We start from the raw sequence: 136,042 nt of genomic DNA, 5'->3' as shown, positions 1-136,042 counted from the left end.
ATGAAATTCTTCCTCTTCTTTCTTGCCACACAATAAAATAGTGTAAACCCGCTTTTTTTTTTAAATATTTGTGTTCATTGTATTAACATACAATTAGAATTTGCACCGAAAATAAAATTACAATTAGATCATGACTTTCAAATAAACCTTACATTTTTTTTTTTTGGTATACAAGTACAATCTAGGAAGGGTTTTAAATGGGCTGAGTAAAAGATTATTGTAAAAGATCAGATTTTTTATAAACAAACCTCAGCTAGCTAATACTACTCGTAGTCCTAAAATATTAGAGTATCTGTCTATCATAATCAAGGTTTTTAGATATTGTTTCCTAAAATGAGATAGATTATCATTTTTATGAACAGAATCTTTGGATTTGATTTCCTAAAAACTACTCGTATCATATTACTACTACAATTAGGATACTTGCTCACCAAGTTCAATTTGTTCACTCCTACATCATCCCAAACTCTACTTTCATATTTTCCTATATCATCACAAACTCTACTTTCATATTCAGTTTCTACGCAATCTTCATTCCCTTGAAATCTTTCTCCCTTAATTGTTCATCCTTCTTCTTAATTTCTCGATCGATTTCGATGGAGAAATCAGATGAAACCCAAGAGAACACCAGCACCATCATCAACAAGAAACGAAACAATGATGCTACAACCTCGTCTTCCTTACCAACAAATCCAAACACCAAAGATGATGATGAACCAAAATCCAAGATACAAAGAGAATGTTACATTATGAGAAACCCTAATTTCAACTTAAAGATTACCTTTGCCAAACCACCTTCACCACAACAACAACAACAACAACAACAACAACAACCCGAGGCCTCGAAACCCCCCGTGCAAGTGATCAACAAACCTAAAGTGAAGAAGATGAAGAAGCCTGCTAATAAATTATCTTTTGTTGATCATAATAATGATGCTACTAAAGCCTCAATTATCGAGCATGTGACGCGTAATTTGGGATGCAATAAAGAAGATATCAGCGAAGTCAAAGTAATAATGGAAAAGAGAATGACTCCATCTGACATGGCACCTCAACAGGCACGACTAGCCCTCCCGGCAGGTTCAGAAAAAAAGCTAGACGCGTCGTTTCTAACAAATCAAGAGAAAGAGCTTCTTAAACAAGCGGATATCAACGTCAAGGTCGTCATGGGATCGTTCGTGTACGTGATGCCTCTTGGTAGATGGAATTATTTTGATAAAAATAAGAAGAAGAACAACAACGACAACAACAACAACAACGAGGATGATCCCGGATTTAAGTATGTTTTGAAGTCCGGGAAAGGACGGGTGTGGCCTAGACTGAAGAAGGAGAATGGACTACAAGAAGATGATTACATACTTGTTGCAACGTGTCGACACAACAACGCTCTTCACTTTGTCATCATCAAAGCAAAACCAGTCATGGTATTTGGAACTGCAATAGGCCATAATTACTCTTTCAAGGATTAAGTTTAATTAATTTGTACAAGACTGTTGATCACTCTCATGTATGCTGGAGATTTATTCTGGGTAGTTTACTCGTCATTCAATTAATTCTTTGATTATTATTTGTTAGGGTTGTTTATTTAATTATTTGATTATTATAAGTTTTAGTTTTATCAGGTACGTTTGTTACTTGTTAGGGTTTCTTTAATTTCTGTTATTGAATCAAGTGTTACCAAATTAATTCTTATTAGCTTACTCATCTTCTTAGATGTTATGATTATTATTTGTTAGGGTTGTTTAATTAATTTCATACAATGTTTACTCTCATGTATGCTGGAGATTTATTCTGGGTAGTTTACTCGTCATTCAATTAATTCTTTGATTATTCTTTGTTAGGGTTGTTTATTTAATTTAAGACAATGTTACGTTGTTTATAAATTTTAGTTTTATCAGGTACATACGTTTGTTAGTTGTTAGGGTTTTTTTTTAATTTCTGTTATTGAATCAAGTGTTACAAAATTAATTCTTATTAGATAGCTAGCTTACTCATTCAATTCTTAGATGTTTTGATTATTATTTAATTTGTTAGGGTTGTTTAATTTCATACAATGTTTAAAAGTATTATGAATTATATATTTAGCTACACTCTTGGTTAGTTGCATCAAGAAGTTATGAATTGAATTATTGTAACAATTTAGTGGTACCATTAATTAGTAATAATAATTTTTTTTTAAAAAAAAAATATCGTGGCTTGTCTTCTGTTTTATTTGAGTGTTAAATCCGGTAATATTAATTTACAATCAATTTGTAAGTTGTATAAAATCTTATTAGCTTCATCTTGATTTATGTTTTTGTTATTACTTTCTAATTCATGATCAATTTCTACGTAAGACCGTGTTTTACTTCACCTTATTTTTACTGAATTGAAATTAATTTTAGAAAATGTTGTATTTTACCACCCTTTTTTTTTAAACCAAGTATTTTACCACCCATTAAACCAAGTATTTTTTTTAAACCATCACTTTCATCCCCAAAGAACCACCACGTCCTACATGAAATTACCTCCGCCATGCCGAAAACCACCCTCCAACCACAAAATTAAACCACCGCAACCTACATAAAATTACATCCACCACACCGAAAGCCACCCTCTGACCCCAAAACCACCACCTCTAACCCCTAAAACCACCATCCAGAAGCACAAAACTACCCTCGCTCATCACAAACTCAGTATATCCTCCAGATCCAACCATTCGAAATAACCCTATCTCCTTGAAAACCAACCCCAATAGTTTAATTCAGTTCATTTCTTAATTTCCTTCTCTCATAAAATATTCAGTTCAGCTCCAATAAATTCAGTTCAGTTCAGCTCATTTCAGTCAACAGAACAGGCCCTAAATCCCCAATTAAATTGTATCAAGAACCCTAATTGCAGAAAACCTCCAATGATTAAATTGTGTCAAAAAAACCCTTATTACAGAAAACGGCCAAAATTATTTGCCAAGACACAAAAAGAATTGAGCTTAGTTTACCTGATTGTGACTTCAATTCAGTGTTTGTAATTGGTTGGGAAGGATTTTTCAAATTAAAGCTTGTAAAAATTAGGAGAATTTGATTTGTTATTTTCAATTCAATTTTTAAATAGAGAGGATGGATCTTATTAAATTAGTCTTGATTTGTTATTTTCAATTCAAATTGTATACTTTTTTTTTTTTTTTTTTTTTTACTATAAGCAAATCAAAGATGTTAATGAATAACATTATTTTGCATTGACAAGCGTAAAACTCCAAATAAATGATGTAATTAAAAATATATATGTATATGTATATGAATGAGATTATTGTACATAAACAAAGAAATCAATTAAATATGGACTAGTTGCCATTACATAAGTTTTGGTGGCCAATTTTGTAAATTTATCATTCTTGGACTACAACTGTGGGGAGTAATTATTTAAAAGATGAATTATATTCATATCATCACATTGAAAAAGATCAGATTTTATATAAACAAAACTCAGCTTAGCTAATAATACTCGTAGTATATTAATAAGTTTCCTAAAATGTTAGAGTATCTGATCTTCTTAAACAACGTACCTGATATGATGATATCCTCTCGTACACATCCAATCATAATCGAGGTTTTTAGATATCATTTCTTAAAATAAAATTATCATTTTTAAAAATTTTGTACAAAATCTTTGGATTTTATTTCCTAAAAAACTATCATATTACTACTAAAACAGATATTTTAGGTAACTTGCTCACAACGTTTATTCACTCCTAAATCATCCCAAACTCTTGATTCATTTTTCCTATATATACTTATTCATTACGCATTTAGCTACCTTCATTCAATTCATTCCCTTGAAATCATTCTCTCTTGTTCATCTTTCTTCTCTCAATTCTTGATTGATTTCGATAATGGAGAAATCACAAACCCAAGAAAACACCACCACAACCATGATCAACAAGAAACGAAGCAATGCTACAACCTTGTCTTCCTTACCAACACCAAATTCATCTCCAATTGCAACAAAACCTAATTCCGAAGATGATGATGAACCAAAATCCAAGATACAAAGAGAGTGTTACATTATGAGAAGCCCTAATTACAACCTCAAAATTACCTTTGCCAAACCATCTTCATCACAACAACCCGAGGCCTCGAAAGTCGAGCTTAAACCCCCCGTGCACGTGATGAGCAACAACAACAAACCTAAGAAGAAGAGGGTCAAGAAGCCTAACAATAAAAGTGGTAATAATAAATTATGTTTTGTTGATCATAATAAAGATGCTACTAAAGCATCAATTATTGAGCATGTGAGGCGTAATTTGGGATACAATAAAGAAGATATCAGCGAATTGAAAATAATAATGGAAAAGAGAATGACTCCATCTGACATGGCACCTCAACAAGCACGACTAGCCCTCACATCAGAAAAACTTGATGCGTCGTTTCTAACAAATGATGAGAAAGAGCTTCTTAAAAAGGCGGATATCAACGTCAAGGTCATCATGGGATCGTTCGTGTACGCGATGCCCCTTAGTAGATGGAATTATTTTGATAAAAATAAGAAGAAGAACAACAACGACAACAACAACAAGGGTGATCCCGGATTTAAGTATGTTTTGAAGTCCGGGAAAAGACGGGAGTGGCCTAGACTGAAGAAGGAGAATGGGTTACAAGAAGATGATTACATTCTTGTTGCAACGTTTCGGTACAACAACGCTCTTCACTTTGTTATTGTTAAAGCAAAACCTGTCATGGTATTTGGAACTGCAATAGGGCACACATTCTCTTTTGAGGATTAAGTTTAATTAATTTGTCCATGATTGTTGATCAATCGATCTCATGTATGATGGAGATTTATTCTAGATAGTTTACTCATCAATAATCATCATTCAATTAATTCTTTGATGTTTTGATTATTATTTGTTAGGGTTGTTACGTTATTGTTTATTAGTTTTAGTTTTATTAGGTACGTTTGTTGGTTACATTTATGAATTGTAAGAGTTTAGTAAAGTCAATTAATAAAGATTGTGGCTTATTATTGGCTTAATTCTTTTCAAATAGAGTATATCTAATTTATTTCAGTAGCAATTTTCACTTCCATGTAATAAAGCACTAGAGCTAGAGTAATTAGGGTTTCTTTGATTTCTTTCTTTCTTTCTTCCTTTTTTTTTTTTCCTTATTATTTCTTTTATTATAGTTTTTATATTTTGGGTGATTCTGACTTTTGTTAATAGAAAATCCTTGATGTTTTGGTTTCACAATTTTATGCTTGCATAACTCCTAAAGAAAATCCTTGAGAGACTATTACATTATTGTTAATTTACGTATAGCTAAATCTGCTAATATTTGCAATAATCGCATAATCGATTGAGGGATAATATCTTACACATGCATATGGCTAAATTTCCAGACTAGTTTTGGGCTATAATTGTAATTAATGGTTTCTTCTTGCTAATGTCTAGATTGAACACTTGATTGGTATTTAATGTTAACTCATAAGGATTTTACAATTTGATCAATAATTTTGAGTTAGGTATATAACATATACTTCGTATACAATAATTCTACTGATTTTCTTAATCATCGTATGAATAATTATTTTGGATTTTAGGCTTAAACTTTAAACATAAAATAATTTGTGTTCAAGATTTATGTAAGCTTTTTTTTTACCATGGAATGTTCTTCAATCCCCAAAATTGAAAATCCGTTAGCATAGGGTAATGAAGAGAAATTAAGTCAAACCCCAGGATACCAAAGTGGAAAATTTTCTAATCCGTATTTGATTGAACAATGAAATCAAGTATTCAAGTGTTGTATATAACATTGTAATTTCCACGTCTTCTGATTTTAACAAAGGAGTCGTAAATCCATAGATGGGCTTTGATTATATAAGACCAGTCTCTTATTGGACCTGTAGATGTCCCAATTTTATTCACTACCCTAGTTTATCGCCGATATAAGCCCATTTCTTTTTTTACTTTTATTTTTAAAAAAATAAAATTTGACGGGATCTTAATCATGTAGGAGTGACCAGAAAAAAACTATGTAGGCGTATTTTCTTCAAGGTCATAGAGTGACATTTGGTTTATAGTCATAGTAAAAATTACCATGAACAAAAAATTACCATGTTCATTTGTGACTGTTCTTACACAGTGATTTCTTTATGGAACCATCCAAATGTTCTTAAACTTTGCTACGGTGGACATCTATGATTTAAGCATACAAAACAGTTGCTTCTGGAAAAACCAAAGAATATATACTACGAAGTATAACTTAATCTAAGCTCGATACCTAGCAGGATCAGAGGACAAGATATAAGGAAGTACAAGAGAACAGAAGATTTATATATGTTTATGGTTTTGTTACACATGATGCTAGTTTCATTAAGAAAACTTACATAGTGCTTCCAAGTTTCCAACTCCTAAAAACAAAGTCATAGACTATAAAGCCAGAAAGCAGAGAATTAAGACAACTTTCAAGCTCTACATTCATAGTAAGAGCTCGGCTGTTAATCAGAATCATATTGAAGGCTGAGTTTCCTTTGGAGGATGTAGTTAGCAGCCTTAAAATCAACACAATCATCAGCAGGAGCTCCAAAGTAGTTACTGGACTCCTCGACTGAATTTGGCTTGTAAGAGTTATAACTGTCCCCTGTGATGAACGAAACTTTTCGTGCCATCTGAGGTTTGGCATCATGGTTGACAACATAGTCCACCAACGCGGCAGTTGGAAAAGTCTGATTCGGCCTCACATATCTGAGAGTCGATGAAGGTTCTGCTGCTCTGAAGAAGGATGTCCTAACCACTCCCATCTCTGCTATTTTTGTTGTGTGTGTGTAGTGTATACTGATGTGTTTACCTTTGTGTGGTTGGCTTCTTCACTAACTGAAGGGGGCCTTAAGTAGTGAGTTTTTGGTGCATCTTTTAGTGGTCCATAAAGTTATTATAAAGATAAAAATGAAATATATTCCTTCAGGTATGAAAATGACGGTTCAACTCAATTGGGTAGGTTAATGTTCAGGGTGGTTAAATGATTTTAAATTGATCAAAGTTTATCTGTTTACAGAACTTTAGTGTTTAAACAATTAGGAGAAATGGAGAATCTAGTATGCAAATCATACAAAAGTGAAAAAAAATATCTAACCGAATCACTTAATAATTCCTTCTAAACAATGGTTAATCCGCGTGTACTAATTATTTATAATTCTGAAAAAACACTAGCTAGTGTAAAGAGAACATACCTGAACACTTGCTTTTATTCGCCATCAGGGTGATAATGAAGCAATCCTAGTTCAGCTCCTCCATAATCTAGTCCCTTTTCTATAGTTAATTGTTTAATTCATATCTTTAACCATATTTTTAATCAAGGTAAGGGAAATGGAATCAAATCAAGTAAAGATAGGATGTTTTTCTTGTTAGCATTATCGTGCACTTGTTACACGTGTACTTAGGAGCTCTGGGATAGAAGGAATTAAAAAGTCTTAATGTTGTCCAACTTTGTAGGTTCCTGTAAATCAGGATCAGTACAGAAAATCTATTCCCTATGGTAAAACCAAATTAAAAATCTGATATTGGTGACAAAAGGTGGTAAGTAAGATAATTTTTTTGAAGAACCTCTCTGCATATGTCCAATTGTAAAGTCACTAGAATATGTTAAGTGGGACAAAAACTCCTCTGATTTTAGAAGCTGACTAAATTAGAGGCAGAGAGTTGGAATATTTTATGTTGGCACACATAGAAGGCATATCCACGACTACATGAGAAAGTGGCTCACCCTAAGCTTTAAACCTCTCATGGGATGAACTAAGGATGGAGCCATGGAGGGAATAGTATATTTTGATTTATAGGATTTTGTAGTATTGGTATATTTTGCAATGGACTTATGGACCAATAAGCTTTATTACAAAGAACCTTTTATCACTTTATTTAGAGGTTAAAAGGCAGACAGGGGATTGAGGAGGAGAAGATTATGGTGAGAGGCCGGGAAGGAAATAGTGTTTAAGGAAAACGATGATATTCTAACAAAGTGGTTTGACTTTAGACGTACTCTTATAGCAACTAACCAGAGAAAGATGATGTTAACGAATAAAATTTGTGGACTTTTGAAGATAAGGAAATTCATTTTGTTATTGGTGATGAATTTTAAGATTCATTTTGTTATTGGTGATGAATTTTAAGGTGTTTGCCTTTCTAAAGCAAACAACCGACTCAAAAACCATTCTCTTTGGGTCATCATGAAGAAATAAGAACAATTCACAAGTGGATCAAAAGTTAACTGAGTCAGATTGTTCATGCACATGACCTTTGTACCAAAAGATCCCTGGTAAACTAAAGGATGCCTAAGTAAGTTTCATAAGACCGGAGTCTCATCATCAGTATCATCATGACATGATCCTTTCGTGGCTCAAGGATGCAGAATAATGTCAGAAAGCTTAATTGGGAAAATAATTCAAAATAAAGTTCAAGATAAGAAAGATTTTGATGGGGTCTGTACCAGTTGTATTTCAAGATTTTAACACTTGTGATCCATCATATGTATATTTCAGAAATGAAAAAAAGTTCAATACGAAGTATTAAAATTAACAATTAAGATGGAATATGCTGGAAAAAGAATTTTGGTGGCTCACTCGAACTTTTGGACTTCCATTACAAGTTACTTATTAGACCTTAAGGGAACTTGCAATAATTGAAGTGTAGAACCAGATGCTGCTAAGGAAGAACAGATTGGAATTCATGAATAATCAACAACCTTACCAAGAGGAAAAAATACAGATGCAATCAGAAGGAATCCTTAACTTTCAAGGCAAGATTGTCTTACAGCATCTGTTATGCCATTAATACGAACATACTTTTTACATCCTCATTGGTTTATGCCTCAAGAATTAACTTTAATTGGATTATTTGGATAGTTTTATAGCCAACTTTCCGCCTTTTGTGGTTTCAAACTATGATTAGTTGATAGAGTTGTACACAGGTATGTTACAGGTTCGTATTAAAAAAGGATCAAGTTGTGGTAAAAGAAGCTTTTACATAAAATAAATGCCTGAATGTATTTATATAAATTTGGATAATAGTTATATAGCCAACTTTCCACCTTTTGTGGTTCCTCACTATGAGGATTTGATAGAGTTGCACACAGGTATATAACAGTTTTGAATTTAAAAAGATTAATTTGTAATAAAAGCATTTTTTACACAAATAAATAACTGTATGTATTTATATATATAATTGTCTTTTACCAAAGGACCCTTTATAAGCACCTATATCCAAATAATGGTTCAAAATGAGTAACAAAGACAACTAGTTATTACCATAACCTCAATTTGTATACAAGGTATAGCATAATGACTCGGACACAGTATGAAAGAACATATCAAAACTCTGGCCCTAAATGTATACTCAATCTGAATAAGTGAGTTCATGCCTAAAGCGTGCTTTAACTGAAGAAATGTAGCTTGAGGCCTTCATGTCAACTGATTCATCAGCAACAGCACCAAAATAGCTGTCCAAATGATTGATAGAATCATTTTTGCTGTCAGGGACAAGATACGAAAGTGTTTGGATTGATAAAGGTTTTCTGTCCTGATTGACAAGGTAACAAACCGAAGTAGTTGATGAAGGTTTTGGAGTTCGGTAGAATGATGGGATCAGCTTGACCTTCATAATGGAAGTGTATTCAAGTTAAACAATTCTTTGAATTGAAGTTTAGATGCTCTATTGTACACTTGCCTTTTATAATGATATGTTAGGAAGCTTGCCTTTTATAGGGTTCTAATACTGCATTTTGTATTACTATAAGCTATTCAGATTAAGATGAATCCTATAAAGATGGAGGGTGGTTTATTCTATGTGCTTTCAGTTCAAGAATGGTCCACTTGGATTACATATATGCTAAGTCTCCATGAGGTATTTCCAATCAGCCAAGCAATGCAATTATGCAATGCCTTTTTTAGTGGTGAAATAACTGAATAATCTTAATCATCTACGGATTTTATCATAATGATTGTGCCTTTTTTTGAGGTATGATGTTGATTACAGGCCAGTATAATTATCTTCAGCGACACTTCTAGATTAAGTCTTTTAAGTCTAGAAGAAAAGAAAAGAAATTAAATTGAATCATTAACTTATTATTAGCAGAATCTATCATTTCATATTTCATATCTGCAGCAACAGATGAAAGAAACATTTCTAGACAGATCATTTTCACATTTTCATCATCAAGAGTTTGACAGTTCCTGCTGATATTTTGTTTTTTAAATTAGATTTATATAAGTGAAACTTTCTCTTTCTCCAACTTGAAAAAATCTGACCCTAACTTAGGCACAAAACTGAATAACTCAGAACAGTATTGTATGGATTCCTTCAATCATGAATTATTGTAATTACTTGAAGAAATTCGACACTATCAGTTAATGAACCATCTAGTATATCTCCAAGTCATATTCAAGAAAGACTAGTCCATACTTTGGTTTCAAAGAGATTTAATGGCGTACCTCCATAAAATCACAAGGTAGGAGTTGGATGAAACTCATGAAAGGGTCTCTCTGACTCTGTTAATTAGTGCCAAATGTTCTTCCTATCTTCACATAGAAAGCATTTTCATGTACAATCAGTCAATATGATCACCATTATCAGAATTCAGCAACTTGTCCAGAGACCAGAGGTCCGTCATATAGAAAATTCGTTGGACTGCGAACTATTTACTTCAAATTCATTGCTCTGTATCTGTTCATCAGTACTTGTTGGTTCCTGCAATGAGCTTGGTGTCAAAATGTCTCTTCATATATTTGTGGAACCAGCATTAAGTGACAGAAACAAATTCAGCAAAGATTCCACAGTTCAATTCATTAATTATCAGATGCATATTACAATGTCATTTCTGTTAATCATATTTTAAATCAAATTGTTTAGCTAGTTCAAAATTTTAAACTACGGATAAGGGAGGATTATTCCTATAGTCCTTTATAGATAGGCCTAATCCTAGTCAAATAATTTAATACTATGTGGTGTGGATAACACTCACTAATTTATTACTTTGCTTTTTCTGCACTTTGAAGTTTGAAGGATTTCAAGGATAGAAAAAACATCATGTACTTATATGTGTTAACATAAGCGAAAGGAATGCTTCTTTGAAATTTTGAATTGTAAGATGTTAGAACCTCCAATTTAGAATTTCCTAGATCATTATTTTTCTGCAATAATAACAATTCTAATGAGGATTTGTGACAAAGATTTTTAAAATTTCTTCTTAATAGTGAAGCACGTGCAAGTCTGTTTGATGAATTTTAACATCTACCACAAGAAATTTTAAGACAACTGGTGAGAAAGTGTTGTGCCAATATTTCTATTTCTTTGTATGGTTGATTTATCTGAATCTATGAAAACAAATTAATTCATGAACATGAGCCAACCTAACATTTCATGACTATTCTACTGTCAAAAAAAAGATTGATGTGTCTGGATTGATAGAGGTTTATGTACAGGCTGACTTATAAACAGAAGTAGTAGATGAAGGTTCTGCAATCCGGTTGAAGGATGCCATTAGCTTCACCTTCATAGAGAAAGCGATATAAAGTCATGCAAATAATTGGAGTTAAAGTCTTTATTCACTGTTCATATTTTGTTGCTAAAAAGCATGTCTATATAGGAGTCTGCTGCTGCAAGACAACATAAGTTTACCAGTTTAGATTGATCCTTAAGGGATAGATGATGGTTAAATCTTTGTAACTTTTACTGAAGGGTAGTCCAAGGAAGAAAAAGTATATCAGTTTTATTTGATATATTATTAATCAATAAAGCAGCAATATATACTTCGTTTAAGATACGAGTATATATCTTGCTTCATAGTTAACATATAATTTTTACGCAGTCAGAAGATTGGCCGGTAGGACTAAGAATTTTTTTAAGGCATACTGTTGATAACAAGCCAATATAATACTTTTCTAAAAAGACAAGATTTCCCCTCAAATCCTCAATCTTTATGTTTAATTATTCCAAATTAAAAGAAAGAAAAAAGAAATAGAATCCAGAACAGTATCATAAAATTGCATGATATTTCCTTCTTTTCAGTAATAGAAGCAAGAACCACTAAGAAAACCATTTTTTTTTATTTTTAAATTATCTGTATGCTTTAGGTTCATGTATGCTGCCCCATCCATCCCAAAATAAACTTCCACTTCGACTCTGAAAGATGCAGAATTTATTCTGTTAATCTGTTTGTAATTTCTTCTTATGTCCTAAAATAAATTTCTTCATTGACTTAGGAACAGAACAAAACACATGGACCAGTATATTATAGAATTCAGTTTATCTACTTAACCCTCCAAAGACTTTAGATCATGCACCAACTTGTGTACAAGAAAAACAGCCCATTGGCTAATACAAGTAATACTGCAACAAGGTGGAATAGAGCAAAATGCACGAAACAGTACATTATATTTTCAGTATTGTTCATGGCCATATCAGTGGAGGCAATGGTATGTCTGAGACAACGAGAGCTACTATAATTAGGTTTAAGCAATTTAGCTTCAGCAAACTTTCACAGCAATACACATAAAAAGATAAGACTGTCCAAGCTAAATTTATTGGACTGCTGCAAACTTATTTCAAATTTATTCGACTTGTTATTATTCTCCCAAATATATCCACATCAGTTAAAAAATACTGAAATAGTGCATCTGTTGGCTCCCTGAACTGTTTACTGATATAGTAATAAGATTTTCGTCGTGTTAGTTAATTATCGTAAACTATGGATAACGGAGGATCAAAGTCATCTCACCTACGCAGCTCCACTAAAGCACAGGAGATTTGCTGAATCCTAGTTGTACACTTCGCTAATTGTATACGTGGATTAGATAACACAGAATAATTTATTATTCTGCAATTAAAAATTAAAAAGTTACTTTCACAAGATCAAAAACATGATATGCATATCAAAAATAAGACATTAGACTCAATTCTTCTAGTATAAGATAATTGTATTAGAAAGGTGCTTTAATCTTTATCCTTTAATTATACTTGAAATTAAAAATAGAAACAGGCTCAACCAAATAGTAAGGAAATTAAATTAAAATAAACCCTAGCTTATCTCAATCGGTAAAATCAAGAATCATAATACGGAGTAGAACATTACACTCCTTTCATTTCATATTTATACTCTAAAATCAAAATTGTGCGAATCAAAAACACCACATTCATCATAAACGACAAGTTTATCCGAAAATTAAAATTCGATTCGACTGAAATCCAATCAATTGCATCAATTACTGCAAAATTTACAAGTAAATAATCATCAATTCATCGATTAATTATGAAACCCTAACCTTTGCACTCGAATTTCTGCCGAATTCTGATTGTGAAGGAAACCCTAGGAATTTGATTTTGTAATTGCCGCGAAAGAAGTTCGTCGACATGAAACGCAGCGCCAAAGGCAAAGTTGATTTTCATTTTGCTTGGGCGTGCTACCTTTTATTATAGCCCATTACACTTTGATATGTCGAATGGATCACACACTCGGATCGGACACACCATATTTAGCTCCGTTTCAAATTAATTCACACCTTACTTATCTATTTTAACATTTTATTTTAAAAAAAATTAAATTATTTTTTTTTTATCATGTACAAGGAATAAATTGTTTATTTATTTTATATATTCATACACCCTTTTAAATTCACCTTATACTTTTTATTTTTACAAAAATGTCACCAAATATCCAAATGGCTAAGAATACCACGTGACAACCACTAAATGGTTTACATTTTAATTGTGAAGTATAATGGTTCATCAAAAAAAAAAAAAAAAAAAAAAAAAAAAGTGAAGTATTTAATTGGACGAAAAAGTTTAACGTTAGTGGGTAGTGCTACCTAAACTTTTCCAAATTTGCGGGTAGTTCTAAACAAATAAAAAAAAGTGAATAGTTGTTCACAAATGACCCTTTCTTTAGGGTAGTTCTACAAAAAATTTCCTATTTATTAAACAAAAAATAATCATCCCAGCCAGCCACTCTGGCCTCCTCACCCCTACTCCCAACTAAGCAACATGAACCCCCTTACCTCTGCCTTGTCTAGCCTCGGTCGATCGGCAAGCAGTCTACCCTATTCCGTTGAACCTTACCCCTCCTCCCATAATCCCATTTGACCCACCTTAACCCCAAATCTCACCCGAAACACCTCGAAAATAGCTTACACCCCGAATTGACCCCTATTCCCTATTTTCAGCCCCATAAACCCTAAGCCCCACCCAAAAAACCAACCACTTAAAAGATGGGTAGAAAGTTAGGGTTTTGGATGGCTGGCTTTCTAGGTAGTTTTGAGTGGGTCTTAGGGTTTGGGGGTCTCATAATTAAGAGGCAGGGGGGTTGATATAGAGAAGGGCCTATTTTTTAGGGGGTTTGGCCTGGGGGGAAATTAGAGGGATGAAACATCGAGGTTGGGGAATGAGTGGAGGTGGTTTGGCGGGATTGTGTGTGCCGATGACGAGTGTGGAGCAGGGGGCTTGAGCGCCGGTTAAGATGAGGATGGTGGCTGACAAGGATGGTGTTTTTTTTTCTTTTCATTTTTCAATAATGAATTAATTAAATCATTTAAAAGAAAACTAATTAGAATTAGCCACGTGACATAATTAGGCATAATGACTAAAAGAGTTAGTTGCGGTTAATTATTAAGAGCATTTTGTGACTTTTTGTGAAACTAAAGTGTGTATGGTGAATTTAAAAAGTTGCAAAATATAGTATACTAGCCCAAAGATCATTTATCATATCTAGCAACAAATAATTACGATCCAAAAGAACGAACTTATTATCTCCATACAAAATTTCTTCACTTTTGTCACTCGTTATGCAGCCAAAAAGTATTCAATGTATGCAGGTCAAACATCTTAATCGTTGTAGTCAGTTGACACAAGTAGATTGGTAGTTTTTTTTACTAGACCTCTTATGTGATCTTCCAATACAAGATAGTCTTGAAACACATGACAAGTTACCTTAGTGGTTTCGCCGATGTATACATATTCCTATTTGAGCCTTATTACGATTTCAATGATGATGTTATCTCCTCCATCCCCTCTCTCAACATTTGCTTCTTCCTCCCCCACTTTCTAATTAGGTATTTAACACTGAACCTGACCTATAACACCATTCTCTAAACACTATTGTCTTCTTTCCTGTTTAAATATTAATTACACCATTGATAGCACCATTTTCGTGCACTTATGGATTTTCGGTAAAAATAGACTATTGGCTTAAAAATACAATCGATTAGAACATGCATTATTATATAAGATAACATTTTTATAAAAATCAACCAAAAAAAATAATATGCCAAAATCAATCAATTTTGGCTAACTTTAAATCATAATCCGTTCAGTATCTTCAATCACTTAATTTTAATGTATCGAACACTTCCTGAAATTATTCACATTCTCGGTATCATGCTCTAATTTATATTCATAGTCGGTTGACTAATAATCATGATATGCACGTATTCAATTTCGATAATGATGTAACTAACTATAAACATAATCTGAATATCCAAAATATATTATTTGCAAATATTTTATTTTAAATAAAATTAAATCATAATTTTATACTGAAATTAAAATTAAAATTAAAATATTTATATTATAATTATTTATAAATTAACAAATTATATGAAATTATGTTAGTTTTGTGCGTGGTCAATGTCCGGATTGTCCTAAACTTATTAGCTTGAATGTTAAATATTATATGATCATATAATTTTTTTACAATGTAATAATATTTAGACATACGATATCATATCATTTATTTATGTTATAATTTAATTTTGTACTTTTATTTGTAGGTATAAATATATGACATTACTAATTTGATATTGATTTATTACACTTAAATTATTTCTAATGAATTGAAAGTATTTTAATCATAATAAAATTATTTTTTTACTGATTTTTTTTTATTAACACATATTATAAACGAATCACATTGAAGTGGATGATGCCCAGATTGTTAATAAAATTTTAGGATAATTTTGGGCTAAAATATTAATATGGAACTATAATGCCTTTTGATGATGCAAGATATTTAAACTTACGATATTGTATTTTTTGTAATTTTGTTTGTAAATAGATATTTATGTTATTATTAAATTGAAATTATTGTTATTGAATTTAAATTATTGTTATTGAATTTAAATGATGTTTGTTTGAGCCGAAAGTATTTTTAACATTCTAAAATTATTGTTACTAATTAAAATTTATTTTTACTTATGCACTATTATTTTAAAAAATAAATTAAATAAATTATAATTGAATCTTATTTTAAAGAACTTTTTTAAACGAATATTATGATGGAAATAAAACTAAATTATACAATATCCCTACCTTATAAAAAGTACAAAACAACTCTTATGAATATTGCGATGACTTTTTTACCCCTAAAAATATTTATTTACCCATATACCCTTTTATGTTATATTAACTCTTATGCTTCCGTATTTATTTCTCTATGCTTCTTTAGTCTTCCTTCCCTTTCAACTTCCAACTTTTTCCTCTCTTTTAAACTCCCCTTTCTCTCTCCTTCCTCCTTTACTTCCCTACTCTCTTTCTTTCCTCCATTAAAGCGAAGGATTCCTCCATTAAAGCACCTACCGAGCTAAGCCACATAAAGAGGAGGAGGAGGAGGAGGAGGAGAAAATTGTTGAATTTAATGGCAAAACTATTTAATGTAAAAATAATCCTCTTCAAAGGGTAGGGGAATAGTGGATAAAACCACTTTGTTACTATTTTCTTTATAACACACACACAAACCCACTAAATTTAATTATCTAATCATCTAATTAGACATTTTTCTTTTGAATGTTTTTTTTAAAAAAAAATTTAGTTGTAACATTTTAACTTTCACACTTGTCAATACATAATTTCAATCTCTTGTACTTCGTATATCTAATTATAGACATATAAATAATCTAAAGATTAAATATTTAAAACATATATATAAATCAAAATGAAGCTAATAAGATCCCACATTACTATTTTGCCCAACAAAAAAGTCAATAAAATAAAGATCAATTATTAAAAAAAAAATGAAAAATGTATATATTTTCAAGTGTTGCAACTAAAAGTGACGGATGATATATAATTGTATTTTATAACTCACAACAAAAGTCATATTACACCATAAAAAACTTACGACTAAAAAGTGAATAGTGTTTATATATTTTCAAGTGTTACATTTTTGTACCTATGAAAGGGTATGATTATCAACAATTTATTTCTTAGTATATGCGTTCAAAAGTCTACCCAATAATTTTTGGATGTCATGACAAGCTATTACAACTCAACCATAAACATCGATTATGTTATTAAAAGTTATAATTGATGATCGACACTTGGTGAAAAATTGGAATGCCAAGTGTCGATGTCTCGTAGTTAGGCTGCGAGACTGACTTTTATATATAAGTGATGATTTGATTTGATGGTGAATTTAGAGGTATATAGTTTAAAAATCGTAAAAATAATCGAAAAGGGTACACATAGACATAGTCTATGTGTACCCCACATAGACAAAGGCCCTGTTTGGTAGTAAGCTTATTGGGGGTATATTAGCTTATTTGACTAACTTTAGCTGATTGACTAGTCAAACAAGCTAATACAAGTGTTTGGTAGTAAGCTTATTGAAAGAGCTTATTCCACTAAATAAGCTCTTTTTGAAAAAGCTCACTTTAGGAGCTTTTTGAATTAGCTTATTCATTAATTATTGTGAAATGACATTTAAAACCTCATTTAATTTAAAATCCTATCTAAACTACCTACCCCACAATCAGCTTATTGGTCATTTCACATACTCAATCACCTTTAAGCTATCAGCTATTTACCAAACACTTTTATATAATCAGTTAATACAATAAGTTAGTCAAATCAGTTAATAAAATCAGCTAGTCAAAATCAGCTAACTCAATCAGCTTCAGCTTTCAGCTTTCTCCCAAACAGGGCCAAAGATTTCTATTGGCTGAAAGAAGTTGACCCACTTGATCCTACGTGAATAGTTTTGAAATTTGCTTTGAAAATTTTGCTGATGAAAGATTTTGAATTTTGAATTCTAATTAATTGTACTTTTGGTGGTGAATGATGTTGGAGTATTTTCAAGAATACACCATGGAGGGCCGACGGCGGCGTCTTTAAGGTGAGGGGCGAGGACAACGGCTTTAAGGAGAGGAGCAAGGACGGTGGCTTTAAGGTGAGAGTCGATGATGGTGGCTTTAAGGTGAGTAACTGATGAATAAGGTGGTTGGGGAAAGGAAGGGCCGATGGTCGAGTAAGGTGGTTGGGGAAAGGAAGGGCCGATGATCGGCGTATTTAGAGAGTGATGTGGTTTAGAGTATGAAACAACGGTTGGCAAAATCAGAGAGTTGTGTGGTCCATACGATGGTCGAAAACAATGGAGGTTGAAATCAAAGGCAAACTACGGCAAGTGAGTGAGCGAAAGAGACAACAGAGACTAGATGTATTGTTGTAGTATTGAAATTGTTATGTAAATATTTTGTTATTCATCATTCGTATTATTTTAGTTTCAACAACAATTATTTTAGTATTATTTGTATTATATTAGTATTAAAAATGAGTGTTTTATTAACAAAATTCATACCAAATTCTTAGTTGTGGACTTGTGGTATAGTATGGACATAATATCACAAAATGTTATAAATATGAAAAAGATGTTTGTTGGTGAATATTTTCCCTGAAATTCTTAGTCGTGGTTACATAATATGTGATTTTCAACTTGAAAAGAGTTTGTGTCATTGTTGTAGAACTTTTAGAAGATGAGTTCTCATAACTATAGTAATTGAAAATATTTGAGAAAAAATAGTGGGTATCTGATTGTTGGTGAATTGGTGAAGTGAGTTGATGGTAGTACATATAAATGGAGGAAGTGTTGTCATTATGATGGTTTCAAAACTTGTATTATTGATGTTGAATAGCAAAATTAGTATGAAAATATGAATATTATAAGGTAAATAAGAATTTGCAAATGGGTTGTTGAGGTCGGTTTGGGTGGGTCTCAGGTAGGGGTGAAAGTTCGGTTTTCGGTTTGGTTTTTTGCCCAAACCAAAACCAAACCACCATAATTCGGTTTCTTGATTTTGCAAACCACACCGCACCACTTTAGCTTTGAAACCGAACCAAACCAAACCACCTAAATTTCGGTTTTCTTAAAAAAAACCGAACCGCACCGAATTTTCATATCAAACATCATAAACATCAAATTTTGCAAAAAAATCCAAACCAAAAACACCAATTAAAACCGAACCAAACAAAACCAAACCAAACCCATTTATACAAACATAATTAAACAAGTTTTAACCCAGATCCGCAAACATTCCTAGACATAATTAAACCTTTAATTTAGTTGATGGTGTTCGTTAATGGTGAAGCGAATTCGAATTTTATTAATCAAAACCTCAATGTTTTCGTTAATGGTGGAAAGAGAGACAAGAAAAACGAAAAGAAAAGAGGAGAATGAGACAATGAAAGCGAAGAAGAGGAGAGAGAATGGGCAATTGGGCGGAATCTGGGAAAGAGGAGAAGAGGAAAGGAGAGAGAAATGGTGGAAAGATAGAGAGGGAGGCTGAGAGTGATTAGGGTTTCTTTTTTAGCTTTATATACCTAGGGTACTTTAGTTTTGGGCCAGGGGTTATGTACGGTTGGGCCTCTAATTCGATTTGGTTCGGTTTTGTTCGGTTTTTCATTTTCCCGAACCGAAAACCGAATTTCTTTTTTTTTTACACCGAAACCGAACCACCCTCCCAAAAAACCGAACCACATTCCTTATTCGGTTTGGTTTTTTGGTTGGGTTTGGTTTTACACCGAATTTCTTTCACCCCTAGTCTCAGGTGGTGTTTATGGAGGGGCTGATAAAGGGGTTGTGGGGAAAAAGATGTGTGCAGTGCTCGACCACTGGCAAGGAGGAATATAAAAGGGTCAAGGGTGAGGGAGGTGGTCAATTTGGTGGTTGGCGGTGGATGAGGGTGAGGGCTTCCATGTATAATAATATTTAAATACAATTAATTAATAATAAGTACAATTAAGTGTGTTATAAGTCATCTGATTTATTTGAATATAAGTATTTTCAAAATTTAGCTTATTGCTTAAAATATTTCCAAAATTAATTACTAAGAAGATTGCGGTTGCACATTATTATAAATAAATATCAATTTTGTGTGACTCATTATCTAGCAGGGAAAATTATTTAGTTAAGTTTTTTTAGGTGTTGTCTTAAACTTTAATGGAGAAATCTAAGCTAAACATTATTTGTAAAAATTCAATAAAAAAAAAACCCTTGATTAATGCCTAAATTTTCGTGTCGATAATATTGCTCGATTAAGATGTTGGTGAATATTTTGGCCCTTAATAATCCAATTTGAGGTGAAATTTGTAAAGTAAAGTTATATCTTAAACGACTCATTTTGCGTGACAAAATATGTCTTGGTACAAGCATGTTTGTTTGCTATCAAGCAAGTCGATGTGTTTTTAAATATTTTTTTCCCAATTTATTCGTGACCTCAAATTTACCTAAATTTAACCTTAATTATTTTTCTGCATCTGATTTGATTTAGCCTTAATTTTTTAATCATATTTGAAATAAGTAAAAATAAAATGAACTAAACATGGCCTTATCATGAAATATTCCCTACATTTCGTAGTAATGATCGAACCACTTTCCTTTTACACCTGTTTAATAATAATCGCAACACTTTCTATTTTAGAAAAGATAAAACTCAGATCATTATTTTTTTTTATTGTCACTCTCTCACTACCCTCGCTTAAATAAATATTTTATAATTTTTGTCCCTTAGCTTACTATCTTCACTGATACAACGACAAATTATTAAAAGCATCTAGTTCGAATAAGTTTATTATGGACCACTAATATTAAAGACACTATAACCATTTTATAAATAGAAAGTTGGTCATTATGTTATGATAAAAGTTATTTTATTAGAATAAATTTAATTTCAATGTGTTTAGTCATTATTAGTCATTATGAATAAACAAGGTCATAAGAGGTTAATGTTTTTTAATGAAAGTTTATGTATAGTCATTATTAGTCATTATGAATAAACAAGGTTACCATGTTAAAATAGTAAAACTATGTACTGTCCAACATAACGTGGGCTTATAAGTGCATAATTTAGGTTCACAATAAAATAAAATCACATAAGTTTTAATAAATGTTACCGTGTTAAAATTAGGGTCACTATGTTCAACAATATGTCAGTAGAGCATGTATGGACTTTGTTCCTTAATAATTTTATTGTGAACAATGTCCACAGAGGTTTTTTCTCACTTATACTTCTTTTTTAATTATTATTATTATTTTTCTCTTTCCTCATAACAACTAAATATATCTCCACTAACTATAATTTATAAAATTCATCCTATGATACCTATCATATAAATTTTATCCTATGATTCCTATCTTATACTTCCTCTGTTCTTTTTTACTTGGCCTAGTTCTTTTATCACGTTTGTCGATGCAAAACTTTAACGATCAATATCCATAAGTAAAAATTATAAAAGTTATATATTAGGATAGTACTTGTTGAGACGAATTCAAAAAGATCCCACATAAATATGTTTTTCGTTACATATCATTCATAAAAGACGGTCAAAGGAGGGGTGGTGAATAGTGCAAAAGTCAAAGCGGGTCAAGTAAAAAAGAACGGAGCAAGTAATTATTTAATACACTATATTCTACTTACATATTTTTATATTCAATTCAATTAATTTATCTAAATGTATGTGTCGGTCAAAGTGTAATACTTATACCCCCACTTAAATCTCACTATATTAAAGATAATGAAATTATCTAGATTAGTGTACATATAAGGTCAATGTTCGGTCAAACCAGACAATTACATCTGATTAGATGTGAAAAAGTAAGTTCTTATCAAATTATATTAGCAAATGAAAGATAAATTATATAGGGATACCGCTTAAAAATGGACGGAGTATAACCTTTGGTAATAAAACTATGCATTGCACGGATTTAAGCTGGTTATTTCTCTAACTTTGAATCTTAAGACCTAAAATGACCCCAAAAATCCAAGCAATTTTCTTGGCACACATTGAAAAGATTTTGAGCATGAAAATCGAGGCAATAATTACATAAAATTGATTATTGGACAACTATGATTTATTAAAGTAATTTACCAATTTACGTTACGTTTTGTTCACCTTTATTAAATAAGTTTTAGGTCGATCTAATAAATTCAGATAGGATTTATTGAATTTAATAACTTATAATAAACTTAGTCCAATCAAATAATATGTTGTAAATTTTTATTATTATTTTTGGTTACCATTGAACAATTTCGATTTATTATGTACTCCCTCCGTCCCTAAATTAAAAGCTTCTTTCTTTTTATTATGTGATTAATAAATGCTAGAAAGAGGCTATGTATTCCATGTAATCATCGACAAAAATCTTCCTCCTCCATCCTTTACTATCCAATGTGCCATTTTCGTGCAAATCCATATACTACCTCTGTTAAATGTTATATGCAACTTTGGGGTATTATTTGTGAGACATAAAATATTCCAAAGTTGCACATAACATTTAACGGAGGTAGTATTTCATATCATTCCTAACTCATTTCAACCAAGTCATTTTCGGTCTCCCGACCCTCTCCCTTGTTTAATCCCTCCACACCTCCACGGTCCCTCTCTTCCACTCTTCGTACCGGTGCACCCTCAGATTTATGGTTTACATGCCTAAAGCAACACAAACGATTTCCCCTACAATGCTTGCCACACCTACTTTAATTCCTTGCATTGTGAATAACCTCATTTCTGATTCTATTCCTTAGAGTGTTCCCGCACGCCTGATCCACCTTAACATATGCATTTTCGTAATCTCCATCGTTTTAATGTGCTTTTTCTTGGAACCCCAACTTCGTTCCCATAGAGCAATACTTGTTGTAGCAAGTAACCAATCCACGTGTCAGCATATGATTAGTCTAAAATTAAAAAAAAAAAGAAAAAAAAAGGGAAAAAAACCTAAAAAAACATCCTAGCCACCACCCATCCCTTTAAGCCATTGAGAAGCCCAGACCCAGACCCAGCCCAACCCCCAGCTCGTTGATCATCTCCCCTTACCCCTGAAAACAACCGGCACCAGACCTTCCAACCTGACCTTTCTTCCTCTCGCCTCCTCTGTTATTTGACGCGCCGGATAACATTATAATAACACCTCGAAATCCCAACCTCGACCCCAAAAAACCCCTACCCACACCAGAAAACCAACCTCGTCGTCCATTATCAACCTTCAACAATCCTTTTAATCCTCTATCACGGCCATCACCATCAAATTTCGGCTCGGCACTACAATTCCTAAAATTAAAATCCTCCTTGTCTTGATAATAAAGTCATTCCCATTTACGGAGCGTTTCTCATACGAGCACCAACCTCATGATACTCCATAGTCCATAATACCCTCATTAAGTCACTAAGATTAGTGATTCTCTTTAAATTGTTTTCCATTAGATATAAATACTTTGTAATTAACACAAAACACTTAACATCACCAATTTAAATACAATGATACCAACATTAACCAAATTGATACTAAAATATTTCATGTGAGACTAAAATAAATATAACACTTTTTAAAATTACACAAATTGATAAGCTAAATTATATTAATCCAAATTTGTAACCCATCATCGTCAATCGACACCCTGTAAATCATTATCCTCAACAATGACGCATTCAATTCATTTTGCAATCACCATGAACAACATTTAATTGTAAATTAAAACCTTAGTTTGTCAACTAAGTCAATGTGTAGTGTAAAACTAGAAGATGACTATTGCCTACCTTCAAATCTAAGTGCTTTGAAAATATTTTCACCTTAAATTTTCATCAATGGTCTGCTAAGGAATAATTATTTACATGAATTTTTAGCGCCAAAGTTTTTTGGTACCATTGAGCGCTAAATTTCCCTCTTTTTCCATTACAAAGGCGGGCTTTACTATCAAATTTTACCGCTTTAAACTCCCGCTCTACTTTTTTCATGAATGATGTGTTGTCATCATATTAATGGTTGTCTATGTGGGAAACACATAGACTAAGTCTATGTGTATCACCTCCCAAAAATAATGCGCGAGTGGCTGTAAAAATTTGCTTTATATGGTAAAGAAAAATTTGAAGAAATCTGACCGGCCGACCCAACTATAACCAACTCTCATCGACTTGGGACCACGTAGGGCATGTTCGGCAAAATATAGCTGTGAAGGTAGCTATAGCTGTGGAGATAGCTGTGAGCTGTGGAGATAGCTGTTAACTGTCAACAAGCTGTTAGCTGTGAAAAAAGATAATTTACTCCATATTGTTCGGTAAAGTAGTGGTTAACTAGCTGTTACATTTAAGAATCAATATTTTATTTTTTAAACTATACATTAAATTTTCAAAAGCTAACTCTAACTTCAAAAGCTAATAATCCTAGCTTTTAATAAAAGCTACCTCCACCACTAAAAGCTACTTGAACCATTACTTTGCCAAACACTCACATTTTTTGTTGAGTAGTGTGGTTTGAAAGCTACCTAAAAGCTACTCAAAAGCTAGCGCCGAACACGCCCTTAATTGCACCAAAAAGTAACCTGACCTCGCCATTTCTTGCTCACTAGCTCGCTTCATTGCCCATACTCAGTCACTTTGGATTCTCCTTCTATTTGGCTAATTAGGGGTACACGTACACCGTGCAATCACTCAACTATCTGTCAAAATTCCAAAATTACAGTTACAAACTCAATCAAAATCCTTATCTTTTTTGCCGCCATCATTCTGTATCTTAAACAATCAAACCTTCAAATCAAACCCTTATATCCAAATCTAACCCTAAAATCCAAGTCAAATTATCCAAATTTCCTGGAAAAAATGTCTAGAAACGAAGAAGATGATCCACAAATTAGGGTTTTATACGACCTCTGTTCTATGATTTTTCATATTCTCCGGTATCCTACTCCGATCACACTCCCTTTTCCAGCGACATGTTCGCCGGGAAATCCCTCTTCCTCGTTATCAATCCGCCGTAATTCGACGCCGTATTACCCGACACAGATTTCTCCGGCGTCGTTTGCTTGTTTGTTCTTGGGAATTTCGCTGACTTTGATGATACTTGGATCAGTGGCTTTTCTGATTGGATTTATATTGATGCCATGGATTATTGGACTTGTTTTGGTCTTCTACTTTGCTGGGTTTCTCTCCAATTTGTCTGATTTTGGAAGATCTTTTCTTTGCTGGGCTTTATCTCCCCAACATGTTCCCGGTTAGGGTTCTTCTTTTTCTCAATTTAGGGTTTTTTAGCCCCTTTTTAATTGGTTAATGTATATTTTAATGTTTGATATTGTTTTTGTAATAATAATGTGTGATTTTGATGTTTGATTGAAATAATGTAGATATATGGTTCATGTTTTTTTTTTGAAGATCAATGGAACCTGTTTTTAAGTAATAAGCTACTTTCTTGAACGGAATAACTGGAAAAATTTCATTTTCATACTATGTTCGCACTCGCTAAGCTCAATGTATCTTTTTCAAGAATAAATATTTGGAACAATTTGTTTTGGAACAGAATAGCCAGTTTTAAGTAGTGTTCAGTCGATTACGTATCAATCAATATCCGATTGACTTGGATGGTCTGAGGTTGTCGATGATAAGTATCTGTTTAGAAGGCTTACTTTTGTTTTATATGCTGGAATTGCTAATGCAAGTTTGTGTAGTTCTAGTTTTTATGATTTAGCTTCTCAATTTTAGTTCCTTTATGAATTTAATTGTTGCTCTATAAACTTAAGTTTGGTTAGCCATAGTTCAAGTGCTAATTGTATTTTGGTTGCGTTCTTTTCAGCTTGGAAACGCTTATAGGACGATGTGGGTTATCAACTGCAAAGAGAACTTTTGGGTTGCTGAGATGCTGTTGCTGCCTCTTGTCCTAGTATATTAGTGTTGTATCTTGTAAGAATGGATTTTCATACTATTGCTAAATATATGCATATGTGATAATTGATCATTTATAAAATATGTCACAAGCAGCTATGTGTTCGGTCTGCTGGTAGTGTATTCTTGACTAGTGTTTAAACATTCTCATTCTTTTCAGCTTGGAATTGCTCATGAGGATGATATGGCTTTTCAATTGTAGAAATTCGGTTGCTGAGTTACGATGGCTGTATCTTGTCCACATACTAGTGTTGTAAGATTGTTTTTCTGCTCTATGAATGCTGATTGACTGGTTTCTGCATTTTTATTTTATTGTTAAAAATAAAAATATATAGTAATTGCTCATTTAGTTTTTATGTATGCCAAAAGCAATTGTACAAGCCAAATTTTGCTGTTCTGTAGTGCTGGAAGTAATTTCTTGGATACTGTTTAGACATTTCTGTTTATTTGACTCTGGAGTCGGGGTAAGTGGTAGATTCTGGATAACTTAGTGTTGGGTCACTTGGATGTGCCTTGTTTTGACTCGGAAGTCCAAATCAAATTACCAATAAGTGAGTAGGTTTTAGGGTTTTCTTTAAGTTCTGAAGTCAGATTCTGTTGTGGCAATGTTGTCTCTTAAACTTCCTTTAGCTTTCTTCCTTTCTTCATCCTTGTATCTTCTTATGGCTTTATATCTCTTCTGGGTACTCATTCAACTACAGATCATTTCATTATAGTAAAATTTTCCATCTGTTACTGAACATCTAACTGGAAATCCTTCTATGACTGCTGCTTCTGGTATTTTTGCAATCATGTCCAGGAAATAAACGACTTAACCAAATGAAAGGGCGCTGTGCTTAGGAACATGCAGAATCAGGTTTCTGTACCATAAATTCTAAATTCTATTAAGGGGTTTCTGCATTACTGAACTAGTAAATACTTGCTTCATTTTTTTTTTCTTTTTAGAAATCCTCCTAGTTCTGTCGTGTACAACATTTTCTTGGCAACTATTCTCATACAGTAGTAGACTTACCCTAAAAGAAGTACAGATGTAGTAATGTACAGCTTAAACTTATTGCAGCATATAGACTTCATCAATAGTTTGTTGAAAAGTGTTGTTTGTTTTTTTCTTTTAAGATCTGGGGATTTTTATGCCTAGGTTTGTTTGGTGATCATACCTTTGTATTAAACCTTTAAGAAGAGTAAAAGGATGTGATTGAGTAGAGTTAAAAAGTGTGAGTGCTGAACGCCCTGAACACATGAAGGGATGAGATTGGAATTATTTAAAAAAACATACAGAATTGATTTACATGGCTCACAGTTCCTTTTCATCCTCGTAGTAAAAATCACACATCAGCTGCTCTTGTAGCCCCAAAATTCTTCACTTTCTGTGCTTACTTGACCCATTTGAGATACAGAGATGCTAGAGGCTGCAGATGAGCAGACAAATGAAGGGGTCTGCATATGAAAAACATGAATTAATTACTTATGACCAAAAAAGAAAAAAATTATAGCCATATTTTTGACTACTAGACAGGGTTTTGAGACCAAAAGAATAATAAATACAATCACATGCTGTGTCTCGGACTCTTAGTTTCCCGGTCATATGCTACTGTAATAAAATGACAATGAGAGCGAGAATGAAAAGTGGAATAAAAAAAATAGAGAGAACAATTGTGCCTCGTTTTGAATTTCACTGAGAACTATTACCTGGTAACTGGAATTCCATTCCTGGTGATAGCACTACGCTCAATATAAATGCCAGCAACACCAGGGATACTCCCCAAAGTGCCATTTGTTCTGCAATCTTGAATTTCTCTGAATACAGTGGTTTCTGTTCTATTGGGAAGGGATATCTGGATCAGAAAGAAATGGTCTATGGAAATACATGGGTTCAACTCTAGCACCATTTCTCATTCTATTTTTTTTTAATTATTTTATTTTATTGAGGGTTTGGACTTTGGAGTACCTTGAACGGCCCAGATTTCTTTGAGGGTTTGACTAGTTTCCCTTTGACCTTTTCAACTTAAGTGAACGCAATTTGACACAAACCCTTAAGTTGAACAGTAAAAAAAACCTTAACTCTTTTTCTTATGTTTTAAGGTTTGATTTGTCCATCTTCTTTATTACAACACCACAATTATATTTGTCTATAGTGTTGACCTGTTAATTATAGATATTTAATACGACCAACTAAATTTATTTGCATATAGGTACTTTATAATGCATTTTCTCTTTAGTTATGCCACTTTAAATTGGTTTGATTTCACCCTCACTTTTTTATTTGTTATTTTTTTTGGGTCAATCTAGATTCATTATTTGGCTAGATCAGATTTAGTTTCTCTTTTTTAGGTTAAAGGTTTTGTTACTATAAACAAATTTGTCTCCATTTTTTTCTCCCTATTACAGTTGAACAAACTTCCTCTGAATCCCCTTGCTATTTTAAAAAAACAGAGTAGAATCTCCTTTTCCTTTGTGGGGTTTGTTAAGTATAGAGAAACTAACAGTTTATTTGGATAAAGAAAGGGGAAGGAAAAGAAGGGGAGGGAGGAGAAGAGGAGGGGAGGGAAAGGAAAGGGAGGGAAAAATGGTGAGTTTTCCTTCCAAATCTCTCCATTGTTGGAGGGATCAATTTCCTACAATTTAATCCTTTCATTTCTCTCCCCTCCAATTCCCTCCCTTCCTCATTTGCTATCCAAATGAAAGATCCTCCATCTCTCCATTTCTCTTCCCTTCCTTTCCCTCTATTTCCTTCAATCCAAACACACCGTAAATCTCCTTTTCCTTTGGCGTCTATACATACATCAACTACCCGCATTAGCCCAACCCGTTATTGATTCGTAAACCGCATTAGACGAACCTGCTATTGACCCTATAAAATGTGACCCTCTTTGACCTGACCCGCAATCAACCCGCACGACCTTGACCCGACCCGTTAGTATGCTTTTATTGCTCTGCTTAAAATATTTTCACAATTATATTTGTGAAAATGCTATGCTAATGTTCTACGCGTCTATCAGGCTTACATATGTTATTATGCTGTTGCCATAGCCAAGGGTATTATTTGTTAACACAAACTTTGGGTCAACAGCATATTTGATGGTACAATGGATTATGCATCAATCTGCAGAGTGCAAACTTTTTATTGTTGTCATGATAGTTTGTGATTTGCTGTTTGTTAGTGAATTCATTCTCTTGTTGTCAAGCGATTACTGTGTATTTATGCTTTGTTGCAATCGTGCGATTGTTAAAGATCACAGTATTTCTTAGTTGTCCGTAGTATAGAAATTGTTATGTCATTAAATATCTTTAAAGGATTACATTATAGGAGTGTCAAACATCCCTAAAGTAATGGATTTGAATACCAACAAACCAATAAATAACAAATCAAAATAGCGAAGAGTTAAAACATGAAAAGCTCAGCATAGGAGTGACTAGTGAGGACTAGATGCCTAGTTGGTGTATATATGGACGCCAACAGCAATTAGGAAAATGGTGATGAGGCAGAAGTAGATGACGGTGTGGACTATTATTGACATCCCACTGGTCTGCAAGCTTCCAAACTCCACCACTCTGTTCTTCCCGGGCAGCTGAAACAGCAGTCCCGGTGTCAACATAATAAACAGAACCAACGCAACCACCACTGGTCCCCAATCTGCCATTTTTCTTTCTCTGCCTTACTGATTGCCCTGTTTTTTTTTTTTAGATGGCTTCTTGAGTGATGTATTGATGGTGATTAGTGTGATATTTTGGAGATCAAACAGAGTCTCATTTATATATACAGGATAGTTTCTGGGCCAGTAGATTGGGAGATAGAGAGAGACAGATTAATACAACTTGATTAGTGCTCAGACAAAAGAGGTGACCCAATCTGGAAGGAAACATCACGAGATCGAAATCATGGAACTTGATAGGGATTTAGGATTGATTCTGTACTTCATGGTAGATGACATCCCGTAGAGGGTTACCGTCCAGCACTCTAGCTTTTGCTTTTGTCTCAAGTTAGCCTCTAAAAGAAAACCAGTTTGTCCTCATCTAGAGCATCTTCAATGCTTTCTTTCTAAATATGGTAATAATTAAAAGTAGTTTTATATAAAACTTATTAGCTGTTGATTTTGTTTATGAATATTAGTAGTTTTATATATAACTTATTAGCTGTTGATTTTGTTTATGAATATTGTATTTTATTTAAATTAGTACTAATTGTTGGCTTATTTGAATTGGTAATGTGCTGATTGAGTACCAATGGAGGTAGTGTTAGGCTGCTGGTTTCCCGTAGGTAATGCGGGTTTATATATTTTGTCTTACTACAGTTTTAATACACAAAATGAAAATATTACCTCTGTTTCTATAGAAGTTAGTGGATGACATATCACACATTCTCACCCATATGAAAGACAAGTTTTTAATTAGAGATTAATAATTTTTGGAAAAATGAGGTTTTCTTTTAGGAATGGAGGGAGTAATTTATTACATGCACATCAGCACATGGGAAGTAAATGAGTACAAACGAAGGATGGATAAAAGAAGTGGATTCCTTTCTTTTTGTAGCTTAAGTTTCAGTATTCTATCGAATGGAGTATAACCTTTGTAAGTGGTTAGTCTTTATTAGTAGCATGTATTAATATGAAGACGCGATATTAAAAGTTGGACATAAGGTTGGTACTATTTGGTATGAGAAACATAGAAGAAATCCGAAGTCAATATCAATTGTTTTATTCACCGAGGTTTATAATTGGTTGATGATTCATTTTGTAATCTTGAGGTCTTAAGGTTGAATCCTTGTGATAGAATGATGATTGCATATTAAACCCCTCACTTCCAAGAAAATGAGGGTTATAGTCTGGTTAGAGTGTTTTTTTTTTTTTTTTTTTTTTTCCTTCATTTAGATAAAAAATATGTCAAGTGTTATTATATACATGTAAATAGCGTGGTTTTGGCCTTAAGAGTATTATAACTTACCTTTTATAAAGTATGTACATATATATGTCTGTTTTCATTCTCTCGAGTAATGAGTGGCATATAAAATGTGAAAGGATCTTTGCTGTATCTAATCATGTTTAGCTTTACCAATCTTGTTAGACAAAATAGCTTTTGATAACCAGCCTAGTAGCCAACTCAAGAAAAAGGAGAAGCCTTGCCTACGTATTCCAAGTCTTGAGTCCACAACTTTACACATTGCCTGCTGCTTTTTCCGACGATCGAAAACTAAAGCAAAGGCAAAGCACCCATTAAAGAAAAGATAACACACACACAGACAGTAATTCTTAACTATATTGTGAAGCGTAAATTGGAAAAGCAGTTGTTTGATCTACTAAAGCAAACCCACTAAGTGTTTTAAAACATCTATACCTTTCCTGATCCCTTCCCTCCTTAGCTTTTTCTTATTACCCCACTTCTCTTCTTTTGCTTCTCTTTTCCTTAGTTAGCTTGTCTTCCTTCCCTTCATTTTTATCCTTCTTCACCAAGGAATTCCCACTCATTTGCTCTACATATTCCCTTGGAATTCTTTCCTTCTCCTTAAACTTTTTTAAAGACTTCGAGAGAGACAGGTGTTTGCTAGAGTGACACGAAAAGAAATAGCCACTCGAGAGAGGCAGAGGCAGAGGCAGAGGCAGAGTGAGAGCAGGAGTCAGGAAATTAAAAAGAAGAGAGAAAGATGATGGTAGATTGGGGGCCGGTGGTGGTGTCTGTGGGGCTGTTCATATTGTTGTCGCCAGGGTTGCTGTTTCAACTGCCTGCGAGAACAAGGATAGTGGAGTTTGGAAATATGAGCACCAGTGGGATTTCTATTTTGATCCATGCTGTTATTTATTTTTGTATCCTTACTATCTTGACTATTGCCATTGGCATCCACATACGTTCTGGTGTATAATCGATTAAAGCTCCCGGAAGTTTGGCCATCAGCAACAGCTTTGGGTTTTGTTGTTTCTTTACTTCTTTCTCTCTTAACTGTAATTCATTTCCTCTTTCTTCTGCTTCTAGATACAGAGTTGTAAAGTTTTCACCATCTTTTTTAAGGGAAGGTTATATCTGACTAGTCGTATGCTATACCCTTTTTGCTCAACTTATTCTTCTCTCTGTAACGTAATTGTACTTTTAGCTTAAAGCTGCAGAGTTTGAGCAGCTTGGAAAATAACTTATTTGAGAGCAATTAAAAATGCTAAATTTTAAGTTCCAATATTCTGGTGTCCAAAAGGTTGCTCTTGCTAATTTTTTCAGTTTTTATACGAATTTGTCGCTAATTGATAGACACCATAATAGGCTAATGCCTAATGGTTGGTATATGCTTATTAGATCTAATATGATACAATATTATAATTTGCTGTATCTCAGCTATCCTATTTACTACACTAAAAAGGCTGTAGTTTGGGGATAAATATGATGGTGGAGTATTATGTATAGTACAGCTTCATCCTAAGATAAAGGATAAAAAGATCAGTAAACTGACGAGAGAGAGCTCAACTCAAGTGGATATGCAATTCTCTTCATGTGACACAAACAAGGCCATACAACATTGCTGAAAGGAAATGCTGTCAAAATTACTAGTATTAAAGATCATAAGATTAGTAACTTCTGAAACCAAAAAGATGGCGTAACCCAAGAAGCCTCAAGCTTTGGTAATTTTCTATTTTAAGTTCACTGATAAGTCATTTTATACAGCAGATATGCTATGAAATGTCAGGTCATGGCTTGAGATGAAAAGAAGTTACTCTGTATTTTTTTGAACAAAGAAACACTAAATAAAGTATAAAAACAATGTGTGACCTGTTTACCTAAAGAGAAAGATCTTTATACTCACCAAATTGCGAAATTACCAAAAACGATTTTCTGAAATGCTGAAAATGCTTATATATCTGTTATTTACTTACAGTTATTGTATATATGTTCACTGAATCACCACGCCAACTCTTTTTTAATAAAACTACGACATGATACGGAAAAAAAAAAAAAACAAAAACTGTCATGATTAGAGAGATAATGCAACTTCTTTCCTTAAGAATTGGCAAAACAATAAAAAGGGGGAAAAAAGAAGAAAGAAGTTTAATTTGATGATCTTCTCAATTGAAAAAGATTAAGGTCTAAAACAAGTAAAGTTTCAGAAAAAAAAGAAAAGAAGTTTAATTGATATCTTCTCAATTGAAAAAGATTAAGGTCTAAAACAAGTGAAGTTTCATAAAAAAAGTCATTACATAATAATAATGCTGGGGCAATATTGACTTTCAGCAACTCTGAAGCATTGAAAATGATGTTGTAATAACATAAGGTTGCTGTTGTTAACTGTTAAGGCTTCATGTTCCTTAAGCTTAGACATTTATTGCTAATTGCTTCTTCTAATCTTTTTGTGTACTTTTCTTTTGATGCACCCACATATAACATTGTGCAGCCTCTGCATTCCCTGTGTAGTTGTGTAATGATGTGTCAGACCACGGCTTCTGCAAGAGGAGGACTGAGTTAATATTTTAAACAAGAGTACAAGACCCTCTTCCCCATAGCATCCTGCTCTCCCCCCCACCCCTCCCTTCCGAAGAAACACTGAATTTGACTTTTGTTGTGAATAAACGAGTGAAATTTAAAATCAACAAACATTATATACCTGCAGCTATCACGGGGACAATGAAGTACTTAACATCAGTTATTGCCCGAACATTAGATCTGTTCTGTTGGGCTCCTTGCTCTGACATGAGTCCATAACGCCATGATTTATGGAGCAAAACCTGAGCATGTTTGATCTTGTGCCAGTCTTCCCCTTTGTGCTCTTTGCAACGTTTCAATAGTTCCGGGCATTCGGTAATCTCGATTTTCATCAGGGATTTTACATCCTTGATCCCATCTGGAAGTGCTGTAAGGCTTTTGCAGTTCTCAATTCGAAGGTGCTGGAGTGCAGTCAGGCTACCGATCCACTCTGGCAGTGCTTTCAAAGCAGGGCAAGCTGATATCCACAGGGATCTGAGACTTGTTACATGTTGCAGCCCCTCCGGAAGAGTCTCCATCTTTGGGATTTCTCGGAGGTTCAAATGGTGAAGACATTTCAATGATCTCCATGGATTTCTTGAGAGTTCATCAAGATGTATTTTGCTTGATATCCATGTTATGGTGTTAATGTTGCTTGATTCAGTAATATCATTGCTAGAAAGATTGAGATTTTTGCAGCTGGAAATCTCCAATCTTTTTAATGAGGTGAGGTGTTTCAGCTCTGACGCCAACAAATGTAGTGCATCGCACCTCTCAACCACAAGCTGCTTTAGGAGAGGAAGACCTCCTAGCCCTTTTCTGACCACACTGAAGCTTTCCAGGTTGTGGCATTCCTTAATCTGCAGGTTGCTGATTTTTGATTTTTTTGTGGATGCATTATTGGCAAATTCTTCTAACAACACTTGATTGATATTGCGGAGGTCAAGGTCTATCACTTTCTTGAACGAAGGCATAGATCTCATTTTTGGGCAGTTCCATATCTTCAATTTCTCAAGTTTAGTGAAGGATCGATTTTGACCCTTCCCTGGTACCACCACTTCTTTCCACCATTGTTCCAGCTTGTAGAAGTTGTGGAGGGTAAGTTCTTCAAGACAAGGAAAAAATAATTCTTTTTTTTGGTGGGAAGGGAAAACTGTTTCGCTGCCATCCTTTTGTGATCCTTCCACGTAAACTACATTAGCCATGTGTCTAAGGATGAGTTTTCTAAGAGACCGAAGCTTACTAAATGGTGGAAGATGCTGGCATTGGTTGCATCCCTCGATGCTGATAACCTCTAAATAGGGGAGACAAGACAGCATGCTTAATTTTAACCAATCTGGAAAGTTCCCCCCTTTATATCCTTCTATGCGAAGAATTTTCAGTTCTGAAGTTGGTTGGAGCTGCTCTAGAAGCTGCTCATAAGATGTATCTTTGGAAACTGTTTTTGCCCAGCTTATCTTCAATTCCTCAAGGTGGTTTTTCATTTGCAATTTTTTCTTCTGAGGTCCGGGTATGTTGGTTTCCCAATCTCCAGACAGCTCGATTTCCAGCCGTCCTTTCAAATTCACCAGTTTATTCAGAACTTCTAGTTCTGTGGAACAGTCTTTGCTGACTACAAACCGACTCAGTGTCTGAAGCTGAGTTAGTTTCTCTAAACCAATGGGCATGCTATCCAGGCTATCACACTCATCAACCTCAAAACGTCGAAGATTGATTAGTTTTCCAAAGTTTCCAGAGAATCTTTTTAGCCTCAAGCACGAGTTAAGCTTCAGAGTTTGCAAGTTGTACAGTTCTGCAATCGACTTTGGAAGAGTGATTAGTCCATTCTTGGAGAGATCTAGGTATCTCAAATGGATGAGCTTGCCAATGGAAACCGGTAATTCTTCTATCCCAAGATCATGTAAGTCCAGTACCCTGAGGCATTTTAACCTGGAGATCAATCTGTCACACACCAATGGACCCATCTTTGTGTCACAATCTGGTTCCTGGACTGAAAGAAGTGTCCGTAAGTTTTGAGCATGGACTAGGGATGGTGCAATATTTGTTGGAGAATCTCCAACGGGGGTAAGAGGATCATGTTTGCTGGCTGAATCTGGAACTTGCTTGGCTCTTGAATCTTTCACGTACATATCTACAACCCCAGCTGTGTGTTGATGGGCCAAGTCACGCATAATACGATGCATCTTACAGGTCAAAATGTGACCCAAATCATTAGTGCTCGCATCTTCAAAGAAGCAGCGCCGAAACAGTTCAAGAAAGTACTTCTCTGCAACATCTTCCAAGCTCTGGCCCTCCTGTTGGTGAATGTATCCCTGTGCTGTCCAGAGACTGATCAGATTGTGCTTGTTGAAATTAAAGTCATCAGGAAACAAGGAGCAATAGTCAAAGCAAGCCTTCAGGTGCACTGGAAGGGCAGTGTAGCTCTTTTTTAAGACATGGTTCATGATGTCTTCCTCCTGTTCCAGATTATTAGGTATTTGGTCATAGAAAGACATCCACTCATCTCTAGTTTTCCTGTAAAGAAGACTTGCTGCAACCTTTATTGTAAGTGGAACGCCTTTGCATTTGTTAGCAATTTGTTCCCCTATACGATTGAATGCTTTTGATATGCTTGGATGGTCTGTATTGCCCCTTGGACGGTCTGTATTACCCCCTGGACTGTCTGGATTGCCAAATGCAAATGTTTCGAACAAAGGCCAACAATTCTTCTTTTGCAGGCCTTTTAGTTTGTAAGACTTAACCACATCAGATTCTGATAGACCTGCAACTTGTTCAGACTGTGTAATCACCAAAATATGACTTCCTCTTGCACCTCCAGCTAACAAGCTTTTCAATTGCAGCCAAACTCGGATAGAGGCAACATCTAGGATGAGTAAATAGAGTTTCCCCTCAATCTCTTTTTGAAGTCGGCGCTCAGAGATGTCTTCTTCCTTTCTGCGATTATTTTCATTTGTAGGAATTGCTGATCTATGATCATTTTGGCACCCTAAAAGATCATAAAATCGGGAATGGGGAATGTTGGTGAGTTTTGAGTTTTTGTTATCATTGGACCTATTTGTACAAGCCTTAACAATTTCTTGTACAATTTTTGCTTCGTCAGTGATCCCTGACACTTGAATCCAGATTTTTAAGTCAAAATGACTGTCGACCCTTGTATCATTATACACTAACTTGGCCAAAGTTGACTTTCCTATTCCCGGCACTCCAAATATGTGGATGACTGAAACATTGTTTGAAATTTGTGTCTTTGGTCGAAGCAGAATCTTTATGATCTCCTCTACATCAGATTCCCTACCAATTACTTTGTTTTCAGCAAGCTTGAAATCCCGAGTATGCTTTGTTTCATTCTCAGCCGTTTGAGGCTGATATTCAGGCACTGATGTCAACTGCCCCTGAAGCCCAGGCTCAGGCTCAGGCTCAGGCTCAGGCTCAGACTCAGACTCAGGCTTATAGTGCAACTGCATCGTAAGCTCAGCTATCTTTTGGCTGATTCTCTTAACTTTCTCACCCATTATATTAGGGTAAAAAAGCGGATTATGATATGAGAATAAAAGGCCAACCTTTGAAGAGTATCCGCTACCACCAGTATTTTGCTTGAAAGTAAGGATCTCATCAAGAAGATCATCAGCTTGATAGAGTAAAGCCCCAAGGTTCTCAAGCGTACTGCGATTGGTGTCGTTGCTCTCTTGCACTGCTGCCATAGCAATTTTAGCCTTCTCCACTGATTCCTTCAACTTCTCAAGAGGCTTCATTGCATTGAGCAGCAATTCATCCTCCAAGATTCTTGAAAGATTATTCCTTACAACTTCATCAGCTGCCATTTTTTTCATTCTTTATAAATTTTAGAGGGTTAATTTTTAGTAGCACAGTTTCTAAGATCTGTATACTGTTGCCTAATCTTAGAGGTAACAGAATTATCTCTGAATAAATTTTTTAACTGTTGTTTTACTTGTTTAAACATCCATTCTACTTTCTTTGACAGGTCATACTCGGTCCGTTCATTTGATGGGTCTAATAATAAATCTGAGTATAGAAAAATAACATTTCAGACAAGTTTATTAAAAAATTACTTTGTAATACGGAGTATTATTTAGTGGTCATTATACAGGCTAACAGCCTGGAGCCCCAGTCATAGAGTTTGAAAATGTTGTGAGATTTTTATTTTTTCTACTTTGAGACTAACGTGTTTCTGAGAATCTTAACAGTTTTTAAATGATACATTATTCCCCCACTCGCAAACCACCACCCTGGTTTTCCCCTTTTTTTACTCAGCAAGATGATGAGCTTGATAAAACAGAAACAAAGGTGAGTTTAATTTACTCCCTTTAATTTGCTTCTTTTCTGAAATTCGACACTTTTTTTCTTCTTAATAGTTATTATAGAGAGTAGGCACATAAATTATTAGTATATCTGTAATCTGTTGGCTTCTTGTTTTTATTTTATTTTTGATTACATATGATGAACTTAATTTATTAGACATGATTAGCCTTGAGTTTGATGTTATGTGCACGTCTGATTGGACATGATTAATATTGTTTTGACTACTGAGTGGATGATTAATTTTGTTCTGTAGTAGAGAGACAAGGTAGAAATTTGTGAAAAAATATGGAAGTGGAGCACAAATTTTGGGTTAAGTGGCTATATAGGATGGGGCAAACTTGTACATGAGTATTGTGTAGGAAAGTAAGCACCTTTTGCATCAGCATACAATATGTTTAATTTGTTGAACTTCTCTGATATTAAAGATGAATCATTGAGGATCGATTTTTTTTTTTATTTTTTTATTTTTTTTATTTTTTATTATTGTGTTTGGGATTTGATTGAACATTAATGTGGAAGCTTGGAGCTTGCAAGCTTGAGACTAGATAATGAACAAAAACAACTTTTTTTTTTTCAACTTTGAAAGACTAATGCTCAAAATACCGAATTAATATTATTATTGGAATCAAACCAAAGCAAAGAAAAATAAAATAAAATTGCATTGTTAAGTAGAGCTGAAACGAATAAATTATTACAAATCACTGGCACGGATATGCCAAGTTTAACATTGACTTTCTGATCTCAGCCAAAATGGCCTTCAAGGACTTGCCAGTTGCCACCCCTCAACTGCAGGGTGGTGTCTGGCCTGCTTCTATGCTCGTTTCTGCCTCCTGGTGGATCAGACCTCCTAGCACGAGCGTGCTTCTGTTCTGTTTTTGAAGCCAAAGCCTTGCCTTTACTTGACTTATCTTATTATCTATCTTGCCTTGAACCATGTCCACCAAACTATACATATACATAGAATTAAACATATCGCATATATTATGCTTTTATGTGAATTTCTCGTTGCAATACTAAAGATGTTCAGGATAGTGCAGTAGAGTTCTCTTGCAATAATACTTCTGTGTGCCTTGGTGTCGTTTGACTGAGGATTATCAGTGAATTCAGTCGGCATGTTTTTAGTCTTCAGTCTAAACTTATCAGAGGGTTTCAACTGTTCTGGCATCCGTTTTAGACTGGTGCAACCGGATATTGTCAACTTCTTGAGTTTTTTCATCGACTCCTTTGACACCTCCCATTCCTTCAACTTTGGCAAATCAAACAGTTTCAGATTTTCAAGATCCGGAAATGAATTTTCCGTTACTTTCCATTCCTTTCCTATAAAGGAATCCTTCGCTAATCTTAGGAACTTTAAGTGCTTAAGCTCCCCTAAAGCCTTCATACTCTCTGATTCTTGAAGTTGAGTGTAATACAGCTCTAATTTGTTGAGTGTAGAAGGAAATTTAAGGGGTTTTAAGGCCGCGTCTGCTGCTTTTCCTATCAGTCTCACTTTAATCAATTTAGTGTTATTAATTGAGTGCAATGCTTCAAGATTCTCGCAAGGAAAACCATACCAATTCAAAGCCAATGAATAAAGATTCGAATCCTCTTTCTGTATCAGGCTGCAATCTAATACCGACTTCATTTGTTCAGCGCTTGATATCCCTTGTATGTACAACTTGTTAATATTGGTGCTCAATTTTGCCATCTCTTTGATCATCCAATTTCCACCTCTTACACCCCACAACGTTTGTAGATCCTTCATCATATGCAACTTCAAGCTCTCCTGCGTGTTATTAGTCATTTCATTCGGCAGATACAAGTGCCTTAGCTTCCTCAACCTATACAACACATTAGGCAATCTTATGCCACAACTATCAACAGAAACATCCCTATAGTCTAAAGTCAATAAATTGTGCAACTTGCCAATGGTCCTAGGTAGTTCTCTTATGTTTGTTGAGCGTATTCTTAAATATCGCAGATGAAATAAGTTGCCTATTTCTTTTGGCATCACACCATCGGAGGTTATGATTCCATTGATGTCTAACACTCTTAGCAATTTAAACTTCTCAAACACGAGCGCTAAGTTCAATATTATTGCCTTCTGCTTCCGTTTACTACCACGCTTTTCAGCTCCTTCGTAATCATGTAGAAAGAGAGATCTGAGATGTGAATTCTCCAGCGGAAGAGCTGAGCACTTGCTGCGCAGAAAATGCATATGAGTATTTACTACGTGTATATAATAATATATGCACTAGTTTGACCTTAAATATGTGTAATTGAACATTAGTAAAAAAAAAACAAATGATATGATAAATTTTTTAAATATTAATAACTGTTTGAATAACTAAAAAAAATATAAAGCATGTCAATTATTTTTGGGCGTAGGGAGTATCAATAAGTTAATGCTATGGAATATCATTTACCCTCTATAATCCCATCATGGCACATCTCTATTATCCAATCAATAGTACTACATATTTAATTTGATACGTTAATGTCAACAAACAATTTTATTATGCTATCGTTGTTCAAATTGTCAGGCTTTATTTATTATTTGCAATTTCTACGAAATTTTCTGTGTCGTTAACGCAAGATGCGGAGAATTTCACATGTATATAATTTTCTACCGTTATCTTAAGTATATCATAGTATTATACTACATATAATACTAATTAATCGTTACAAATGTCACAAATGTATTTAAAATTTTAAAACATTAAGAAGCCGAATTATGTTGAGAACTTCACTTTATTTTTCTTAGCTTAATAATAACTTTGTCTCGTACAAATGGTTCATTGGTTCCTAATTACTTAATTATATGTAGAGCCTTAAACAAGGCTACATATTCAATCTTCAAATATAAAAAGAAAAATTATATTTTACGTGTGAGTTGTATTACATAGAGGTTTGATTTGTCAATTTGTGCAATATGATCAAAAGACCTTATTAATTTAGGGATTTGTCGGATCGGATTTCTTATTCTCCCTCCCCCCCAACTCCGATCCAAAAGTGCCTGACACATTAAGCTAAACTAGAGCTAGAGGATAAAAAAAAAAACTAGAGCTAAGTAAAAATTGAATTAGAATTAGAATTATTCAAAGCTAGAGGATCAAATTGAATTAGAATTATTTAAAGCTTAGTAAAAATCATACCTAAGATTGATAGCAGCTCGACGTGAATTGATGTTTGTTATTTGATCAGACTCAGAAGAACATACAGTGAGAAAGTCTATCTCCTGGGCTTCCTTGATACAAATATCCCTCATTATATCATGAACTCGCAAAGTCTTGTCTTTCCCAGTACAATTCCTGCCAACAACTTGAACCATTGTATGGTTAATTAGCTGCTGCAGGAGATCTATTGCTGATTTATCTTCAGATTTAATAATATCATCATTCTTAACCTTGTATTGTTTTTGTTCAAACCCCTCAGCGATCCACATCCTGATCAACGTTCCGGCCTTGATCAAGAAATCTTCCGGGAAGAGGCCGAAATAGAGAAAGCACGGTTTCAAGTAATAATCCAGATCACGGTAGCTTAAGGCCAATATGTCGTTGACAGGAAGGTATAAATCATTTGGACCTTCTTTGCTTACTAACAGCGAAAACACCCTTTCCCAACCTTGGATCGAGTCCTTTGTCTTAAGGAGCTTACCTAAGGCCTTTATGGCTAACGGTAGACCTCCACACTTGCTTAACATCTCGGTTGCTAAACCGCTGTACTCTTGTGCCAACTCTTTACCATTATCACTAGTAGATACCTTTTTAAATAGATCCCACCCGTGATCTTTATTAAGGAGTTGTACCTCATGGAAATAGCACTGTATCTCATCTATCTTATTGAAGCTGGTGTTGGGCTCACGCTGGGGTTGGTTTCGACTAGTGATCACAATCTTGGATATATTATAATCATTCGAACAGATATCCCAGACAGTCTGTTGATGATTTGCATGATCCTCGTGTTTTATTAACTTGGGAATCAGTTTCCGGAGGGATTCCCAATCCCATACATCGTCCAACACAACCAGGCATTTCTTCATTCCCGAACAACTTCGGACTAGATGTGAATCATATTCAGGCTCGTCTTTTGGATGCTGGCACTTCAACCTGAGCTTATTCATGTGGTGTATTTTATTCGATATGATTGAAACCACCTTGGAGACGGTCCATCTCTGAGGAAGAGTAACCCAGACTTGATACTTGAAATGCTTGTTGACCCTTGGGTGGTTGTAAATGTTCCTCGCAAGAGTTGATTTCCCAGCACCCCCCATGCCTACAATAGCAAGCGCATCAAGAGGGGATTTTCCTTTCGGAGCTGTTAACATATTCACCAGACTTTCTACATCCTTCTCTATGCCAACCACAATTTCATCGTCGGCTTGGTGATGCCCCTTGTTAGACTGCTTTGAGCCACCGGCCTTTGATGACTCCGTCGTGTACTCCTCTCCTGTCTCTTCCTCTGCTCTCATTTCATCTTCATCCGAATCTGTGCTCTCATCGGCCTTGTTGTACCCTTCAAACTCTTCTTCTTCTTCTTCTGATGAATCCGCAGTCTGCCCTTGTTTATCTTTGTCAGATTCCGCGGTCTGCCCTTGTTTTTCTTTCTCCGAGTCTCCATCAAACCCCTTTTCTTTCTGTCCCTCCATCTCCACCGACACCTTCTCCATCTCCTTACACATCCTGCTCAACTGTTTCGAGGCTTGGCGGGTTCTGTACATCTTGAGTAGGCTTAGCTTGCTGAAAGATTTTGCATCAGAGATGTAAGTATCAACCGCATCCTCAGCATCGTAAGATAATTTTCTTAGGATTGGTAACCATAACAGAAATTTCTCCTTAGTGACTACTTCCTTGTTCTTACATATTTCAGACAGGATTGTCGCGATTTTCTCTAGCTTCTCTTGCACGGCCTTAGCTTCGTTATACACATCAACTAAATCCGCTTCCATCAAACTTTTGATGTGTTCTGCAGCAAACGAAACCACTGATTCTGCCATTGAATTTTGGACTCTCCTTAATTTCACTTTATTAGATTTGTTTTTACTTAATTATATTCATTTATTACTCCCTGCATAACTATATGGCCGGAAGAGATAGACTCCGCCAAAAGAATTGATTCAATATTTTTATAATTTTTTTTATAATTTTATTTTAATGTAGTAATTTGACCTGCACATAATTTTGAGTCTTTCTTATGTGTTGCAGTTTTTATGTTTTTAATATTTTTTTTACAAGTTACATCATTTAATACTCGTATTACGTCTAGCTTAGGATGTCAAAAACAGACCAGACCCACCTAACTGGGAAAAAAATTTCAACTAAAATGATCACAATAATTTAGAATCAATTAAGTTTAAAATAAGGCCCTGTTCTATTCACCTTAAATAAATAATATTAAGTAAAAATAATTTCAGTTCAGTAAAAATAAGTTCAGTTCAGTAAAAATAATATCAGTTCAGTAAAAATAAGTTCAGTTCAGTAAAATTCAGTTTTCTTAAAGAAGAATTATAATAGAAAATCAGTAAAAATAATTTCAGTCCAGCAAAAATAATTTAAGTTCAGTAAAATTAATTTAAGTTCAGTAAAAATAATTTAAGTTCAGCAAAAATAATTTCAGTTCAGCAAAATTAAAGTGAAGAGAACAGGGTCTAAGTCTAATCCGTGCTGAATTTACTAAACCTGACTTGCATATTCGAATTGATAACCCAGATTTACGTCTCACACTCCCACTACTCTCGTGATCTCATATGTTGTATACTTGTAATCAGTATTCACTATAACTTTCTTTTATGGAGTATTATTTATATCCTAAAACATTTCCTTATTTTTCAATAGAAGGTTGTTACTTCCCCTATATCTTTATTATTATTATTATTATTATTATTATTATTATGAAAATATTGTGTGGATATCCATTATCCTCTTTGTATGCTTCCAGAATATTCTAGATCTAGGGTTTATTTTATCTAAGCAAACCCTACTTATAATATTCTATGTATATATATACCCCTATCAAAGTGTGTTGTTCAAGTAATTAAACATGACATTGTGAGAAACTATACATAATCAACGTTTTATTATGCCCATAAATATAAGAGGTTTTGTTTTTTTTTTTTAAGATGAATGTAATTGGGCATGAGGAACATGATAAGTGTTCTATAAGTATCATTTTATATAAGCATGTTTTTGCTAAAAGGAACATGTTACTTGATACATGACATTGCCAAAAGAATTTATGGCTTAAAAGTTGCAAGGATTTTAAAGGTTGTTGGATTGATTCATTCCATACCCCCATATGCAAGGATTAGGGGGAGATTGTATGTAACTCTTGCATATAAATAATAAAATATATTGATTGTCAGTTTGATACATACAATAACTTAAATATCAACGATTTATTTAATAAAAGTGACCACATGTTCATTAAATATTTTGAAATGATACCATCCTGAAGATGGATATAAACAAATGACATTTATCATATACTAGTTGTAAATGCTCTAATGTCCTAAGAGTACAACATCAATTGTTGATTAATCTATAGCGTGCTTGAAGCGTGATAAATTAATTGGTTCTAAAGATAATTAAGTATTTTTGAAAAGGAAAGGAGTCACTATTGACAAGTTTATAATTTAAACTCCAGTAGAATATGAGTAATTATTGGATAAAATATTAATTGATTGTCTTGCCAATTGTATAAAGAAACACATGTTGGTGTTCTAAAATCACATGACATTCATGGCCATGCATATAGTAAGTTTAATAAAGTGATCACTAGTGTTGAAAACTGACTAGAGTTCAAATTTAGAGAAGTGATTGGATGTGATAATTAAATTAGGCCATCCGGGTTTAATAATAATTACCCGTAATGGAAACCTGAAGTTTCATTTGATAATGTGCTGACGCTTTCTCAATGTTAAATATATAAAATGAATTGAATGACAATACGTAATATTGAGATTGAGTTATATTTGGATTGTGAGTTATAATAATTTGTATTGATGAAAATTTCAAGATTTAATATGTTTTGATTTTTTTTATATAAAGGAATAATGGCTGATAAAGGAGTAATGGCTGACAGAAGTTTACCAAAATATCTTATATATTATTGTAACCTATCAAGTTAACAGAAGCTCACCGAATACATTATTTAAGTCTTTAACGATCCAGAAGATCATCACCTACTAGAATTACGAGCAAGTGATTTATGCTTGTATAACAATTTTTTTGATTGGGGCTATTATATGTCAGCACATATTAAATTGGAGAAGAAAGAAAAACGTACAACTGCACAACATATGTCTCCCCATTGACATTGATCTCCAGAAGAGAAAATATTATTGAAAATTTAATAATAAATACACATGAAATATAAAGTTAATGAATAAATGATTCTTCATCAAAATTGTTCTCCGGAAGAGATGAATTTTGATTGTGATCCTCCCAATGAAATGAATTTTAATGCAAATTTATATACTAAGTTGGTATAGAATTAGACGCCCCTATAAAAGAGATATTTTACCAATTTGGGGGAGAAGAAATAGCAAAAGTTGGAAAAATCGAAAAAAAAATTAAATAAATAAAGAATATTTATGATCCCTATAATGGTAATTTGAAAAGTTATATATATGCCAACTTTTGTATATATATTATCAAGATATGTTCTACATTTATGATTTGATTTGTATTCAGTTATGACTCATGTTGCATAGCATTGAAAATACATTTTGGTCATATTAATTATGTTTATACATTGAGATAAAATCTTGCCAATTGTACTTGAATCACTACATCTGAAGTGTAGGTTGTATATGACCGGTTCCAAAATAAAGATTCGTTTAATAGATATGATATTTGGCAAGATAGTGCAGTTGACACTTATAGTGTAATATTATATAAATACCATTGTGTATGAAATACCCTAAAAGTGGTATAGATATCTGAATTATTATAATAGATGGCCTATGATGTAAGAAAAGTTATGATGGTACCAATGAGAAATGTATTCAGATATCATAGTAAAATAGCATGCGGAATGTAAGTTAAAGGAATTTTATAATACCGATACATAATGGAACCGATGAATAATATGCATATGCATAATGGAATGGACTAATGAGTAAGGGATCTGAAATATATGTACATTTTGATGTCGACATAATGATAATGATCATAAGTTTATCATGGACCCGAAGTCCAATGAAATATGGATTTTTAAATCCACACTGTACAGTGTCTTGCATCATTTTGAGTCTTATATTCATGTGCATGTGAGTCATAGGTTAATTGTTTATTGCATATGTAGGAAGTTAGATGCATTACTCATTGTATAATTTGTTTAATATGTTATCATGTTTTATATATCTCATATTGCATGGATTAATTTCTTACAATGGTTGTGGTGTATGTGAATGTTCATTCAAAGTATAGTAAGACATATTTACAACTTTGATGAAAAATTAGAAAGAGATATTTATATTCCAATAGGCTTATAATTGTAATGAAATTATTGATGACACCTATTTAATTGCACGTTATGAATCATGTAAGAAGAGTTCCTGAAGAACTTATATACGACGTATTTATATATCTAGCCCTACAAATTAAAGTTTGTCTCTAGAATAATGCAATTACTATCAAACTCTTGAAAAGTCTATGTAAATACATCAGTGACATCTCAACCTGAAGTTTGAGAATATAAGAGTTAGTGATCAGATTTACAATTTGTATTCGCAGAAAAATTATCGTGTAGTTAATTACGAAACTTCTAAAGAAACGGGATACTTATGCGTGAGACTGTTTTCTTATGGTCCAGAAGAACCATGATCAATGTATATACTTACATATGTTATAATTCATATGAGATTGAAGAATGACATTAATAATGTCAAGTTTTGTGATCAAATGATTATTAATAAATGTTTGATCAAATAATGATCATCAATTTCTATTATTAACAACTTCCAGAAGAAGTCATAATCACATAAGTTTAATTTATAAATCAACTATTAAACAAAGATTTGAAATAATGATATTAGAGATAAACACATGTATGGTGAAATGAAGACACTTCACATGTTCACGTGAAGACTTGAAGAATTGAAGATGCAACTTCAGCTTAGGAGAGTCGAAGATCAACAAGTGATATTTTACCAACTTATTAGAAGATATCCAACATATTGGATTCATTGTTGCGACACTAGAAGATCTCAAGTTATGTATTCATCAGGGGGAGAAAATACGCGCTGCACTCTTTTTCCCTTGACCATAGTTTTGTCCCAAATTGGGTTTTCCTGGTAAGGTTTTTAATGAGGCAACATCTCGAGCGTATTACGAAGAATGTTGTACTCTTTTTCCTTCATTAGGTTTTTATCCCACAGGGTTTTTCCTAATAAGGTTTTAACAAGGTACAATATTCGATAATGGACATCCAAGGGGGAGTGTTATGAAAATATTGTGTGGATATCCATTATCCTCTTTGTATGCTTCCAGAATATTCTAGATCAGATCTAGGGTTTATTTTATCTAAGCAAACCCTACTTATAATATTCTATGTATATATATACCCCTATCATATGGAATAATATGAACAGATTAATTCTCTCTCAATCTCTCATCTTTCCCCCTTATTTTATAACATTATTATTATTATAGTGATAATGACTGGATAAAGTTGTTGATTTATTTACCAAAATGTTATGTGATAAACAAACCCAGAAATTAACCGGGGCTTTCTCTTTTTCAACAATCTAATTATGGAACTTACATTTTACTTTCCACGATTCGATTTTTTTAGCTGACACGTGTTGACTTTATGTCAACCATTGACATAATGTCGTGACAAGCTAAAAATGAAAAGTGTTAAAAGTAAAACAATAATGCTGAGAATTTTTTTGTTTCAATATATATACATCGTATTAACTTACAATAAAAAAAATATCATTAAAGTCAGTAATAATGTAATACAATGTTAAACATTTTGAAATAGATCTGAAGGTCTAAATTGGATACAGTTAAAATAAAACTTTTAGGAACAAAATTTTTGGCTGAGGATGAAGGGTGTTTAATTTTCAATTCATTTGGTGGCTTCCTTCACGAACAAACACAAGACGTGGTAGATTAGTGGATTTAATTATTTTTAATTTTGGTCAAGTAATAGAAGGAAGAAGTAAGAAGTTAACGTGCTGATGAGTGGTGCTAAAGTGGCCTCCATGTTAATTAGTAAGATGCGTCAAAAAAAAAAAAAAAGTTAATTAGTAAGAAAATAAACACGTCATAAACGATGACATGAGATTGAATTACTGTCTTGTGATCATTAGTGATATCAATGTATCAGATTCGGATCGGTAAAGTTGCACCTGCATGGCTGCATCCATCCATCATTTCCAACCATGGTTTCATCCATATTTACCGATCAGCCGCTTATATCATCCACATTTATTATTCATCCTATGTGGATGAAATGGTTGAATCGTATTACTAACAGTGAATATATAACACTAATTAATACTTCTTTTGTTTTTATAAGTAATTCACTTTTTTTTATTTCAATCGTTATTTAATTAGAGATTTTATACTAGCTAATTTTGGAAGTTTTAACAATTTTTTTATTAAATTGGTCTTTACTATGGTTTGTGTCAGATAATATAAAACTCCTTGATTAGAGTGATTTCCATTGATCAATATTTATAGGGTTACAATGAGAAACCTAATCATATTAGGTAACTACAAGATATGTACAGATATCAAAGATAATCTTATACAAAATATATCCTAAACCTAGGATGAGAATATTCTATGGATATTCTCTATCAGTTTGCATCATCCATTTTTAAAAATATTTTTCACTCTATCTTTTTACATGAATTTTTTTTATACACATCAGTACAAGATGCACCAAGGTTATTATTTGCTTATTTTGATGAGAAATTAGTAGAAAATATCATCAAAATAAACAAATAATACTGCACCATGTACCCAGGTGTATACATGGATATACCAACCTTTGCCTCCCACTTGGTATGCATTCACTTCAAACTCCAACAGGTTCTCATATGAAGTGAGATGCATTATTGCACAATAGAGTATAAAACGTATTTTTGAGCCTCCACCATTAGTATAAGCTTATGATTGAATTAGTCCACACGGATGGTTATTAGAGATCTTTAGAATATAGGTTGGGTATCTGGAGGCATTATTATACACTAATATGTATGAATATTCTTGGAAAAATAGCAAAAATATGCTTAGAAAAAGAATGAACAATCCCTTAACATAGAAGTGTTGAAAACATCTGGTATCATGACCAGGACCAAAGAGCTAGCTTTGTGATCAGTGAAGTATGCGATCCTTTTGCTTCCTGAAAATGCCACAGCAATAAGTAGCTCCGATGTATCGACAAAGAAGGGGAAACATCAGCCTAACCAAGTTATAGAAAAGAATTGGAGCACCCACTAAAATAACAATGATAGCCCTCTTGAAACCGAACAAAAGGTAAATTGCTGAACCGAAGGCGACTGTCATGTTTAGTATAGAGAGAAAGAGCATCATCAATCCAAAAATCAACCTCCTAGGAAGAAACTTGAGAAAGTCTTTTTCAGTATACCGGGATGTTAAGATCTTCAAGAAAGTTAAAACGGCAGTGACTGAAAAAAAGAGAGAGATCGCGTCTGTCAATGCAAATGCACTAAAAGCCCAACGATTATACAAATTAGGACGCCCTTCACTTGATTCACCTCCCGGAACGTTCATTGCTGCACTAAATACTACTGTTGTGATCAGCGTCGAAGCGACTGTGCAAGCGCTTGCTGTTTCTTTCATCCATTTTTCACCTTCTTTCATCAACTCTTGGTGTGTCTCACTAAAAACCATCCAAGGAGTTTTTCCCTCTTTATTTTTTGCTTCTTTCTGACCAGGCTGTACAAATCTCTCCACTTCCTGTAACGTACTATAGACATATTAATAAATTCATCTGAACTCATTTAAACTTATTTTACTTATAAGTTGAATTTAGTTTGAAAAATTCATATGAACCCTTTATTAGTACTCCCATCCGTATTTGTTTTTCCATCTCATTTAAAATTTCTCTCAACTTTTTACTCAAATTAAGTGGAAATTTTATATGTGAAATGAATCTAATAGAGCCGTAATACAAATTTAGACTCTAAACAACAAACAATTAGACATTGCATGATACTTCTATTTTATAACAATCAAAATTCTTTGACTGACACAAATATCAATGCATAACTTTAATCATTTATAATTGTAGCTATAAATTATAAGAAATATAAAAGCTTGATACATCTAATAATGAAAATATACATAAAGACTAATCCAAAAGTATTTTATATGACAATATATGTTTTTATATATTGATTAAAGTATAGTAAAAGTTACATGAGAATAGTGTGTTGCGATTATTATGAAACAAAAGAAGTACACAATAGTAATGTGTGCGTGGAAAGAAGCAAACCTGGAACCATTGCAACTCTCGCTGAACTTGTAGAGCAGCACCCGAGACATGTTTAAGGCGGTCTGGCCGAGGCAATTGGCCAGCCAAATGTAAAATGTTATTATCTTGTAGGTCTATATACCTTGTTACTAAATGCCTGTAACCATTCATCTGGTAAATGAGATTGAAAACATTTTCCCGACGATGTAAGACAGCCAATTCAAACATGTTACGATTCTCGGTATCAGCTGCCCATATTGCTGGAGGATATGCCTTCACAATCTCTTCTATGATCTCATGAGTGCCTAACTTTGCTGCTATTAGGACCGGTTCTTGAAGCAAAATGAAAGCTTTGGAATCATCCATTTGCAAAATCTCCATGCATAAGCTTTTTACTAGCTCAATTGCATGAAATTCCTTCAATTTTCTTTTTTGGCAATGTTGAACAAACTTCACTGTGACCCAAAAGTCATTGTAGTTTAATAAAGGTCATAAGAAATTAATAATATATAGTATTATATTGTATGATGCAGGTTTTATACGAGTATCATTTTAAGAAATACGGTACATTTTATGCTTATATATGTAACACTTACAGAGTTACAGCTACTTAATATCATTACCCGATTTAAAATTTGATATTAATAGATATTTGTTATGTGTACCCATGAATGAGTGCTACATAAAATTGTGACAATATTTCTTTTCACAAAGCATCACCCAAAACAAGAAAAATGCTTAAAGTGTGAAATGCCAATTTTATTGCCTAAAGTAAGACTTTCATAGAATTACTACTAACTTACCAGGATTATAAAAATGTGGTTCTGAAGGTGTGAGTGTAACATCACATCCACTAGGGAAAGCGCTAGAAATTCTCGCGAGCACAGTTAAGGGGGATTCTACACCATGTCCTTCAGGTGTTGCCACATTCGGGTACTGGTCAACTAAATCGCGAGCAAAATCTGTTTTAAAGCAATACAACAGTAAGATCAGATCAGATCACATCAATTAGATCTAATTTAACTATGTTAGTTAAACCACACATGCAAAAAATCAGCTATAGACCTATAGTTAAAATGAGTTCGTTTTTCTAAGCTATATGCCCTTGAGTTTTTCTATGGTGTACCCATATTTTTTCATAATTACAAGTTGTACCCAGAGGCGGATCTTTTAAGGGGCGGGCTAGGGCTTGGCCCTCCTTAAAAGTTTAACCCAACAAAATTAAAGTTTAACCCAACAAAATTAAACAACTTAAATTGGAGAGCACATTTTATAATATTGAAAAAACATGGACACACCTTAATTAGAAACTCAACAACAGTGGCATAACTTTAAAAAAAAAGCCAAAAATTATGCAAATCTGAAGGACTCACCAAAAAATTCAGCATTAATAGCATGAATGAGAAGCTCAACACCAGATCTGCCTGTAAAAGGACTAGGCTCAAATTGATGGCTAGTAGCTTTCCACAGATACCAAATCATTTTCTCGTGGCCATATTGCGCAGCTCTATGAATAGGGAAGCCAGATTTGCTAACAATATTAGGCAAATCTGGATTCTTATCAACCAGTAATTTGGCAGCTCTAACATTGCCTGTTACTGCTGCCACTGAAAGAGCAGTCTCCCCATTTTGATCAGTTAAGGCCAGGTCTTCAGGGGACATCCTCCTTATTAGTGTCTCAAGAAACTCATAATCTTTCCCTACTGCTCCCACGGCTATATGAAGTGCTGTTTCCGAGGCTATTGTGATCTTCGCCGTCAACGCCCCCGGATCTTTGTCTAGAATTTTCTTTGCTTCATCCCATTTTCCTGCTATTGCAGCTTGGTACAATGGCAAGTAACCTCCTACATCCTTCAATTTATTCTCTGCTTGCCCTCTTGCACGTGGAAACACTACAAGTGCCATCATATAAAGCATGTTTTACTCAGCCTACTTATCGATGAGTTACATTTTCAACAACTTTCAATCAAAAAAATATTTGACATACACTTTCCAAGAAGTGATACTCTCAATTCCGATCCTTGTGGGATCATATATAAGTTGCATATAGCTTGTACGGATAGTAGGGTATACATTTTAACATAAAGAGATCCCCTCGCTCAAAGCACTACTTTATTACTAGCTAAAGATTGAATGTCTTCACGAAAAATAGATAGATGATAAACTAAATTCGTAAATTTTATTAATTAAGCTATACACATTAATACACTCCATAGAAGAGTTTTCCTGGTATAAGATTTTACTCCTAATATATAATCGTCATCTATGATTTAAAATAAAACTCCATATTTGATTATCAAAGATATATTAGATCATAGATAAATTCTACGTACGTAATGTTGTAGTCGTATTAATTACAGCCCTGTTTGATTATTTGTAAAAAAAAAAAAAAAAAAAAAAAAAAAAAAAAAAAAAAAAAAAGAAATGATTATCGAACAGCCTGGAAGATGTACATCTGGTGACATAATTTATACAATGAATATAAAAATAGATGCTTTGAGGAATAATAATTAACAGCTTAATCATCGTAGAAAAGATAATGCTTACGCAGAAAAATATTACAACATTCATTACGTGCATTATATTATTGAACGTGAAAGTTTTGGATCTGATCCCTGCAACCCCTTGATATTATTGACTAATTGACCTTGACTTTAAAATGGATCTCCAAACTAAGATTTATTATTATTATTATTATTATTATTATTATTATTATTATTATTATTTGGAAGAAATCTCTAAATTAAGGGTCTGTTCTGTTCAGCTTATTTTCAATTCTGTTCAGTTCAGCTCAGTAAATCAGAACATGCCCTAAGTTGAATACTTAAATTTGTGAGTTTTAGTGCCACAAGTAGCATAACTTGGTCAAGGTGAAATTTGAATTTTCTTATCTTTTGTACGGAAACAATAGTCACTTATATAGTTATATGAACTTTATATTATTGGTAAATTCTTTAATTTGAGGCATCTAGAACATAATAATGATTATGAAAACAGGTAACAATCATTCATATATTGGATCGTGTAATTTGGGTTAAGATATTTTGATAATTTTTTTTTTTTTTTTTTTTTTTGGATCGTGAAAACGTGATGATGATTGGGTCATAGTTTTCAATTTTAATAAAATACTTCTCTGTAGATAGGAAGGATACTTAGCAATAAATTTATGATTGGGTCATAATTTTTGATTTTATTGCTAATAAGCGTAATTAGATGAACATTATTAGATATTTGCTACGTACTATTACATTATCTTCATTTTGCTTCAAATCAAATTAGCTACTATGGAGTACTAGGTCTGTATTTAAGGAAAATAAAAACATTATTTTAGTTTAATTTTCCTTTCTTAATAATTAAGCATAATCGCTGTTAAAAAAAAGAAATACATGGATGGTAAATTATAATCACTTGGACTGATATAGACCTATAGTTATCTAGATAGTTTAAATACTGCTAAAGAAAAAATAACATTGCAGCAATATAATGCAGCTACTATATATGTATAATTATTCCTATATAGATGTAATGCACTGTAATGAGTAAACCTAAACATTATTCGTTAGTTAACATTGCTTGAGAATGAGAAACATGAGTTAAGCAAAATAAGGATTGTTCCGAAAAAACAAGAAAATGAAAAACTTACACATTCTGCGGCTACCAAAGTCACTCTCTTGGCCAAGTTCAATGTCCGCCCTTGATTTAGAAGAACTAACACCCATGGATCCGTTCGCTTCAATTCCAGTACTATAGGTGCTTTCAACAGTACAGCTTCTTACGGCTTATAGTACTAGTAGTATTAAATATATTGTGATAAGTGACTACGCATTATTGCATTTAGCATAATTAGTCAATAACTACTCTAATACATTATACACATGGTATTGATGTAATTTCATATTTTTATTTTTTTTTTGTTACGGAGTATATTTAATCAATCCCCTATGATTTTACCTTACAAAACAATAAGTTGTGTCGGGTCTAGAGAACCCTCTTATCCTGTCAAAATTAAAAAATTGATGACTTCCCCTTACCTAATCCAGAAATAAAAAGTCAATGAATCAGTGGACTATCATTACCAAATTGTCTAGCGGTCTAGCCCAATGGGCCTGATTTATTCTACTTATGAAAAGCCCAAGGGCCATACTCATTAAATCCTCATATTTTCAGTCCAAGGCGCAAGTGTTTGACAAAACTTAGGGTCTGTTCTCAACAACAACAACAACAACAATAACAACAACAACAACAACAACAATAATAATAATAATAATAATAACAATAATAATAATCAATAAGTAATAAATAATAATAATAATAATCAATAAATAATAATAATAATAATAATAATAATAACAATAATAATAGAAATAATAATACTACTAATAATAATCAATAAATAATAATAATAATAATAATAATAATAATAAAAACAATAATAATAATAATATTAACAATAATAATAATAATAATCAATAAGTAATAAATAATAATAATAATAATAATCAATAAATAATAATAATAATAATAATAATAATAATAATAATAATAATAATAACAATATATAATTGAAATAATAATACTACTAATAATAATCAATAAATAATAATAATAATAACAATATATAATTGAAATAATAATACTACTAATAATAATCAATAAATAATAATAATAATAATAATAATCGATAAATAATAATAATAATAATCAATAATTAATAATAATATTAATAATAATAATAGTAATAATATGATTATTATTAATAATAATAATATGTACATTTGTATATACACATATGTATAGTAATAAATAATCAATAAATAATCAAAGATCAATAATCCGTAGTTAAAAATCACTAATTAATAAGTTCAGTTCACTTCAGTTCAGTCAATCGGAACAGGCCCTTAAGTATAGCATTTGCCTGATGCCCACTAGAAGTTTAATTTATGGGTAAATATGTAAATAAATACTTTAAGCAGCATTATTGTCTTAACACTATTCATATTTCATAGTTACATGTTAAGGGAATAAGGGTAAATATGTGAATATACATGTTAAGGAACATAACAGTCTCAACACTATTCAAATATTCATAGGTGTTTAGTTCTACTTTTAAAAAGGTAAGAAAGTGAATCAGTGCCAATGCACAAGGTTTGCCCAATTTATAAAGAAAAGATAATCTTAGGGTTCATTTGGCATTGTTGTGGTTTTTAGTTTTTGGGTTTTTTGTATTTTAAAAGTCTATGATATATGTCATATAATGAATAAAAAATTACTCAAACTTATTAAAATCATGCTAATTTTGAAAACTGACAACAGAAAAGTGAAAACACCTTTTGCTTGTTTCCTTTTTTGGTTTTTAGTTTTCAAAAAAATGAAAACTGAAAACAAAAAACAATGCCAAACAAGCCCTTAGCAATAAAAACACACAATCGTGTTTTGTATGCGGCTAGCTACACTATGTGACCACTTGTAAAAGAAAAATAGCCCCTAAAACACTAGCGAAGTAATTCCTGTAACATTAATCAGTGCCCCCTATAACATTAACCCCATGATGTTTGCTTATTGGCTGGCCACCTGGTGTGATTAACTACATGTAAGAATTTATCAAAATAAAATTATTGAAAGTTATTTTCTTTTACTTTTTTTAATAGATCAAAATGCATTATTTGCCATTATTGTGAAAATGGGTAGAACTAGCTAGGAAAACAAAGGTAGTAATAAAGAAGGGGTAAATACAAGTTAATCTCTGAGATTCACAAAATTTGTTTATCACATGACAATTTTGTAAATAAATTAACAACTTTTTCCATAAAAGTGGGTCCTACAGTGATGATGACTGGATAAAGTTGTTGATTTATTTAACAAAATGTCACGTGATAAACAAATTTTTTTTTTATCCCAGAGATTAACTGGGGCTTCCTCATAAAGAAGTGTTTTTTCTTTTTTTGAAAACAAGAAGTGTTTCTTTTTTTTTTTTTTTTTTTTTTTTTTTTTTTTTTTGAATAGAGAAGAAGTGTCTTATTTAATTCATTGTCAATTTGTCATTATTTGGAAAAACTAATCTTAACTTATTTTAGTTATAAAATGAACTTGAGAACCCTTTATTAACGCTTATTAATCCTTATATGAACTTATTTAGTACTTCGTATAAGTATAAATTAATTAATTAAACAAAAAAAAAAAAATACTCATCATTCGCTTCATAATAATCGCAACAGTTTAACATTTGATTTTCATGCTTACTTTGACTATACTTTTTACAGATACATATAAAAAACATATATTGGCGGGCAAAATATTTTTGGATTAGTCTTTATGTATATTTTCATCATATTAACCTTTTATACTCCTTAGTACATAGTACTACTCCGTTTTTTTAGTTGACACGTCTTGAGTTTAGCAATATTCAAACTTTTCTTGTTGACCATGTTTTGTGATTTATATATAATAAAAAAATATAATCATGAGGGATGTTAGATTCGCCACGATACATTTTTATAAAATATCAATTTTTTTTATACTTTTTTTTTATGAGTAATTAAAGATATAATGATTTGGTGCATTAGCTAACATGACTAAAAAAACTTGTCACCTAAAAAGAAACAAAGAAACTAATGATCCCCTATTTCATATTATTTGTAACAATTTAATATAAAGTGTGAATAAAAAAATGTCTAATCGTTACAATTTTTTTTTTGAGGCCTCTAATCGTTATAAATAATATAAAACGAATGTAGTAATTATAAATATTAATGGTCAAACTTGTGCATTTACGGTCAAAATATTGTGATTATTATGAAACGGAGAACAATCATCATGTTTTAAATAAATTGTGGTAAAAAAAAGGGTAATGCTATATGCAGCCGTTCAGTTAGGAATTTATCGACAATTCATGAGTAAATCAGTGTAATAAATGTTTATTTATTGTCAATTTTTTCCATTTTTAGCTTCTTATATACAGCCTTCAGGATGCAACGATGCATATATCTTTTTCCTTAAAAAAAAAAAATTTAAAGTAGATCCTCTACTAAGATCAGTAAAACATCAATTGACCATCTTAGTTAACATCTCCACCGCTCAATCCAAATCACCTACCACCACCATCATTGTCGTCATGTCGTGCAATCCTACATCACCCGCCGCACCGACCATTTTATGCATCAAGTGTAATGGATGACAATGGCAAGCTGATTTTTGCAATTTTACAAGAAAAGAAAGTTCATGGAAGGTAAACTACTGTATTTTAGTTTTAAAATGCTCTGAAATATGTGTTCTCCATTTTTTACTAACAATGAATTAGAGAATGTGAAACCCCCAATTTTATAATCGATAAACCCTAATATTTTATTTGGCTTTGATTATTGCAATTGATTGTTTAATGGTGTTCATGTCGTGTAGTATTGAACAATTTGAGTTTTGGTAATGAATTTTGTGCTCTTTTGTTGGTGACTTAGTGTGTTTGCAATTATGGTTATTTTTCTAATAATTTTGCTGTCAACATAATATGATACAAATCAATACTATAACTTAAATTACATCATAATGACAAGTAGTTGAGTAATATGTACAAAAATCAATAACTTTCATTACATTGTAATAACATAATTTGAGTTTTGGTAATGAATTTTGTGCTCTTTTTGTTGCTATGGCTCCGAAAGCCTCAAGTAGTAGAGGTTATACCGTCTGAGAATGCTTGTATGTATATCTCAAAGAATTCATCATACCAAAACATGTGTAATGAAATGTCAGATCAAGGCTTCTGTAAAAGAATTGAAGTTAGATATCTTAAACAAACAAACCAAAAAGAATTTAAAAAAAATCTAAAAAAGAGCTAAAGGAAATTCTGAAAGTGAAATTCGATAACACAGTATACTAGTTTGAATCATCATCATATACCTGCTGCTATCAAGGGAACGATGAAGTACTTCACATCAGTGAGTGTCCGTACATTAGATCTGTTTTTTGAGGCTTCTAGCTCTGACATGAGTCCATAGCGCCATGATTTGTGGAGCAAAACCTGAGCATGTTTGATCTTGTACCAGTCTTCCCCCGTGTGTTCTTTGCAGCGCTCCATCAGTTCTGGACACTCGGTTATCTCCACTTTCATTAGAGATATTACGTGCTGTAGCCCTTCTGGTAGTCTTGTTAGTTGCCGGCAGCTTTCAATACGAAGGTGCTGAAGTGCCGTCAGAGTACCAATCCACTCTGGCAGTTCTTTCAAGGCAGGACATGCTGATATCCACAGTGATCTGAGACTTTGGACGTGCTTCAGCCCCTCTGGGAGTCTCTCCATCTTTGGGATTTCCTGAAGGGTTAAATGGCGAAGGCATTTTAATGATGTCCATGGACTTCTTAAGCTTCCACGCAAGTGATGAACTATTCTGCCTGGAATCCATATTTGGGTATTAAAGTTGCCCATGCTACTAGCTCCATTGTCAGAGAGATTGAGTTCTCTGCAGCTGGAAATCTCCAACCTCTCTAGAGAGGATAGATGCTTCAGCTCCGAGGCTAGCAAACTTAGTGCATGACACCTCTCAACCACAAGATGTTTTAGGCAAGGAAGGTTCCCTAACCCTTGTCTGACCGCATAAAAGCTCTTCAGGTTGGGACAACCCTTAATTTGCAGGTATCTGATGCTGGAGTTTTTCCCAACCTGTCGAACTGCCTTCTTTGCACATTCTTCTAGAAGCATCTGATTGACATTGCATAGGTTAAGGTCTAAAACCTTCATGAACAAAGGCATAGATATCAGATTAGGGCAGTTCCATATCATCAATTTGGAAAGATGGGGGAATGATCGAATTGGTTCTTGCTGCCTTGATGTGGTTAAGGGAATGATCGAATCTGGTAAAATAGTCACTTCTTTCCGCCAACCCTCCAGCTTGTAAAAATTGTGGAGGGTAAGTTCTTCCAGGGATGGGAAGAATGGAGAATCTACTGATGCTTCTCTTTCCACATATCGTACATTGGCCATGTGTCTAAGGGTGAGTCGTTTGAGGGAAGGAAGTTCATCAAATGGTGGAAGATGCTCGCATTTTTCACATCCTTCAATGCTGATAACAACTAAATTTGGGAGAGAAGTAGCCAATCCATTCACCCCTGCCCAGTTTGGAAAGTCCCCCCCTTTGTACCCTTCTATACAGAGTATTTGGAGCTCTGAGTTTGGACGGAGATTCTGAAGAAGCTGCTCGTAAGGAATTCTTTCTTCTTCGGATAGGTTATGCGACACTATCTCCACATTAGAGACAGTTTTTGCCCAGCTGAGCTTTAATTCCCTTAGATGCGTTTTGCTGCTTAACTCTGCTTGTGAGGCTTCAGATATAATGTTTTCCGAAACTCCTGTAAATTCAATAGCCAGCCGACCTCTGAGGTTGTTGAGATCTTGAAGAGCTTTTAGCCCAGCCATGTCTTTGGAAAAATCCTCACCGACTATAAATCGACTCAGTGTTTCAATCTGAGTTAGTTTCTCCAAACCAAGAGGCATGCAAGTCAAATTATCACACTCATCAATCTCAAAACGGCCAAGATTTACTAGTTCCCCAAAGTTGCATGGTAACCTTCTCAACTTTGTGCAGGAGTTAAGTTTCAGTGTATGCAAGTTGTGCAGGTCTGTGATGGACTTTGGGAGAGCAACCAGACCATCATTCTTGGAGAGATCCAGGTATCTCAGATGGATCAGCTTGCCGATGGAACCTGGCAAATCCACTATCCCAAGATTATTCAAGTCTAAAACCCTGAGGCAAGTAAAACTAGAGATTAACGTATTGCATACTAACGGACCTATCCTTGTGTCAGAATCTGGTTCGTTGACTGAAAGAAGGGTCCGTAAGGTTTTAGATTCGAGCTTGGTTGATGAGATTTTGCTCAATGAATCTCCATCACATGTGAAAGAGACATGTTTGCATGTCGCATCCAGATTAAGCCCTGAATTATCGGTTATGCACAAGCTCACGATTCCTGCTGAATATTTACATGCCAGGGTGCGCAAAATGTGATGCATCTTACAGGTGACTATGTTCCCCAAATCATCTGTGATCACATCCTCAAAGAAGCACCGCCGTGATAATTCCAGAAAGTATTTATCTGCTGCTTTCTCTAAACTTCGACCATGCTGTGGGTTAATGAACCCTTGTGCTATCCAGAGACTAAGTAAATCTTGCTTGTTGAAGGTAAAATCATCAGGGAACAAGGAGCAATAGCCAAAACAAGCTTTCAGACGAGTTGGAAGATCACTGTAGCTGAAATGCAAGACATGCTGCATGATGTCTTCTTCTTGATTTGCACTAAATGTCAATTGACTGTTGAAAGATGACCATTTCTCCTTATTTTTTCCATAAAGAAGGCTTGCTGCAACTTTTATGGTAAGTGGAACACCTCCACAATTTTCAGCAATTGCACGCCCTATCTTCTCCATCACAGGATCCCTTTCATTTCCTTGTTCAGTATCCCTTTGGTTTTCTTGTCCTAGAGCAAATTTTTCAAACAAGGACCAAGAAAAATCTTGTGACAAGCCCCCTAATTCATAAGACCCATAAACTCCAGTTTTTGCATAATCTGCTACTTCAGTAAAGCGTGTAGTCACCAAAACCCGACTCCCTCTTGCACCCTTAGCTAATAAGTCTTTCAAGCGCTGTCCATGTGTGATACAAGCATCATCTAGGATGAGCAAATAGAGTTTCCCCTCAATCTCTCTCTGAAGTCGGCGCTCGTGGATGTTTGTTCTATTCTTACTTTCACTATAGCTAGGAGTCTGAGAAGTATCTATACTTTGACATCCCAGAAGATCACGAAATGTCAACCCATTTCGATGAACACGGGAATGCAGATGTTTTGCAGGTTTAGAATTTTGCTTATTATTAGTCCTATTTGTACAAGATTCTACAATTTCTTGAATGATTTCTTTTTCGTCAGATATATGTGAAACTTGAATCCACATTCTTAAGTCGAAATAGCCTTTAACCTTTTCATCGTCATAAACAAACTGTGCCAAAGCCGACTTCCCTATCCCCGGTGGCCCAACTATAGGAATGACAGAGACGCTGGTTTCATCTTTTTTTAGTGGTCGCAGCAGCATCTCTATGATTTTCTGTTTTTCAGTGTCCCTCCCTATCACTCTGCTCCTAGTGAGACTGTAAGTGTACTGGGGAGGCTCAAATGGCCTTTCAAGACGGTCATTTGAGTCGAAATTGTTTAGCATTTGCATCCCAAGACTTTTAATTTCTTGGCCTATCTTCTCAACTCGTTTAGCCACTACTAAAAGTCTGTTGGAAAAGGGGAATAAAAGACTGACCTGTTGTGCAACTCTGTTACTGGCGTTGACTACTCTCTGCAAGCCGCGACTGAGATTTTCCCCCCGATTTCCATTCTGATCTTCATCTCTAGGAAAGCTTCTATCATTAGTCCTGGTAAGAATTTCATCAAGGAGGTCATCAGCTTGATGAAGCAGAGCCACAAGATTCTTCAGGCTGCCGCGAATGGAATGATCCTCATCCACATCCAGTGCTGCCACTGCACCTTTTATCATCTCCAGTGACTCTTTCAAATTCACCAGTCTCATTGATGGGAGTAGCCACTGATTCTGCTCGCGGCTCAAGTTTCTTTCAAGGTTCTCCAATATGACTCCTTCAGCTGCCATTCTTTGGTTTTCTGATATGAAGGTAGTGTTGGAATATTGATTGTACAGTACCGGAGGTTTAGAAACTGAAATAATTTAGAATGTTATGTTTATGTCTTTCAAGTTTCAAAGTTGTTTTAACGAATGTTTCATGCAGCCCACTAATTGGTACTGTTAGACAAGGAATCAAATCACTTCTCCAATATTATTTGTATTTCCTGTAATATTTTTTAAATTTTGTTTTCTGTATGACGATTCTTAAATTATTTCACCATTCCTTTTATGGCGTATTGACTTTCTTTTCAATTGCTCTATTTCAGGGTGGAATTGGCTGGCAAAATATAGTGGCTGCAAGGTTATGTCTCCGCTTGTTGGTTAGTTTGTGGCAACTGGTGAGAATTCTCAACTTTCTGTTATAATTGTTAAGATGCATGTTTAATTATGATGCCATCATAACTACAATAACCGAACTTGATGCTATTATTAATTAAAAAAAGTGCCCATTTGTAATATTCGGACTTAGGTACACATGTTAGACACGAATATATATTGAAGTGGTCAACTCAGACTATTTTGTGAAAGAAGTTTTCCATGATTGTAGGCCAAAATGAAAATTAAAGTGTGTTCGTATTCATGTTAAAGGGTTGAGAATTCGACTTGGGTATTCATGTGAAATAGAGAGATTAAGTAACATAAGTTAGTATACACATACTTTAAACTTGAAGATGATTGGTGAAAGTACACTACAAATTGTAATAAGAAATTTGGTACCCTCATTATTAAAAAGAGTTTTAAAATTATTATTCAGACGGGTTGTCTTCTCATTACAAGGAGGCACATTTATCAAGATTGACTAATCTGATTGATGATTAGTTGTTTACTAAGTCTTAATCCATCTTTTTTTTTTTGAAGTAAGTCTTAATCCATCTGATTAACAAAGTCTATTACTATTATAGTATTATATTCCATTTAAGAAAGAAAGCTCCATGAATCATTTCACATGGCCTAGGTGTACCGTAATTGTCTTCCTATGTGCTGTGTTTTAGAGAGTTCTTCAATCTTCAATTCTGTATGTCAGATTTCCCAGAGACAGAATGACTTATATAAGTGGATAATTAGTGAAGCATATAATAATTAGCAAAATGGTATAGACTGATCAACATGTGATTTTGTAAGTAAAAATAAAAATATTAAGAATAATAAGTTTTTTTTTGTTATACATTCCTAAATTTATACTTCGTATAAAATTAAGATATTAGAATATGTACTATTACTCTAATAATCACTCGTAATATATATAGTGTAGTCACATGTACAAAATCTACACATGGAGGAAAAGTCTACTGACTCATCTCCTTTTAATTTTTTTTTACTACAAAATTAGATAATTAAAGATGTTAATTGTCAGATTTGTGTATTAATGAACATAAAAGTCAAGTATTGTAACTTTATGTAAGTGAAGTAAGTAATACGTTATCCCTTTCATAATATAGTGTTCCACAATTTCTGATTATGAACTTAGATCATTAATTATGTTACAGAGAAGAATTCATATGTAAATTGTCACACGTTGATGAAAAGGAGTGAAAATGACTAACATATAAGTTTACGGGATTACTCCCTCAATTCTAGGGTAGGGTGAAATTTTATGGACTTGTAGCACCAAAAAAATGGCCTAATAGCCTATGAGGAGGATTATGCAGTGAGCATGCAGTACGTATGAGCACTTGAATGAGGATATAGTTAAGCACCTTAAAAAGGGGTCTTTAAAAGATGATACATTCAAAACTTTCATCTTTATTAATCAAAATGGACAAACTTGACATGTCTTACAAAGTTACAAACCTATTTACAACCCAAGTTACTTAGGAGCTTTAAAGTAAAAAAAAATAATAAAAAACAACACAACTAATATTGCAGAAGACTTGGCTTCCTTAAAATTAAATAGGTAACTATGCCAAAATTAAAATTCAAACTAAGAGGATATATGTAAAGATTGAATACTTCCAATTTGAAATTTGTTATCAATAAGGTGAGCCAATCATGCTGATACTATAGTCAATTTTCTTCAATTCAACGGTTGAATGGTAGCCATGAACATTTGTCAAATTTTCTTTCAATGAATCCCATTCGATCTGCATGAGTAGTACCCATGCAAGAACTCATGAAGTCCTTCCGATCTAGTTTTTTCAGTCAGGGATCAGGAGGGACATTACTTAACTCCATTAGTAGCTTGTGGTTCTTCTTGTAGGCGGCAGGAAATGGTAATGAAATTGTATGTAATTTGGTGAGGAAAATTCAATGTAAATGTCCATGGTAATGCAACTCTGGCTGTAGGAACTAGGAAAAAATTTGTTTTTTTTTTTTAATCCGTTGCTTCCTACTGTACCACTTTTAGAGGTAATGAGAAGTTATGAAGATTATTTCACAGCTACAGGTGGAGTTGTATTACCATGAGCATTGTCAGAGACTTTCCTTGCCAAATTATTTATCAATTCATTACCATTAGTCACCTCAATTTTACCTCCTATCAAATGAGTTGTAATAGTTTGCCCTCCAATTGTCCAACATTCTGCATGACAAGTAGCTGTCTCATAAATTCTTAATGCTCCAGAATCTCTAGTTCTTTACTTCCTGAAACAGAACATTGTCAGTCAGTGATAAGGGATAATGTCAGATTCAAATAATGTGAATTAGCAATATATTCATTGTGTTTCTAGGTAAAATTGAGTAAAACATTTCAAAATACCTAAACTTTGCAGTTCTGACTTGTTTCTCCAATGATTGTTATGTTTTAAAATGATGTTCTGAATCAATGAAGATTGTAATATATTCCCTCCATTTCAAAAAAAATTGCAACACTTTGACTAATAATATGAGAGCTTTTTGGTCAAAGTATTGCAAATTTTTTTGAGTCAGAGGAAGTGACAAAGACCAGATACTCTTGGTTGCAATTATTTCTAGCTGCAGGGACAACACCAGGGCCAGGGGATGGCCGGCATAGGCTTTGGCCACCCCCTGTACTGTGAATGTTGTTTCCTTTTTGTGGTTTTACTTTGTTTCAACTTAGTACATTTGAACTCAATATTAGCAATATGATTGATTATACCAGAAATCTGTATTTTTTTTTCCAAAGAGAAACTTTATTCCATGAAACTTACTTGTTGGGGTATGAGCTATGAGCTAGAACAACAATGGGGCACATGAATCTCGAATTCTAATGTTAGGGATGTGCTGAACTATGTGGAAATCTTCGCCTCCAATACTAGTTGAATCCCATGATTTAGCCTTTCTGAATCTACTGTTGAATTCAGTTGGCATGCGTGCTATCTCCAAGGTTTCAATAGTACTTATGAACTTCACTTCTTTTGGCATTCTTTCTAGACTAGCACAAGAGGATATTAACATCTTTTTAAGACATTGCATTGTCCTCCTTTTCATATCCCATATTTTTAACTTCGGCAAATTAGATAATTTCAATTCCTCAAGTGCTGGGAACGAGTCTTCCTTACAAATCCATTCACTCCCTATGTACGAGTCCTTGGCTAATCGTAGGAACTTTAAGTTATGCAGCTTTCCTAAAGCATCCATAGTTTCCTCCTCCTCAAGCTGAGTGAAGTGCAGTTCTATTTTTCCAAGGCTAGAGGGAAACTTAATTGGGTTTGACCTATCTGGTGCTCTTCCCATCAACTTGAGTTTTTTCAGGTTCTCCTTTGAAGATAACGCTTTTAGAGGCAACTCCAATGAGAAGCTATACTGCCCATACCAATCCAAAGCCAAGGCATAGAGATGATCATATGTTTTGATCAGAGGGCAGTTGAACACTGCCTCTAATTGTTCAAGACTTGATATCCCTTGTATACATAGCTTTTTAAGATCGGAGTTCAAGTTTTTAATTTCTTTTAGTATCCAATTTCCTCCTTTTACACCCCATAACGTTTGTAGCTCCTTGAGAGTATCCAACTTCAAGTCCTCCAATGTGCTACTTGTTGAATCACCCGGAAGGAAAAGATGTCGAAGACGTTCCAACTTTGACAAGACATTAGGTATTATTACTTCATTATCATGAGCTGATATATCCCAATAATCTAAGGTCAATAACTTCCGTAATTTCCCAATTGACTTGGGGAGTTCTCGTATGTTTGTTGATCGTATCCTTAGATACCTCAAGTGAATTAAGTTGCCTATTTCTTTTGGCATGGTGCTATCCGAGGTTTTAACTCCAATGATATCCAAGACCCTTAGCAATTTGAACTTTTCGCATACTAAGGCCAGGTCCAATTTACCTTGCCGGCTCACTCTACTAACATGTTTGCCAACTCCAACACCAGCACTGGATTGCGCGAAAAGCAGTAATGATCTAAGATGAGAGTTATCTGCCGAAAGGGGTTTGGAACATTTGCTGCATGGAAATATGTACATAAATAAATTAGTTTCAGTCATAGAATATCCTGTATATTATAGAACTTATAATATATGAAGGAATTATGAACAATAACAAAGTTTTGAATATATGTGTGCAGGACTGCAGGTGCATGGAGAAGGGAAGCAATGTAAGAACATCGCAAAGTGTCCACTGCACTTATTGCAGTAATGCAGTGTTAAATCAGAAGTGTCTCAGCCTCCTGTAAGTTTGATTAAGGTAACTGTATAAATGATGTATGATTTTATGAAGTACAGTATTAGTTTTATCATTTATTTATTTATTATTTGTTTTTATAGTTTATGGTCACATTTTAAGAGATAATAGAAATCACAAAGATAAGAATTGAAAAAGTCAGACAACTCATACAAAACCTGTCATCATCAGGATACATCTTATGATGTAGACTAATAGTGCAAGTAGAAATAAATAAGTACTATGTATAAACTATTAAAATCAGATACTAATTAATCTTCTATAGCCACTTGTACTTATTTAGAATTGAGGGGCGAGAATCTAATGCTTACACATTCCATAATTGTTTATACAGCCTAGCAGGCTAATTTTCACAATGGACTAGCAAACAACAGTAAAATAATGCAGGCAACTAAGGTCATTCCTTATAGTGTGCTATTTCCTCGAAATTTCCTGGTTCGTAAGCAAATGCTTATGAGAATTGACTAGTTCAGAGACTTTGAATACTTATGTACTTATAATATTGCAAATGACTGCAATAACTTCAATGCAAAATTTTGTATGAGGAAGTCTCACAATGATCCCTTATTGTGAGATTGAGTGGCTTTTGTTGTTGATGGTAATAATCTTAAGAGGTTATTTTTTTAAACGAACCACAGTAAACTAGTGTGAAACTGTCACAATTATACATCTAATATCTTGCATTGTATGAACTTCAATGCCCATACCATATCTAGTTTATTTGATCACAAAACTGTATGCAATCCCATAAATTGGTCATGAAGCTTGTAAAGAAGTAGAAATGATGCAGTAATTAATCTGAAGTTATTGGCAATGCACATTTTATTTGCTACAAATCTTAATGTAAGAAACCTTTTAGCTTGCTTCAGAAATTCGATTAGGATCTCCTTCCTTACTCCTTTTTGGGGTTTCACCAGTCACCACTACTTCGTTCCCTCTAGTTACGGTTTAATGAGGATGCCCCAGTTTCTCATGCTGAGAAACAAATCTTGTTTCTCACGTGGCATTTTCGTAAATAAACCAACAACTTTATTCAACTTTACTCAACTGTGGAGCCCACAATAATGAAAAAGTTGTTGATTTATTCACGAAAATGCCCCCATGAGAAACAAATTTTGTTTCTCACCATGAGAAACAGGGAATTTCCTGGTTTAATTACCATATATGACACTAGGTGGAAAAGAAAGGCAGAAAAGTGTATACATACCTGAAGTCGATTGCAGCTCGGCGTGATGAATGAGTCCCAGTGCCTTGATCAGCATCTGAAGCAAAAATGGTGAGGAAGTCTAGCTCTTGGGCTTTCAGAATACAAAGGTCCCTCATTATATCATGAACGCGGAGAGTCTTGACTTTTCCAGCATAAGTTTTGGTCACAACTTGAACCATCGTGTGCTCTACTAGTTCTTGCAAGAGTCTATTTGCTGCATCTTCAGGCGTTTCGTTGATTTTTGTTTTCCGTTTAACAAATCCTTCAGCAATCCACATTCTCTTCAGTGACCCTGCAGAGATGGTGGAATCTTCTGCTAGGAGTCCCAAGTATAAAAAGCATGGCTTTAAGTAAAATGGCAGCTCATCATAGCTCAAGGCCAAGATATCATTTACTGGCCTGTATAGATGCATGCCCTCTTCGCTGTCTAAGTGAGAAAACACCCTTTCCCATTCCTGGATAGTGTCCTTTATCTTAAGGAGTCTTCCTAATGCCACTATGGCTAATGGCAGACCTTTGCATGTCCCTAACATCTCCATAGCCAATCCCCGGTGCTCCTTAGCTAGCTCTCTTTCATTGCTTTTAGTCATCTCGTTAAACAGCTTCCAGCTGTCCTCATCGCTGAGGAATCGTGTGTAATGGCATTGCCATTTCAAGTCGGTGTCTGCAGAGAGCTGCAGATGCTGTCGAGTAGTGATTACTATCTTGGTTCCAGTGGTCGTAAAGACACTAGAAGATTCATCCTCATCACTGATCAATAAGTTGTGGAGGATCTTCTGGAAATATTCCCAGTGCCATACATCGTCCAACACTACTAGGCATTTTTCGTTGCTCAGTAGATATTGGAGCCGTGATTTGGTCAACTTAAAGACTTCAGTGGACTCATCGTTTGGTTGATCTTGATGACCAGAAATTATTGTGGAAGCAACGCCTCCGAGGAGTTTATTTCCAGTTCCACTGCCTCCCAATTGTCTAAGAAGTTCGGACATTAGCACTTTCTCATGATATGAGTTCCACTCCCATTCTTTAGAGAGCGGTACCCATGCCTGTTTCTTGAAATGCTTACTGATCTTCTGGTGTTTGTAAATGTTCCTAGCAATGGTAGTTTTGCCAGAACCACCCATTCCTACAATGGCAAGCACATCAACTGGCTCGGAGCTAGCCTGACTGCGACTTTGGGCATGCTCATCCAATTTTCCGACTAATAACTTAATCAGCCTATTCACATCATCATCAATGCCAACGACAAATTCATTGTCAGCTTGGAGATGAGCTTGCTGGAATGCCAGTGCACCATGGACTTGTGCCTCCCTCAACTTCTTCTTTGGGGTATTCGACGATCCTTCACCACGCTCATGATCATACTGATCTTTCAACTTGGTCTTTACCTCTTTCATCTCCTCTAGGAGCATCTGGATCTTGTTGGAGGCCTGTTGAACCCGAGAGGACTTGAAGAGGCCGCGTGGCATCAGGTTTCTAAATACCTTGCCTTCAGTTTCGGATACAAACGTATCCACAACATCCTCAGCATTATAAGCAATCCTTCCAAGATCGGCCAGTGAGGACCGAACCTGCTCAATGTTTCTCGGCTCCTTGTTTCTTACTGAATCAAGGAACTCCTCCAATTTCCTCAGCTCTTTGTGCAGGTTTTTTGCTTCAGATTCCACATCATATAAAGCCTTGGAATCTTCAAGAATCAGAGTATCGATGTGTTCTGCAGCAAAGGACACCGCGGATTCAGCCATCTCCACCAGCCCACCCTCACGATTCACAACTCCCGTTCAACTCACTCTTTGGGTCGTGCCTATATAATTAAGGCCCTCCAGTTTTTACTTTAGTTCATTACACACTTATACAATCAAATCAGCAGTAAAAAATCTAAGACGGATTCCAAGTTGAAAAAATCTCTTACTAGCTGGGTGTTTACTTTGTCTCGCTCACCCAGAAGTATACCAAATAAGTGGCCAGCTGGATCCAATAAGCACGATCTTCATAGTTGGAATTGCGAGAGAAACATGGAGGAGATAGCTGTATGAACACCATGATTGGGAATATTCATTGATTAAGGCAAGGAAGAATTGACTTTTTAGATCTTGGCGAAAGTCAAAACTAAGCAGACTTCCACAAGGTGTTCTCCAATAAGAATTATAGCAAGTGTGAGTATATAACATGTACTCAATAATTCCAAAGACGTAGGAAGAGTATTATATTAGGGGTTTAAAAAGTGGGACAGAGGACATGATTAGTGCTATGTTTGACCAAATGAACAGTGAGTGAGAAGATCAAATAAAAACGTACTCCTATTATACGTAATAAAAATTATGTATTGGCGCATAATAATATTGAAAACCAAGGTTTTCTCATATTTTCCTTTAGGAGTAGGATTGTTTTTAGTGAGGCTACCTCGTGTTTATATGTAAAAGGTCTTCGATATATACAAATCAACCTTTTCCTTTGTGACTATTTCGTTGTATGATAAATTAAGAAAAATAGCTAATAATATGAGTACAACTTTTCATTGTCAAAAATAGCACTAGTTTCCATTCCAACTAATAGGATGATTAAAGTTGCAAGTAATTGTACATATATCTGTATAAAAGAAATGAAAAAAATATACGTAGTATATGTCATCACTTTCCATACTTCGTGGATGCAACATTTACAAAATCGTATGAAATTAATTACTCAGTGAAGTATGCGGGCGCTTTGCTTGCCAAAAATGCCAGGGCCAATAATTTTTGACTTGAAAATTATTTGATATAGAGGGGGCAATAACACATACAAGGTGACTGGCAGCACAAGAACCGAACCCACAGGAATCACGGTCCTAGCCCTCTCAAGACCGAACACAAGGTAGATTGCTGAGCTGAAGGCTATCATCATGCTTAATATGGAAATAAAAAGCATGCTCAATCCAACAACCAACCCTCTTGGCAGTGCAATTCTGAAGTCATCTTCTGAGTAACGTGATGTTAGGATTGACAGAAACATAAGGATGGAAGTGACTGAAGAGAAAAGGGAAATCGCGTCTGCCACAGCAAATGCACCAAAGGCAGGTTTGTAAGAATATAGGGGTTGGCCGTCTTGGTTGTTATTACCTCCAGGTATATGTAGTCCTGCATTGAACGCTACTGTTGCAATCAGTGTCGCGGCAACTGTACATGATTGTGCTGTAGTCTTCATCCATGCTTCCCCGTCTTTCATCAGTTGTTGGTGTGCCTCCCTGAAGACCATCCATGGGGTTTTTCCATCTTTATTTATAGCCTCTTTTTGACCCGGTTGCACAAACTTCTTCACTTCCTAAAAACATAAACAAAATATGCATTATAATTATGATTAGCTTTTGTACCTTTTGTTGTACCAATTTGAAAAATACAGGAACAAAGTGGTAGCAGAATCAGCAAGCAAACCTTAAACCATTGCAACTCTCGTTGAACTTGTAAAGCTGGACCTGAGACAAGGTTAAGCCGGTCTGAAGATGGTAACTGACCGGCCAAATGTAATATGTTATTATCATGTGGGTGATCTATATATCTTGTAATTAGATGCTTGTAATAATCACTCATTTGATATATAAGATTGAAAACATTTTCTCGGCGATGTAAGACAGCTAATTGAAAAACGTTGTGATTCTCCTCATCTGAAGCCCAAATTGCTGGGGGAAATGCCTCTACAATCTCTTCTATGATTTCATGAGTGCCTAACCTCGCGGCGATCAGAAGTGGTTGTTGAAGTAAAGAGAAGGCTTTGGCATCATCTAACTCTAGTATCTCCGTACACAAGCTTTTTACTAGCTCAAGTGCGTTATGTTGCATTTGTGCTCTTTGTTGGATTTGTTGAAGAAATTTAACTGCAACAGCAACAACAAAATAGCAGTGCTTAATATTAATACATACATAAAATTATGTAAATAGCTATTTAATTAAGAATACTCTGTTGCTAATTATTTCTGAAATATTCTAATAGTTAGAAAATCAATCTAGAATGTGTTCTTAACAGTAAGGCTAAAATTTGAATAGAATAGCATGTATACCATGATAATCGAATAGTAAATGCCAACGTGAAACAGCACCGCTGGGGAAAGCATTAGACTTTCTGGCTAGCACAGACAAGGGTGAACCTACACCATGTACCTCAGCTGTGGCCATCTCCGGGTACCGTCCAACCAAATACAGAGCAATGCCTGATTAAACTCATAAAGATCAAATAATTAAAAATCATTTTCAACTGATCATCCATAGAATTTTATGGGCATTGTTATTTGTTAAATACTCTTGCTCAAATGAAAATACTTGTTAAATTGTCCCAACATTTCATAATTAAGCATATTACAAAACATTCAACCTTTTATACTTGTATATGTGGACTGACAGTAAATAATCAAAGAAATTTCAATATTATTTGATGAACTCACCAAAAAATTCGGCAGTAATAATGTCAATGAGGAGTTTACCACCAGATTCGCCTGCAAAAGGACTCGACTCAATGTCATCTCTAGTAACATCCAATAAATACCTGGTCATTGTTTCTTGGCCATACTGTGCAGCCCTATGAATAGGCAAGCCTGATTTGCCTGAAATATTAGGCAAATCAGGATTCTTGCTCACCAATAATTTAGCTGCTCGAATGTTGCCAACCACTGCAGCTACTGAAAGGGCAGTCTCCCCATTTTGATCAGTGAGTGCCAAATCTTCAGGGGACATCCTCTTTATCAGTTTATCCACAAATTCAAGATCTTTCCCTGTGCCAACCGCGATGTGGAGTACTGTTTCTGAAGCTATGGTGATCTTAGCTGTCAATGCCTCAGGATCGTCGTCCAAAAATTTCCTGGCTTCATTCCACTCACCTTTAACCACGGCTTTGTATAATGGCAAGTAACCTCCAAGATCCTTCAACTTGTTCTCCACTCGCCCTCTTGGGCGTCGATCTGGAAATGTCATTTGAAAAAATTAAATATAGCATACTTCATATTTAAAATTGATCAAGACATTGCATACACTATTTGACAAGCTTAATAGTTAAAATGAATTATAGCCTTGCACATTAGAACTTGGAACAATTAGAAGTGCTACACAAAGCTAAGGTATATATCTATTATAGTCTTGTCGATCATATAAGTTGATGATATATTGGAGTTATATGTAATTTTCACCTATCTATCTACTTCAATCTAGTCCTCAGCATTCAATCAACTTTTAATAACCATTTTAATTCAAATAGGTATTTACGTATAAGTATCACTAATTACCTGATCTAATCATTAATTGGTGAATTTAGAACCGTTAATTCACATCATTATTGTTTATTTTTTTAGTATTTGAAAAGCATAGAAAACAGAAAGAGCATAGGCAATACATATTTTTATTTATGTATTTTCCGGCAGAATTTACATTATTTCGTTTCTTAGAACTTGGAAGAAATTTCATTTACAGCCTTTAGCAATCATAATTCATTCTCCTGGTTAATCAAGTCAATAACGATGCATAAAAATAATAATTACTACATGCATTATTGATGAAACGTGAAATTAATGGATTTGCGATGCCCTCCCTCTCCATTGGCTAATTGAGTAATTGACTTTGACTTTATAAGGAATCTCAAAACTTGGATACAATAATGTACATTTTAAAGAAGAATTAATTTCCCCAATTTGCTGATATTATTGAACATAACATCAATTCTTCGTTCTTAGGTTCATAAAAATTTGATACATGTTGTATGTAATAAGTGAATAAACTAGAATTAGATCGTTTAATTTGGAGTACTAAGTTAAGAAAAAATTTATGGTTGAGACCAGTGAAGCATAGCAAGCAAAACCATACAAGTAGTTGAAAGCCAACTTCCAAATTCCAAATCAAATAAAACTAATTGTGATTGCATTCACACTAATTATAGGATAAGAAATCTGCATGCAAAAAAGAGCAAATTAAACTTACAGAATCTAGCGCTACCATTGTCACTCTCTTGGCTACGTACGTCGCCTTCGGCCTGAGGTTTTGATGACCAAACTCCCATGAATCCGGCCTGTATGTTGATATCTCTATCTGAGTAGCTAGTGGGAGAGTACTTCACTATTTTGAGCTGTTTCTCGAGCCAAACTGAAACAGCTAGTGCAATTGCTGTCGTTGACTCCTCTTTATAATTGTGGCATGAGTTAAATAGTTCATAGCTAATGACAATGTCTTTAAAATTTGTAATTGCATTTTTGCATTATTAAACTAGATTAATTAATAAGAAAATAAAACTTGTTACTCGGTACTTTTCTTTTTTTTTTAAGGAATCTTCAATTTTGATGACCTTATCTAATTCAAAATTAAAAGTCAATGAATGTATGGTCTATCATTGCCAAGGTGGCCAGCCCAATGGGCAATGATTAGATGAATTCTTCTTATGTTAAGCCCAAGATTTGAATGAACCCATGCCCAAATGTTTGACAAAACCTAAGTATTGCGTTTATCAAAGACTTTTTTTTTTTCAGTAGAACTAGTCAACTAGTCCCTCCGTTTATTGTAGTTGCATCATTTGCAAAAATACAGACTTTTAGACACTTTTTGAAAATGACAAAGATTGAGAAAAAGAAAACTCTCATGAAAAATCAAATGGGGCAAAAAAATAGGAACAAACATCAAGAACATTTGCATGAACCACATATCGTTATTGAATAATACCTCCATCTCACTAAAATACGATCTCCATCTCACTAAAATTGTCTCATATATAGTTATTGATAATGATTATGTATTTAATACTACCTCCATCTCACTAAAATTGTCTCATATATACCAATATCAATATCCCATCAAGTTTGCTTCAATTAATGATATATTTTCCCCTTAATAGCTCAAGTACAACCACAAAATGAATAATTTGTTTTTTTATAAAAAATGGCTTACATATATACGTTACTTTCTAATAAAAATACTTGCAAAAACAAATTTAATGGATATAGTGCAATCTTATGGGTGAGACAAACATGATGTATAGTAATGGAGTATTTGTTTTCTTCTGAACAAAATAAATACTACGTTTATACATCCAAACTCTAAAGGTCAGGAAAAGGTATTAATTTCAAACAAAGAAGGAAAGTCAATGTTTGTTGTGTTGGAAGTTAAAATGAGCCAAGGTCAACAGTTGCAGGGACATTACATTCCATTCCAAAACAAAAGTGGAAAACGTCGCCCCCCAATTCCCCTCAAAACAAACACAAACATCACAAATTATTTCCTCAATAGGTACTAATTTAATGGGTAAACGAACTGATGATCACGTCAAATATAGAAAAAAACAGCAACTTGCTTGATAATGAGTGGACAAAAGGAATGTTGGACTGTTGTGCAACCAAGTCCGGCCTTAATGTCAAGCTTAATTAAGCTACTTATATAATTCATCAACTAAATGATTCAATAATAATCTCAACTATCCCAACTTGCTTCAGTTGAAAAATCGTTTAGTGATTATTAAAAACTACTTATAGGGTCCATAACTTTGGGTTGAATTTCGCCATAAGTCTTAAGACATCTAAAGCTAAAAATGATGGAAATTGTCCGACCAATAAGTATTCCGAATCACATTGAGATCATAGATATATCTCATTCGGGCCAGATGCGAATTAGGAATGTGTTGACCACGAGATGCTACCAACAAGGGCAGGCAGTAGGATCCACAATGCCAGAACCAGAACTGGCAGGGATAGAGATTGATCTCAACTCTTCACCGCTTGTGTTATCGGACACTGCAAACAAGCTTATTGGAATTGGTTGTAATGATGATTTGGCTATAATGATGTCAAGTAGTACAGAACTTGACCCAGCCGTTAGTGGCTGCGTAGCTACGTGTACTACTACGGAGGCTGATATGCTTAAGCAGAATGATACGTCGTGTTTGGGGATAGGTTGCTGCCAAACTGCGATCCCAACAAACAAAGGATTGAAATACATGGTGATGATGATGGAGCCTGATGCCACTGAATACCCAGTCAATAATAATATGTCATATTGTAGCGCTGCTTTCTTAGCAGAAGTAAACAAATTCACCTTCAATGTGGCTGACCTTTTTGGTAACAACGCAGCATTTATTAAAAGAACAACTGACAATGTTCCGGTGGTGCTGGATTGGTACGTTGGTGTTAATGAGACGTGCCAAGAAGCTCAGCAGAATACGTCCGGCTATGCTTGCAAGGAGAATACCCACTGCATCGACGTTGGTGGCGGCGCTGAAACCGGGTACCGTTGCAACTGTCAGCTTGGTTACGAGGGTAACCCTTATCTCAGTCCTGGATGCACAATAGGTCAGTATTTTTCATTACTAAACTGCTAAAGCTCTAAATTAAACAATCAAATTAAATCGAAATCGCTCAGTTTAATTTTCAATGATAGTAATCATCAATATTTCTCCAATTTAAGGATTTTTTTACTCCGTCTTTCTTAGCTCTCTTATTGTTTATTAACTTAGCGTCTATAGTATTTAACGAATTTGTTTGACCCGAATTGGTGAATCCGAACCACTTTGAACTGTTCCGGAGAGGAACCAAACTGCTAAGAACCTGTTATTTTAAAACCGTATATCGACCCGTCGATCCGATTTTTTAAAACCTGAAACCGAAGCAATCCGAATTTTTAAGAACCGTTAATGAATTGTACCCGTTATCAAACCGAACTGATACAACCCGAAACCGACTATTTCCGAACCTGATAGCAATCCGACCCATTGTAAACCAAAACCATTTAAACCCGACAAAAACCCGATAAACCCAAATCGTTTACAACGTGTAACTGGTTAGGACCGAATCGTTTATAGCTCGTAATAAGTTATGACCGAAACGTTTACAACCTGTAACCGGTTATAACCGAACCATTTATAATCCATAAGTTCGTTGTAACCCGTTATGACCGTAGAGTTTTTTTTTTTTTTTTTTTTTTTTTTTTTTTTTTTGTTATATTATTTTATCAATAATATAACAAAAGGGTTTAATTTGAATTACGAAGAATTTATATTGAAAAGGTTTGGAATTTTGATGTAATCGTTTTCTTACGAGTAATGGCTTATATATGGAACATTATATTGTATTTTAAAAAATCTAAATCAAAAGCTAACTCTAGATTTGTTATTATTACTATATCCTGAAAATCATTATACAAAAAAGGGACATAAAGCTAAACAACTAATTAATACTCCGTATAATTTACTAGAATAACTAATAAAAGAATGTTGAGGATATACTAGAAGATATACATTAACAAAATCCGTTTAAAACTGGCAAAACCAGTTGTCAAACCGACTGAGTTCAACTCGAACCAATTATGACCTGAATTGATTACAACCTGACCCGATTAGGGCTCGATATGTTTTGATCCAAAACTTGCTTTAAACTGACAAACCCTCTTTTTAAACCGACCGAATTTGACCCGAATCGATTATGACCCGAATCAATTATAATTCGATCAACCCGAATTAGAATCCGGCCCGAAAAGAAACTGTAATAAAAATAAACCAAACGGAACCGACCCGAAATTATTTAAAACCGACCCGAATTGACCCGATAATAATTCTAACCCGTTAAAACCTACCCGTTACAAACCGAAAACCGATAAACCGAATCTAAAACCAAACCCGATTGATACCCTACCATATGATTTGTCAAAAATTATCAGCAAAACTTATTATAAAATTTGTCTTTTAAGAGCGTGGCTGGTCGACTTTTTATAAAAAGACTTTTTAAGTGAAAAGTTGTGAAAAATGACCTTTTAAGTTTTATTTTGTTTTTAAGGGTACTTGGGTTAATTTACTTTCATGTGAGGGGGAGTGTTGAAACCCATTGTAGCCCACTTTATATGGTAGAGGAGTAACTCCAACTATTGCCAATTGGTTTTAGTATATGGAATCTCCTAATCCTAGTTGGTGGACCAAACTCTTCTCCTCCGCGTTCGGGTTGTCCAGGCCTATTTTATATTATTTCGAAATAGAAGTGAATCACAATTATATAAAAAGTGCATATCTTTTTATAAGGAAGAGGAAAAAAAATGTCATTTCTGGTGTCACAATTTGTATACTACAAGTCCTACAACGTATATTTGTTCATTTAAAACAAAATTGTGATCTTTGGTGCAAAGACATAACAAATATATGTTCAAATAGTAAGTTTGTTTACCAAAACACCCTTCAAATCCTCACTTCCTCAATAACTATTATTAGAGGATCATCTCTTTTTTTTTTTTTTTTTTTTTTTTACAAAGATCATCTCTCATATTACTGACTTTTAGTTATTTATTTCCTTCTGGCAGATATTAATGAGTGTGAGGGTCCAAGCAAACCTTGTACACATTTTTGTGAGAACACCATTGGCAACTACAGATGCTCTTGTCCTAAAGGATATAGTGGAAATGGGCGGAAGGATGGTGGCACCCCTTGTTTTAAGCCTAAATCAAATTTTTCGAAGCTTGGTTTAGGTAATTCCTTTATTACGAATTGGAGTATATATATATATATATATATATATATATATATATATATATATATATATATATATATATATATATATATATATATATATATATATATATATATATATATATATATATTGTAAATTTATGATGCAATTTATGTGTTACGAGTTAAAACCCAACAATTTGAAGCTCAGCTTGAGATCTCATGAAAGACCCAAGTAGGCTCATAATTAGTTTTGTTACTTTTTATTCTGAATATTATAACATCTAGGTTACGCGTGTAAAATAAGAGAAAATTAAGTATTTAACAACATATACCAATTGATTGTTAGTGTAGTAGTGATTGAGACTAGACTGGGTAGGAAGGATCTGTGTACAATTCCCACAACAACAATTGGGAGCGGACTAGAACCTAGCTACCCATAACTGATCATCGAATCCGGATTAGCTCAAAGGGTGAAACGGGTGAAACAACAAAAAAAAAATATATTTGAGAAGCTAACTTTATTTTTTTTTTAAAAAAAAAAGGTTAAATTCAATTTGCTGTTACATAGAATATATTCTAATTTTAAAATCAAAGTAAGTTTTTGGTAGTTTAAATTTGATATTATGACTTCAAAATGCTCGTGACTCGGCTTGAGTTTGGATGAAGCTACAAAATTATAGAATGTAGATTATTATATCCTTTTTCATTGATTGAACAATATATATTTTAATTTATGATCGATGATAGCTAACAATATTATACCAAAAATTGCTTGTGCAGGAATAGGCCTTGGACTCGGGTCCCTGTTGGTTTTAACGTTTTGTTTCATAAATTTAATCGCCAAAAAAAGAAAACTCATGAAAAAAAGGGAGAAATTCTTTGAGCAGAATGGAGGAGTATTGTTGAGCCAACAACTTCGTCCTAGTGGAGGAACTATGGACTCATCGAAAATCTTTTCTATTGAAGAACTACAACAAGCAACGAATAATTATCATGAAGATCGTATTTTAGGTAAAGGTGGTTATGGTACAGTATACAAGGGAATTCTTAAGGACGGTCGTGAAGTTGCAATTAAGAAATCTCGAGTTACTGATCAAACACAAGTTGAGCAATTCATAAACGAAGTTGTTATTCTAACTCAAATCAACCATCGAAATGTGGTTAAACTCTTAGGATGTTGTCTTGAAACCGAGGTTCCATTGCTCGTATATGAATTTATCTCGAATGGTACTCTCTTTGAACATATCCATAGAAATAAGGGTGTCACGTCTTGGCTAACTTGGGCTAATTGCATTAAGCTTGCTGCGGAGGCTGCTGATGCACTTTCATATCTTCATTCAGCGGCTTCAATACCAATTATTCATCGAGATGTTAAATCCAGCAATATCTTATTAGACGAAAGTTATACGGCTAAGATATCTGATTTTGGGGCTTCAAGGTTGGTTCCAATTGATCAAACTCAGGTGACAACATTAGTTCAAGGGACGTTAGGATATTTGGATCCAGAGTATTTTCAAACAAGTCAACTGACCGAGAAAAGTGATGTTTATAGTTTCGGAGTTCTACTTGCTGAACTCTTAACAAGAGAAAAGCCTCTTTCCATAGAAAGGAAAATGGAAGAGAGAAATTTGGCAATATATTTTATTCTCTCAGTTAAAGAAGGTCGATTGATGGAAATCCTTGATCCTCAGTTGGTTAGGGAAGCTGACGAAGAGCAACTAATTACAATGGCGAATCTAGCAATGAAATGTCTTTACGTCGTGGGTGAAAATAGGCCAACTATGAAGGAAGTGGCCCTTGAACTCGAAGGATTAAGGAGTCAAAATAGGCATCCTTGGACCGATCAGAGCCATCAGGACGAGACAAGCAATTTAACAAATCAAAATGATCTTTATCCGATGCCCTCGAATGCTAATTATAATGGTAATCCAAGCACTGGAGAATTCACGACTGGACAGTACACAATGCAAATCGATATGATTAACGAAATGAACCACCCTCGCTAAGGCTTGAGTCATGCATGATTAAGGAATATACGAAGAAAAGCCATCATAATCCGGATGTATATATAGTTAGATGTTTTGGGTTGCTTTATGTTGTTTCCTTTAAATTGTTAATCTTTTGATTTGTTCCTTCTGCTAAGTAAAAATTTGATTGATCCAAATACATTATACAACCTCATGAAGTGTACAAAGACAAGTCCTCAAACTTTACTTGATTGCTAATCCATTATTTTGAACACTAATACACATAATCATACATTTATAAAAATATAATAAATACATGTTATGAAAAAGTATGCCAGCAACTCATCGTTTGTTCCAGCTTGAAGCTATTTGACCTTCCATTAATGGCGGAAAGAAACTTCCAGAAAGAGATGCGGTTAAGTTTGAGAAAGGAAAAGAGGTGAGAGAAAACTAGAGAGAGAAAGAAAGTTAGGAGGGAGAATTAATGATCTCATTAAATGTCAGCCAAAAATACAAAACAAGCTATTTAAAGGTAGTTACAGAAATAACAAAAGCAGAGTTTGTTATAACAACTGAATGACGTGGCTAGCTGCCTAGGATGAGAATCGTATATCTGTAATACCCCCCTTCAAGCTAGTGGGTGATTGAGAATCAATCAGTCCTAGCTTGGAACAAAGCTCTGAATGCTGCTGAATAGACAAATTCTTAGTGAACAAATCTGCCAACTGCTCATGACTTGGAACATATATAAGACAATTGAATTAAACCAGCAAGAACCTTTTCCCTGGTAAAGTGGCAGTCAATTTCGATATGTTTAGTTCTCTCATGGAAAACTGGATTCTTGGCTTTGTGGATTGCAGCTTGATTGTCACAATTCAACTCAACGGGTAGTAAATTGTCCACTCCTAACTCCTGAAGAAGCCTAACCAACTAGCATATTTCAGATGATGCAGCTGCCATGGCCCTATACTCAGCCTCTGAAGAAGACTTTGAAGTAGTCCCCTGCTTCTTAGACTTCCAGGATATAGGAGAGTTACCCAAGAGCATAAGGTAACCTGTCACTGACCTTCTAGAATTTGGATAGGCAGCCCAATCAGAGTCAGAATATGCCTGCAACCTCAGCTGATCACTAGCATGTAATAGAATCCCTTGACCTATTGTGCCTGCAATATATCTCATGACATGTTGAAGAGCATGAAGATGTGGCATCCTAGGTTGTTGTAAAAATTGACTCAAGGTCTGAACAGCATAGGAGATGTCTGGCCTAGTATGAGTTAAAAAATTTAATTTTCCAACCAAACACCTGTACTGAACAGGATCAGGACAGAAGTCACCTATATCAGCAAATAGCTTGATACTAATAGGGAGAGGAGTCTTTGCAGTCTTAGAAACATCAAAACCACAATCCTGCAAAAGTTCTCTAGTGAATTTTTTCTGAGTTAAAATAATACCCTGAGAAATATGATAGACTTCAATTCCAAGAAAGAAATTCAGCTTCCCCAAGTCTTTGATGCTGAAAACATTGTGCAGATGACTCTTGAGCTCCAGAATTTCTTCAATATTGCTCCCAGTTAGGATGATGTCATCCACATACACTGCTACTATTGTTATGTGAGAGTCTGATTTCTTTAGAAAAAGAGAGTAGTCATTGAATGGCTGTGTAAACCCTTTTGACAGCAACTCAGAGTTTAATCTAGCATACCATTGCCTTGAGGCTTGTTTCAAGCCATATAAGGACTTTTTAAGCTTGCATACAAGACCATCAGGATTAGGAATGCCCTCTGGAACTTGCATATACACTTCTTCTATCAAATGCCCATGTAGGAAAGCATTGTTAATATCAAGCTGATGTATCTACCAATGTTTACTAGTAGCCAAAGAAAGGAGACATCTGACAGTAGCCATCTTTATAACAGGTGAAAAGTCTCCTCAAAGTCAATGCCATATCTTTGAATGAAACCTTTGGCTACAAGCCTTGCTTTGAATCTTTCTATAGATCCATCTGCCCTACAATTTTTGATTTTTGAGATACATTTTAAAAATTAAGAAAATAGGCTAAGACCCATACCATGCACAGTGATAAGTCCAAAAGCAATAGCTAGCTTATTATTTTATATATATATATATATATATATATATATATATATATATATATATATATATATATATATATATATATATATATATATATATATATATATAACAAAATTCGATAGATATACATATAAAAAATATAAAAAAAATATAAATTTGGGATATAATCCTATTTGAGAGATAACACAACATTAAATACACAATATTCATTAGAGAACAGATTAAAAGATAAATAAAAAAAACTTTTTTTGAAGAAAAAATAGTAACTATTAGAGGTTTCTTCAATTCATATTTACATTTTTTTTACAGAGAATCTACGTATTTAAAAAAAAAAATTCTATATTTAAAAAAGACTTGAAAAATAGTTTTACTTGAAAATTTATCTCACAAATTGGTGTACAAAATCAATCATGTACTTCATTCATCAGTTTATATATATATATATATATATATATATATATATATATATATATATATATATATATATATATATATATATATATATATATATATATATATATATATATATATATATATATATATATTATTGGGTTGTTCATTTGAGGTTTCTCTCTACTACTCATTTTCAAAATAAAAAGTGCATTATCCACTGTCAAGAAGATGAATAACGGCTTAGCTTTCATTGATTTTGTGTTTGAGGACCAACTCAACCAAAAAAATTAAACTGGTGGTTGAGGCCAAGGAATATGTTTCATACTCTATCAATTTGCATTTCAATATTTGTAATACAAGACCTAGGAAGATCAATAGGTCATCAGCTAGGCAACTACCAAAAATAAATAATCATAATTTATACAAGATAATATTTTCCATAATTATTATTCCTAAATATGTCTCACTATCCATGGTAGAAATAGGTAATAACATACTTCGTATTTAATTTCCACACGGTAGACAGGGGCAAAGGCAGGATATGGGAATGAACTGAGTAGGTCGTGACTTGACTTATATATACATATTTAGGGGAAAAAACTAATTCCATTTTACTTTTGTAAAGCTAACGTCATAAATCTCTTAGAAACTTCAACAATAAATACTATTCTAGCTAATTAATTTAAATTGAATAAAAGAAAAGTAATAAAAAAAATATCTCAAAGAAACTTCAACAATAAATACTAATATGTAATAAGTTAAATAAAAGAAAAGTAAAAAATAAAAGTGATGCAAGCTAAGAAAGAAAAAATAAAATAAATGCATATGCAAGAGATTAGAATCAAACCCATGACTAGTGCAAATAAGTAGTCAAATCACATCCATGTACTCTGTATATATAATATATTCATAAGAATTAAAAACTAACCTTTGATTTGTGCTTCTCATAAACAAATCAACAAATTGAATATAAAATGAACCGGAGAAGATTCCTTCAAATTGGGATGTTGTATGGTATTCATTCTTAAAATGTATGACTCACAATATTTAATTTTCATTGGTTTATTTTTTTGAAGGGGTTAAATTTTTTTTTTTTTAAATATATATATTATTTAGCCGGCTTAACTTATTAAAAATGATTTTATTTAACTAAAATATGTATTTTTGAAAATTAAGTTAAAATTTTATTTTAAAAATTCAAATAATCAATATTTGAAAAGAATTTTTAAATATTTTTTTTTTTATCATGTTCATATGTGGTTGGCCACACCTAGAGCTATCAATTCGGGTAAACGGGTTGGGTTTGGGTCGGATAAGAGTGGGTCGGGTCAATTCGGATTAATTCCATAACCTACGCGGGTCGGGTTTGAGTTGGGTCATGCTTGAGTCGGGTCACGTTGGGTCATACTTCTTATCGGGTTTGGGTCGGGTTTAAGTCGGGTCGAGTGAACAATAGGTCGGTTTAATTCGGGTTTTCGCAGATTATTTGTAACGATTTAATATAAAGTTAAATAAAAAATGTCTAATCGTTACAAATAGTATGAAACGAATGTAGTAATTATAAATATTAATGGCCAAACTTGTGCATTTACGGTCAAAATATTGCGATTATTATAACGGAGAACAATCATTATCACGTTTTAAATGAATTGTGGTAAAAAAAAAAAAAAAGTAGATCCTCTAGTCCTCTACTAAGATCAGTAAAACATCAATTGACCATTTCAGCTAAGGCTCTAACAGAGTTTATCCATATTTAAACAATAAATGTCGGCCACCTATTCAAGGAGTTGACCTTGTTTTCAACTTTTCTTTACCTTGGCAGTTGGCACCACCCATCCTCCTCATCTCACCGCTCAATCCAAACCACCTATCACCACCATCACTGTCGTTATGTCGTGCAGTCCTACATTACCTGCCTCACCGACCATTTTATGCGTCAAGTGTAATGGATGACAATGGCAAGCTGATTTTTGCAATTAAACAAGAAAAGAAGTTCATGGAAGGTAAACTACTGTATTTTAGTTTTAAAATGCTCTGAAATATATGTTCTCCATTTTTTATTACCAATGAATTAGATAATGTGAAACCCCCAATTTTATAATCGATAAACCCTAATATTTTATTTGGCTTTGATTATTGCAATTGATTGTTTAATGGTGTTGATGTCGTGAACAATTTAAGTTTTGGTAATGAATTTTGTTGGTAACTTAATGTGTTTGCGATTATGGTTATTTTTCTACTAATTTTGCTGTCAACATAATATTATGTACACCAATCAATAACTTTGACTACATCATATGAAGTAATAACAGTTACCGGTTATAATTATAAGGTGGTTTCCCGGTTTCTTACAAACTTTCCTTAAATAGATAGAGTCCAGAAATACTACCTCCGTTATATATTATTCGCAACGATTTGACATAAAGTAGAGAGCAAAATTGCCTAATCGTTGCAAATAATATGTAACGGAGGTAATATATTGATTACGGGGAAATACTAGTTGATCTTCATGATCAACAAAAATTGTCAATCATAAGGGTGTAAATGAGATTTCCATCATTAAATTAGGGATGGTATGGTAAATTTGTCATTGACAGTTGGCATTCTTGCCATATCACTACTCCAGTTCACAGTCACACAATTCACGCCGTTAACATAACATTTTTCATCAACTTTCTCTCTCCTCACTCTTCTCAATCTCTCAACAATGGAGGTAACTTCCAAGAGAAGAACTCACTCAATCGGCGATCGATGTCAAACGTGAAAGCACTCCACCACCATCACAACCACAACCATCATCACAACCACCGTCATGTATATTTCATCTCCTCTCTTTGCCATCGACGACCTCACTTCTACCATTAACGACCCATCTTCGAAAATCAAGCTCAATGGAGGGAGCTTGAATGGAGGACATGGTCACCCCTACCCTTAGGGGTTGACCATGCCATTAATTTCACCCTTTATTCATAGGGTTTTCGTTTAAGATTGGGGAAGGTGGGTGGATTTTGGGGAATCATCAATGGTGGTGTCGGGAAAGCTTCAAAGGTTGTGGAGATGTGGAAGCTAGCTTCAATGGTGGAATGGAGGTTGATGAAGCTTTAATGGAGCAAGAAAGGGTACGAAGCTTTTCAATGGTTAACCCAATTGCGGTTACGACGTCAAATAAAATGATGTTTCATCTTGCTGATTCATCAAGTGGGGGTCACAAAAGCTGAGGTGGAGATTATGATTGACAAATTTTGTCAATCATGAAGATTAACTGGGCAAGCCCCATTGATTACTGAAGTATATTAGCTGTAAAATACCAATAGTTCCAATATTCTAGTGTCCAAAAGGCTGCTCTTGGTGATTAGAGCAAGTTTAGCCCCAAGTCTTAAGATTTGGGTGACATCATCATTTTAAGTCTTAAGACTTATGCTTAAGACTTTTCCCATTTTTCAAAAATCTCAAGCAAGTCTTAAATTGAGTCTTGAAATTTCAAGACTTAACTTAAGACTTGAGATTGAGACCCACTATTCTCACCTCACTTTTATTTTTATTATCCCTTTTTTTTTTCTTACACTTTTCTACATATAATATGTCAAATATTTAAGTCTTAGTGCTAAAGTGATAAATTTTTGTTAGTCTTAGTAAGTCTTAACTTGATGACATCATTTTCAATGGGGACCACCAAAAATAATGTCACATCCAAGACTTGGGGCTAAACTTGCTCTTATTTCAATTTTTATACTACTATTGTGTTCCAATAGTGAGAAGGCATGTATACGAATAAATTGTTAATTGCTAGACACCATAATAGGAAAATGCCTAATGGTATATGCTTGTTAGATCTAATACATTACAATATGATAATTACTAATGTAATTTTCTATATCCTAACTATTTATTTATAATAACAAATTAGAGAAAGAAATGATGGTTTAGGACCATTCATTGATTACAGAGTATTATGTGTTGTGCAACTTCACCCTAAGCTAAAGGGGGAAGCAACTTGTGGGGATAGAGCGCTAAGTGATAGATTTAAGATTTTAAGCTATACAAAACAATGAGAATGGGTCCAAAAAATAAAAAAATGAATACTAGAATTTGAAAGTTTGCTCAAACACCATTAGCTACCTGCAGCTATTATGGGAATGATGATGTACTTAACGTCTGTGAGTGCTTGAACATTAGATCTGTTCTGTGAAGCTCCTAGCTCTGGCATATGTCCATAACGCCACGACTTGTGGAGCAAAACCCGAGCATGTTTGATCTTGTGCCAGTCTTCCCCTGTGTACTCTCTGCAACATTCCATTAATGCAGAACACTCTGTAATCTCAACTTTCTTCAGGGATGTGACTTCCTTGAGTCCATCTGGCAGCCTTGTTACAGCCTCGCAGCTCTCAATCCGTAGGTGCTGGAGCGCTGTCAGGTTACAGGTTACTTATCCATTGTGGCAATTCTGTCAGGGAAGTGCATGCTGATATCCATAAGGATTTCAGAGTACTGACGTGCTTCAGATTCTCAGGGAGAGACTTCATCTTTGGAATTTCTCGAAGAGTCAAATGGTGAAGATGTTCCAAAGACTTCCATGGATTGCCGTTTTCCATATCATTTCTTTCGTAATCAGAGAGATCGAGCTCTTTGCAGTTGGAAATTTCCAGCTTCTCTAGGGAGTTAAGGTTCGGCAATTCTGAGGCCAATGAACTAAGTGCATGGCACTTTTCAATCACAAGCTGTCGTAAGGAAGGAAGGCGACCTCCTAGCCCCTTTCTGACTGTCGTGAAGCTCCTGAGGGTTGAGCAACCCTTAATTTGCAGGCATTTGACGTTGGAATCAATGTCAATAGGAAAATTTTTTGAACTTTGTTCTAGAAGCATCTGATTGACGTTGCGCAAGTCTAGTTCTGAAACTCCTGAGAACAAAGGCATTGATCGCAGTTTTGGGCAGTTCCATATCCTTAATTTGGAAAGATTAGGGAATGATGGAATTCTGTTCTCAGGTGTAACCGACATTTCTTCTTCCCACCATCCTTCTAGCTTGTAGAAGTTGTGGAGGGTAAGCTCTTCCAGCTCTTGGAAGAATGGAGATGCAGGAGCAAATTTTGTCTGCACATATTGCACATTAGCCATGTGTCTTAGGGTGAGTCGTTTGAGATGTTTAAGTTTTCCAAATGGTGGGAGATGCTCGCATTTGTCACATCCTTCAATGCTGATGTCTTCTAATTTCGGGAGAGAAGAAGCCAATCTCTCCACCCCTATCCAGTTTGGGAAGTCTTGTCCTTTATACCCTTCTATACAAAGGATTTTGAGATCTTTGAATGGTTGAAGATTGTCAAGAAGAACCTCGTAAGATGATTTCTCTTGATCAGAAAGGAGGTGTGAGTTATCTTTACGGTTTAAGGCCGTTTTTTCCCAGCTGATCTTTAATTCATCTAGATGGATTTTATTTACCAACATTGCCTCTTTTGCTTCAGGTATGGTGGTTTTCCATCCTTTTGTAAATTCAATTGCCAGCCTTCCTCTCAAGTTGTTTAGTTTTTCTAGAGCTTTCAGTCCACTGCTAACCACTTCTTTGGAAAATTCCTGACCAACTACAAATCTAGTCATTGTCTCGAGCTGAATTAGTTTCTCCAATCCCAGAGGCATTCCTGTCAAGCTATCACACTCATCAACCTCAAATCTTGTCAGGTTTGTTAATTGACCAAAGTTACTAGGTAATCTTCTTAGTTTTGTGCAGGAGTTGAGTTTCAATGTTTGCAAGTTGTACAGTTCTGTGACTGACTTCGGGAGAGTAACCAGACCATCATTCCTAGAGAGATCCAGGTATCTCAAATGGATCAGTTTGCCTATGGAAATGGGCAATTTTTCTATTCCAAGATCATGCAAGTCCAACACTCTGAGGCGTTTAAAACTGGAGATCAACATATTGCAGTCCAACGAATCTATCTTTGTGTCACAATCTGGTTCCTTGACTAAGAGGAGTGTTCGTAAAGTCTGAGCTTGGAGGACGGAGGATGAGAGATTCCTCAACGATTCTTGATCACATGTCAAAGAAACATGTTTGCATGTCGAATCCAGATTAACCCCTGTATCTGTCATGTGCAAGTTCATGATCCCTGCTGAATATTGACATGCTATGCTGCGCATAATGTGATGCATCTTACAAGTGACAATTTTCCCCAAGCGGTCAGTGATTACATCCTCAAAGAAGCAGCGCCGTGACAATTCCATAAAGTACTGCTCTGCGGCTTCCTCCAAACTGTTACCCTGCTCGGGTGGGTGAATGAATCCTTGTGCTATCCAAAGACTAATTAGATCATGCTTGTTGAACCTAAAATCCTCAGGAAATAAGGAACAGTAGTTTAAGCAAGCTTTTAGCCGAGTTGGGAGGTCATTGTAGCTGACATGTAAGACATGTATCATTTTGTCCTTTTCATGTCTTGCATCAGACCTCAATTCTTCATTGAAAGATGACCACTGCGCTGCATCTTTGTTGTAAAGAAAGCTTGCTGCAACCTTCAGAATAAGTGGAACACCTCCACAATTGTCAGCGATTTCATGCCCTGTCTCCACCAATGCAGCATATCGTTCATCCTCTCGTGATCCAAATGCAAATGTTTTGAACAAATCCCTAGAAATACGCTTTGACAGGCCCTTTAATTTGCAGGACTTCACAATCTCACTTTTTGCAAAAAATCCCCCCTCAAAGTGGCGTGTTGTCAATAAAATCCGACTTCCTGTTGCGCCTGCTGCTAACAAGTCTTTCAAACGTTGCCCTTGTGTTATGCAAGCACCGTCTAGGACAAGTAAATAGAGTTTCCCTTCAACCTCTTTTCGAAGTCTACGTTCATAGATGTTACTTACATCTTTATTATCTCTATTATTGGGATCAAAAGTATTAATACTTTGACATCTCAATATATCACGAAATGTCAACGACCCATGCTGATTTTGATGAACACGGGAATGCAGAGATTTTGCAGCTTTAGGAATTTGTCTATGACTAGACCTCCTATTCGTACAAGACTCCACAATTTCCCGAATGATTTCTTTCTCATCAGAAATCTGCGAGACTTGAATCCACATTCTTAAGTCAAAATGATTCTGTACCCTTTCGTCTTCATACACTAACTGAGCCAAAGCTGACTTCCCTACTCCTGGTGATCCAATTATAGGAATGACTGAAACACTGGTTTCATTTTCTCTGTGTGTCAATAGCCTGTTTATGATTTTCAATTTTCTACGGTCCCTCCCAATAACTTTATTTCTAGAGAGAGTGTAAGGCTGAGGATCTATCGAGCTTTCAGGAAGATCAATTGAACCATGCTTGTTATCCAATTGCTTCCCTAGCTCACCTAAGTCTTGGCTTAGCTTACTTATTTGCCTAATTATTGTTGAAGGGAAAATAGGAGGAATGTGAAGACCGACCTTTTCTGTAACTCTGTTACTGGCACTGACCGCTCTCTGCAAGGCACGTCCGAGGTTTACCCTCAGATTCCCATCCTGCTGATATGCAGGTGCAGCAGCAACTCCTGAAAGCCTTCCAGCATGATAGCGAGCGATGATTTCATCTAGGAGGTCATCAGCTTGATGCAGCAGAGCCCCCAGATTCCCGAGACTACTGCCATTCAAATGACCACCCTCTTCGAGTAGTGCTGCCACTGCACCCTTAACAATACCAACTGATTCCTTCAAAGTGTTGAGATCTTCCATTGAAGATAGTAGCTCTGCATTATTCGGGTCACTCAAGATTCTTTTGAGGTTCTGCAATATTACTCCTTCAGCTGAAGCTGACATTCTTTCTTTTGTTGGCTGTAATTAGTGAAGGAAATGTTGATTATTGTACAGGAAGTTCAGAGGCATGCAGGTGTGATTGTTTCTGTAAAATTGGGTGATTGATTGGTTGCTAAAAAGCTCAAATTAATTAAGGTACAAAGATCTCAAAGTCGTTTTCACTTTTCACGACCCCTTCGTACACCCCCACTTACTGAAACAGCTGGGCATCTAATTAAATTAATTTTAAACTAAAAGTATATACCAAGTATAGTTTAGTATGTACGACTAATATCAAATTACATTCAATATAGAGTGGTGCTTGGGTCAATGACATTTTTCTTGGTAGGTATGAAGAAGATGTCGTATTGGATCAAAGCAACAAACAGGTCAATTTGGTCCGAGTTACTTAAAATTGGAGGGAAAAGGTAATATTTCAAGTGGTTACTAGCCTAAAACAAAGTGCTTTCTCTTTCTATCTATCTTTCTACTTGTGTATAGTTTAGTACCTTCAATATACATAATTCGTTTTTTAATTGGAACATTAGAGTTTTTATGCTTGTCAATGCATATTTTATATTAAAAATATCTTTAACTATATATTAGTAAAAATTATAAAAAGTTAACTTTGTGAATGTACAAATTGAAACAAATAACAAGATTCTACATGAGTATATTTTTATAAATCACAAAAAGCGGTAAAAAGAGTTTGTATGAATACAAAATCTTAAACGTTGTGATTTTATTTAGAAAAAAATTTAGTTTTATACAACATTAAAGTATTTTAATATTATATCTAACAAGCTATTATGTGAGTATCATATTGTGAGAAATATTCATCCTTTTAAGTTATATAAAAGCATCGTTTGAATTAGTAGTTGGCTGCCTATTTAGTTAGTTATAAGGTCACGTTGACTTAATACGTAATTATCAATTGATCAATAGGTAAACGACGTTTGAAAGATTCTCCTTGAATTTGTCATCTATCTACTACGAAGTACATTTTTAATTACCATGTTGTGGCATGATCAGCAAATTAATTTTTTTTTTTTCCTTTCCTATATGTACTCCAATCTGTTTCTGTAGACAAGATGCTGAAACCACGGCAAGTTTGCAAGACGCTATATGGAGATGTTGCAATAAATCAGCACATGCAAGGTTGCTTATATTTAGGAGGTACATATACTTGCAACCCTTATAGGCACTATTTAGGTATTTTACAATCAATTTTACATTAACTAGATTTTATAATTTAGTAGGTAAAGTATCATGTGGAATTTTGTTAGATTCGTCCCAATTATTAATACTTTTCTAATATTAATCTTACCTAATCGTATTCCACTAAGCTATGTCATATCGCATTATTTAATAAATAAAAAAAATTAAAAATAAATTTAGTATATGTCAACATAAAAAATAAATCTAATTAAGAGAATATCGAGTCATGAATCAATGTATAATTGTTTATGCTATGTAATGAACCAAACACATATACTGTTTAATCAATTCACCAACTTAAGCTATACGGAAACAATGGAGGACGAGTGATTCATTGATTTACTTGCATTTTATGATCTGATCTCTAGCCTCTATCTCCTATAAGCTCTCTTAAACCCTAAGATTGTAAATTTAATAATGAACGATTAACAATCAAGAAAAAAACCAATCAATCAATCAATGCCTTAATTCCATAAGTAGGTCGGGTCGGCTAAAAAAACCAAAAGTGATTATTTTGTATAGTCATCCTCAAAAATCTTCCTCCTCATCCCTTACGATCAAATACCTCATTCTAATGCAAATCCAAATGGTTCATGTTCTTTCTAATCCTTCCAACCAAGTCATTTTCAATATCCCTCTCCCTCGTTTAACGCTTTGAGGGCCGTCTCCGACAATTTGGTGGCTCTGTTCTAACTATTAAAATTATTTTAAAAGGTTAAAAATAATATCATTATTACAAAATACCTATTTTTTTAGTACAATACTACAAATTATTATAAAGCTAAAATATTTCTATTACTAAGTTTAATAGTAATTCAATAAAACAACAAACAAAAACTTTTTATTTAAAAAGTGTCATCCTTCTAATATTTTTTTGAAGCAAAATCTTCAATTATATCAATCTTCATAATCAATTTAAATTTGTTTTGAAAATTAAAAGGCAAAGTCAAAGATTTAGGATGAATTTTTAGGTTTTAGTTTGGAAATGGTAGTCTTTTACGGGGAAGAAGGTGAGTATGTAAGGTTATGATTTTTTTAAAGAAAATTATGGGCCCCTGATTTTAATTTTGGGGGTCTGTTATGTGTGTGAGAAAAAACATGTCCAAAGACGGGCCTGAACGCTTTTCATATTGATGCATTCTCGGGTCTCCGTCTTAATTACATGCCCGAACCAACGCAACCGATTCTCCCTTTGTTTTCCATGCCTGCGACACCTACTTTCTTGTGAATAACCTCATTTCCGATTCTATTTCTTAGCGTGTTCCTACACATCCATCTTTATAATTTTGGCTCATGTCATGGGATGTGACTGAGTGTCACTGGCCTATCGTAACCCTCTTCCTTTATCCAGGCTTGAGATTGCCTGGCGGAGTTAACCAAATTAAAAAAAAATTGTGTGGCAAAATTAATTGAAGTTTGTCTCCCGTCCGGAAATCTTAAAATCAATAAGCAGTTGATTTTCTTACATGCAAGTTCAATTGCGTCATAGTCTTCCTTATGCCCTCATAGACACCTTGAATAATAACCTCCACACACTCAAACGACAAACGATTTTGAGAAACAAATGAATAACGTAAGAGAAATCGAATGAAAAGGTGTAAATATTGAAGGGAAAGGAGTACACCCAAAAAAAAAAAAAAAAACAAAAACAAATGAAAGGTAAGGAGTTAAGATTGATATGGTAATATGGAGTTGCCAAAAATAGAAGTATATGCTCTTATAAGATTTGGTGAGTTCTTTAAGTTCCAATCATTTATAGTTAGAATTTATGCGGTAAACATTATATTCGAAACCGGATACTAAAAATTTTAACTTTTGAAATTTGGGGAATCAAGTTAAAAATACAATAGAGACTTAGGGCCTGTTCACTTTTGCTTAATTTTAGTTCAATTCAGTTCTTTTCAGCTCCAATCATTTCAGTTCATTTCAGCTCCAATTAGTTCAGTTTAACTCCTAATTTTTCTCTCTCATAAAATATAATTTATTTCAACTCTTATAATTTCAGTTCAGCTCCAATCATTTCAGTTCAGCTCAGTTCAGTCCCTTAATTATGTGTCTAAAAAGTCGTGAATTTCGAATTCTATCTTCTTACAAAATTACATAAATATTTAATTGTTTGAATATGCATCGCACATCAATGAAACCTTTGTTCCAAGCATTACTCGGTGTCGTGATCTTTAAAAAATTACTTATAATTGTAATAACCGGTAGTAAAACCATTATACTAATTTATTATTGGTTGATTTTAATTTATTTTTTAATGTTAAAATTAATTATAAATCATTTATCTAAGAGTTTGTTTGGCATTTTTTTTTTTTTTTTTTTTTTTTTTTTTTTTTGGTTTTTAAAAATCATATAATATTTCAAATAGCAAATAGAATATAAGTCAAACTTATTGAAATCATAATAATATTGAAAACCGACAATAGAAAAGTGGAAACACTTTTTTCATTTTTATTATTTTTGATTTTTTGTTTTGAAAAAAAAAACAAGAAACTGAAAACAAAAACGATGTCAAACAAGCTCTAACTTTTAAAATTCATTTTGACTTTTGAAATAATTTTCGATTTTATCTTTATATTTTTCATAATTAATTACGTTTTTTTTTGTTATTACTGAAATTAAAAAGTAATTCATTTTAAATATAAAAATGTGAAAAAATAAAAAATTTTAAAATATATTTTTAAATCAATTTTGACATAAATATTAAATAAAAAATCATCCAATTAAAAATTGATATAATAATAGTCATTTTAAAGATGTCTATCATAGAATTTTTGGTAGTTTCACCTTTTGACCTCATCGGATTTTGACGTCCTTACTCCTGAGGGGTTATAAATCAGTTTTGTAAAATCCACAAAGGCTTAACAACGTACAAAATGGGTTTGGCAATATATGTACATATCATACTTCGTGTAAGTTTGGAAGAGAATAGAGAGTAGACTTATGAAGCTTTTCAATACCATGCCACACCTGATATATTTGTCCACTCATGCAACTGAAGAGATTTTTGGCCATCCATGTTAAAACTGAAATTTGACAAGCGAAAGAACAAATTTAAAAAATAAAAAGCATTTTAAAACCAAATAAAACAACACCATAGTTTTATTAAGTAGAAATCAATATTAACAAAAACCAGTTTTAATTACTGAACATCTAATTTACCAAAATACAGTTTTAGTAAATAAAAATCATGTTTAACAAAAGATTGTTCAATTAAAAATCAATAACAAAACACTAGCGATGTAATTCAAAGAAAGAAGGGAATTGTACATGGAAAACAAATCTTTTTTAAACTTTTACAATTAAATATGAGGAAAAAGTTGTGTAAAGATGAAAAATTAAAAAACATTTCTAATGGAAAATTGGAATATAAAAAAAAATAAAATAAAATAGAGGGAGTAATCTGAGGAGTAGATTTAAACAAAAATCTGAAAAGATGTTTGAGAAACGGAGAGAGCTTAAAAAAAGAGAAAAAAAAGAAAAAGAAAAAGAAAAAGAAAGATTTGTAAACGAACTTTGGATGACTTAAAACAATTTTGTCTAGGCAAACTATTTACTACATTCGTTACATATTATTTACTACGATTTGACATAAACTATGAGTGCAAAGTGTTTAATCGTTGCAAATAATATGAAACGGAGGTAATAGTTATAGTTTAGTTCACTAAGGAAAGTGACAGCCCAAAGGAATGATGGTTTTGACAGCTATATTTTTGGATTATGATGATATCCCACTTTAATTGCACTTGTCTTCCTGATATAGAGGTCTTCAAACCCTGATTGCTTTTCATAGTTAATGCTCCAGTAATCTCTTTTTCTCGGAAACCAATTATATAATTGTATCTTAATCCCTGTATAGAAGAAAAAATTACTTGTTATTTAAGGTGTGTTACTTAAATCAGTTGGTATACTACGAGTTTCCGAAAAGGGGAAGAAGAACATACTCACTTGATAATGGATTAGTACACCAATTGTGTACATGAATCCTTAACCCAAACGTTAGGGATGTGCTGAACAATGTGGAAGTCTTTTCCTTCATCACCCCGGAATCGTTTGTTGAAGCTAGTTGGCATATGTCGAATGTTCAAGGTTTCAAGGGTTGTTATGGACTTCAACCCTTCTGGGATTTGCTTTAAACCGGTACAAGAGATAATTGATAACTTCTTGAGATGTGGCATTGTGTCACTTTCGATATACCATTCGTTCAATTTTGGTAGATAAGACAATTTCAGCTCCTCAAGACACCGAAACTTGCTTTCCTTTCTAATAGTCCATTGACTCCCTGTGAATGAGTCCTTGGATAGTCCTAAGAACTTTAAATTCGGCAACTCCCCTATAGCATTCAGGGTCTCTGAATCCTCAAGATGAGTGTAGTAAAGTTCTAATTTCCAAAGACTGGAGGGAAACTTAAGGGGTAGTTGTGGTTTATTTCGCGCTCTTCCCATCAACCTTAGCTTTTTAAGATTTTTTTTGGAACTCAACTTTCGTAGAGACTCCGATTCTAACGAGAAACCATACCAATCTAAAGACAAAGCATGGAGATTATCATACTTCTCGATCATGGAGCTGTCGAATACTGCCTTTAATTGTAGAGCACTTGATATTCCTTGAATGAATAGCTTAGTAAGTTTGACGCTCAACTTATCCATTTCTTTGAGCATCCAATCTCCTCCTTTTACACCCCACAAGGTTTGTAAGTCTAGGAGAGTATCGAACCTCATATCCGCCATTGTGTTACTCATCATTTCATTTGGAAGGAAAAGATGCCTAAGCCGCATCAATTTCCAAAAGACATTAGGCAATCTTATTTCATTATCAATAGTAACATCCCAATAATCGAAGGTCAGTAATTTGTGCAATTTCCCAATAGACCTAGGGAGTACTTGTATGTTTGTGGACCGTATTCCCAAATACCTCAAGTGAATCAAGTTGCCTATTTCTTTTGGCATGGTGCCATCATAGGTTTTGATCCCGTTAATATCTAAGACCCTTAGCAATTTGAACTTCTCAAAAACTAAGGCTAGGTCCATAATTCCCTGCTGATTGTTCATTCTACCACCGTGTTGCTTGCCTGTACTTGATTTTCGAGATAGCAACAGAGATCTAAGGCTTGCGTTATTCGGAAGAGCTCTGGAGCACTTGCTGCAAGATAATTAACAAAATAATTCACATTGATTAAAGTTCTGAATATGTTTATCACTAATAATAATAGAGTATAAGAGAAAATCTTGATTTAATCTGGTGTTAGTAATAATAAAACACTATTCCCTCCAATCCTAAATAGTTGTTTGACACGTTTGACATTTTTTTTCACTATTCATATACCACTAACTTTGATAATCGTTTTTTAATAACGTATAAAAACCAAATTCTATCATCAAATAATTGTTAAAGAGGTACTAATATTATGTTACATAGTATCAACTTCTTGTATTTTTTTTTTCTTATTAATATATAATTATATATATCTAAGATCAAACTAGTGCATTGACATGATTCTCAAGTTTGATTGTGTCAATTATTTAGGAACGCAAGGAGTAATAAGGAGTATTTTTATTTTTTAAAAAAGTTTCTCGTACCTCATCCTTAGAGCAATAAACCCTAACATTACATGAAGCTGGGGTTGCATGATACGAAATGTTTTTTTAGTCGTACTCCCTCCGTCTCCAAAACTTCGACCCTTTTGGCCTAATTTTAGTCCTAAAATGATCGACCCATTTACATTAAAATACCCACTAATATACAACAATATTTGTGCAAAATTAGCTTTTCCATATAAAATTTTGTTTTTTCATGTATTTTTAATACTTTATCTCTGTTGTAAAAAAAAAATACTTTATCTCTCTAATTTTTTACAAATCCCATGTAAATAATTTTTCCAATGTGTTTTTATTTCTTTTTATTTAAGTTTATTAATAACCGCGAAATCAACTCAAAGTTTTTGGGACGGAGGGAGTAATTAATAATTCCTACAAGTTTTTGTTTGTCCCATTTCCTTTTTTCACAATATTCAATGCATAGTTCACAAATTAGATAGTGCATGCATGTATTTATCGTGCACGCAGTTCATCACACGATGCAATATTAGCATAACCTAGTATGAAAAGAGCATTATCCTTTTTCAAAAGAACATTATTTAATATGAAAAGAAAAAACATTAAATTTTATAACAAGATACCTAATATGAAAAGAACATTACTCATAATAAAAATAACATATGAAGTAATGTTATAAAATGTATTTCTAGCTTCTCATTAAATTTTAGTTAATCATATACTTTTCAAACCTTCATTTTCATGAGGTAATAAGTATTGGCTCAGCACGCAGTAAAGAAACTAATTAATGACGAAGTACAAGACAATAATTCTATATTGTGTATCATATCATATCATATTAGCTATTTAGTTATTAATATTCTTAGATCATTGCTATTTTCTTATTCTAGGTCAAAATAATCAACGTGACATCATTGATTTATGCATAATTGAATATACTAATTGGAGTATTAAACTAAACCACTAGGAATTAACTAGAATTTGTATTGTGGCACTTGTGTATATTTTTCTAATGACCAGTTGGAAGCTTACATATTCTTGTTAGCTAGTCAAAAATTATAATACGAGTATATTCTTATTCTACAGACTAGCGTGGAAGCAACATATTATGAACTCGTCATTCTTCATTAGAGTCAGTCATAACAAAGAATTTCCCGGAATCTCCTGCTTAATTAGAAGCGACGAACTTTCATTTGACCAAATAAAGAAAAAAAAAATGTAGTTGCTATGGTCTTTTTAACATATTTTTTTACCACATTTGCAATTTATATAAAAGATAGGATGAAAAATTAAATAAAAATGTAACATCAAATGATTAGATTGTAAATGAGGTAAAAAAAAAAAAAAGGCAGTGTGTGTGTGTGTGATGGGTGTAAAACGTTAAGTTAAGAGTATGAATTTGATGTCCTTACTGATAGAGTGATAGTTTGAGTTGTACTACGTTTATATGAGTATCGATTTCATCATATCCCTTTATGAAAGTAACTTAAAATGAATTAATAAGCGTGCCTAGGTAGCTAATTCAGAAGATACATACCTGAGATTGATAGCAGCTCGGCGTGAGTGAACTTGATCAGAATCGGAAGGAAATAAGGTTAAGAAGTCCAGCTTCCGGGCTATGTTGATACAAATATCTCTCATCATATCATGAAGCCGGATTGTATTGACTTTGCCAGTGTAAGTCTTGCTCACAACTTGAACCATTGTATGGTTGACAAGCTCCTGTAGGAGCCGTCTTGCTGTATCTTCAGAAGTTTCCCCTTCTTGTCGTTGGCCTTTTATGAACCCTTCTGCAATCCACATCCTCTTCAGCATTCCAGCCGGAATGGTGGAATCTTCTGCTAGTAGCCCCATGTAAAGAAAGCAAGGCTTCAAGTAATGTGGCAGTTCGTTATAACTTAGGGCCAAAATATCATTTATTGGCTCATACAAATGAGAACCTTCATCGCCTTTTAACTGAGAGAACACCCTTTCCCATTCCTCAATGGAGTCCTTTCTCTTAAGCAGCCTGCCTAACGCCACGATTGCTAATGGCAAGCCTTTGCACTTTCTCAACATCTCCATAGCCAAACCCCTGTATTCCCTATCTAATTTTTTACCAGTATCGTTTCTGGACATTTTTTTGAATAATTTCCAGCTATCCTTTTCATTAAGAGACTTAGTCTCATGGATAGCCCACTTCAAATGGGTGTCTGCTGGTGATGGAAGGCGTCGACTAGTGAATACTATCTTGGATTGTCTTAATACATCCGAAGATGATGTTGAAGGTTCTTGGAGTAATTCATTAAGCATCTTCTGGAACGGCTTCCAATCCCATACATCATCCAAAACCACTAAACATGATTCCGTCGTCAACAAATTTTGGAGTTGCAACTTCTTCTTTTTCAGAACTCTAGATGACGGACCATAACCGTCATCCCCATCACCTTGATCACGAAATGAAGGTAAGGAATCAAAGCGGTGGAGCTTATTGGCACCAATACTACTGCTACTGCTACTACTACTACTGCCTGTGATAATTTGTTCTATTATTTTGGACAGCAGTAGTACCTCATGAGAGGCATCCCAGTTTTGAGAGAGCGAGACCCATGCTTTGTATTTGAAGTGAGTATTGACCTCTCGATGGTTGTATAGGTTTTTAGCTAATGTAGTTTTGCCAGAGCCACCCATTCCTACAATCGCAATGCCGTCTTGGGAATTACTGAGTAACATCTTCACCAGCCAATCCACATCAGCTTCGATGCCCACGACAAAACCATCATCAGCTCGGAGATCTTGATGGGCCTGCTGGAACAAGGACAGCGCACCACTTACTAGACCCACCCTCAGATTCTTCTTAGACGAACCTTCTTTATTCAGAGTGGACTTGATCTCTTTAACTCGTTCTCTGAATCCCCTGAGCTTCTTTGAGGCCTGGCGAGCACGTTTTAGATGTCTCAGGTTACTGAATGCCGTGCAATCTGTGCTGGAGATTAAGCTATCGACCAAATCCTCTGCTTCATAAGCTATCTTTCTCAGCTCTATGAACCAGGCTTGAACTTGCTCGTTGTTGGCCATACCTTGTCTGGTTCTTCCGGCATCAACAAGTGACTTCTCTAATAACACGAGATCATTGCTTAGGGCTCGCGCTTCAGATCCCACACTTATAATTAAAGCGTCGGAGTCCTCGTTGATGTGTTGGGCAGCAAAGGACAACACTAATTCTGCCATGAAGCTGATAATAATGATATCTATCAGTTTCAATCAACTCTATCTCTCCCCTCCCATGCCATTGTGAAGTTCTTTTGTGTACTCCTAGAGAAGTAATTTATACCGCATTATATGTATACATTAAAAAGAAAAGAAAAGAAGAACTATTCTTTTCAGACGTAGCTATAGCTCATGCGTAATGTGCTTTCGTTCAATATAGATTTACTTCGTCTATTCCTAAATAATTGATACGTTTGACTTTTTTCACTATTTAAAATACAATAGTTTTTATTTCAATAAAAGTAACGTATAAAATGTAAATTTATCATGAAATATATTATTATAAAGTTTCATAATATTAATTTTTATATGTATTTTTTACTATGTCTCAAAATATGTATTTTTTTTTTACTAATATTTAATCATATATATGTAAGATCAAACTAAATTTTTGGCATGTATGCCCAATAGGCCAGTTTAACCGTATCAATTATGGAGGAACGAAGTATTTAAAATTTTAGTCTCAAAAGAAGGCAACATAATGTTTTAGTACTCTATTAGAGAGAGATTAACAAATAGATCCGGATATCCGGTTAAAGAGAGCATGAGTTAATTTTGACTTAGGCCATGTTCTTTTGAGCTTCTAGGCACAGCAGAGTAGATCAGATTTCAGCAGATCAAAGCAGAGTAGAGCAGAGCAGAGCAGAGCAGATTTAAGTAGAGCAGAGCAGATTTCAGCAGAGCAGAGCCGAGCAGATTTGATTATTATTATTATTATTATTATTATTATTATTATTATTATTATTATTATTATTATTATTATTATTATTATTATTATTATTATAGCTATTACTATTACTATTACTACTATTATTATTTTTATTAAATATTATTATTTATTTATTTATTTATTTATTATTATTATTATTATTATTATTATTATTATTATTATTATTTATTATTATTATTACTACTACTATTACTAATATTATCGCATTATTATTATAATCATTAAAATTTTAAAGTTAAATATTAATTATTATTATTATTATTATATTAATTATAATAATAATTATTATTAAATATTATTTAATTATTATTATTATTATTAAAAATTAATAATTAGTATTATCTTTAAATATTAGTTATTATCTTAATATTAATTGTTATTATAAAAATCAATTATTGTTATCATAATTAATATTATTAGTTATAAGTATTATTATTACTATTAGTATAATTACTATTATTATTACTATTATTATTATTATTAAATATTAATAATTAATTATTTTTTTTAATTAAATATCAATAATTAATTATTGTTATTATAATTATTATTATTATTATTATTAAGTATTAATTATTATTATTATTAAATATTAATTATTTATTATTATTAAACATTAATTATTATTATAATAATTCAATATTAAGTATTAATTTTAAGTAGAGCAGAGCAGGGCACAACAGAGCAGAGCAGAGTAAAGCAGCTCTAAAGAACGGGGCCTTAATCTCTTATCCAACCCGAATCTAACTTAACTTACATTGATCCGAGCAAACCCGACTCGGAGAGCATCTGAATTCAACTTTTAATACCCTATTATTTACTTGTAAAAGGGTATACTTTGTTCCCTAAAGATCGTTCCATTGTATTTTGATGTGTCAAATTTTTAGAACTTTAACCATGAATTTCACCAATATAAAAGAAATAATACAATTATGTGGATTTATTTTTATACTACCTTTATTTCAAATTATGTGTACTAAAGGCCTTGATACGAATTTCTAAGCAAAATTTGTTTTAGAGAGTTAAATGAAAAGAGAAAGATACATATGTATATGACGAGGAAAGAGATAGAGAGAAATGGTTACTTAAAAAGGAAAGAAAACACTTTTAGCACATAATATGTAGCATCTGTTTTTAAAAAATGTTGCACATAATGATAAACAAAGGTATTAGTTTTTAGATCCAATTTTAGAATATCATAACTACACAGGTAATCTTTACGCATATTGTTCATTTTAAAATGTATTTTGAAGATATTATGAAATTCAAATAAATAAGAAATGGGTACTTATCGGGTCAAAAAAAAAAAAAAAAAAAAAAAAAAGAAATGGGTACTTAACTAATTAACTACTTATACAAGTTTTCAAAAAGAAAAAAACGTATAATACTTTGTGAGTATTTTGACTTTGAATAATTATCGGAACTTTGAAAAACAGAAGAAAAAGCTTTGAATTGAATTTATATGTACAAATTAGTCGTTAAGTAATGAACTTAATTACAGTACAGACAGAATACTAATTAATTTTTTTCTTTTTTTGAAGAAAACTAATTAATTAAATTAATCTAACTCACCTACAATTTTATGGATCCATTTTTTTTAAAGTTAATGAATTCAAGTGGCTTCAGGAAACACGTCACATAACTGGACTTTTTTTTTTTTTTTTTTTTTTGGGGGGGGGGGGGGGGGGTGTGTGTGTGTGTGTGTGTGTGTGTGTGGTGCAAACTTAATTTGGTAAATGAGTGGTGCCGGAGTTGAAGCCAAGTTAGTGCCGTCGTCGTAATCAATTTAATTAAGAAATGGTAATTGACCTCGACAGAAAGTCTAATGAAAGTCCTAGTTGGCTTGATAGCTTCGATTTAAGAATGAATAATGGTCCATTAGCGTGAGCTGGCCACTTTGTACATCATGTATATTCATTTGAAAATACGAATTCATCTAATCTTATCTAGAATATAAAATAAAATGGCATTCTCCTATAGCATCCTGGTCTGAGTACTAATTCAATCAAAAGTTGTTCTAATTTCGAGATTAGTTTTAAAATTGAACAAAAGCTCATTAAATAATTATTGAGTTTTTGCATTCATAAACTAAATTAATATAATTTATTACTTGGAGAAATGTATGTTAATTATAAATTATAGTCCTTGAAGTATTATATTATTCATATTTCAAACAACCACAAAGTTAGAAAATAGTTCTTTCCACCTAATCCAAGTTTGTGGTGGTTGCACACACTAGAATATGACCACTTGGAGGATCCAACTAGCTATAATGAATACGAGTATATATTATTGGTGATTTGGCGGTATCTTTATAACAGGGATCCATGATTGATATTGATACACCTATAGATTCATACTTTTTTTTTTTTGAAAAAGTTACGGAGTACATAATTATATTTAAAATATCCAACTTATACGCAGTATTTGAAATAGTGCAAATAAAATCTCCATATAATTAACTGAAATATTATTTTTGTTATCCTAAAAAAAATCAAAAAAATCTCTATTACGTACTATTTATGCCCTTTATTTTTACTTATTTTTCAAAATAGTTGCGATATGGAAATGTAGAAATTAAAAATAAGCATCTATCTTGCATATAGATATTGTTTTATATGGCATAACTAAGCCCCTTAGCCAATAAATCTCTCTTTATCTTGAGGCCTCCTTGCTCTCCTTAGTGTAGTATGCGGGTACTTTGTTTGCCGAAAAGTCCAGGTCCAATGAGTTTGGACCTTGTAATTATTTGATAAAGAGGGATCAACAGCACATACAAGGTTACTGGCAGAACAAGGAACGAACCCACCGGAATCACTATTCGAGCCCTTAGATAACCGAACACAAGGTAGATTGCTGAGCTGAATGCTATCATCATGCTTATTATGGAAATGAAAAGCATGCTCATTCCTACAACCAACCCCCTTGGCAGTGCAACGCGGAAGTCATCTTCTGAGTAACGCGATGTTAGGATTGATAAGAACATAAGTATGGATGTGACCGAAGAGAATAGAGATATAGCGTCTGCCACAGCAAATACACCAAAGGCGGTATCATTAAAAAATTGGGAACGGCCATCTTTGCTATCACCACCAGGAACTTTAAGTCCTGCATTGAACGCTACTGTTGCAATCAGTGTCGCAGCAACTGTACATGATTGTGCTGTAGTCTTCATCCATGCTTCTCCGTCTTTCATCAATTGTTCGTGTGCCTCTTTGAAAACCATCCATGGGGTTTTCCCATCTTTGTTTATTGCCTCTTTTTGGCCAGGCTGCACAAATTTCTTCACTTCCTGAAAACATATACAGAGTTTACATTACGAATACTTGTATATATTAATCGTGTTTGAGAAAACAAAAGTGGTAGAAGAATCAGTAAGAAAACCTTAAACCATTGCAACTCTCGTTGAACTTGTAAAGCTGCACCAGATACAAGATTAAGCCGGTCTGAAGATGGTAACTTGCCAGCCAAATGTAATATGTTATTATCATGCGGGTGATCTATATATCTCGTGATTAGATGCTTGTAATCACTCATTTGATGAATAAGATTGAAAACATTTTCACGACGATGTAAGACAGCAAGTTGAAACACGTTATGATTCTCCTCATCCGAAGCCCAAATTGCTGGAGGAAATACATCTACAATCTCTTCTATGATTTCGTGAGTGCCTAACCTCGCGGCAATCAAAAGTGGTTGTTGAAATAATGAAAAGGCTTTGGCATCGTCCAACTCTAATATCTCCAAGCACAAGCTTTTGACAAGCTCAAGTGCGTCATGTTGCATCTGTATTCTTTGTTGCAGTTGTATAGGATATTTAACTAAAACAACACACACCCAAATTAGTACTTAATATTAGCTAAATAGCTATATAGCACTTCCCTTGCTAATGTAGGTATGTTCGTGGATTGAACTTCAATTTAACTTTCAACAATCATGATCATTGTACTTAGATCGCTTTCCTATTGTGTAAATTTTTTAGTGAAACAGGGGAAGTATTTTATATTCTCTCCTTTTTCCCAATTAACTTTATATGTCATTTTTTACTTGTTAAGTGGATCAACAATAATCGAAGAATTTGGATTTTAGAATAACATACCATGATGATCATATAGTAGTTGCCAATGTGAAACAGCACCACTGGGGAAAGCATTAGTCTTTCTGGCTAGCACAGCCAATGGGGAACCCACACCATGCACCTCAGCTGTAGCCATCTCCGGGTACCGTTCAACCAAATAGAGACCAATGCCTGATAAACTCATAGAGATCAAATTATTAAAGATCATTTCCAACGACTCTTCTCTAGAGACACAGGCTATATTAATAAAACCCATTCACTTTGAAATTCTGATCTTGTATTAACAGCACATAATGATTGATAAACATAAAAATTTCTACGTCACTAGGATATGTTACTTCCAGTGTATGTTCAACTATATAGATGGTCACTAAATTTTCTCATAATCTTAGTAGGGTAAAATGTTACAATCAATCACACAATTTGTCTGTATTAAGGGAAAAAATTAACTACATGATACTACCGGTATATATATTTGGACCAAGGAGATACAAAACCAATGGCATTTTCGGGTAAAGTAATCCAACAAACATGTGAAATGTCGAATAAACTCACCAAAAAATCCGGCTGTGATAACGTCAATAAGGAGTCTGCCACCAGATTCACCAGCAAAAGGACTAGACTCAGTATCATTTCTTGTAACATCCAACAAATACCAAATCATTGACTCTTGGCCATATTGCGCAGCCCTATGAATAGGCAAGCCTGATTTGCCAGACATATTAGGCAAATCAGGATTTTTGCTCACCAATAACTTAGCTGCTCGAATGTTGCCAACCACTGCAGCTACTGATAGTGCAGTCTCTCCATTCTGATCAGTCAATGCCAAATCTTCAGGAGACATCCTTCTTATCAATTTCTCCACAAACTCTAGATCTTTTCCTGTGCCAACCGCAATGTGAAGTGCTGTTTCGGACGCTATGGTGATCTTAGCCATTAATGCTTCAGGGTCTTCATCCAAGAATTTCCTGGCTTCATTCCAGTCACCTCTAACAACAGCTTTGTACAAGGGCAGGTAACCTCCTAGGTCCTTCAACTTGTTCTCCACCCGCCCTCTTGCACGCCGGCTCACTATAGATGCCATTTACAAAACAAGAATCAGCATGCATAAACATTATGTAAGACTGTACTTGCATTGTTTGATACTACACAAGCTTATAAGCTACTTCTACTCCCATCATCCCCCATTCCGTATTATTCTCTAATCATTTTTTTTTTTTAATAAACTTCCAATTTGGTTGTAACATTTCTATAAAAGATATGAACCTTCAATTTCTTTGGAAAGTTTAATATGCATGAACCTGGGTATACGTAGAAATAGGTCACACACTAAATATCTTTGGGTGCATTACACTCAAATGTGTCCTTCATTGATGTTAGCATAACCCGTTTTATTACGTAATAGTTAATAGTTTATATAGACACCTTTTTTTTTGGGTTAAGAAAACAAGTTTGTAGTAGGTTATTACTAAATATCATCGTTTATTTAATCCCTACGTACAATAATGATGCAATTATGCATCTAAATATACATTAAATACTATTTCATGCATTATTGATGAATCGTGAGGGTTTTTGGATGTATGATACCCCCTGATCCCCATTGGCTAATTGACTTTGACTTTAAAAAAGGAATCTTTAAACTTGGATTAATCGTAGGAGTAATCTAAAATTTTGCATTTATTCTGTTAATATTTGAGCAGCATTTCTTCTTCTACCTGTAATTACATGGTTCTTCAATTTGATACATGCAGCATTTCTTACATAAGATGGTTTATATTAGTGAGCATTAAAGACATACCATAAATGTTTGTAAGATTAGACAAAAGGAAGCACGGTAATATAAAAAAGTGAAATTTCACATATAAACTTATTCTGATCATAGCATTAGCATTATTCATACTTGTTACCAGAGAAATCTGTAGAAATGAACAAACTTACAGAATCTAGCGCTACCATTGTCACTCTCCTGGCCACGTACGCCTTCAGCCCGTGGTCTTGATAGCCAAACTCCCATGAATCCGGCCTGTTGGTTTCCCTATCGAGTAGTGAGAAAGTACTTGACTAATGTGAGAAGCCAACTGAAACAGCTAGCACAAATGCTGTTGTTGACTCCACTTTATAATTGTGGCATGCATTATTAAATAGTTCATGGCTAATGACAACGCATTTTAATTAGTAAGTTGCATACTTAATCTAGATTGATTAATGAGAGAATAAAGTTAGTTGGTACTTTGAATATATAGGTTATTTTTATGAGGAATAATCATTTATGATGACCTTAATCATCTACTAGTAATTCAAAATTAAAAGTCAATGAATTTGTTGACTATCATTGCCTAGCCCAATGGCCAGATTAATTCTTTTTATTTCAGCCAAAGGGCCAAACAAAATAATTCTCTTATGATCAGCCCAAGGTTCGAATGAACCCAGGCCAAGGTGTTAGACAAAACCTAAGAATTTGATTAAAAAAGAAGACGATAATTGTAAAACAGACAATATAAGACCTTTTGCTAAGTATGGAGATAATAGACACGCGCGGTTTATGTTTAGGAGATAGCAATGTCTCGATAGAAAAGATCAATACCACTCTGTCACATAAATTATATGCAATCGCAGTCTGATTACATAGGTTAACCTTAGTTCAACAAAGACCAAGTAATTAATTCAGGGATTAAACTAGCTTGTTGTGCTAGAAGACATCAACTTCAATCTCAATCATCATTCCAAGTTTCCAACGTTCACTCTCAGGCAGTTCATTATTCCATTGTGCTATCGTTTTCTCTCTTGTGGTTGACTTTGATTTGTCGTCCATAAGCCATAAATAAGTAGATTAGGATATGTAAAACGACTCACCTTCTTAACTAACTAGCCAAAAAAAAAAAAAAAAAAAAAAAAAAACACTAAGCATGTTCGTTATACGATATCTCTTTCTTCTCTTCTCATGGCTTTGGTTGAGTTTGGCTATGATCACATTTGCCGCCACCCCTATTGCGAAATCTGGTTGTCCAACTAAATGCGGAGACTTAACCATTCAATACCCATTTGGATTTGGGCTAGACGGAGCATGTTCCCTTAGTAGCATGTACAACATAAATTGTAACACCTCCTTTGACCCTCCGAAATCCTTCTTGGGTACGACTAACCTTGAGGTCTTGGATCTTTTCGATAATGGGCAGATGCGAATTCGAAACTATATGGCAACTAGATGCTACCAAGGAGGGGAGATAGATAATTCCACAAGATCATCGAGTGTGGCATGGATAAATCTTGGCGATTTACCACTCGTGTTTTCAGACATAGAGAACAAGTTTGTCGTTGTAGGTTGCGATGACTTAGCTTTGATCAAAGGGACCTTGGGTCGTTCCTCGACCCCCTTTACAAGTGGGTGTGTTGCTGTGTGTGCTAGGCCTGATCAAGTGCTTAATGGATCGTGTACCGGGATTGGTTGCTGCCAAACATCCATTCCGAAGGGGCTCAAAACATTTATAACATCAGTAACGAGCTTAGACAATCACACAAATGTGTCCTACTTCAATCCTTGTGGTCACGCTTTCGTGGCGGAGCAGAATAAGTTCACCTTTAATCTAGCAAATCTTTCTGATCCTATGTTTAGAAGCAGGATGAAGGATGAAATCCCGGTCATGCTCGATTGGTTTGTTGGGGTTAATCAGACCTGTAGTCAAGCCAAGGGGGATCCGGCTACATATGCTTGCCAACAAAATAGCGACTGCACCGATTTTGATAATGGATTAGGATATCGTTGTAGCTGTCTTTCTGGTTATCAGGGTAATCCTTACCTTAGCCCTGGATGTACAGGTCAGTTCTTTTTAATATGTCGATCCCTTACTTTTAATTCTTTTGTTTTTATTTTTCTGCCCTATTTGACTTTTTATGGTTTTCAAGACGTGCCTTAAAACGAATATACACTATTTGTAAATTAATAAAATATATAGTGAAACGAATTCAACAAGATTACAAGATCCAAATGACTATATTATCTCTTATAAATCAATGATAATTTATAGTCAAGGTTTTAAAAGTTTGACCTAAATTAGGCTATGGGGCAAAAATTTAGGGATGTAAAGAGTAATAATATACTATCCCACTATTTTTATTCTATGATTTTCATTTTCCAAACAAAATTAATTTACACAATATTTTACTCCATTCAACATTCAAAACCGGTCAAACCAATGCACTAACAAAAATGGATTTAGTAGTAGTATTTATTATTCATATGATTAATATAGTTTAACCTTTTTCATTATTCATGTACATGTAATTCAATGCAACTTTTAACAAAATAATCACCTCACAAGTCACAATGGGGTGAATTTTTTTTATTTTTATTTTTTGTCTTACTCCACAATCTCTCGAAATTCATTGTTACATTATTTTGCGCTTAACATGATACTTAATATAAACTTATTCGTCTGTGTCATTGTATATTTGTATATCCTCATCTTGTAACATAATCGAAGAGAATATCATAATCGTATTAATGGGTGTATGATTGATTGTCCATAATGATTTTCGTCATAATTTGGCAGATATTGATGAGTGCACAGGTTCATTCAAGCCTTGCTCTCATTTATGCTCTAATACCCTTGGCGGTTACAAATGCTCTTGTCCGAAAGGACACCGTGGTGATGGTCTTAAGAATGGCACTGGTTGTACAAGTGATAATTCACAATTCGTTACAAGGTTCAGTTTAGGTAATTGTTATGTTTTATGTATTTCCGGATTGAATGAGTAGTATTATTATCAAACGTTTATTTTTCCTATATTTTGCTCTTGTTTTTTTTTAAAATGGTCACACGAATGGGGGGCTGTGAGGAATCGAACCCCACCAGGGGGGGTGGGGAGCATCCCTCATCTCCTCACTCCTCAATTATCTTTTGCTTTTTACACCAACATAATGTTAAAAATTGGGAACATAATAACCAAAATTTCGCCGAAATTGCTTTGGCAGGTATGAGCTTTGGAGTCATATTCTTGCTAATATTAGTGGGTTGGATTTATTTTAGCGCCAGAAGGAAGAAGCTTATGAAATTGAGAGAGAAGTTCTTTGAGCAAAATGGAGGACTTTTAATGAAACAACAACTTTCTCAAAAAGGAGGGACTATGGAGTCGTCCAAAATATTTTCTGCAGATGAATTAAAAGTCGCAACAAATAATTATAGTGAAGATCGTATTTTAGGTAAAGGTGGTTATGGTACAGTATACAAGGGGATTTTTAGGGATGGACGTGAAGTTGCAATTAAAAAATCAAAAGTTGCAGATGAATCCCAAGTTGAGTTGTTTATCAATGAAGTAGTCATCCTTACACAAATCAACCATCGAAATGTGGTAAAACTCTTAGGATGTTGTCTTGAGACCGAGGTACCTTTGCTCGTGTATGAATTCATCTCGAATGGTACTCTCTTTGAACATATCCATAAGAGTAAGGGTATCACATCTTGGCTTACTTGGGCAAATTGTATTAGACTTGCTGCAGAGGCTGCTGATGCGCTTGCATATCTTCATTCAGCCGCTTCAATACCAATTATTCATCGAGATGTTAAATCCACCAACATACTAGTAGACGAAAGTTATACGGCAAAAATAGCTGATTTTGGTGCCTCAAGGTTAATACCAATTGATCAAAGTCAGGTGACAACATTAGTTCAGGGGACAATGGGATATTTGGATCCAGAGTACTTCCATACAAGTCAATTAACGGAGAAAAGTGATGTTTATAGCTTTGGTGTTGTACTTGCCGAGCTCTTGACTAAAGAGAAACCTCTTTCATTTGAAAGAAAACAGGAAGAAAGAAATTTGGCTACATACTTTGTCCTATCATTGAAGGAAGATCGTTTAATGGAAATCCTTGATCCTCAGTTGGTGAGGGAAGCTAGTGAAGTGCAGCTAGTTACACTAGCAAAACTCGTTAAGAATTGCCTTAATGTCAAGGGTGAAGATAGACCTACCATGAAAGAAGTGGCTCTTGAACTAGAGGGTTTAAAAAAACAGAACAGGCATCCTTGGGCCGAGCACAATCACGAGGAGACAACCGGCTTAACTGGCCAACATGATCTTTACCCTGTGCCTTCAAATGGTTATAGTGGTAATCCAAGTACTGGAGAGTTCTCTGGACTGAATTCAATAGATATTAATATGATTACTGATTTGAACCACCCTCGTTAATGGTTAAATAATCATGCACTCCTTCTATCTTGAAGAAAAAAGTTTGAATTTGTAGACTATTATGTTATTCCATGTAAACCATATATAGAAATATTTAATCTTTGAATTGTTCTTTCCGATCCTATGTGACCATTCCATGTGTCGATTATACGTCCCTCATGTATCCAACTTTTAAACAAAACTGCTTCTATCAGATTTATGTCATCTGGAATTATTTTTCTTTCCATGGATTGAGAATAAAAATGGAAAAATTATACATATTACTTTGAAAGGAGCTCTGTTCTTGAAAGCAAAAACGATTATCATGTCACATGATCGGATAGTCTGATAGGAATTTGTGCTACTAGTAATGGAATAGCATGTTGTTTGTCCTAGACGGAGCATATATATACTCTGTATATATTAGTCCAACGACATGATTAGATTGCAGCACTTCCTTCAAATTCCCACACTACTAAAAATTGGCCAAATTGCGACCGGCGCAAACGGTCACAAAAAATAGTAAAAACGGTCGCAAAACATAATTGCGACCGGCAACGGGCGCAACATGGCGGTCGTTATTATTTTGGTCGCAAAAAAAAAAAATATTACGACCGTTTGGCGGTCGCAGATTTTTAACGGTCGTTTTACCTATTTTCAACGACCGTTAAAAAAACGGTCGCAAATATTAGAAATTGCGACCGCCTTATGAAACGGTCGCAAATATTGAATTTAGCGACCGTCATAAGCCGTCGCTAAAAGTATTAAAAAAAACAAAAAAAAAAAAAAAAAGAAATAGACCCACCCTTAAACCCAGATCCCACCCAAACCACCACCACTGCCCACCCTACACAACCACTAGTCGCCGCCTCTACCCACCATTACCTTCATCCACCTTCAACCACTCATACCCACCACCACCCACCCTTAACCCAAAAATTCGAACACGACAATTAAACCCAGATTTTCGAATAAAAAAATTCAAACATAACAATTCCAACCCAGAAATTCGAACACAACAATTTAACCCAGAAATTCGAACAAAAAAATTCGAACACAACAATTTAACCCAGAAATTCGAACAAAAAAATTCGAACACAACAATTAAACCTAGAAATTTGAACAAAAAAATTCGAACACAACAATTAAACCCAAAAATTCGAACAACAAAATTCGAACACAAAAATTAAACCCAGAAATTCGAACGAAAAAATTCAAACATAACAATTAAACCCAGAATTTTAGTACAAAAAATCAAATAAAAACGTACAATCGAACCTAAATTTGACAAATTAATCCACAAATCCGAACCTAAATTCAACAAAAAAATTCGAATGTAAATTCGACAATTAAACCCACAAATTCGAACCTAAATTCAACAAAAAATTCGAACCTAATTTCGACAATTAAATCCACAAATTCAAACCTAAATTCGACAATTAAACCCACAAATTCGAACATAAATCCAACATAAATTAAACCCACCTTTATTAATATTTTTTCCTCTAATGGTTCATATGGTCGAATTCGACCACAAAAACTCCAGATCTGGAATTTTTATGGTCGAATTTGACCATTAACACCATAAATCGTTTGTTGCTCGTTGAATTTATCAAAATTTATTTATTTCTCAGTTAAGAATCACCAAAGAAGATTAATTAAGGCAGCTAGCACTGGTGTAAAAGAGAACGGAGGTAAGAGAAGAAGAGGATAAAGGAAAAGGAGAAGAGGAAAGAGATCGGGGATAAGAGGAAACAAAAGGAGAAGGGGAAACTGATTAAGGAAAAAAGAAGAGGAAATAGAGAGAAGGAAGAGGAGAGAGGCGTGAGAAATGAAAAAAATGAGAGAGGGGAAGTGGAGCGGTTGTATGCTTATTAGGGTTAGGGCGTGCTTCTCTCCCCCTTTATATAACCCTTTTTTAAAAAAAAAAATAGATTTTTTGCGACCGGCATTAGCGGTCGTAATTTTGCGACCGACTCTCAAACGGTCGCAATTGTAGAAATTTGCAACCGACTCTCAAACGTTCGCAATTGTAGAAATTTGCGACCATTAGTAACGATCGCAACAATATTATTTTTATTTTGAATTATTTTTGACATGTATTTTATTTTTAAAAACTATTTAAATGCCTTTGCGACCGCTTTAAAAACGGTCGCAAATTTAATATTTTGCGACTGTTTTCATGACGGTCGTAGAAAAACGGTCGCAAATTGGCCGAATTTTAGTAGTGCCATAATTGTTCATAAACATTTATCAACGAGGTTAGTAGCTTAGAAATAATCCGTGGTTTATACACACGGGTGTACAGTGCTCATCGTACATGTATTTGACAAAGAACATGTTTGTATTTGACGACAACATGCATTACCAAAGAATATACAGATATAATAAAAAAAACGAGATAAAAACTTAATAAAATTTTCTGAGGCGATAAAAAATCGAGTAGGGCCGGGCCATATCATATTTTCTCGTGCCCAAACCCGTAGAAAAGTAGCGGGTTTTCGGGCTTTTTTCGAGCCCGGTTCGAGATTTAACTAAAAATACATTTTTAGGTTTGCCCAAACCCACCCTATTTCGGGCCGGATCGGGTTGGGATGCGAGTCATGCCAATGTTGATCACCTCTTAAAAAATCCTTACCAAAGATATCATTTTCCCAAAAAATAGTTTTCTATCTCTCCAAAAAAAATCAACTTCCCATAATAATTTAGTTTTACACTAATATTATTTTCAATTAAAAATAATTTAAGATTGCAATATCAAATTTCTAAATAACATATGTTAAAAGAACATAATTTATATTGTAAAGTACATATAGTTAATACCTAAATAACACACTAATCAAACTCAAAGAACATACGATAATAAAAGTAATTTAAATATGACATATGATAATAAAAATAGAATTTGGGCGTCACTAGGACCTTAAAGAACATACACATCAAATTCAAAGAACATACTTTGTATTATTAAACCCAAAAAAAATATATGTTTATTAACATATGTTAAATAACATAAGTTATAATGTAAAGAACATATAATTTTACTCAAAGAACACACTAATCACACTCAAAGAACATATTAAAGGTATGTTCTTTGTCAAACATAGGTATGTTCTTTATCAAACATTATATGTTCTTTCCGCCTTTTTTTGTTTACCCGGGTGCACCATGAAACTCTATATACTTGTTAATTTCTTACCAACTCTTCCTAACCCCCATTGTTCGTTTCAACATGTAGCCTCCACGTGAAGAATTTAGAGACAGAGAGGAGCTAACTATGAGTTTACAAATCTTGTAACAAACATCAGGCACATTTGCATGATACATGTTAATTTGTCTGATGCTATACCTTACTCATAAATTACCTTATGGTTAAAGCATTTCATTTGAAATGCTGGATTTGGGTCAAAGTTCATGTTTGGGTAAACCAAACATTTGGATTTAGAATTTGCCTAATTTCAACCCAATTAAAACGCTATTCCATATAAGAGAATTTGAAATTCAATCCAAAACCCTATCATTTGAAATCCCAAAAGTAAAAAAGATCAACATTTTGTTTTCTCTCTCTTTGTGCTCTTTGAGTGTCTCATATCAAGCTTTCTCTCTCTTCAAATTCTAGCGCGCTCTCTCTCTCTTCAACCTCTCTCACACAAGCTTTCTCTCTCCTCACGTGTTTTCTCTCTCCCCCTCTACTGTGAAATTACACTTCTAAATTAAACAATTAGATAATTGAAATAGGATTTGAGACCAAACCCTCAGAAGTTATCAACCTTTCACGTCCAGGGCGAAGGCAACTTCGAACTTGGCTAGGTGAGTCTAGAACTTGTGAATCCGGAATTTTGTAAAAAGGGAAGGTTTAGAAAGAGGGAGAAGAATAATCTATTGCTTGAGAATTATTAAGGATTGTTGATGATTGTGAATGTTGATGATTGAAAACGAGAAGTTATGACCCTATTTATAAAGAAAATAGTACGAAAACGATAGAAAATAATCAGAATTTGAAACTAAATAAAACTGGCGACTGGGCCCAGCGCAAAATGACAAGCATCACGCATGGCGACAGGGTCTGTCGTTTGGCGCTAATTAAAAGATAAAACGCGCTTTGTACGGAATCCTTTTCTTAATATGATTAAGCAATTAAACTCCGTTCTTATCAATTTTAAATAAGATTTTATCATAATAAAAATTATTTTCTTAGAATGTGACTTGTTTTACACAATGCGTGGTTCCTACACCCAGGTGTATCATGCACATGGTACACCTGAATTTTGAATTTCAAATTTTAAATGAGGCTCTTTATATGACTATATAATGTTCTTTATAACAAAAATAATTTTTATTCTCTAAAATTATTTGACCTAAAAATAACTTAAGATTTCGTTTTTAAATTTCAAATTTTAAATTTATAAATTTTGTTTTCAAAATTTTAGTTTTCAATTTTTTTTTTATTTCATTCATATTTTTCACCTTTAATATATATAGTTACAATATTCATTTTAGGGTTGGTGTATATAATTTTCTTGTGATGTTCTATATGTGCTTTAATAATGTTTTCTATTAGAAAACATGATGTACTTTATAGTTGTTTGTAATGTACAATTATTTTTTAAAACTATATTTTTTTCCTTATGTCCATAATTATATCATATAATGATTTTTATTAATTAGATTTTTTGACAGTTTATTTTAATTGTCCATGTTTTTTTTTATTGTAATTGCAATGTACTTTTATCGTCACATAATGTTCATTGCTTATTGTGAAATGTTTTTTGAATTTTGTCTTTGGATCGTGGTAGATATATATCTATAAGTTATGTTCATTTCATAATATTATCATGTTCTTTAATAATATTACGGATGTTCTTTAGATCTGAAAAACAATCATCAATAGAGGAGATCTCAAAAGAATATCGTCATCAACCTTCACGATCCTGATTTTTTTAAAAAAAAATATACGTAGTTAGTGATAATTAATATATATATATATATATATATATATATATATATATATATATATATATATATATATATATATATATATATATATATATATATATATATATATATATATATATATATATATATATATATATATATATATATATATATATATATAGAATTAATAAATGATATATTATTTTTAAAAAATTATAATAATTCGAAGAACATACAGAATAAATCAAAGAACATAAAGGATAAAAATAAAGAACATTCATATAATTGTTATAATAACGAACATAAGTACAATTTATAGAGAACACCATCTTTATCATTTGACAAAATATAAAGAACATCATTTTCAACATTTGATAAAATAAAAGAACCTATCTTCAACCTTTGTCATATGGATCTCAAATTCATAAATATCAAAATTGAAAAAAAAAACAACGATATTTTACAAAAATCGTGCAAAATAATAATGAATTAAAATCAACCTAATAAGCGAAATCCTGAAATTAAAATCATAACAAATAAAATCAAATTACCTTAGCTTCTCCGATCCATCGATTACAATGTTCTCATAATTTGCTCTGTATTTTCTCTCTACAAAATTATAAACTTTATTCTCTCTTAATTCGAAATTGAAATATGGTGAAATTTAATTTTGAAAGTTATGTAAAAATGGAGAATATCACGTTGAATCCCATGAATTGTGGAAGAGATTTTTTTTGTAATAAAAACTGACAGCTTGCAAATAAAATGTTAAAAACGCGTCATTTAACACTAGGTGTACCATGAGCATGGTACACCCTAGTGTAATATACAATTTTCAGTTTTCCAATAAGAAAAAATATTGCTCAGATTTTGGCCTACTTTTGTTTTAGTTGTATATTAGATGCTACAATTAAAAAATTGCAAAAATATCAAATTATGAAATTATAATACTTATCAATCAATAATCTATAACTATATATATAACTGTAGAGCACCGTGCATGGCACGGGATATAACTTATTATTGACAAAAACAAATTAATGGATATGGAGTAATCTTATGGGAAGGAGTGGTGGGACAAAAAACATATTGTCTACGACTGGAGTATTTGTTTTCTTCTGAACAAAATTAAAGAATACTCTATATCAAAAGGCTAGGAAAAGGTAATTGATAGAAATTATAATGTATAGATTATCATGCTTACCATATATGTTAGCAAGAATATTCTATACATAATGAATTAGTAAAGATAATATTCTATCAGTAATTGCAAAACAAAACAAAAAAGGTCAATGTTTGTTGGAAGCAGAATGAGCTGAGGTCAACACTTGCAGGGACATCGCATTCTATTCCAAAACATAAAATATGCATAGATCTACAAAAGTGGAAAATGTCCCCCCACCCATTCCCCTCAAAACACAAACAAATATCACACAAATTATTCCCTCAATAGGTACTAATTTAATGAGTAAACGAGCGGATGATCACGTCAAATACAGAAAAAAACAACTTGCTTGATAATATGTGCACAAAACGAATACAATGGAGATAATTTAATGAGTAAACGAATCACAGTCCTCTAATTAATAAAATTCATCATATATTCATATATATACATCCATTTAGTTAACTTTAAAATATACCTTTAAAAAAACATTAAGATAAAAAAAGAAAATATAAAATCAACTTTTTTACCAATAGAAAATCTGATTGAATGATTAAACTTATAATTTATTTTAAGAAATTTTGTGAAAAAATCACTTTTTATAAGCAATTTATTGCAAGAAACCACCTTAATCATTTTTTTTTTTTTTTTTTTTTTTTTTTTTTTTTTTTTTTTTTTTTGCAAATCATTACCTTAATGTGGAAAATGATTTTTGACCCCATTTTTCGACGTTGACTACCCATTCCACCCACGAAACCACCTCTCTCCCCAGCCCCACCCACGAAACCACCTCCCTCCCCAACACCACCCGCAAAATCACCCTTTAACGGCATTGACCACCCTAAACACACCCCTTTAATGGCGTTGACCACCATAAACACACCCCTTTAACGATGTTGACCACCCTCCTCTATAGCCCTAGCCACCCTTCTCCCCTCCGCTGTCAGCGCCGGCACCCCTAGGTCCTTCAACCCTAAATTAACACTCAAACCACCCTAAATTCATATTTCACCAGGTGGTGGAAAGAAGGGAGTTTGATTTCGTTGGTGGGGATGAGGAGGGGAGGCGGTTTCGTGGGTGGAGCGAAGGAGGGGGTTATTTCATGAATTGGGCTAGGAAGGGGAAGGTTTTGTGGGTGGGGTAAGGGTAGTCAACGCAGGAAAATAGGGTATGACCCCCTTTTCCGGCATAAAGGTATGGTTTTGCAAAAAAAAAAAAAATTGATTAAGGTGTGTTTTTGCAAAATAAAATTTTTAAGGTGGTTTATTGCAAAAAATTGCTTATAAAATGTGGGTTTTTTTGCAAAATTTCCATTATTTTATTTTATTTTTCTCTAAGTTTATCTTACTTTATGTTTTCAAATTTTGCCTTTAATTCTTCAAAAAAAAAAATTTACCTTTAATTATTGTCAAATGATTGGTTTCTTGAAAATTAGAATTATATCTCACACTTATTTATCTTTATCTTCTTCTTTTTTCCCCTCCGATTTTTCTGGTTTTCTTTATGGAGGATGGTTCATTTGTAATACTCGTATATAATACAGTAGAGTATTAGGATTAAAGTTTGTAAACTAAACTCAAATGTGGGTTTTTAATGGAGATTGGAGATCAAAATACTTTGAACTTAGAAATTGCCTACGTGCTACTGCTATGTCAATGGCATAGTTCAGTTTTTTGCTTTAGATAGAAACTGAAAAACAGTTTTTCAATCATAATCAAGAAAACTTTTTTTTTTTTTTTTTTTTTTTTTCATTTCTAGTTAAAATTTAAAGTCAATTGGATGAATAGACAAGATTAATCATTAAAAAACTAATTACATACAATTGCTACAATTTTATTGTAGCCATTGAATAGTCTTCTTAATGTAAAGTTAATTAGGCCACTTATATACTTCATCAACTAGTTTATTCGATAATCTCAATCATCCCAACTTGCATCCTGTTGAAAAATTATTTAGTGATTATTAATAAGTATTTATAGGGTCCAAGACTTTGGATGAATTTCGCCATAAGCCATAGACATCATCAAAAACTAGAAATGATGAGAGTGCAAACTTTATTTTCCCTCTCATCATTATTTATATGGTATACATTTTTTGCCATGCTTTTTGTCATTAGTTTCGCCACCATTCCCATTGCCAAACCTGGCTGCCCAACTAAGTGCGGAAAGGTAACTATTCCGTATCCATTTGGCATCGGCTCAGAGAAAGGATGTTCCTTTAGCAAGTTCCACAGCATACATTGCAACAACTCCACTAATCCCCCAAAACCATTCATGTTAAGTAATTTTACTCATTCCCTGGAGATCATAGACATATCTCTAACCGGCCAGATGCGAATCAGGAATAGATTGGCCACAAAATGCTACCAGCCACGGCAGGTAATAGTACAATCCATAATGAGCAACGATGTAATAATAAATCTAGATAATTTACCATTAGTGGTATCAGATACTGCAAACAAGTTCATCGGTATTGGCTGTGTTGATGACTTGACTATGATAATTGCAGAAAGTACACCGATACTTGGCCACATGAGTGGCTGTGGAGCTACGTGTAATACACCAGAGAATATGCATAAGCAAAATGATACGTCGTGTATGGGTAACGGTTGCTGCCAATTGGAGATCCCAAACAAAGGATTGAAACATGTAAGGATCATAACAGAATCTTTGATCGATGTTGGAAACACCACAAATAACAACGTATCCTATTGCAGCGCTGCCTTTTTAGCCGAGGTAAACGAATTCACCTTTAGCGTGGCCGATCTTTTTGGTAATAACGCAGGGTTTATAAAAAGAACAATTGACAATGTTCCGGTTGTGCTGGATTGGTATGTTGGTGTTAATGAGACGTGCCGAGAAGCTCAGCAGAATCGGTCAAGGTCCAGTTATGCTTGCATGGAGAATACCGACTGCACCGATGTTTATGGCGGCACTGATTTTGGGTACCGTTGCAGCTGTAGACCAGGTTACCAGGGTAACCCCTATCTCAGTCCTGGATGCACAACAGGTCAGTCTTCCTGCATAATTTCCATGAGTAAAATTTCTGAGATTTTGAGGCTGGGTTTATTATAAACAATCTACTCAAACAATTGGCATCGTTTAGTTTAACTTTCAATTATTAACTAATGTTAGTGTATCAAGTTCTTTTTGTTGTCTCATTTATTTGTTTATGGTCAAACAAACACATACTTTGATAACAGATAAATCACAATTTTGCAATATATAGAAAAAACATATTGAGTAGACATTAAAAGTCACATATCCGACAGTTGACTTTTTAAAATCATTTTGAAATAACATTAATTAATTCTAAGTCAGGAAATATCAATTGTATAACTCATTAAAAAATTATCAAAACTTATTATATTGAATAAAAACTTAACTTTTTTGAATTAATTTTTTTTTTTCCTTTTTTTGTGGTGTATTAAATTGTCAGGCAAAAAAAAAAAACTACTCCGATCCGTACGAAGTATTTGTTTAGAATAAGTTTTTTAAAAAAAGTTTAACCTGTTCATAGTCATTGTTCTTTATTCTATATTTCCATGATCGTAGTTTGAAGGAACTCGTACTCGTAATTTCTATAATTTTTTTTCTTGGCAGTAGTTTTTTCTATAATTGTGACAAGCTTTTCTTGTAGTGAAATTTGGATAGGTGAACCTAGTTATTTACAAATACTTAATTAACATTCTTACTTTGGAATACAAAAGGAATATATCAAAATTATGCACATTTTACTTTTATTTTTTTGAAGGAAAAAAAAGTACATAATACTTTCGATATATTTATCCATTTTAAAACAACATTGTGTTATTAGGTGCAGGACATAACAGATTACAGATACAGATCATCTCCCTTATTACTTACTAGCATTTCTCAATTTTTCCCTCTGGCAGATATTAATGAGTGTGAAGGTCCAATCAACCCCTGTACTCATATATGTAAGAACACCATTGGCAATTACACATGCTCTTGTCCTAAAGGATATAGTGGAACTGGCCGGAAGGATGGCGGCACCCCTTGTTTTAAGAATAAATCAAATACATTGAAGCTTGGATTAGGTAAATCCCTTTAAATCTAAAAACTCACTCCTTATTTTAATGATAGTACAGAATATTGGTAAAATTATATCCTTACTATAGTAATTGATTGAACAATAATTTACTCTGTGACGAAAGCTAACAAGATTATACCAAAAATTGTTTGCGCAGGAATAGGCCTTGGACTCGCTTTCTTAATGTTTATATTTGGTTCGGTAAATCTATTCTTCAGAAGAAGGAAACTTATGAAAAAAAGAGAGAAATTCTTTGAGCAGAATGGAGGGGTATTATTGTCCCAACAACTTCATCCAAATGGAGGAACTATGGACTCGTCTAAAATATTTTCTATTGAAGAACTACAAAAAGCAACAAATAATTATCACGAAGATCGTATTTTAGGTAAAGGTGGTTATGGTACAGTATACAAGGGGATTCTTAAGGACGGACGTGAAGTTGCAATAAAGAAATCCCGAGTGACTGATCGAACACAAGTTGAGCAATTCATAAACGAAGTTGTTATTCTAACTCAAATTAACCATCGAAATGTGGTTAAACTCTTAGGATGTTGTCTTGAAACCGAGGTTCCATTGCTCGTGTATGAATTTATCTCGAACGGTACTCTCTTCGAACATATCCATAGAAATAAGGGTGTCACGTCTTGGCTTACTTGGGCTAACTGCATCAAGCTTGCTGCGGAGGCTGCTGATGCACTTTCATATCTTCATTCAGCGGCTTCAATACCAATCATTCATCGAGATGTTAAATCCAGCAATATCTTGTTAGACGAAAGTTACACGGCTAAGATATCTGATTTCGGTGCTTCAAGGTTAGTTCCAATTGATCAAACTCAGGTGACAACATTAGTTCAAGGGACATTAGGATATTTAGATCCAGAGTACTTCCAAACAAGTCAACTGACAGAAAAAAGTGATGTTTATAGTTTCGGAGTTCTACTTGCTGAACTCTTAACAAGAGAAAAGCCTCTTTCCATAGAAAGGAAAATGGAAGAGAGAAATTTGGCAATATATTTTATTCTCTCAGTTAAAGAAGGTCGATTGATGGAAATCCTTGATCCTCAGTTGGTTAGGGAAGCTAACGAAGAGCAACTAATTACAATGGCGAATCTAGCTATGAAATGTCTTTACGTCGTGGGTGAAGATAGGCCAACTATGAAGGAAGTGGCCCTTGAGCTCGAAGGATTAAGGAGTCAAAATAGGCATCCTTGGGCCGATCAGAGCCGTCAGGACGAGACAAGCAATTTAACAAACCAAAATGATCTTTATCCGATGCCCTCGAATGCTAATTATAATGGTAATCCAAGCACTGGAGAATTCACGACTGGACAGTACACAATGCAAATCGATATGATTAACGAAATGAACCACCCTCGCTAAGGCTTGAGTCATGCATGATTAAGGAATATACGAAGAAAAGCCATCATAATCCGGATATATATAGTTAGATGTTTTGGGTTGCTTTATGTTGTTTCCTTTAAATTGTTAATCTTTTGATTTGTTCCTTCTGCTTAGTAAAAATTTGATTGATCCAAATACATTATACGACCTCATGAAGTGTATAAAGACAAGTCCTCAAACTTTACTTGATTGCTAATCCCTTATCTTGAACACTAAGGGTCTGTTTACATTTAATGAAATGAGCTGAACTGAACTGCTGATTAGAGCTGAATTGAACTGATTGGAGCTGAACTGAACTGAACTAAACTAAGCTTAAATAAATATTTTATGAGAGAGGAAAATTAAGAGCTGAACTGAACTGAACTGAAATGAACTGATTGGAGCTGAATTGAACTGAACTAAAATAATTGGAGCTGAACTGAACTGAACTGAAATTAAGTAAGTGTGAACAAGCCCTAATACACATAAATATACATTTATAAAAATATCATCAATACATGTTAAACTATAATTTTTTGTCAAAAAAAAAAAATAATAAAAAAATAAAATTATTTTACTTATTTTCTCTGAATTAACCCCTTTGTAAATTATTAGGATTACCCTACAATTTTTTATTTTTGAGATACATTTTAAAAATTAAGAAACTAGGTTAAGGCCCTGTTTGATTCAACTTAATTTTGCTGGACTGAAATTATTTTTACTGAACTGATTGAACTTATTTTTACTAAACTGAAATTAAATTATTTTTACTGAACTGAAATTATTTTTTACTGATTTTCTATTATAATTATTCTTTAAGAAAACTGAATTTTATTGAACTGAAATTATTTTTACTGAACTGAACTTATTTTTACTGAAATGAAATTATTTTTACTTAATATTATTTTTTTTAAGGTGAAGAGAACAAGGCCTAAGACCCATACCATGCACGGTAATAAGTCCAAAAACAATAGCTAGCTTATTATTTTATATATATATATATATTTAAAAAAAAAACAAAATTCGATAGATATACATATAAAAAATATAAAATAAAATATAAATTTGGGAGATAATCCTATTTGAGAAATAACACAACATTTAATACACAATATTCATTAGAGAACAAATTAAAAGATAAATAAAAACAACTTTTTTTGAAGAAAAAATGGTAACTATTAGAGGTTTCTCCATATTTACATTTTTTTTTTTTTACAGAGAATCTACATATTTAAATAAATAAAAAAAGCTCTATATTTAAAAAAGACTTGAAAAATACTTTTACTTGAAAATTTATCTCACAAATTGGTGTACAAAATCAATCATGTACTTCATTCATCAGCTTTTGTTTTTTTGTTTTTTTTTTTATTTTTATTTTTTTTTCATTTTTTTTTATTGTGTTGTTCATTTGAGGTTTCTCTCTACTACTCATTTTCAAAATGAAAAGTGCATTACCCACTGTCAAGAAGATGAATAACGGCTTAGCTTTCATTGATTTTGTGTTTGAGGACCAACTCAATCAAAAGCTTAAACTGATGGTTGAGGCCCAGGAATATGTTTCATACTCTATCATTTTGCATTTCAATATTTGTAATACAAGACCTAGGAAGATCAATAGGTCATCAGCTGGGCAACTACCAAAAATAAATAATCATAATTTATATAAGATAATATTTTCCATAATTATTAATCCTAAATATATCTCACTAGTCAATAGTCACTATCCATGGTAGAAATAGGTAATAACATACTTCGTATTTAATTTCCACACGGTAGATAGGGGCAAAGGCAGGATATGGGAATGAACTGAGTAGGTCGTGACTTGACTTATAAATATATTTAGGGGAAAAAACTAATTCCATTTTACTTTTGTAAAGCTAACGTCACAAATCTCTTAGAAACTTCAACAATAAATACTATTCTAGCTAATAAATTTAAATTGAATAAAAGAAAAGTAATTAAAAAAATATATCTCAAAGAAACTTCAACAATAAATACTATTCTGTAATAAGTTAAATAAAAGAAAAGTAAAAAATAAAAGTGATGCAAGCTAAGAAAGAAAAAGTAAAATAAATGCATATGCAAGAGATTAGAATCAAACCCATGACTAGTGCAAATAAGTAGTCAATTCACATCCATGTACTCTGTATTATAATATATTCATAAGAATTAAAAACTAACCTTTGATTTGTGCTTCTCATAAACAAATCAACAAATTGAATACAAAATGAACCGGAGAAGATTCCTTCAAATTGGGATGTTGTATGGTATTCATTCTTAAAATATACGACTCACTATATTTAATTTTCATTGGTTCATTTTTTTTAAAGGGGTTGATTTTTTTTTTTTAATGTATATATTATTTAGCCGGTTTAACTTATTAAAAATGATTTTATTTAACTAAAATATGTATTTTTTGGAAATTAAGTTAAATTTTTATTTTAAAAAATCAAATAATTAATATTTGAAAAGAATTTTTAAATTTTTTTTTATCACGTTCATATGTGATTGGCCACACCTAGAGCTGTCAATTTGGGTAAACGGGTTGGGTTTTGGTCGGGTCAATTCGAATTAATTCCATAACCTACGTGGGTCGGGTTTGGGTTGGGTCATTCTTGAGTCGGGTCACGTTGGGTCATACTTCTTATCGGGTTTGGGTCGGGTTTAGGTCGGGTTAATAACAGGTGGGGTTACATTCAGGTCGAGTGAACAATAGGTCGGTTTAATTCGAGTTTCACATGTTAAAACGGGTTAGGGTAATTCTCAGAGTCGAGTTGGGTTTGGTTCAAGTCAATAATTTGCCGATTAGAATCAGGTCGGGTCATTCTCGGGTTTGAGTCGGTTTCGGTTCTAGTCAATAATTTGCGGATTATAATCAGGTCGGGTCATTTTCAAGTCGGGTCATTCTCGGGTTCAAGTTGGGTTCGGTTCAAGTCAATAATTTGCGGGTTATAATAAGGTCGGGTCATTTCCAAGTCGGGTCATTCTCGGATTCAAGTCAGGTTATGTTCAAGACAATAATTTGCAGGTTACAATCAGGTCGGGTAATTTCCAAGTCAGGTCATATTCGGGTTTAACTAACTATAAATAGATAATTATCATTTTTATCAAGCTAATTATTTCCTTTGACTATAATATATATGACAATATACTAGAGAACTATAGTCTATAATTTAGGATGATATTTATCTTCTTTGACCATACAATAAATATATTCTATATTTAACTATTAAATTTGAGGATGATGCTCCTTTCCTTTGCTGACCTGGACCGACTTGGTCTCCCTAGATAAAATGCTTTGATCAATAATAATAAGGTGGTCTAAACTGCATTTAAGGTGATTTGAAATCGGGTCAGGAACAATTTGGGTTGAATTTAGGTCGGGTCAATAACAAGTCGTGTTAGTTTCGAGTCGGGTGAGTAACATATCATGTTGAATTTTTGGGTCGGGTAAATAATATATCTGGTAAAATTTGGGTCGGGTCAATAACAAGTCGGGTTGAATTTGGCTAGGTCAATAACAAGTCGGTTGATTTTGGGTCGGGCTTGTAACAGGTTGGGTTAAATTCGGGTCGGGTTAGGAACAGGTCGGGCTGAATTCAGGTCAGGTAATAAGTAACAAGTCAGATTAAATTTGGGTTTTAACGGATTAAAACGGGTTAGGGTCAATTTCGGTTCAAGTCGGGTTCGGTGCAAGTTAATTAAATTGGTCGTTATAAACCGGTAATTCAGTGCAAGTTGTAAATTGGCCGTTTACCAGCAAATTGGATGGTTCCACACATCCAATTGGAATTTTGTAGGGTATTAAGGACCATGGTAAAAATTTAGGCAATTTTTATTTTCCGACAAAAAAAGTTAAAAAATTCCAAAATTGAAGGATAATAGCCACGCTTTTTGAGAAATTTTGGAGGTTTCAGGGTTCGGTATCAAAAAATAAATTCTATGGGATTTATCTCGGGGTCATATAGTTCCGTTTGAAACCATATATGATCATTATTTGTTGTCAAAAATGTTCGTAATATGCTTGAATTAATGAAATCGGTGCAAGTTGTAAACCGGTAAATTGGTCGTTTAACAGCAAATTGGATGGTTCTGCACACCCAATTGGACTCCCGAAATGTATTAGGGATTATGATAAACATTTCGGCAATTTTTATTGCCAGGCGAAAAAAAAAAGTCAAAAAATTCCAAAATTGAAGGCTAATATCCATGTTTTTTGAAAAAAATTCAGAGGTTTTGGGGCTAAGTGTAGAAAAGTCTTGATATTTTAGGAGATACATCTCAGGGTCATATAATGCTATTTGGAACCATTAATGATCATTATATGATGTCATAAATTTTCGTAGTATGCTCGAGGTAATGAAATATGTGCTTGATAAAAACCAGTAAAGTGGTCGTTTAAAGGCAAATTGGATGGTTCCACCAACCCAATTGGACTCCTGGAGGATATTAGGGGTCATGGTAAACATTTCTGCAATTTTTATTTTCGAGCGAAAAAAAAAAGTCAAAAAATTCAAAAATTGAAGACTAATATCCATGCTTTTTGAGAAATTTTAGAGGTTTCAGGGCCCGATGTCGAAAAGCATTGAGATTTAAAGGGAATAAATCTCAGGGTCATATAATGCCGTTTGGAACCATATATGATCATTATATGTTGTCATAATTGTTCGTGGTAGGCTTAAGTTAATGAAATCGGTGCAAATTGTAAACCGGTAAATTGGTCGTTTAAAGGCAAATTGGATGGTTTCACCCAGTCAGTTGGACTCCCGGAGGATATTAGGGAACATGGAAAAAATTTAGGCAATTTTTATTTCCGGGCGAAAAAAAGTCAAAAAAATTCCAAAATTAAAGACTAATATCCACGCTTTTTTAGGAATTTTGGAGATACATCTCGGGGTCATATAATGTCGTTGGGAACCATATATGATCATTATTTGATATCATAAATGTTCGCGGTAGTATAGGGTTGACTTAATGTAATCGTTGCAAGTTGTAAACCGGTAAATTGGTTGTGTTAAAGGCAAATTGGATGGTTCCACCCACCCAATTGGACTACCGGAGAGTATTTAGGACCATGATAAACATTTCGGCAATTTTTATTTTTAGGCGAAAAAATAGTCAAAAATTTCCAAAATTGAAGGCTAATATCCACGGTTTTTGAGAAATTTTAAAGGTTTGGAGGCCTAGTGTCGAAAAATCTTTAGATTTTGGGGTATACAAATCGGGGTCCTATAATGCCGTTTGGAACCATATATGATCATTATATGTTGTCATAGATGTTCGTGGTAGGCTTGAATTAAGGAAATCGGTGCAAGTTGTAAACTGGTAAATTGGCCGATTAACAACAAATTGGATGGTTCCACACACCCAATTGAAATTCTGGAATGTATTAGGAACCATGGTAAACATTTCGGCAATTTTTGTTTCCGGGCGAAAAAAAGTAAAAAAAATTCTAAAATTGAAGGCTATTATCCACGTTTTTTGTAAAAAATTTAGAGGTTTTGGGGTCCAGTGTAGAAAAGTCTTGATATTTAGAGGATACATCTCGGGGTCGTTTGGAACCATAAATGGTCATTATATGATGTCATAAATGTTCGTAGTATGCTTGACGTAATGAAATATGTGCAAGATGAAAACCGGTAAATTGGCCGTTTAGAGGCAAATTGGATGGTTCCACCAACCCATTTGGACTCCCGGAGGATATTAGGGACCATGGAATATTTCTTCACTTTTTATTTCAAGGCGAAAAACATTCAAAAAATTTCAAAATTGAAGTCAACGGTTTTTGAGAAATTTTGGAGGTTTTAGGGTCAGATGTCGAAAAGTTTTGAAATTCTAAGAGATATATCTAGGGGTCATATAATGCCGTTTGGAACCATATATGATCATTATATGTTTTCATATATGTTCGTGGTTGGCTTGAGTTAATAAATCGATGCAAGTTGTAAACCGGTAAATTGGTCGTTTAAAGGTAAATTGTATGGTTCGACCCAACTAAAGTGACTCCCGGAGGGTATTAAGGTAAACATTTTCGCAATTTTTATTTCCATGAGAAAAAAAGTCAAAAAATTCCAAAATTGAAAACTAATTTTTACGGCTTTTGAGAAATTTTGGAGGTTTTGGGCCCGGTGTCAAAAAGTCTTGAAATTCTAGGGGATACATCTCAGGGTCATATAATGTCGTTTTGAACCATATATGATCATTATTTGTTGTCATAAATGATCGTGGTTGGCTTAAGTTAATGAAATCGGTGCAAGTTGTAAACCGGAAAATTGATCTTTTAAAGGCAAATTAGATGGTTCCACACACCCAATTGGACTACCGGAGGGTATTAAGGACCATGGTAAACATTTCGTCAATTTTTATTTTTTGGCGAAAAGAGTAAAAAAATTTCAAAATTGAAAGCTAATGTCCACGGTTTTTGATAAATTTTAAAGGTGTCTAGACCCGTTGTAAAAAAAATCAAGATATTTTGGGGTATACATATGGGGGTCATATAATTTCGTTTGGAACCATATATGATCATTACATGTTGTCATAGATGTTCGTGGTAGGCTTGAATTAAGGAAATCGGTGCAAGTTGTAAACCGATAAATTAGTCGATTAACAACAAATTGGATGGTTCCACACACCCAATTGGATTTCCGGAATGTATTAGGGACCATGGTAAACATTTTGGCAAATTTTATTTCCTGGCGAAAAAAAGAAAAAAAAAATTCCAAATTTGAAGGCTATTATCCACGTTTTTTTAAAAAAAATTTAGAGGTTTCGGAGCCCAGTGTAGAAAAGTCTTGATATTTTAGGGGATACATCTCGGGGTCGTTTGGAACCATAAATGATCATTATATAAGTCATAAATGTTCGTAGTATGCCTGAGGTATTGAAATCTGTGCAAGATGAAAACCGGTAAATTGGATGTTCATAGGCAAATTGGATAGTTCCACCAACCCATTTGGACTCCCGGAGGATGTTAGGGACCATGATGAACATTTCGATAATTTGTATTTCTAGGCGAAAAAAAGTCAAAAAATTCCAAAATTCAAGACGAATATCCACGCTTTTTGAGAAATTTTGGAGGTTTTAGGGCCCAATGTCGAAATGTTTTGAAATTCTAAGGGATATATATCTCGGGGTCATATAATGCCGTTTGGAACCACATATGATCATTATATGTTGTCATAAATGTTCGTGGTAGGCTTAAGTTAATGAAATCAGTGCAATTTGTAAACCGGTAAATTGGTCGTTTAAAGGAAAATTGGATGGTTCGACCCAGCTAATTGCTGGACTCCCGGAGGGTATTAGGGACCATGGTAAACATTTCGGAAATTTTTATTTCTGTGCGGAAAAAAGTCATAATATTCCAAAATTGAAGACTAATAATATCCACGCTTTTTGAGAAATTTTGGAGGTTTCGGGGCCCGATGTCGAAAAGTCTTCAAATTATACATCTTTAGGTCATATAATGTCGTTTGGAACAATATATGATCATTATTTGTTGTCATAAATGTTCGTGGTACACTTGAGTTAAAGAAATCGGTGCAAGTTGTAAACCGATAAATTGATCGTTTAACGGCAAATTGGATAGTTCCACCCACCCAATGGGACTCCCGGACGGTATTAGGGATCATGGTAAACATTTTGGCAATTTTATTTCCAGGCGAAAATAGTCAATAATTACAAAATTGAAGGCTAATCCACCCTTTTCGAGAAATTTTGGAGGATTCGAGGCCCGGTGTCTAAAAGTCTTGAAATTATAGGGGATAAATCTCGGGGGTCATATAATGTCGTTTGGAGCCATTTATGATCATTATATGCTGTCATAAATGTTCGTGGTGGGCTTGATTTAATATGATAAATTGGCCGTTAAAAGACAAATTCGATACTTCAACCCACCCAATTGGACCCCTGGAAGATATTAGGGAATATGGTAACATTTTGGCAATTTTTTTTTGGTCAAAATAAAGTCAAAAAATTCCAAAATTGAAGTCTAATATCCACGTTTTTTGAGAAACTTTGGAGGTTTCAAGGTCCGGAATCAAAAGGTCTTGAGATTTTGGGGAATACATATGGGGGTCATACAATGTTGTTTGGAACCATACATGATCATTATATGTTGTCATAGATATTTGTCGCAGGCTTGAGTCGTTAATGAAATCGGTGCAAGTTATAAATCGGTAAATAGGCAGTTAAAAGGCAAATTGGATGGTTCCACCTACTCAATTGGACACCTGAAGGGTATTAGGGACCATGGTAAACATTTCGACAATTATTATTTTCGGGCGAAAAAAGTCTTAAAATTCCAAAAATAAAGGCTAATATCCATGCTTTTGAAAAATTTTTGGAGGTTTAAGGGTCCGGAATCGAAAAGTTTTGAGATTCTAGGGAATACATCTCAGGGTCATATAATGTCATTTGGGACCATATATGATCATTATTTGTTGTCAGAAATATTCGTGGTAGGCTTGAATTAAAGAAATTGGTGCAAGTTGTAAACCGGTAAATTGGTCGTTTAAAGGCAAATTGGATGGTTCCACCCACTCGATTGAACTACTGTAGGGTAGAAGGACCATGGTAAATATTTCGACAATTTTTATTTTCTTGCGAAAAAAAGTAAGGAATTTCAAAAATTGAAGGCTAAGTCCACGGTTTTTAAGAATTTTTAAAGGTTTCGAGGCCCGGTGTCGAAAAATCTTGAGATTTTGAGGTATTTATATGGGGGTCATATAATGTATTTTGGAACCATATTTGATCATTATGTGTTGTCATAGATGTTCGTGGTAGGCTTGAATTGAGAAAATCGGTGCAAGTTGTAAACTGGTAAATTGGCGGATTAACAACAAATTTGATGGTTCAACACACCTAAATGGATTCTTGGAAGGTATTAAGGACCATGGAAAACATTTCATCTATTTTTATTTATGTGCAAAAAAGTCAAAAAATTCCAAAATTGAAGGCTATTGTCCACGCTTTTTGAAAAAAAAATTTAGTGGTTTCGGGGCCCAGTGTAGATAACTCTTGATATTTTAGGGGATACATCTCAAGGTCATATAATGCCGTTTGGAACCGTAAATGATCATTATATGATGTCACAAATGTTCGTAGTATGCTTGAGGTAATGAAATCTGTGCAAGATGAAAACCGATAAATTGGTTTTTTAAAGACAAATTGGATGGTTCCACCAACCCATTTGGACTCCAGGATGATATTATGGACCATGGTAAACATTTCAGCAATTTTTATTTCCAGGCGAAAAAAAGACAAAAAGATTCCAAAATTGAAGACTAATATCAACGTTTTTTTGAGAAATTTCAGAGGTTTTAGGGCCCGATGTCGAAAAGTTTTGAAATTCTAGGGATATATCTCGGGGTCATATAATGCCGTTTGGAATCATATAAGATCATTATATGTTGTCATAAATGTTCGTGGTAGGCTTAAGTTAATGAAATCGGTGCAAATTGTAAACCGGTAAATTGGTCGTTTAAAGGCAAATTAGATGGTTCCACCCAGCTAATTGGACTCAAGGAGGGTATTAGGGAATATGGTAAACATTTCGGCAAATTTTATTTCCGGGCTAAAAAAGTCAAAAAATTCCAAAATTGAAGATTATTTATCCACGCTTTTTGAGAAATTTTAGAGGTTTTAGGGCCCGATGTCGAAGTCTTTAAATTATAGGGGATACATCTCGGGGTCATATAATGTCGTTTGGAACAATATATGATCATTATTCGTTGTCATAAATGTTCGTCGTAGGCTTGAGTTAATGAAATCGGTGCAAGTTATAAACCAGTAAATAGGCTGCTTAATGGCAAATTGGATGGTACTACCCACTCAATTGGACTCCTGAAGGGTATTAGGGAGCATGGTAAACATTTCTACAATTATTATTTTCGAGCGAAAAAAGTCTAAAAATTCAAAAATTAAGGCTAATATCCATGCTTTTAGAGAAATTTTCGAGGTTTTGAGGCCCGAAATCGAAAAAGCCTTGAGAATCTAGGGAATACATCTCAGGGTCATACAATGTCGTTTGAAACCATGTATGATCATTATTTATTGCCATAAATTTTGTGGTGGGCTTGAGTTAATGAAATAGGTGCAAGTTGTAAACTAGTAAATTGATCGTTTAAAGGCAAATTGGATGGTTCCCCCACCCAATTGGACTATCGGAGGGTATTAAGGACCATGGTAATCATTTCGGCAATTTTTATTTTTGGGCGAAAAAAATTCAAATTTTTCAAAAATTGAAGGCTAATGTCCACGCTTTTTTGATAAATTTTAAAGGTTTCATGGCCCAATGTCGAAAATTCTTAAGATTTTTGGGTATATATATGGGGGTCATATAATGTCGATTGGAACCATATATGATCATTATATGTTGTAATAGATGTTCGTGGTAAGCTTGAATGAAGGAAATCAGTGCAAGTTGTTAACCGGTAAATTGGTCGATTAAGAATAAATTGGATGGTTCCACACACCCAATTGGACTCCTGGAATGTATTAGGGACCATGATAAACATTACGACAATTTTTATTTTCGTGCGAAAAAAAGTCAAAAAATTCCAAAATTGAAGGCTATTATCCATGTTTTTAAAAAAAATTTATATGTTTCGGAGCCCGGTGTAGAAAAGTCTTGATATTTTAGGGGATAAATCTCGGGTTCATATAATGTCGTTTGGAACCATAAATGATCATTATATGATGTCGTAAATGTTCGTAGTGTGCTTGAGGTAATGAAATCTATACAAGATGAAAACCGGTAAATTGGCCGTTTAAAGACAAATTGGATGATTCCACTAAACCATTTGGACTCCCGGAGGATATTAGGGACCATGGTACACATTTCTGCAATTTTTGTTTCCGGACGAAAAAAGTCATAAAATTGCAAAATTGAAGACTAATATCAACGATTTTTGAGAAATTTTGGAGGTTTTAGGGCCCGATGTCGAAAAGTTTTGAAATTCAAAGGGATATATCTCGGGGTCAGATAATGCCGTTTGGAACCATATATGATCATTATATGTTGTCATAAATGTTCGTGGTAGGCTTGAGTTAATGAAATCCGTGCAAGTCGTAACCGATAAATTGGTCGATTAAAGGCAAATTGGATGGTTCGACCTAGCTAATTGGACTCTTGGAGGGTATTAGGGACTATGGTAAACATTTCGGCAATTTTTATTTACGGGCGAAAAAAGTCAAAAAAATTCCAAAATTAAAAACTAATATCCACGCTTTTTGAGAAATTTTGGAGGTTTTGGGGTCCGGTGTCGAAAAGTATTGAAATTCTAGGAGATACATTTAGTGGTCATATAATGTCATTTGGAATAATATATGATTATTATTTGTTGTGATAAATGTTCATGGTAGGCTTGAGTTAATATATGATTATTATTTGTTGTGATAAATGATCATGATAAACATTTCGGAAATTTTTATTTCCAGGTAAAAAAAAAGTCAATAATTACAAAATTGAAGGCTAATCCTCATTTTTTGAAATTTTTTGGAGAATTCGAGTCCCGGTGTCAAATAGTCTTGAAATTCTAGGGGGTTAATCTCGGGGTCGTATATTATCGTTTTGAGCCATTTATGATCATTAAATGTTGTCATAAATGTTCGTGGTAGGCTTGATTTATTAAAATCGGTTCAAGTTGTAACAGGTAAAATGACCGTTTAAAGACAAATTGGATACTTCAACCCACCCAATTGGACCCCCGGATAGTATAAGGGAACATGGTAAAAATTTTGGCAATATTTTTTTTTCCGGGCGAAAAAAAGTCAAAAAATTCAAAAATTGAAGTCTAATATCAACGCTTTTTGAGTAATTTTGGAGGTTTCGAGAACCGGTGTCGAAAAGTCTTGAGATTTTGGGGAATACATATGTGGGTCATACAATTTCGTATGGAACAATATATGATCATTAAATAATGTCATAGATGTTCGTCGTAAGCTTGAGTTAATGAAATCGGTGCAAGTTATAAACAGGTAAATAGGCTGTTTAAAGGCAAATTGAATGGTTCCACCCACTCAATGGGACTCCCGAAGGGTATTAGGGACCATGGTAAACATTTTGACAACTATTATTTTCGTGCGAAAAAGTCTAAAAATTCCAAAAATAAAGGCTAATATCCACTTTTTTGAGAAATTTTGATGGTTCAGGGTCCGGAATTGAAAAGTCTTGAGATTCTAGGGAATATATCTCAGGGTCATATAATGTCTTTTGGAACCATATATGATCATTATTTGTTGCCAAAAATGTTCGTGCTAGGCATGAGCTAATGAAATCGGTGCAAGTTGTAAACTGGTAAATTGGCCGCTTAAAGGCAAATTGGATGGTTCCACCCACCCAATTGGACTGCCGGAGGGTATTAAGGACCATGGTAAACATTTCGGAAATTTTTATTTTTGGGCGAAAAAAGTCAAAATTTTCCCAAATTGAAGGCTAATAGCCACGCTTTTTGAGAAATTTTAAAGGTTTCATGGCCCAGTGTCGAATAATATTGAGATTTTGGGACATACATATGGGGGTCATAAAATGTCATTTGGAACCATATCTTATCATTGTATGTTATCATAGATGTTCGTGGTAGGCTTGAATTAAGGAAATCGGTGCAAGTTGTAAACCGGTAAATTGGCGATTAACAACAAATTGGATGGTTTCACACACCCAATTGGGATCCTGGAATTTATTAGGAACCATGGTAAACATTTCGGCAATTTTTATTTTCGGGCAAAAAAAGTCAAAAAATTCCACAATTGGAGGATATTTTCCACGTTTTTTAAAAAAAATTTAGAGGTTTCGATTCCCGGTGTAGAAAAGTCTTGATATTTTCAGGGATACATCTCGGGGTCATATAATTCCATTTGGAACCGTAAATGATCATTATATGATGTCATAAATGTTCGTAGTATGCTTTAGGTAATGAAATCTGTGCAAGATGAAAACTAGTAAATTGGCCGTTTAAAGGCAAATTGGATGGTTCCACCAAACCATTTGGACTCCCGTAGGATATTAGGCACCATGGTAAACATTTATGCAATTTTTATTTTCGGGCGAAAAAAAGTCAAAAAATTCCAAAATTGAAGACTAATATCCACGCTTTTTGAGAAATTTTGGAGGTTTAGGGCCCGGTGTCGAAAATTCTCGAAATTCTATGGGATATATCTTGAAGTCATATAGTGTCGTTTGGAACCATATATGATCATTATTTGTTGTCAGAATTGTTCTCGACAAGCTTGAGTTGATAAAATCGGTGCAAGTTGTAAACCGGTAAATTGATCGTTTAAAGGCAAATTGGATGGTTCCAC

At 33.8% G+C, this 136,042-nt stretch overlaps 9 protein-coding genes, 2 long non-coding RNA genes and 3 pseudogenes across 11 annotated transcripts; 4 read left to right on the top strand and 10 right to left on the bottom strand.

The window, feature by feature from the left end:
• Positions 1 to 6,283: 6,283 nt before the first annotated feature.
• Positions 6,284 to 13,379, bottom strand: LOC145561100 (uncharacterized). The gene is made up of 3 exons (XR_014093685.1): positions 13,282 to 13,379; positions 12,738 to 12,836; positions 6,284 to 10,708 (listed from the first exon to the last, which is right to left on the bottom strand). It is a non-coding gene; the product is annotated as an uncharacterized LOC145561100 (long non-coding RNA).
• Positions 13,380 to 24,721: 11,342 nt separating this feature from the next.
• On the top strand, positions 24,722 to 26,373 carry LOC145625019 (uncharacterized). Its single transcript, XR_014110484.1, has 3 exons — positions 24,722 to 25,262; positions 25,839 to 25,945; positions 26,088 to 26,373. It is a non-coding gene; the product is annotated as an uncharacterized LOC145625019 (long non-coding RNA).
• Positions 26,374 to 33,090: 6,717 nt separating this feature from the next.
• On the bottom strand, positions 33,091 to 37,182 carry LOC145638348 (putative disease resistance protein RGA3). The gene is made up of 2 exons (XM_081689321.1): positions 36,012 to 37,182; positions 33,091 to 35,960 (listed from the first exon to the last, which is right to left on the bottom strand). Exons 1-2 carry the CDS (start codon positions 37,180 to 37,182, stop codon positions 33,496 to 33,498), a joined length of 3,636 nt encoding a protein of 1,211 aa, XP_081545447.1. The 3' UTR covers positions 33,091 to 33,495.
• Positions 37,183 to 38,422: 1,240 nt separating this feature from the next.
• On the bottom strand, positions 38,423 to 39,878 carry LOC145638338 (disease resistance protein RPP8-like). Its single transcript, XM_081689310.1, has 2 exons — positions 38,741 to 39,878; positions 38,423 to 38,550 (listed from the first exon to the last, which is right to left on the bottom strand). Exons 1-2 carry the CDS (start codon positions 39,876 to 39,878, stop codon positions 38,423 to 38,425), a joined length of 1,266 nt encoding a protein of 421 aa, XP_081545436.1.
• Positions 39,879 to 48,990: 9,112 nt separating this feature from the next.
• On the bottom strand, positions 48,991 to 52,018 carry LOC145638326 (uncharacterized). Its single transcript, XM_081689299.1, has 4 exons — positions 51,487 to 52,018; positions 50,917 to 51,075; positions 50,135 to 50,568; positions 48,991 to 49,596 (listed from the first exon to the last, which is right to left on the bottom strand). Exons 1-4 carry the CDS (start codon positions 52,016 to 52,018, stop codon positions 48,991 to 48,993), a joined length of 1,731 nt encoding a protein of 576 aa, XP_081545425.1.
• Positions 52,019 to 57,744: 5,726 nt separating this feature from the next.
• On the bottom strand, positions 57,745 to 61,455 carry LOC145625012 (putative disease resistance protein RGA3). The gene has a single exon (XM_081678097.1). The coding sequence runs from the start codon at positions 61,311 to 61,313 to the stop codon at positions 57,999 to 58,001; it is 3,315 nt and encodes a 1,104-aa protein (XP_081534223.1). The 5' UTR covers positions 61,314 to 61,455; the 3' UTR covers positions 57,745 to 57,998.
• A 3,452-nt stretch (positions 61,456 to 64,907) lies between these two features.
• LOC145638316 (putative disease resistance protein At1g50180) lies at positions 64,908 to 69,315 on the bottom strand. The gene is made up of 2 exons (XM_081689288.1): positions 67,571 to 69,315; positions 64,908 to 66,126 (listed from the first exon to the last, which is right to left on the bottom strand). The coding sequence occupies exons 1-2, from the start codon at positions 69,313 to 69,315 to the stop codon at positions 64,908 to 64,910; spliced, it is 2,964 nt and encodes a 987-aa protein (XP_081545414.1).
• Positions 69,316 to 70,255: 940 nt separating this feature from the next.
• Positions 70,256 to 74,220, bottom strand: LOC145638307 (uncharacterized). Its single transcript, XM_081689276.1, has 6 exons — positions 74,195 to 74,220; positions 73,507 to 73,739; positions 71,985 to 72,497; positions 71,604 to 71,753; positions 70,981 to 71,420; positions 70,256 to 70,870 (listed from the first exon to the last, which is right to left on the bottom strand). The coding sequence occupies exons 1-6, from the start codon at positions 74,218 to 74,220 to the stop codon at positions 70,256 to 70,258; spliced, it is 1,977 nt and encodes a 658-aa protein (XP_081545402.1).
• Positions 74,221 to 75,103: 883 nt separating this feature from the next.
• LOC145638296 (wall-associated receptor kinase 5 pseudogene) lies at positions 75,104 to 80,004 on the top strand (annotated as a pseudogene).
• A 6,559-nt stretch (positions 80,005 to 86,563) lies between these two features.
• Positions 86,564 to 90,233, bottom strand: LOC145638278 (putative disease resistance protein RGA1). The gene is made up of 2 exons (XM_081689249.1): positions 86,942 to 90,233; positions 86,564 to 86,859 (listed from the first exon to the last, which is right to left on the bottom strand). Exons 1-2 carry the CDS (start codon positions 90,231 to 90,233, stop codon positions 86,564 to 86,566), a joined length of 3,588 nt encoding a protein of 1,195 aa, XP_081545375.1.
• Positions 90,234 to 95,389: 5,156 nt separating this feature from the next.
• LOC145638270 (putative disease resistance protein At1g50180) lies at positions 95,390 to 100,195 on the bottom strand. The gene is made up of 2 exons (XM_081689238.1): positions 98,523 to 100,195; positions 95,390 to 96,572 (listed from the first exon to the last, which is right to left on the bottom strand). The coding sequence occupies exons 1-2, from the start codon at positions 100,193 to 100,195 to the stop codon at positions 95,390 to 95,392; spliced, it is 2,856 nt and encodes a 951-aa protein (XP_081545364.1).
• A 3,296-nt stretch (positions 100,196 to 103,491) lies between these two features.
• LOC145638260 (uncharacterized) lies at positions 103,492 to 107,059 on the bottom strand. The gene is made up of 6 exons (XM_081689227.1): positions 106,984 to 107,059; positions 105,598 to 106,113; positions 105,098 to 105,213; positions 104,953 to 104,971; positions 104,349 to 104,812; positions 103,492 to 104,256 (listed from the first exon to the last, which is right to left on the bottom strand). Exons 1-6 carry the CDS (start codon positions 107,057 to 107,059, stop codon positions 103,645 to 103,647), a joined length of 1,803 nt encoding a protein of 600 aa, XP_081545353.1. The 3' UTR covers positions 103,492 to 103,644.
• Positions 107,060 to 107,951: 892 nt separating this feature from the next.
• On the top strand, positions 107,952 to 111,231 carry LOC145638250 (wall-associated receptor kinase 5 pseudogene; annotated as a pseudogene).
• An 8,115-nt stretch (positions 111,232 to 119,346) lies between these two features.
• On the top strand, positions 119,347 to 122,743 carry LOC145638238 (wall-associated receptor kinase 5 pseudogene; annotated as a pseudogene).
• The last annotated feature ends 13,299 nt before the right edge of the window (positions 122,744 to 136,042 follow it).

This window comes from Chenopodium album, chromosome 1, assembly GCF_948465745.1.
Source record: "Chenopodium album chromosome 1, dcCheAlbu1.1, whole genome shotgun sequence".
Classification (NCBI taxonomy): domain Eukaryota; kingdom Viridiplantae; phylum Streptophyta; class Magnoliopsida; order Caryophyllales; family Amaranthaceae; genus Chenopodium; species Chenopodium album.
The sequence above is the reverse complement of the archived record's forward strand: the minus strand, read 5'-3'. Positions and strand labels throughout refer to the sequence as shown.

What these genes read in the sequence shown, in the direction of transcription:
- LOC145625012 (XM_081678097.1), bottom strand. Translation starts at nt 61,313, where the DNA reads ATGCAAATGCTAAACAATTTCGACTCAAATGACCGTCTTGAAAGGCCA.
- LOC145638278 (XM_081689249.1), bottom strand. Translation starts at nt 90,233, where the DNA reads ATGTCAGCTTCAGCTGAAGGAGTAATATTGCAGAACCTCAAAAGAATC. An exon ending in TGAGAATCTGAAGCACGTCA is followed by an intron (nt 86,860 to 86,941) that starts GTACTCTGAAAT and finishes GTAACCTGACAG; the next exon opens with CGCTCCAGCACCTACGGATT.
- LOC145638260 (XM_081689227.1), bottom strand. Translation starts at nt 107,059, where the DNA reads ATGGGAGTTTGGCTATCAAGACCACGGGCTGAAGGCGTACGTGGCCAG. An exon ending in CAATGGTAGCGCTAGATTCT is followed by an intron (nt 106,114 to 106,983) that starts GTAAGTTTGTTC and finishes TGGCATCTATAG; the next exon opens with TGAGCCGGCGTGCAAGAGGG. An exon ending in TATCACAGCCGGATTTTTTG is followed by an intron (nt 105,214 to 105,597) that starts GTGAGTTTATTC and finishes TGAGTTTATCAG; the next exon opens with GCATTGGTCTCTATTTGGTT.
- LOC145638270 (XM_081689238.1), bottom strand. Translation starts at nt 100,195, where the DNA reads ATGGCAGAATTAGTGTTGTCCTTTGCTGCCCAACACATCAACGAGGAC. An exon ending in CGAGCTGCTATCAATCTCAG is followed by an intron (nt 96,573 to 98,522) that starts GTATGTATCTTC and finishes ATTATCTTGCAG; the next exon opens with CAAGTGCTCCAGAGCTCTTC.
- LOC145638326 (XM_081689299.1), bottom strand. Translation starts at nt 52,018, where the DNA reads ATGGCACTTGTAGTGTTTCCACGTGCAAGAGGGCAAGCAGAGAATAAA. An exon ending in TATTAATGCTGAATTTTTTG is followed by an intron (nt 51,076 to 51,486) that starts GTGAGTCCTTCA and finishes GCTTTAAAACAG; the next exon opens with ATTTTGCTCGCGATTTAGTT. An exon ending in ACCACATTTTTATAATCCTG is followed by an intron (nt 50,569 to 50,916) that starts GTAAGTTAGTAG and finishes TTTGGGTCACAG; the next exon opens with TGAAGTTTGTTCAACATTGC.
- LOC145638348 (XM_081689321.1), bottom strand. Translation starts at nt 37,182, where the DNA reads ATGGCAGCTGATGAAGTTGTAAGGAATAATCTTTCAAGAATCTTGGAG. An exon ending in CAATCCAGACAGTCCAGGGG is followed by an intron (nt 35,961 to 36,011) that starts GTAATACAGACC and finishes GCATATCAAAAG; the next exon opens with CATTCAATCGTATAGGGGAA.
- LOC145638316 (XM_081689288.1), bottom strand. Translation starts at nt 69,315, where the DNA reads ATGGCTGAATCCGCGGTGTCCTTTGCTGCAGAACACATCGATACTCTG. An exon ending in CGAGCTGCAATCGACTTCAG is followed by an intron (nt 66,127 to 67,570) that starts GTATGTATACAC and finishes ATTTCCATGCAG; the next exon opens with CAAATGTTCCAAACCCCTTT.
- LOC145638307 (XM_081689276.1), bottom strand. Translation starts at nt 74,220, where the DNA reads ATGTGGTTCATGCAAATGTTCTTGAT. An exon ending in TATTACTGCCGAATTTTTTG is followed by an intron (nt 71,754 to 71,984) that starts GTGAGTTCATCA and finishes GAGTTTAATCAG; the next exon opens with GCATTGCTCTGTATTTGGTT. An exon ending in TTTACTATTCGATTATCATG is followed by an intron (nt 71,421 to 71,603) that starts GTATACATGCTA and finishes TTGCTGTTGCAG; the next exon opens with TTAAATTTCTTCAACAAATC.
- LOC145638338 (XM_081689310.1), bottom strand. Translation starts at nt 39,878, where the DNA reads ATGCATTTTCTGCGCAGCAAGTGCTCAGCTCTTCCGCTGGAGAATTCA. An exon ending in CGACACCAAGGCACACAGAA is followed by an intron (nt 38,551 to 38,740) that starts GTATTATTGCAA and finishes CTTCAAAAACAG; the next exon opens with AACAGAAGCACGCTCGTGCT.